Source organism: Corylus avellana, chromosome 2 (assembly GCF_965113065.1).
Source record: "Corylus avellana chromosome 2, dhCorAvel1.hap1.2, whole genome shotgun sequence".
NCBI lineage: Eukaryota > Viridiplantae > Streptophyta > Magnoliopsida > Fagales > Betulaceae > Corylus > Corylus avellana.
The window spans coordinates 32,387,567-32,531,745 of NC_142491.1; the positions used below are offsets into that span (position 1 = coordinate 32,387,567).

General features: G+C 36.1%; 8 protein-coding genes and 6 pseudogenes across 14 annotated transcripts; 5 read left to right on the top strand and 9 right to left on the bottom strand.

Moving 5' to 3' along the window:
• Nucleotides 1-4,038: 4,038 nt before the first annotated feature.
• Nucleotides 4,039-18,870, top strand: LOC148587635 (uncharacterized; annotated as a pseudogene).
• A 9,587-nt stretch (nt 18,871-28,457) lies between these two features.
• Nucleotides 28,458-33,246, top strand: LOC132183707 (nucleolar GTP-binding protein 1). The gene is made up of 3 exons (XM_088513093.1): nt 28,458-28,605; nt 29,581-31,617; nt 32,945-33,246. Exon 2 carries the CDS (start codon nt 29,589-29,591, stop codon nt 31,605-31,607), a length of 2,019 nt encoding a protein of 672 aa, XP_088369219.1. The 5' UTR covers nt 28,458-28,605; nt 29,581-29,588; the 3' UTR covers nt 31,608-31,617; nt 32,945-33,246.
• Nucleotides 33,247-40,370: 7,124 nt separating this feature from the next.
• On the top strand, nt 40,371-51,978 carry LOC132189462 (Ypt/Rab-GAP domain of gyp1p superfamily protein). 3 transcript variants are annotated; one of them, XM_059604210.2, is made up of 11 exons: nt 40,371-40,528; nt 41,654-41,810; nt 41,920-42,103; nt 43,159-43,229; nt 43,983-44,120; nt 44,206-44,297; nt 47,218-47,489; nt 50,091-50,176; nt 50,376-50,477; nt 51,557-51,728; nt 51,843-51,978. In XM_059604210.2, the coding sequence occupies exons 1-10, from the start codon at nt 40,422-40,424 to the stop codon at nt 51,716-51,718; spliced, it is 1,371 nt and encodes a 456-aa protein (XP_059460193.1). In that variant the 5' UTR covers nt 40,371-40,421; the 3' UTR covers nt 51,719-51,728; nt 51,843-51,978. The 3 variants fall into 3 exon arrangements, with proteins under 3 accessions (XP_059460193.1, XP_059460185.1, XP_059460203.1); XM_059604202.2 differs by having other exon boundaries at nt 51,557-51,978; XM_059604220.2 differs by lacking the exon at nt 51,843-51,978 and having other exon boundaries at nt 51,564-51,684.
• Nucleotides 51,979-54,406: 2,428 nt separating this feature from the next.
• On the top strand, nt 54,407-55,369 carry LOC148587636 (uncharacterized). The gene has a single exon (XM_088512736.1). It carries the CDS (start codon nt 54,407-54,409, stop codon nt 55,367-55,369), a length of 963 nt encoding a protein of 320 aa, XP_088368862.1.
• A 623-nt stretch (nt 55,370-55,992) lies between these two features.
• LOC132185643 (uncharacterized) lies at nt 55,993-59,294 on the bottom strand. 2 transcript variants are annotated; one of them, XM_059599409.2, is made up of 3 exons: nt 58,935-59,294; nt 57,228-57,614; nt 55,993-56,374 (listed from the first exon to the last, which is right to left on the bottom strand). In XM_059599409.2, the coding sequence occupies exons 1-3, from the start codon at nt 59,235-59,237 to the stop codon at nt 56,345-56,347; spliced, it is 720 nt and encodes a 239-aa protein (XP_059455392.1). In that variant the 5' UTR covers nt 59,238-59,294; the 3' UTR covers nt 55,993-56,344. The 2 variants fall into 2 exon arrangements, with proteins under 2 accessions (XP_059455392.1, XP_088369172.1); XM_088513046.1 differs by lacking the exon at nt 55,993-56,374 and having other exon boundaries at nt 56,381-57,614.
• Nucleotides 59,295-60,985: 1,691 nt separating this feature from the next.
• Nucleotides 60,986-69,182, bottom strand: LOC132164652 (uncharacterized; annotated as a pseudogene).
• Nucleotides 69,183-92,754: 23,572 nt separating this feature from the next.
• Nucleotides 92,755-93,078, bottom strand: LOC148587637 (protein THYLAKOID ASSEMBLY 8-like, chloroplastic). Its single transcript, XM_088512737.1, has one exon. It carries the CDS (start codon nt 93,076-93,078, stop codon nt 92,755-92,757), a length of 324 nt encoding a protein of 107 aa, XP_088368863.1.
• A 1,741-nt stretch (nt 93,079-94,819) lies between these two features.
• On the bottom strand, nt 94,820-98,020 carry LOC132164100 (uncharacterized; annotated as a pseudogene).
• Nucleotides 98,021-104,600: 6,580 nt separating this feature from the next.
• On the bottom strand, nt 104,601-106,878 carry LOC148587638 (uncharacterized; annotated as a pseudogene). Its single transcript, XR_015911340.1, has 2 exons — nt 106,567-106,878; nt 104,601-105,259 (listed from the first exon to the last, which is right to left on the bottom strand). The product of XR_015911340.1 is annotated as an uncharacterized LOC148587638 (transcript).
• A 1,663-nt stretch (nt 106,879-108,541) lies between these two features.
• LOC148587639 (uncharacterized) lies at nt 108,542-111,420 on the bottom strand. Its single transcript, XM_088512738.1, has 3 exons — nt 110,550-111,420; nt 109,245-110,483; nt 108,542-108,921 (listed from the first exon to the last, which is right to left on the bottom strand). The coding sequence occupies exons 1-3, from the start codon at nt 111,418-111,420 to the stop codon at nt 108,542-108,544; spliced, it is 2,490 nt and encodes an 829-aa protein (XP_088368864.1).
• An 8,596-nt stretch (nt 111,421-120,016) lies between these two features.
• On the bottom strand, nt 120,017-125,373 carry LOC132172399 (putative ribonuclease H protein At1g65750). Of its 2 annotated transcripts, none has more exons than XM_059583887.2 (2): nt 124,487-125,373; nt 120,017-121,685 (listed from the first exon to the last, which is right to left on the bottom strand). In XM_059583887.2, exons 1-2 carry the CDS (start codon nt 125,148-125,150, stop codon nt 120,385-120,387), a joined length of 1,965 nt encoding a protein of 654 aa, XP_059439870.2. In that variant the 5' UTR covers nt 125,151-125,373; the 3' UTR covers nt 120,017-120,384. The 2 variants fall into 2 exon arrangements, with proteins under 2 accessions (XP_059439870.2, XP_088369002.1); XM_088512876.1 differs by having other exon boundaries at nt 120,017-121,847.
• On the top strand, nt 125,304-132,911 carry LOC132164555 (GTPase-activating protein gyp1-like; the record flags this gene model as incomplete). The annotated part of the gene is made up of 6 exons (XM_088512739.1): nt 125,304-125,449; nt 127,837-128,108; nt 131,069-131,154; nt 131,354-131,455; nt 132,433-132,604; nt 132,721-132,911. Coding segments are annotated over 5 exons (768 nt in total), but the record flags the coding sequence as incomplete, so codon positions are not given.
• A 446-nt stretch (nt 132,912-133,357) lies between these two features.
• LOC132164195 (pentatricopeptide repeat-containing protein At1g62350-like) lies at nt 133,358-136,701 on the bottom strand (annotated as a pseudogene). The gene is made up of 3 exons (XR_015911339.1): nt 136,353-136,701; nt 134,599-134,993; nt 133,358-133,694 (listed from the first exon to the last, which is right to left on the bottom strand). The product of XR_015911339.1 is annotated as a pentatricopeptide repeat-containing protein At1g62350-like (transcript).
• A 6,555-nt stretch (nt 136,702-143,256) lies between these two features.
• Nucleotides 143,257-144,179, bottom strand: part of LOC148587640 (uncharacterized) — a 2,900-nt pseudogene continuing 1,977 nt past the window's right edge.

Sequence of the window (144,179 nt, forward strand, 5' to 3'; positions counted from 1 at the left end):
CTTCTATAGAGTATTAGTAAATTGTGGATTTGAGCAACCTCCCTCCTCTAGCTCCCGTCTTCCCTTAGTCAGATGTTACACACTGCACACAGTGAACTCCCCATTTTTATTCCCCACTCATATAAATTGGTCAGGTTGCTTATTTGGATAAATAGCCATCCCACATATTTTCGTAGCCTTGTCCTCCGTAAAGATTCTTTCTATTAGAGCCCTATCCCACCACTTAGTATCAGCATCAATGAGTACGCTTACTCTCACTCCTGCATCAAGCCCACGTACAGGGGATTGGATAGAATAGGTTGTTGGCACATCCACCCACTTGTCCTCCCGTATTTTGAACGAGCAACCATCCCCCACTCTTCACACCAACCCTTCCTTAAGCAACTTCTATGCATTCTAAATGCTCCGCCATGCATAAGATGGTTTCCTCCCTAGAGATGTTTCTAGGAATGTGACAAGAGGGTAATATTTCTCCTTGTATATTCTAGCCACCAGGGACTCCAGATTATTATTGATGTGTGCCAAATATTACATATTTGGACACCTTAATTTACTTTTATTAATCCTTTAGCTATGTTATTATCTGATGGTAAATGCGATCGAGCGCAGCCTTGCTACGCTAGAGCGCACCCACGGCCAGGACAGCAGCATCAGTACATGCACGCAGCAGCATCATAGAGGATCAGCGCACCTGTGCTCGATCCCACATCGGCTGCGCTCAAGTGCACCAACGCAAGGGGCAGCACCTGCAGCAGTTCAGTAGATTTTTGCCAATTTATTTTGGTCCCTTTTCGTGAGTTTTTAAGTTTATGTTTGTTTCTTATTGCAATTTAGTTTAATTTTATTTAGTTCAAGTCAATTTAGTTTTTAAGTTCATCTTGCATGCTTGGTCGGAGATCTCTAAATCTGGAGCTAGCTACTTTTGATTCTAAGATTGAAAGAACGACGAGAGAGAATCTAAGACAGCCACCAAACTCAGCTACCAATTCTCAAAGTTCCGAGTCTAATTCAGAAAAGTCTACTAAGATGGGAGAACGAGATCCACCCAAGTCCCTCAGGCAGCTGTTTGCACCTACTACTATCAACATACCATCGTATAGTGTTGCCAGCTACCAATGCCACTCACTTCGATTTGAAGCCAAGTATGATGTATTGCCTTCCTTCATTCAAAGGTTCGGAGAACGAAGATCCATATGTTCATGTGAGGACTTTCTTGTAGATGTGCGACTTGATTAAATTACAAAATTTATCGGAGGAGTTGGTGCATCTTCGGCTATTTCCTTTTTCCCTACATGATATGGCAAAAACCTGGTTACACTCCAACTGGATCCATTACCTTTTGGGAAATGCTACAGAGCAAATTCTACAACAAATACTTCCCAATCTCCAAAATCAATGATCTCCGTCAACAGATCACCAATTTCAGGCAAAAAGAGGGGGAGAAATCCAGTGATAGCTGGGAGAAGTTTAAAGAGCTAACTACGAAGTGCCCACCCCATGGTTTTAAGAATGAGAGGATCGTTCAATATTTCTACAGGGAATTGACTCAAACGCAGTGTAACCTACTTGAGTCTACGAATGGTGGAGAATTCTTAAATCTTACGAGGGATGAAGCTTATAAAACTTTGGCTGAACTGTCTAAACGCGCACAACAATAGGATTTTCAAGATAGTTGGGGTAGACAACTTGCTGCTCCCAAGATGGGAGGCCTCTATGAAGTGAAGGACGATGCTGACATAAGGGGGGAACTTAAGGATCTCAGGCGTCAGATTGACGCTATGGCCCTAAACAAACCAGTGAATGCAGTGGATACTTACCAAGTTGACGTATGTGAATTATGTGCCAGCCCAATTCACTTCACTCAAAACTGCCTATCTCTATGAATAGTTGCTGAGTACCCGACGGAGCAAGTCAATGCCATCAATGAGTATAGGAAACCCACAAATGGACTGTTTTTTGAGACTTACAATCCAGGGTGGCGGAATCATCCTAATTTCTCTTGGAAGCAAAACTAGCCACTGAATCAGGGAGGTAACTCCAATCAGGCTCAGAATTAATGCCCGCCGGGATTCCAATCACAGGCTCAGAATTTGTTCTAGCCATCTGACCAAGCTCAACCACCTGCCTATCAATCCACCACTCAAGTGCCACAGCCTGCATCACAGTCATCATTTGATGACACGTTGAAAGCGATCATGCAAGAGTTGAAGAATAATAACATGAGCAATGATCAAACCATACAAGAGCTAAAGAATTCCACTATGACCAATAGCAGAGACATACAAGAACAAGGGCGGACCTAGAAATTTTTTCATGGGGGGTCCCGAACTAGGGTCCCGGTTTTGAAATTATATATATATATATTAAATTACTATTTTGCCCCTAGGTCTGCCTCCCTCCCTCATTTCCTCTCCTTAGGGCTTTTTATTTTATTTCTCTCCTCTCCCCACCACTACACAATTGTCTCCCATCTTTCATAAATAAATATATAAAAAAGAAAAGGATCCTGGAATATTACAAGAAAAGGTACCTGGAAACTCAAGCCCCACTAATCTTCAAGACAAATTAGCAAAAACCCATTTCTATTTCCAGAAAGAAAGAATGGGCTTTTTAGTTGCAGATTAAAGAGGAAGACAAAAATAGCAGAAAAATTGACCTAAAACTCAACCATTTTCTGAGAGAAAAGAGGGACCACTCACCAACACCACTAGTGTGGCCGGAAGTTTTTTGCGTCAGAGTGAGAAAGGTAGGAGCGAGGGAGGGATACTAAACACCAGGGAGAGGTTTAGTTAGATGTCTTCACCGGTGATTGGAGCCCTTGCCGGAGTGACAGAGAGCCAGAGAGGGTGAGCGAGGGAGGGAGGGATGGGAGAGTAGCGGGAAAGGGAGAGTATTAGGTTTAGGTTTCAAAAAAAATTGGGGAATTTGGGGAACCATGAGAGCATTAGTTTTCTGAATATTTTTTAGTATTAAAAAAAATAAAAAAGAGCAGAGAAGTTGGACATATGTTGGACAAGGGTTGTCACCCTATCATTTCTCTTCTAGAAATGTGTTTAGTTGAGAAAATCCTTTTATTATTATTATTATTATTATTATTATTAAAGTGGGCAAGTGGCCCAAGTGGGCATATCATGGATTTTTTCAAGGAGAAACATTTTAGGGGGGAAATTTTTTTTTTTTTGGTGGGGGGGGGGGGGGGGGGCATTAGGGGAAATATTTTTTTTGCTGGGTTTGCCAAGGACCCCCTACCCCATAAGGTGGGTCCGCCCCTGTACAAGAACTTAAGAACTTCACTCATCAAGCTATGTCAACGATGGAAGGGCAAATTGGCCAGCTAGCCAATCAAGTGGGGGAAATAGAAAGAGGAAAGTTCCTGAGTCAACCTGTACCTAACCCAAAATGGCAATTCGTTATTGGAAATTCTTCGACCTCTACTCATGGACAGGAGCATGTGCAAGCCATCACCACTTTGAGGTCAGGAAAACAAGTGGATAATCAAGTGGCTATGCCTGAAGAGGCCACTGAGACTGCAAGAGAAGAGGAAAGCCAGGACAAGCCTGCAGGAGATGTTGGATCAAACACCAAAATAGACACTGCTATTCCAACCTCTGAGGATCTCTCCAGGAAGTATGTTCCTAAAGCTCCATATCCAGAAACACTGATGGCTCCAAAGAAAGGCTCAAGGTTCGATGACATTCAAGAAGTGTTCAAGCAAGTGCAGATCAACATTCCATTCCCAGATGCCATCCAGCAAGTGCCTTCTTACGCAAAATTTATGAAGGATTTGGTCACCATCAAGAGAAAGACGAATGTCCCCAAGAAAGCTTTCCTGACTAAGCAGGTCAGCTCTATTCTACAATACAAGATGCCAGTCAAGTATAAGGACCTTGAATGTCCTACAATTGCTTGCATGATTGGTGGCAACCGAGTTAGTAGAGCTCTGTTGGATTTGGGGGCGAGTGTGAACCTTATGCCATATTCAGTCTATGTTTAGTTAGGATTGGCACTTCGATTACACTTCAATTGGTTGACAAATCTATGAAAGTTCCGAGAGGAATCATCGAAGACGTTCTGATCAAAGTTGATAAGTTCTACTACCCTGAGGACTTCATCGTCTTAGACACAGAACCGGTTGTAAATATGGAGATTCAAGTTCCAATCATATTAGGGCGTCCCTTTCTAGCTACGGTTAATGCCCTAATCAACTATAGAACTGGAGTCATGAAGATATCCTTTGGGAATATGACAGTGGAGTTGAACATCTTTGATATCAGCAAGCAGCCATTTGAGAATAGGGAGGTCAGAAGTATATGCTTGATCGAGGAGATAGAGGAGAAGATTCTCAATGAACCTAATATTGAAGGCCCCTTGGGAGAATGACTTACTGCACTGGGAGGTTACATGGACCTAGAAACATTACTGGAGCAAGCTAACACCTTGTTGGACTCAACTCCTGAGATAGAGACTGAGACCGGAGAAATCACTGAGACGTCATCCCCAGATCCACATTCATTAGCAGTTGAGCCTGTCAAGCGGGAATTGAAGCCTCTACCAGACAACCTGAAGTATAAATATCTGGATTCTACTGATTTTTGCCGGTAATCATTGCTGCTAACTTGGATGAGACTCAAGAACATGAGTAGCTGCAGGTGTTGAAAGAACACAAAGGAGCCATAGGGTGGTCTGTTGAAGACATAAAGGGAATCAGCCATGCAGACTGCAGTAGTGATGCATAAGATTCACTTGGAAGAAAATGCTAAAATCTCTCTTGAGCCACAGAGACGGTTGAATCCGACTATGCAAGGGGTAGTTCGAGTTGAGGTGATCAAACTTCTGGATACGGGGACCATATACCCGATCTCTGACAGCAAATGGGTGAGCTCCATTCATGTGGTGCCCACGAAGGCAAGGATTACAATTATCAAGAACAAAGACAATGAGTTGGTCCCAACTCGTATTCAGTTGGGATGGAGAGTGTGCATCGACTACAAGAAGATAAATGCTGTAACAAGAAAAGATCACTTTCCGCTTCATTTCATTGATCAAATGGTGGAGAGGTTAGCCAGCCATGCTTACTACTGTTTCCTGGATGGCTACTATAAGACCCGAGAAAATAATTAAGCTAAATACTAGTAACCTCATAGTAATTTGAATTAATTAGTAGAATAAATAATTCATGGAATAATTTAGAATAATAAATATAATAATAATAATGACTTTATCATAGTTGAGATATATATATGAGATTGATTAATAATAATAATATTTGTGTGATAATAATATAATAACAATATTATTTAATGATGATATACTTATGTAATATAATTTTAAGTGATAAAGATTTTAACTAATAATGATGTTAGTGTGACAATCGATTAATAAATAAAATAGGTTAATGGTATTAGAAGAATAAAGTTTAATAATAAGTTATAGTGTGGTAAATGATTAATGGTAATGATAAGTTGTGGTTAGAATAAATAAATGTAGTGTGAGGAATTAAAGAGAACAAAAAGATAGTATTAATATGAGGTGGGGTGATATAGCAAATTATAAAAGATGGGGCTTTAAAATAAAAAGGAAATCTAACTAATGCCACATGTCGAGCTACCATTGGCTATGTGGGATATCCCTTATCCCCTTATCCCATTTCTTTCTCCCTTCTCCCATCTCACGTGCACTCTCCCCCTCACTTCTTTCTTTTCTTTCTCTTCTCTCTTTCCCTTCTTCTCACGTATGCACACCACACCGACAAGGAGAGAGAGAGAACGAGCTAGAGAGAGAAAGAGCTGCAGATTGAGAGAGAGAGAGAGAGAGAGAGAATGAGGCCGAATGAGAGAAAGAGCTGCTGCTGTTTGAAGAAGAAGAAAGATGAAGAAAGAAGAAGAAGAAGAAGGTGATGAAACACAAGGGGATTCCAGCCATGGGTCCTTGTGAGGCAAAAGCTTTAGTCTTTCTTGTAATTTTCGTTATGCTTGTGAGATTAGAAACTAGAAATTGTGTGAATTTGTGGGGCTTTGATTTGGGTTCAAAAATTAGGGTTCTTGAATGGGATTTTGTTATATAGTTGAATCTCTAGTTTCTCTTTAAGGTTTTGTCCTACCCATTGCATTCCAAGCTTGAAATCATAATAGTTTGGGGAATTTCTAATTAGGTCCGAAAATTGAGAAATTTTAATTAGAAGCCTAATTCCTAAAATTAATGTGGGGCTTTTATGTGTTATAGAGTGTTATGCATTATACAAGTTCTGGGTTATGGAATTAATGGGCAGAAACTCTAATTTTACCTATTGGTAAAGTATGAACATAAACCCTAATTGGTATTGTATGAATTAAATTTGGGCTTTTGGTATGTGACACTAGGATGGATAATTGGATGAGTTAATTGCATTTGAAGTGTTAATTAACCCTAGACTTTCATGGGTTTAATAGAAATCGATGAACATGGGTTTAGGTTCTAATGTCATATTAGAATCATTGTAATTATCTTAAGTGTTTATGAGTATTATAAATTGGGGTAAACGACAATGAGAATGGATATATACATGTTACGTATGACAAGGGAGTAAATGAGTATTTAATGTAATGAGTAGTAAATAAATAAGTAGATGGGTATAATGGTAAACATGTTGATAAACATAGAGTATGATAAGGTTATGTAATAAAATGATTTAAGATGAGATGATTGTATATTATTGGTTGCCCAAATGTAACCTTAAGGCATTAGAGTGTTATATGTATAAATTGGTTATGTTGTAAAAATGCATAACTAGACTTTGGATTCACTTAGTATTGCAATTAAATATATATGTACAATAAAAGTGGCATAAGCGCATTATTGAAATTAGATTAACTTAATATGCATTTAAATTATATAAGTGCCAAATATACTTTCATATCATGAATTAATAAAGTAATAAATTGCTAATGTAAAGATGGAATTCTTTGAGTATGTATTTAGTAATCAAGTTAATACATGGTGTAAGAATATGGTAACTTTGGGTGTCTTAGTGTAAAGCAATTAATTAGAATAAGGCCTTAGTTGTGTTGGTTTATTTGGAGGGTCTTTGGTGCTTCGTTAATGTCTACGAGAGTAAGCGATGTAGTGAAAGATGCTTGTGGGATGCAAGTACCTTAATGAAGTTTGTGTTGTTAGAGCCTATAATTGAGTTTAACTATGTGTTTATCATGTAAATATATAGGTACTCGCAAATGGGTCAATGTTGCTAAGAGAACCCAAGCGGATCAAGGTAAGTATTTTACTTACTGGGCAAAAAGATAGTATGTTTTAAAGTATTAAAGATGTTTTGGATGAATGATTGATACAAGGTGTTTTGTGATTATATGACTATTTAATGATGTTTTATGAGATGTGTTGGATGAATGTTTGATGTAATATTTCTATGAGCTTTTATGGGTTTGCAAGATAATGAGATGGTTATATTGTTATGTGCATTCAATGGTTTACATGGTTTATGACATGATTCTATGATTTTATGATATGAGTTATGATAGCACAAGAGTTCCAGGATTTTATTGACATAAGTATGAACACGGCATAAGCATTGATGTGAAAAAGGGGTTCAACTCCAGTAGCAATGACAAGTCTCCTACCGTAGAGTTGGCCCGTGCATAACGAAAATGGGGTTCAACTCTGGTAGTGATGACAAGTCTCCTACCGTCGAGCTGGCCCATGCATAACGAGAAACAGGGTGACGGCTCCCGGTAGTGATGACAAGTCTCCTATCGCAGGGCTGGCCTCACAATGGAAATGGCACAAGATGGTGAACATGAGCATAAGCATGCATAGCATATGATTGTATGAAAATGATGATAAAGGCACAGTAACCCGGCCTTACTTTGTAGATGACACAAGTAGCGGCAAACAAAGTAAGGTTAGGCATAAATGATGATTAAGGAAAGGTATCTGGTCTTACTTTGTAGATGGTCCAAGTAGCAGCAAGCAAAGTAAGAATGGTCATTGTTTTGTAGATGGCACAAGTAGGGGCAAGCAAAACAAGGATTGGCCTTACTCTGTAGATGACACAAGTAGGGGCAAGCAGAGTAAGGATAGAGACAAATGATGTTAAAGGAAAGGTAACTGGTCTCTTACTTTGTAGATGACACAAGTAGCGGCAAACAAAGTAAAAACGGTCCTTGTTTTGTAGATGGCACAAGTAAGGGCAAGCAAACCAAGGATTGGCCTTACTCTGTAGATGGCATAAGTAGAGGCAAGTAGAGTAAGGACAGGGACAAATGGTACACAGAAACAAGAATGACAATGATGAGCATAAGCTTGCATGGCATATGAATATTATGATGATGATGATAATGATGATGATATATGATGCTTGCATTGTTGCATATGATGATTTTTATGCTAGACGTATCGGTATGTATATGAGATGGGAGATGGAACCGTGTGTATGTATATCGTTATGGATAGATGATGCATGATGACTTACAATATGTTTTATTGTTGAGCTAATTAAATTGTAAGTATGTTTTCAAACGATGATTCTTTTGAAAGCCCAGTGAGTTTTACACTGCTGAGCGTCTCTATTTTATGGAGACGGCGGGCTCATGAAATCCGCCTGCATCATGGGTGGTGGTGATTCCCGAGGTGCAAACGATGTTATGGATGCAGGTACAGGGACGATAGATGAGAATTCTGTTGTTATGTATTTGGGCCACGATGTTTGAGGCCTAGATGCGTCAGGGGTTGATTCAGTTGGACTAGTTATTAGTCCTCTTTATTAGAGCATTTATGTATATGCTTAGATGTTGGTATTTTGTATATGGATTGTGTCGCATGTGACACTTTGTTTAGCCATTCTTTTGTATGTAAAGCATTATTCACATAGATGTATTGTCAGCTCAAATGTGTTGAGTTATGTCTATGTTATTTATATTACGCTGCAAAGATATAAATTCTGATTAATCATGGACGATGCATATAGCTCTGTGAGACTTATGATATTGTCAATCAGGTTAATGCATGGATTCGTGGCATACTGCGGTATCGCCATGCCACTGTGACAATCCGTTTTGTTGTGGGTTATTGTTTTTTTTTAAAAGAAAATTTTTAATCATGCTTTTATCAAGCGGGTCGTCACAGCTACTCTGGCTACAATCAAGTTTTGCTGGATCCCAAAGACCAAGAGAAGACTACTTTCACTTGTCCTTTCGGTACGTTTGCCTATCATCGTATGCCTTTCTAGTTGTGTAATGCACGTGCTACTTTTCAGCAGTGCATGATCAGCATCTTTTTAGATATGGTTGAACGTCTCCGAGAGATATTCATGGATGACTTCTCAGTCTTTGGTTCTTCTTTTGGGGAATGTCTGCATCATCTCACCTTGGTGTTGGTATCGTGTAAGAAGAAGAATTTGGTTTTAAATTGGGAGAAATGTCACTTTATGGTGAAACAAGGAATTGTTTTGGGCCACGTTATTTCCTACAAAGATATTGAGGTTGACAAGGTTAAGGTTGATCTAATCTCCTACCTTTCACCCCTGTGGACAGTGAAAGAGATCCGGTTGTTTCTGGGACATGCTTGGTTCTACAGAAGATTCATCAAGGACTTTAGCAAGATAGCAAGACCTCTATGTAACTTGCACGAAAAAGATGTTCCTTTTGATTTCAATGACAAGTGCCAAACAACCTTTGAGGTTCTGAAAAAGACTTTAACCTCTACTCCAATCATTCAGCCACCTAATTGGGGAGAGCATTCGAGATAATGTGTGATGCTTCCGATTATGCTGTGGGTAGGGCTTTAAATGAGTCGAGCCGAGTCGAGCTTTGGCAAACTCGGATTGGCTCATTTAGGAAGACAAATAATCGAGCCGATCTCGAGCTTGGTTAAAAGCTCGTTTGAGCATTAAACGAGCAACTCGGCTCGTTAAGAGTAATATTTAATTTTTATTCTAAAACAGTTAAATTTCAACACTGAATCTGGTAAGTTTCCAAGAGCCAATTATAAATCAATTAAAATTCACTTAACAAGGTAAAATTCACTAAATCAAGTAAAATTCAGGACAATTATAATAGGGTCACGATTAATCTCATGGGACAACCTAAAACTAAGTAACTTATAATTGCAGAAACTATAAACACCTGAAATCACATGCTTACAGAACAAGTATATTAGAGCCTTACAAATTACAAGCAACTTCAAATTGAAGAAAACAAATTAAATTACAAACAAAACTATAAATGAAATTGAAGAAATTACAAATGACTAAAATGAGTCAAATGACCAAAAGGCAAAATTCATCTAAAGAGACTACACAACCTAGCCACTAGCTGCCAACAATCTGCCAATCATCAGAAATTTGATCAACAACCTCAGGAACAGGTGCTTCCTCTTCTTCAATCAAATCACGTACCTTCTCAGGAGGATTATACACTTCCTCTACATCAACGTCCTCTGGCACTGCAGGTGATGGTTCAGAAATATGGATCTCTAGGACCGAAGGATCTGCAACACAATTATCCTTCAAATCAGTTAGGGTGCACCAAACGTCTATACATTGAATTGCAAACTGCATTTCACATTACCAAGGTCTGGACGAGGAGGCGTTTCAACATCATTATCCAAACCCTGGTTCTCCTCATCAACATATCTAAAAACATCATTCAGACAAAGTAGCCTTTGTCATTGTATTCAATGAAGAAAGAAAAGGGTTAAATGTTTTTAACTCCCTTGCAAGAAAGGTGTTAAATGTTTTTAACTCCATTGCAAGATGTCAAGGGAGCTTTATCACTTGAGATGTCAAGTAATCTCAAATCAATAGCATAAAAAAATAAATATGATATTTATAAGCACAGTTTTTAGATATTTTCAAACCATATAATACAAAAACTTAAAAATACCAAACTAGCAACTAGCATTTGAAAATATGTGGCAGCTTTTAATGAAGTTTCTTAGTCAAGGAATATGTAATGCATACACAAACAAACCAAAAAAAAAAAAAAATTGTTAGCAAATTTTTACTCCCTTGAAAATTACATAAGATTTTTTTTTGATAAGTTATTGAGAACCTCCAAGCCCTTTGGTGCCAAAATCGACCATCCAATGTAAAGAATGAATAGATAAAAAAAAAAAACTTAAATAAGATCAAAGGTAAGAAGGTTCTCTTCTTACCGAAGCTGATGGTCATGAAAGTCAGCTGCAAGAAACATAAAGAAAAAAAAATTAATTAATAAAATTGCATAAACAAATCTAACCTAGTGTCATGGTTAAGAAGAAATTAATAAAATCAACACTATAAACTTCTAGACTCTATAAGTTTGGGCCTTCAATTAGGTATAGATAAAGAAATCTCATACATTTTTTATTCAATATAGGAAGATAATTTCTTAAGAAATTGAACGTATTTTTCATTTTTATCATTGTTTAATTTGTTTCATAAATCTAAACAAAACCTAAAAGTTTGAGATCAACGATTTCCCAAGCACATGGTTATACTCTACTTGCTTTATCGTCAAAGACAATCGGTCCATTTCTATATCATTATGTCATTCTATACTGTTATGCAAATAACTTTTGAGATTGAAACCTTACCTTTGTCATTTAGCACATATTGTCGTGGTTTCGATACTGTTTTGACCAAGAAAAAAAATAGTATCAGTGTTTGAAAACATATATAGAATTAAAACTTAGCATTTCTTTTAAAGTTTGAGATCCTGAGTAGACTATCACAGAGCATCCTAAAGAACACCCGAACACAGAATCAAAATCTAAGTAATATGGTCTTATTTTGATTTGAAATCGTCAAGAAAAAATAAAAAAGAAGAAACCAGATTATGCATTGGAACGTACCTTTGGGTGATCGGCTTTCACGAAGATGAAAAACCCTCAAACTTAGAATCCCAGAGGAAAACCTTCAAACTCATACCCAATCTACAAACAATCAAGCCAAAATCTATCACAGTCAAACAAAAATCAAGGAAAGAGAGAGAAGGAGAGTGTTTTGATCTAGGATTTCATCTGAAGATTGAAGCGGCTGCCGAGAGAGTGAGAGATAGAGAGAGGGTTTTGAACATTTGTTTTGGGGTTAGGGCTGCTGTAAGCTTGAAAGAGATGAATCAACGGCTTGGATTAAATCAAGTTACATCCGACGGCTATAATTTTAAGATGAAAAGTTTCAAATTTCAAATAATCATAATAATATAGTATGGGTAATTTCATGTGAGCTCGCTTATTATCTATCTAATAAATGATCTTGACCATTTATTTTGATCCTTATCTTCTCATTCAATAAAGGACATTGGATTAGCTCAATCAGGGGAAGCTTACAACGATTTGGATGCACCATATAACTCCTACACAACTAAATGGTTTACAGCTGTCATCCATTGCATGCATCCAACGGCTTAGATTTCATCATAAAATTTTGGACGGCTAAGACAGCCTGTGTGCAAACCGAGACTGCTGCAGTCTCGTAGCCCGTGCATGTGTGGGGGAGTACGAGAGTGAATTTATCCTCAGCGTGCGTGAGTTGGTGAATCCGGTTTCATGCGTTATCCAATAAATGATCTTGACCGTTTATTTTGATCTTTATTTTCGGATTAAATTCAGAATGACGGATTAGTGAGCTAAAGGTGTTATGTGGAACACCATATAACTCTCACGTTAGGAATGGATTACAACTGTATTCCATTTATCAAATCCGACGGTTATTAAATCAATTAAAATCGGACGGCTATGATTCTAAGATGAAATATTTTAAATTTCAAATAATTAGAATAATCTAGTATGGGTGATTTTAGATGAGCTTGCCTCTTAATTATCCAATAAATGATCAAAACCGTTACAAATAAATACAAATTTGTATCAATTAAATCTCAGCCGTTTAATTAACTAAAGTACACAACAAATCATGTATGCAATAGTACCCCATAAAAACTCTAAAACAAAATTTTAAGTAAATACTAAATAGGTTTAAAAATATCACAAAAAAATAAATAGGTTTAAAAATGGTTGTATTATTTAGCATTATTTAGTAGTGTATAATGTCTAATTGTTTTAGTGTTTTAAGTCTCCTAATCCTAATTAATATATCATTAAGACAAAAACAAGTAAGTAACATATATAGACTATAGTTCATAAACATAGCTACATAACATATTAAATTTGAAATTTGTAATTAATATATCATACATCAATACATTAAACCTATTATTAATAACATAGTCTAATATAAATATAATGCTAGTTATACCCTTAATTAGTTAATTGTATACACATTAAATCTATGATTATTATTGATTAATAATATAGTCCATAAACATAGTTACATTCACGACTCACATTTTCACATACTATTAGTATTATCAAATAATGTCATTATGTCACACACACTAATCACTATTATCATATTATATGTAGTATTATTTACAATTTTAATTAATATGTTAACTTGTTATATTTGACACCATTAATATATAACATACTAACTTACTAAATACTAAGTGACTAATTATAATAAGTAACTTTCAAAGTGCATTTATTCCAGGGCGTTTGATAACTGATAATATTTTGGCTGCGTATGAAACTCTTCATACAATGTATTCTAGAATGTATGGTAAGAAGGGGTATATGGCAGTTAAACTTGATATGAGTAAGGCCTATGACAGGGTGGAATGAAATATCTTGGAGGCCATTTTGAGGAGAATGGGTTTTGCGGAGAAGTGGATCAATCTATTGATGATGTGTGTGAGAACCACAAGCTATTCGGTGCTTGTTAATGGTGACCCGGTGGGACGGATTTTCCCTTCTCGTGGAATACGTCAGGGCGATCCTATTTCACCGTATCTATTCCTAATTTGTGCAGAAGCCTTGAGCTCTATGTTGTCAAGGGCGGATGATGAGGGCCTATTGATAGGGGTTTCAACTTCAAAAAGGGGGCCTCGTATTAATCATCTGTTCTTTGCAGATGATAGCCTCCTTTTTTGTAAGGCGGACCACACCCATTGGATGAGATTATCCTCTTTGCTCAGCACTTATGAGCAGGCATCGAGGCAGCGTTTGAATAGGGAGAAGACTGCTATATTTTTTAGTAGGAATACCCCTTTTGAGGATAAAAGGAGAATTTTGGAGGTAGCGGGGATTCCCTCGTCACAAAGATATGATACATATCTAGGCCTTCCGGCTCTTGTGGGGAAGTCTAGAATGCAAGCTTTCAATAGTATCAAGGATAGGGTTTGGAAACGTCTTCAAGATTGGAAGCTAAAATTCCTTTCCCAAGCAGGCAAAGAAATCCTATTGAAGGCGGTCATCCAAGCCATACCTACCCATAGCATGAGTGTGTTCATGTTACCGAAAGGTCTTTGTAATGATATCAACTCCCTTATGCAAAACTTTTGGTGGGGTCATCAAGCAAACGACACTCGGATTCATTGGATGAGTTGGGGGAGAATGGGTATCCCAAAAGCACGGGGGGAAATGGGGTTCCGAGACCTTCATTGCTTTAACAAAGCCCTACTTGCCAAGCAATGTTGGCAGTTGTGGAAGGAGGAAAACAGCCTTATTGCTAGAATTTTGAAGGCGAAATATTATCCAACTTGTTCCGTCCTAGAGGCACAAGTGGGGAACAAACCTTCGTTTGCATGGAGAAGCATTCAAAGCACTTTGTCACTTGTAAAAGATGGCTTAATTTGGAGAATTGGGAATGGGGACAGTGTGCACATCTGGGGCGACAAATGGCTTCCTACACCCAGTACATATTGTGTCCAATCTCCCCAAAAAACATTGGTAGCAGACGCAAGGGTCAGTAATTTAATTGACCCAGAAGCCCACTGGTGGAAGCAAACTTTGTTGGAGGAAATTTTTAGCCCTGAAGAGGTCCGGGTGATTCAGAGTATTCCAATTAGCTTAAGTAATCAGCCTGATATACAAATCTGGAGAGGCTCTGCTAAGGGGGAATTCTCTGTAAGCAGTGCCTACCACATAGCAAAGGAGCAGGAATCTCTATATTCTGCTGAGTGCTCCAGGAGGGTTGATGGGAGTGATATTTGGCGAAGGCTGTGGCAACTGAGTATCCCAAACTCCTGGAAGAATTTCTTTTGGCGGGCATGTCACAATCTACTGCCCACTCGGGATAACTTGGTGAGGAGGAAAGTAATCAATGACCCATCATGCCCTTTCTGTGAGACAGAAGCTGAAACTACTTTCCAAGTTCTCTGGGGATGCATCGCGGCAAGGGATACTTGGGGGGTTAGCGAGAAGATCTTCCAGAAAAGCTGTTTTCCCACTTCTAATTTTTTCCAGGTTGCTGAAGGCATTTTTAAAAAAGGGGTGGGAAATGAAATTGAGATTTTTATCGAAACTGCTCGGCGGCTTTGGTTCAGAAGAAACAAATGGATGCACGAAGGGGTTTTCACACTCCCCACTGACCTAGTGCTTGCGGTTGGGAAAGCAGTAGATGAAGTCAAGCAGGTTAATATGACCAGTTCACCAAAGCATTTTATTCGGGTGGAGGTACAGCATCAATGGAAGAAACCACCTGAGGGGTGGTTTAAAGTAAATTGCGACGCTGCCCTTGATCTGAGGAATGGCCGGATCGGATTGGGTGTTTTGGTGAGAGATCATGAAGGCCAGGTAACGGCTGCAAGAAGTGTCACGAAGTCTGGTTTCCTGGAACCCACTGCTGCTGAGGCCATGGCTTTGTTTGAAGGTGTTCGGCTTTGCAAGGATTTGGGCATACTTAGTATAATAGTGGAAGGTGATGCTCAAGTAGTAATCAATGCCATTCAGGCAAGGGACCCGACGTGCAGTAAATTCGGCTAGCTTGTGGACGATACCAGGTCTCTCCTAAGGAATTTTTCTAGATGGCAAATCAGCTATGTGAGTAGGAATGCCAATAATGGGGCTCACAAACTTGCTAAGGAGGCCACAAGAATGATCATGGATCGATTTTGGAATCTTTCAATTCCGGACTGTATCTCTGATCTTGTTTCAACTGAGCTCTCTGCTCATGTTGACTGATTTATTATGAATAAGATTACTCATTCTTTCAAAAAAAAAAAAAATTAATATTAATATTAATAACTTATCATGCTAGATTATTTAGTTATCAACTTATCCCTAGGTTACTAACTAAGTAACTAGACTAACTAGTAGTCTATAATGTCTAGTTGTTTTAGTATTTTAAGTCTCCTAATCCTAATTAATATATCTCTAAGACAAAAACAAGTAAGTTAGTAACATATATAGACTATAGTTCATAAACATAGTTGTCATTAATTACATATTAAATTTGAAATTTGTAATTAATATATCATATATCAATACATCATATATGTAATAATTTATAATCAACTTTGTATATAGTGTTACATGTTAGTAACTTTGTAATAATTTCAAATCATATTGATTCATATATGATATATCATATGATTCATATATCATATATGTAATAATTAATATGTTAAATTGTTACAATTAAATTATAATAATATCACACACTATTACCTAGTAACAAGTAACATAATTAGTGTCCCCAAGAGATAGCTCAATCGGCTAAAGACCACGCCTTATGAAGCGAAGGTCACTAGTTCGAATCCCTCCTCCCCCCCCCCCCCCCCCCTCTTGCTTGGATATGTTAAAAAAAAAGAAAAAAAAAGTAACATAATTAGTATATAACTAGTTGCTCATCAAAAAAAAAAAAAAAAAAAAAAAAGTAGATAACTAGTTAGTAGTTATATATTAACTACCTTTGTAGTTACTTATAACTTATAAGTTATATCATACATTCTCATTCTTATGTTTTGTAATTTAGTATATATTAAGTATTAAGTATTAAGTATTAACTAAGTTATTAAATTATAAAATTATAACTATGATTAATAACATATTCCATATAATGTTAGTTATACCCTTAATTAGTTAATTGTGTACACATTAAATCTATAATTAATAACATAGTCCATATAATGTTAATTATACCCTTAATTAGTGAATTGTATTCACATTCAATCTATAATTAATAACATAGTGCATATAATGTTAGTTATACCCTTAATTAGTTAATTGTAGACATTAAACATATATATATATTTTTTGAATTGGACATTAGACCTATAATTAATAACATAGTCCTTATAAATATAATGCTAGTTATACTCTTAATTAATTAATTGTATACACATTAAATATATGATTATCATTGATTTATAACATAGTCCATAAACATAGTTACATTCTCGTGCGGTCGGGTCGGGTCGAGCGATAATCGGGTCGAACTCACGAGCCCTATACGAGTCGGGCGAGCTTTAAACGATCTCGACTTAAACGAGTCGAACTCACAAGCCCCCATCAAGTTTAATCGAGCGAGCCGGGTATGTGTCATTAGATAATCGAGCGAGTTTCAACAGTAACGAGCGAGCTTGTACAGTGTTGAGCTCGAGCTCGAGTCGAGCTTAGTCAGGCGGGTTTCGAGCGAGCTGTCAAGTGTGTCGGCTCATTTACAGCCGTAGCTATGGGAGCCGTGTTGGGGCAGAGAGTGGAGACCCTAAATGATGCACATCTCAATTACTCCACCACTGAAAAGGAGTTGTTGGCTGTGGTGTTTGCTTTGCATAAGTTTAGATATTATTTGCTAGGATCTAAGGTCTTGGTCTACTCAGATCATGCTACTCTGAAGTGTCTTTTGTCAAAGAAAGATGCTAAATCTTGTCTCATCCGGTGGATTCTGTTGCTGCAAAAGTTTGACATCGAAATTCGGGACAAGAAGGGTTCCGAGAATATGGCAGCTGACCATTTATTCAGGCTGGTTGTGGACTTCAATGAAGATGTTGTGCCCATTGCTGAGACGTTCCCTAATGAACAACTGATGCACATCTCCCAGACTCCTGCACCGTGGTTCGTAGATGCCATTGTGAGTTACCTCGTCACTGCCCAAATGCCATCACATTGGACCAAGCAAGATAGATCAAAATTCTTGGTTGGGGTGAAGTATTTCTTTTGAGATGATCCTTACCTGTTCAAATACTGCCCTGATCAGATTATAAGGAGATGCATTCCTGAGAGTGACCACCAAAATGTCCTTTCCTTTTGCCATGATCATGCATGTGGAGGCCATTTAAGTTCTAAAAAGACTGCGGCAAAGATTCTTCAAAGTGGATTCTATTGGCCTTTCATATTTCGTGATGCCCATGCGTACTGTTCAGCATGTGAGAGATGCCAAAAGTTGGAGAGTATTGGAAGAAGGAATATGATGCCACTAAACCCTATCCTTATTGTGGAGCTTTTGATGTTTGGGGCATCAACTTCATAGGATCCTTCCCTAACTCTTATGGGTACCTATTCATCCTTGTGGTGGTGGATTACGTTTCCAAGTGGATGTAGTTCATTGCATGTAAGACTAATGATCATAGAGTCGTGCGGCAATTTCTAAAGGAAAATGTGTTCGCAAGTTTTTGGACACCACATATCATCATCAGTGATGGGGGGAAGCATTTCTACTACCGATTGTTTGAGCAGCTTATGAAGAAGTATAGGATCACTCATAAAGTTGCAACTCCCTACCATCTTCAGATCAGTGGGCAAGTTGAAATATCCAACAAAGAAATCAAGAGGATATTAGAGAAGATGGTGAACCCGACAAGGAAGGATTAGTCTCTTCGACTCAATAACCCTTTGTGGTCATACCAGATTGCATTTAATACTCCAATTGGCATGTCTTCCTACCGACTTGTGTATGGCAAGGCTTGCCACCTTCCTGTGGAATTGGAGCACCTAGCTTATTGGGATATCAAGCAGTTGAATTTCAGTTTCACCAAGGCTGGCAATCAAAGGAAGCTACAACTCGATGAATTAGAAGAATTGAGGAATGATGCCTACGACTGTGCCAAGCGATACAAAGCTTAGATGAAGAAGACTCATGACCAAAACATTTTTAGAAGATCGTTTAAAGTTGGTCAGAAAGTTTTCCTTTACAACTCACGTCTGCATCTATTTCTTGGGAAGCTCAAATTCCGAGGGACTGGACCATTCATAGTGCATGCAGTTTCTACTCATGGAACCATCAAGAATGAGGATCCCAAGAATGGAAGTATTCTCAAGGTCAATGGTCAGCGGTTGAAGCCGTTCCTAGAACGGGAGATTCTGGAGATTGAGGAATTGCCCTTGGAGGACCCTACGTCTTCTACTTAATCATCTGTGGCGAAAAGTTTGGCCGAAGACTGTAAATTTAGTGCTTTTGGGAGTCACCACTCTTTCTTTTATTTTTTGTCATTTGTTTTTGTTTTGTTTGTGCTTATTTTTGTTGTTGTGTTTTTTAGGACGGGTGTTTTCATGAGTAAGTTTGGGAGACGTCTCTCTGCTCACTTTGGTTCTTTTCACCTCTTGGTATTGTATTTCTACCCACATTGAGGGCAATGTGTGATTTAAGTTTGGGGGTGTGGAGCAACTATCCAATTTTTCATTTTTTTTTTAATTTTTTAATTTTTTGTTGTTTTCTTACTTGTTTTTGTTTCTTTCTATCTTGTTTTTGTTTCTTTTTTTTTTTTTTTTTCTGTCTAGAAATTTTTTTTGTGCTATGCTAATTTTGAGTTAAACTGTAATTGTGGTTTGCATTTCATTGGGTTGCATAAAGGGTTGAACATCATCATTATGTTATTAGGAGTGTAAGTCCTTTGACTTATTTTTGAGTAAAAGAGATTTCACTTGTTTTGAGATAAATTTTTATGAGCACCTTAGCATGTTTTCTGTGAGGTATGATGTTTGAGCTTAAGCTTGTTCCTTTGAATTCTTGTTGGATGACCTATTGATAAATAATCCTAGCTTGCAAGAAAAAAAAAAGAATCATTTTGAGTTTTCCGCTGAGTAACCGGACCTCTTGCGTTATTAAGCATTGAGTGTTCGCGTCAAAAGGTGTAAAGTTCAAGTTGATTTATGATATGGCTAGGCTAGCTTCGTAGCCTTTTTGACTTAAGTTAATAAGCCCTTAGGAATGTTTTACATCTAGTGCCCTAAAGCCATTTGGCTTGGAAGTCATTGGCCTAACACTTGTTACATGAGTCAATTAGAAAACTTGCTTAAGAGAGTTAGACATTGTAAAGCCTATAAAAAATAAAAAATAAAAAGAGAAGAAAAAAAAAATGCATATCTTGCCTTGGTTGTTTCATCTGTTAGAGATTCTTACAAATTTTATGGAACCTGTCTTGAGTTTAAGCTGAAAGCTTCATGATTGTATGCTAATTTCACTTTGCACTTTTCAAAATATATGATGTCTAAATTGTCCATTTGTGAGTAATTGATTATGGATTTCCTGCTCATTGTGATGATGATGTTTGTCTTTTTAAGCTTGCTCATGAATAAGAACCATGGTTTGTGTGAAACTTCTTTCTTATTGACAACATAGTATTTCAATGTTTGTAGGTATCATTTATGTTAAACCCTTATGAGACTTCACTCGTCCGCTAGGGATGCATAGGGGTTTAAAAGACTTATTGCATATGCTAAATGAAATCGTCTTTCCCGCAAAAGAGGACTTATGTTTATTGCTTTCATTTTATTTTTCATTTTGTTTTGCGAAGGGACTAGCAAAAGTTAAGTTTGGGGTGTTTGATGTGTGCTAAATATTGCATAGTTGGACCCCTTAATTTACTTTTATTAATCCTTTAGCTATGTTATTATCTGATATTCTGAGTTAGTTTTGTGTTTTTAGTGTTTTGTAGGTTGCTATGGAAAAACTGCAGGATTTATGCGAATGCTGCACACTTTGGAGAATTGCTACCAACGAACCTACGATCGAGCGCAGCACACAACGCTCGAGCGCACCTACGCTTGAGCCCAGTGCAACCATGATCGAGCGCAGATGCGCCTAATTCAAAGCACAGCGCACGCATGCCTGCGTGGCAAAGGAAACTTGTATGCTTGAGCGCACCAAGTGTACGATCGAGTGCACCTGGTCAATCTGACAACGAGTTTAATTCTAATTCAACTTGTAAACTCTAGTTTTAGGCCTATAAATAAAGAACTCGCCAGATTAGTTTAGAGAGGCTACGGGGTATGAAATTCCAAAGGAGAAAGAAGAGAGTTCTAGAGTTTCTTAGCTTTTGGATCTCAAATTTGTGATTTCATAAGTTGTAAGTACTCAATTTTCATTATGAATTCAATTAATTGTGTTTTGTCTTTCAATACCATGAGAAGGTAAACCCCCAACTAAGGTTGATGATGAAACTTCACTTATGATTAGCAACGTTGTTTCATGTATATAGTATTTTTCCAATTTAATGATTTAATTTCCCTATTGTTTTATTTCAAATCAATTGGATTGAATAATTTTTTAATATCTTTTGTGATTCAAGGATACACTTGATGATTTGAGATAATTCAATACAATTGATTGCTTAGTTTTCTTTGTCAAAAATTAGATGTCCTATGTGATTTATTCTCTGGATACAATTGATGTTTTGATGATTATTGGATATCTTCTTGTGATTTATGGAAACAGTTGATGATTTAATTAATATTGGAATTCTTTTGTGATTTGGGTTATGAATGGATACATTGCATGTTTTAATTAATTCTTTGAAGCAATAGTAAAACAAACCTAAGATTTATTTGTGAGAACTTTGGGAAATATTATAGATCATGGAACTATGTTGCTATGAATTTGTGAGTGCGGATTCCAAAACTCTAGTACTTCGTCATTAGATTACATTCACTTTAATTTGCTTATGCCTTTGATTTTTAATTCAAACAACAATCTCTAAAAATTGGAACTAGGTTAGGGTTTAATTACATTTAGATTTAAATTTGTTTTCAAGAATATAATTCTCTGTGGGATCGACCTCGCACTTGCAAACCATGTTTCTACAAACGATTCATGCACTTGCGAATTAATATAATTTGACACATCAATTATCAATTTCCACCCTCGTTTAGCTAGTAAGGTCATGTTCAAGTTCTCTAAATAGCGGTAACCCAAACCACCCTTGTCTCTTGGCTTGCCCATCCTCTCCCAACTAATCCATGCAACCTTTGAGTCACTCTCCTTGTTGCCCTACCATTATTTGAACATCCTAGAATTGAGATCCTTGCATAACGTTTTAGGCAATTGGAACACACTCATTGTGTAAGTGGAAATCGCCTGAATGACTGCCTTCAACAGAATCTCCTTTCCTGCTTGGGAGAGAAAATTTTCCTTCCACTCATTGATGTGATCCTATACCTTACCTTTAATCCCTGAGAAAGCACTGATTTTGGAGCTACCAATTAAGACTTGCCTCCGATTTGGTGTTTTGGCTGAAGAAGATGGATGTTTTTGCTTGATTCAATTTTTGTCTAGACGCCTTTTCATACATAGCAAGTACTCTTCATTTTAAAACATATATACTTATGGGAACAAATATTAAACATGTTTTAATGTATATGGATTAAACTAAAATAAAGGGCTTTTATGTTTTACGGGAATTTTTAATTTTTTTTTTTTGTTTATGTGATGTACTCAATTTTTTACCATTTTTTATTTTTTTTATTTTTTTATTTTTTAAAGCAAAAGAAGGCAAAAATTTATTTGATTGTTAAAGATAAAAGGAACATAAATACTTTTAAAACACTAAAGAAACATTATGCATTGAACCTAATGTGAGGATTGATTTGATTGGTTTAAATGTTTAGTGAAAGATTTTGTTTTATGTTGTATTAATTTATTTTTTTTTCTTAGTTTGCTTTGTATTTTTTTAGGATGTTTAGAATTATATGAATTTTTATTTCCATTGAAATATAATAGCCATTGCACCAATAAAATTAGAAACTAATGCTTTGATAATCAAAATCCACATATTTTCTTCCTGCTACCATTTTCATGTTAAACTACTCATATGAGAACAAATATTTTATCGTGTTTTAGTTGGAATAAATTAAAATTAAGAATCTTGTTTTTTTAATTCATTTAAATGTTTTTATGAATTTTTTTAATTATTATTATTATTTTTCATTTGTATAATTTACTCGAATAATTTTTGAATTTTTTTTCTTTTGAATGCAAAATAAGATACAAATTTATTTGATTGTTGTCAAGAAAAGGAATATACATGCCTTGGAAACACCTAGGGTTGAGCAAATTAATCGTTTACTGATTATCGACTGCCTACTGACAACAATCAAATCGAAATAAACCATCAACCGACTTTTGTGGTTCAAAAATTGGTATGAATTTTTTATACCGACCTCGGTTTAGTTCGATTAATCGATATAAAATTATTTTTTTTCGGTTAACCGAACCGAACATAACCAAACCGTTCCTGCATAGTAACATTGCGTCGTTTTGACATTTAAAAAAAATATTTAATTGAAACTCAAAACGGAGTCGTTTTAAGCTTGAATATGAAGTAAACTTTCATTTCAGTTGAACCTTAATCCGTAACTCCTCACGCTTGCTGCCTTCTCCACTCTCCAGTCTCCTGCGGCCCTGCCTCCTACCTAGGGCTATTAAAAGAGCAAGCTGCTCGTGAGCGAGCTCGGGCTCGGCTCGCATAAACTCGGCTCGTACTCGACTCGAATATTAAATGAAGCGTTTTGTGAACACGAATCCTGGCTCGAGTATTAAACGAAGCTAGCTCGGCTCAACTCAACTAAGCTCGTAAGTAGCTCGTATAAGGCTCGAATTAGTAGTTATTCACATAATTCCTCATATTAATATTAAAAATTGATGATTTTTTTTTTTTAATAGCATCCTTTTATTATAAAAGGATGCATATCCTTTATTTTCGAAACCAAGTGCCTTGTTGTATTGACTCGAGCTCAGTACTTCGCTAGCCAGACTAAGCAAATGCTCATATGCAAGCTGGCTTCTTGAGCCGTTTAAGAGTACTTGAAGTTTAAATTTATAATAAAAAAATAAATTAATAAATTAAATTAAATATAAGAGCCATCTCGTGAACTAGCTTGGCTCGGCTCGATTTATTATGAGCTCGAGCTCCCTTTTTTTTTGGCTCGTCCTTAAAATTTAAATAAGTCGAGCCCAAACAAGGGAAGCTCGCTCAAGCTTGGCTCGTTTACACCCCTACTCCTGCCTCTCTCTCTCTCATGCCGCGCGGCCGTCTCTCTCTAGCCGCCTCTCTCTCTCACCTCCTGCGGCACTCTCTCTCTCTCTCTCTCTCTCTCTCTCTTGTTGCAAGCGGCAAGCCTTTGTGTCTCTCTCTCGTCTCCTGTCATGTTCGGTGGCTTAACTTCACCGTCGTCTCCCTCGCTTTTTCGTTGCAAGCGGCAAGCCGCAGTATCTCTCTCTCGTCTCCCGTCGTCTCCTGTCTTTTAAGGTATAGATTTTTCGAGTTACTTCATTTTCTTTGATTTTTATTTTTTGAACTAATTGAGGGTTTAGATTTTGATTATTTGATTTTGCATTTATTTTCGAGTTGGTTTATGTTATTAGGATTTAGGAATACTTAGGAATGAAAATGATAGATTTTTAGTTTTTTACGCAACCTTGATTTGATTTATGCTACCTTGATTTTTCCTGCAAATAAATTTTCTTCTTTTGGATAAGCATTTGCTAATTGCTGTAAAATTTGTATTGCTGTTGGGCCCTTGTTTTTCTTCTCTGTTTGTGTCAGGTTTTAGTTGTTTAGGACCTTTAGGTATGATGTATAGGCTGGGTACATTCATTGGCTTTTTTTTTTTTTTTTTTTTTTTTTTCAGATGATTGATTGTTGGCTGATTAAGTTTTTTGCATCTTATATTCTTATTGCTTTCTTACTTGATATTATTTATTTGTGGTATTTTACTCTTGTATATTGATCATTATGTTTATGTTTTGATTTATTTGATTATTGAAGGAAAAAAATTTAAGGAATTGAAAGTAATCCATGTTGGAGGTGGCTTAGTTGAGACTTTATTTATTATTCTTTGATGGATTCTAAGTTTGCTAAGGTTTGGGATTGTTTGAATCTACCCATTTTTGTAACCAATTTGTGAACTACATACCAATTTAAAACCATGAGAACAGTAAAAACCAATTTAAAACCTTCGTTAAAGCTCCAGGCATGTACAGTAAAACATGTTCAATAAGTTATTTTAGCCCAAAAAACAAATTTAGGCCCTCAAGATTGATCTTAGCCCAAAAAAGCATGTTTAATAAGTTATTTTTGTCTTTTTAGCCCCCCCAAAAAATTTGGGCTCCCAAAACAACGAATTTTGGCCCATTTTAAAAATAGCATTGACCCAATTAAAAAGGCCCATAGTTAACCGATTAACAGACCGAAAATTAACCGACTACTGAAATTAACTGAAAATTTCGAAATACTTTGTTATCGAAATGCAATCGGTGAATTAATTGATTTAACCAACAATTTCGGTTAACCGACCGAAAATGACTTTTGAACCGAACCGAACCAATACCCACCCCTAAAAACACCAAAGAGATAATTAAGCATTGAACATGACGTGAAATGATTTATTTGATTGTATTAAACATTGAGTGAAAGATTTTGTTTTATTTTGTATTCATTAAAAAAAAAAAAAAAAATTTGTTATTTTGCTCTGTAGTATTTTTTAAATGTTCAAAATTTTATATATGATTTTTGTTCGTATATATTTTTTTTGAGAACATTGAAACTTCACTCATCAATAAAAGAAGAATCCAGAGCATAAAAGCTCTAAACAATACAAGAGCAAAAGCTCTAAACAGTAGGAGCATGTAGCTCTATGGTTACAACCTCATGGATAACCTTCGGAATTTCTTCAATCCATACCTTATCCATGACTTGTCTAGTTGCTGCCTTGGTAAGACCATGGGCTGCCCAATTACCTATTCTTCAAGTGTGTCGAATCTGCCAATGCCTTAATTTGTTAAGCATGACCTTTATATCCTCTAGTACTTGCCCATATTTGCTCCACTTATGATTACTTCCAGTAAGTGCCTTGACAACTTGAAGAGACTCACTTTCCAAAATAATCAATTGGAGCTCCAGGTCTCGAATAAATTCTACAGCACTCAAAGCCTCATATGCTTTTGCGACCACCAGTTCCGGTGAGATATCAATGGTTTGCACCTTAGCTGCAATCACCTGTCCCTCAAAATCCCTTGCAATGATACCCAATTCCCCTGTGACAAGTTTTTGAATCTAGAGGTGCATTCCAATTAATTTTATAGATTCCATTTGGATTGGTTTGCCACTTATCTGGTGCTGCGCTTTTAGGGGCGGCATTGGGTACCATCTCATTTGTGTTTGCCACTTATCTGGTGCTGCGCTTTCAGGGGCGACATCGGGTACCATTTCATTTGCATTTTCTTATATTCTTGTAAAAACGTCTCCGCCTCCTTGATCAAATGATTTGGGTGCAAGAATTCCCCCCATGCACCACCGTATTTCTTCTAAACCATAATTTCCTAGCAATCAATGCATGGAATTCTATCTCCTCTGGTGTGCATCTTTCCATCATTTGCTCCCAGATCTCTACATAAGTGTCGCCAGTCCACGCACTCTTCTGTACACAATTGGATAAGGTATTGAAATATAATAGATATCACAAAAATATCATCACAATTTTCTTTTAATTTTTTATTAATGGTTTAATAATCAGAATTGAGATTTTCTTCTTGCTATTTTTTTTTTCCATATACTTCTTTTCGTTATAAATTACACATATGAGAATAAATATTTTAACACATTTAAATTTGTATCGATTAAAGTAAAAGTAAGTGTCTTATGATAGTAATTTTTTTTTTTATTATTTGTGATTTATATATTCATGCAATGTTTTGTGTAACTTTGTGTCACTATGTTTAGTAATGTACTGGTATATAACTTTAAATGTTTTTTTTATTTAAAGTGGTGAGATATATTTTTATACGTCTTTTTTTAACCTATAATAAAAGGTACAATAAAGATGCGTTTAAATTTGTTGAGTGCTGGTATAAGTGCTTTCAATTATTTTACCAATATCGACCTTCAAATTAATTTGAATGAGAATTGTAGTAATCCAAACATTATCAAAACGAAAATATATATATATATATATATATATATATATATATAATAAAAATTGTAGTAATCCAAACATGTTTTATATTTGTGTTAGTATTTTTAAAACCTACAGTGTTCGGATAATCATCCAATACATCTAAGATGTCAAATTACATACGTATCCCAAATTAATATGAACAAAACCTTAAACACTTTCATAAAAAAAATAAAAAATAAAAAATAAATAAATTTTTTTTTTTTTAAAAAAAAAACAGGAAAAAAAAGAGTAATGTTATATACTAAATTTTTATCTTATAATTGTTTAACAATGTTAATGTGGTACTCCACATTATTGAATTTTTTTTTATTGAATTTTATCTTATAATTCAATTATTGATTTTTTATTTATTTATCAGGAATTAGTCAAATGGTTAGTTGATGGTGTCATGTTAGCCTTGTTGGATGAATGGTTAATAAAAGTATAGTATCTAGCATTTCTATAAAAAAAAAAATAGAGAGAATAAAGTGTTAATGAATAATGACAATTGTAAGAAAGCCCCCTAAAAAAGGATAATATTTTTCACAATTTTATTCTATTATGTTGATGTGTCAAGGTCTAATTGCTAATTAGCTAATGTGGTGGGGTCTAAATGTCTACTAGCTAATTAGATACATATATTTTTTAACAAAGGCTTTTACGCATTGTCACGTCTCAACTCATTTGGCTTACATGCAAAGACGGAGGGAGGGGGGGACCGGGGTGGGCCATGGTCCCCCCAAAATAGGGAAAAAAAAAATTATAAGTAAAAAAAATTTTAAAAAGTAAAGTTAAAGTTTTAATTTTAGTCATTTGGTTCCCTAAAAAAAGAAATTTGCCCTATTTTTAAATTTTTTGGCCATATCCAATAAAAACTTTTGGTCATATTTTTAATTTTGTTGGCCCATACCCATTAAGTTTTTTTATTTTTGGCCCTTACTTTCAAATGTCCACTTTTTTTTTGCCCTTACAGTAGTCTTTAGTTCATAAAAAACAACCAAAATAATTTTTTTTTAATAAAAAAATTATAAAGAACCAAAAAAAAAAAAAAAAAATTGGCTGGCCCCCTCCCATAAATTTTTTTTGGCTCCGTCCCTGCTTACATGCTGTTATTTTATTAAAATAACAGCATATATGTTGTAGTTTAATCAACGATCAAGATTGAAATTTTCAAAATCTCTTTTCATTTTCTCTTTTCTATTAAATGCTTCTAAAAGTAAGTTAATTTTAAAATTCAATCTTGACCGTTGATTCAACTATAACATACATGCTGTTATTAAAATAACAGCATGTAAGCCGACCCACATCAACATAATTAACTTGATAGTCTTAACCATGAATCAACCATTGGATTTATCAATATTAAAACATAAAATAAAGGATTTGTTGAAACTTTGTGGGATAATTATATAATAAAAATATAATTCATATCATTACTCGTAAAATAAAAATGGGATAAAAATATAATTGGGCCTTATAAGAATCCTGCAAGCTCTCTCTCTCTCTCTCTCCCTTCTAAAAGGGTTCTTGTTAAACCCTTCTCTTTGGTCTTACCCGCCGTAACGCCCACATGTGCGCCGTCTCCATCTCCCTCTCTCTCTCTCTCTCTCTCTCTCTCTCTAGCTGTGCTTCGTTTTGATTGGATTTCAGGTGAATTGGTAGTGACGGTTCTCTTGCGTATTATTTTTTTGTGAATTTCATTTCCGGTATTTCAGTTTTACGGGTTGTTTAGCTTAAATTGTAGCTTATTAGATGTGATTCGAGCTTAGTTCAGTATTTGAAGTTCGCTATCCCGGGCTTTGACAAACCAGAATCATGTTTTTCTTGATTTAATTGTAAAATATATTTTATTCGCGGTGTGACTTATGCGTGGGATTTGGATTTGTTGGGTTGAGCTTCAATGAGCTTGCATATGTTTGTTTACTTAGTTGGATCTGATACTGTCTTTGCAGTGTAATATTTGTTGTTTATCTTCCTCGGTTTTTTTTTTTTTTTTTTTTCCCTAAGAAGATAGAGATGGGTTTTATGGAACTGTAGTAATTTTTGGGGCATGGGTTGGGTTCTAGGTTTCCTTTGGGTATAAGAAAAGATTTTGGGTTTTAGGTTTACCTCAGGTTGCAGTGTTTGGGATGTTTGCTTTTGGATGCTGCAATATGAAATTCTTGTAGCATTTTCCCTAAACACTATAAGTTGAAAAAAATACGCTCTTTTGTTGGGTGTTAGTATTTTCTGCGATTCCGTTATAGGGTTTCAAGTAATTTTCTCTTGAAAACTTATGTTGAAATGTTGGGAAAAGATTACTTTTAGTTGCACATTTTATTATGAACATTTGTAAGTCCTTTTTTATTATTATTATTATTATTTTTTTCTCGTTATACCCGTAGATAAGTTATTCAGATGCTTTCTTGTATGATTTTGTTTTAGTAAAGAAAACAGATAATTAATATTCCTAGCATAGGTTTTTTTTTTTAAAAAAAAAAAATATTAAACTAGATAACTTGATGCAAAGCTCAATTGTGGGTTATGTTTTTATCCATTGAATGACATTTAATTTACTTCACTACTGTGTCACATATGTTTTTATCGATTGAATGACATTTAATTTACTTCACTATTGTGTCACAGGGTAAAAGATGGTGCAGTATAATTTTAAGAAGATTACTGTTGTCCCAAATGGGAAGGACTTCGTTGACATTATTCTCTCTCGCACCCAACGAAAAACACCAACTGTTGTCCACAAGGGGTATGCTATTTCCCGCCTCCGTCAGTTTTACATGCGCAAAGTGAAGTATACCCAACAGAACTTTCATGAGAAGCTCTCTACAATCATTGATGAGTTTCCTCGATTGGATGATATCCACCCTTTTTATGGGGACCTTCTTCATGTTCTCTACAATAAAGATCACTACAAGCTTGCCCTTGGTCAAATCAATACTGCAAGGAACCTTATTAGTAAGATTGCAAAAGATTATGTGAAATTGTTGAAGTATGGTGATTCACTGTACCGATGCAAGTGTCTGAAGGTTGCTGCTCTTGGCCGCATGTGTACTGTGATAAAGAGGATTGCTCCTAGTTTGGCTTACTTGGAACAGATCAGACAACACATGGCAAGGCTACCTTCAATTGACCCGAATACTCGGACAATCTTGATTTGTGGGTACCCCAATGTCGGCAAGAGTTCATTCATTAACAAGATCACTAGGGCTGACGTGGATGTCCAGCCCTATGCTTTCACCACAAAGTCGCTCTTTGTTGGTCATACAGATTATAAATACCTGAGGTACCAAGTCATTGATACACCGGGAATTTTGGACCGACCATTCGAAGATCGCAACATTATTGAGATGTGCAGTATAACAGCTCTAGCACATCTGCGAGCTGCTGTGTTGTTCTTCTTAGACATCTCAGGGTCTTGTGGATATAGCATTGCTCAACAGGCTGCTCTTTTTCACAGTATTAAGTCACTATTTTTGAACAAACCGTTGATTATAGTTTGCAACAAGACTGATTTGCAATCGCTAGAAGGGATATCAGAGGAAGACAAGATGTTGGTCATGGAGATGAAAGCTGAAGCTATGAAGACTGTGATTGGCCAAGGAGGTGAGCCTACAGATGACGTGGGGGTGCTGTTGACCATGAGCACTTTGACTGAGGAGGGGGTAATTGCTGTGAAAAATGCGGCTTGTGAGAGGTTATTGGATCAGAGGGTGGAATTAAAGATGAAATCAAAAAAGATAAATGATTGCTTAAATCGTTTTCATGTTGCAATTCCAAAGCCACGGGACCAGAAGGAAAGGCCACCTTGTATACCTCAGGCAGTTTTGGAAGCTAAAGCTAAGGAAGCAGCAGAGAAGGAAAAGAGGAAAACTGAAAGGGATTTGGAGGATGAGAATGGTGGTGCAGGTGTATACTCTGCTAGTTTGAAGAAGAATTATATCTTGGCCAATGATGAATGGAAAGAAGATATAATGCCTGAAATTATGGATGGGCACAATGTATATGACTTCATTGATCCTGATATTTTACATAGGCTTGAAGAGTTGGAACAAGAAGATGGGCTACGGCAGGCAGAGGAGGATGATGATGACGATTTTGAGATCGATGGCAAGGAATTGACTCCAGAAGAGCAAAAAGCATTGGCTGAGATCCGGAAAAAGAAAAGCTTACTCATACAGCAGCACCGGGTCAAGAAAAGCACTGCAGAGAGCCGACCTATCGTCCCAAGAAAGTTTGACAAGGACAGGCGGTTCACAACAGAGAGAATGGGAAGGCAGCTATCCTCTTTGGGGCTGGATCCAACTTTGGCCATTAACCGAGCCCGCAGTCAGTCGAGGGGCCGGAAGAGGGAGAGATCGCCTGACAGGGGAGCTGATGATGTTATGGATATGGACATGGACACGCCTAACAAGAAGCTGCGAATTAGATCTAGATCCCGATCAAGGTCAAAATCACGGCCTCCAGGTGAAGTTGTCCCTGGAGAGGGCTTCAAGGATTCTACTCAAAAGATTAAGGCGGTAAAACTTGCCAAGAAATCGGCCAAGAAGAGGAACAAGGATGCTCGCCGTGGTGAGGCAGATAGAGTAATTCCTACTTTGAAGCCAAAGCATTTGTTCTCTGGGAAGCGCTCTACTGGCAAAACAGACAGACGCTGAAATACTTGAGGTACATCAAATGCATTGCCTGTTTATTTTACTTAAGCTTGTCTATTTATTTTACCACACTTGAAGTTATCCTCAATGCATATAAAAGTTGCATTCTATATTGATCTCTTAGATGCTTTTCCTTTTTCAGTACTCTGTATATTGACTATTCATGGTTTTGTGCATGCTGCCATCTATAGGCATTAGGTGCATTTATGTTTATTCCCCCCTGCAAATTTTTGTATCAGATGCATCTGTTTTAAGTTTTGGATGTAGATGAGTTACTTCTATCATTTCTTCTTTTGGATATGAGGAAATATGAGGAAGACACCCATGCTGCAAGCAGCATGAAGGATTTCCTTGGTTCTTGAGCGAGCAACCTCTACACTCCTTTTGAATGCATATTAACCCCCAAGGGGATTGGCTCAAGTGATAAGGGTCTTGTACTTGGTGGCATTTTCATCAGGTCTAAGGTTCGAATTTCCTTGGATGCAAACATTACCTTGAGGCTAGCCCGCCGGTGAAGCCGATCCGTGTTGAGTGGGTGCTTTGCATGGGTCTGACGGTTACCCAAACACAAAGTTGCCTTGCCTCGAAGGGGTTCATTGTCATGAGAGTATCTATTGGGCATGGTGCTCATCTCTCTTGCTAGAGTAATACACATTGATACATTTTACTCAAACCCATTATATGAAGTTACTAAAACATAAATTGATGAAATTGATCTTCAATTTGGGTCTTAGATCCACATTAATACATCAGGGATTTCTGGGTAAAGTATGTATCTGGGAAGTTTGGCTGTTGTGCTTGATTATTATATTATGTATTTGGGAATCAACTGCAATCTTCATAAATTTTGTAATTTTTTTTTTGTAATATTTATACCTTGTGGGTAATGTTATAAGTTCATTATGTTGATTTACCTTACACTTTATTAATGCCACTTTCCATAATCACTAGCTGCACGTATGTTTTCTTCTATCTCCCCTTTAGCTTTTTCTGGGATCTAGAACTTTTATTTTCTTCACTTGCACATCAGTTTATACCCCTTCATTAGACAGAATTCTTGCTTTGGCATACGCTAAAACCATGCACAATAGATCTCATTTTGCTCATATGCTTGTGCAAGCTATTTTTTAACCTTAAGAAATGCATTCAAAAGAGTGTAGAGGTTATGTTGATTGATTACTTCTCCCATGCTAGGCCTTGAAATCCACATCATGATATTGGTTATATTAGGGTGAGAATGTAAGAATTGTGAAAATTTTTGTTCGAAGTTTTTCCTAAATGTTTATGTTTATATACATGAAATAATTCTTCTAGTAATCAAATATGCTTTTTTCTCACAGGGATGGTTGTTTATTCATTGAAGTGACGGTATTCTGAACCTTTGAGTTGCTTTTGAGAAAGAACCTCGGTATTTTAATTTTCTGGTTTGGCTGTAGATTTTGCAGCCTGAGTGACTATGGCAGCATAGTTTTCTTATTATCTTTGGTTCAGTACACAATTTTGAGTTGAGATATGTTTTAAGTTGTAATTTCGTGTATGGGGTTGAACGTGATTTGTGCCGGAATTTTGGTTTGTTGTCACTCCTATTATTGTAATATTTTAGCTCAAATATGAATTTGTTTTTTTACTGTTGTTTAAAGTACTCTTGGACTCCAAAATCAATTATTATTATTATTATTATTATAGACAAAGTTTTCTTTCAAACAGGGTTGAAGGAATTTTTTTTAATCTAATCTATAAAAGTGACACGTGCCCCTTTTTTTAATAACATGTGAGATGCACATGAGTTTTTAATTTACTATTAAAAAACATGTGCATTTTACATGTTCGAGGAACACATGTCACTTTTATAGACTAAGTTAAAGAAAATTCTTCCAACATAGTTTGGAGGAAAACTTTGTCCATTATTATTATTATTATTATTATTATTATTGGGAAAAGGAGCATCAGGAGGTGGTGACTTAGTTTATATGCTTTTTCCGTAAGGCATATCTGAGAAAGGTAATATTCGAACTGAGTTTCGGAGAGTGGTTCTATTCAACTGTAATATTAGCATATTGGGATTTTAATTTAAAATCTTGCTGTGGTGGTTTAAGTTAGGGCTAGCAATTTTTTTTTATATGATTTATAAATAGACAAATTTAATACGAAATTAACGGGTTAAGGTTCAAGGGTCTGACTCATTTAATTAAATGAGTTAAATTGTAATTATTTTTATAATGTTATATCATGTTTTGACATGATTCGAACTTAAAACATGTGTTTTTCGCATTTATTTTCCTGTATTTTTGTTTTTATGTAATTTCTTTTCCTGCATTTGTTTTACTGTTTCCTTTATTTTCCTGTATGATTTTTTTCTTTTTGCTTGGAATAAGGCTCTCTCCTCCTGCTTTGTTGCACCCGGTTGCTGCCTGTTATTACTGATCCAAACCCTTGGGTTATGGATGTGAACTTTATCTGGCCTTTGGGTCGAGGAGGATGAGTATCGATTTGGAGATTTTGGTCTCAAGGCCAAGAAATAAGTGCTACCTATGCATTAGATGGTGTTTGTTTGATGCAAATCAGAATTTTTAAACCTGATGATTAGTCATAAGTTAGCGGATGTTGTGTTATGGTTAATTTGGTCTGTTGTTAATGACTGTATCTTTAGCTTCGGCTATAATTTACTTCAGAGTTTTTTGCTCTATTTGTAAGAGCTTTAAGCTCACGACTTTTATCAATGAATGAGTATGATATGTTTCAAAATAAAAATCGGCCATATAGGTATTGCATGCATTAATTTTAAACAAATTAGCCATATTAGTAATGCCTTTTTTGCTGTTTTGTGGTGGTTGAATTTGACGCCAATGGGTTTGTATTTAATCGAAAATTTTGTTGCTTTGTTGGATATTTGTGTTTTATGTACTTTGATAATTAGAATCTAGATATTCTTTTTGCTATTTTTTTTTCTTTATACTTTTTATTTTAAACCATGTATACCTATGTGAACAAATTTTCATTAAAAAAATTGTTCATTTTCTCTGTATTTTTTTCGAATATTCAAAATTATATGGGTTTGATTAGTATTGAAATATTATAGATAAACTAACAATATTAAAGATTCTTGCTAATTTTCTATATTATAATCCATGTATTCTTTTACAATTTTTTTTTTTTTCTCCTTAATACTCTTCATTTTAAAACATACATACTTTTTTTTTTTTTTTTTGAATTGGGATTCCCTCTTTCATTACTCAACCAGAGCTTGCTCAAAACTTACAATATCACGAATACAATTAGGAACTATATCTCTCTATTGATGATCCTCTCCGATAGATAATGCCAACCTAGCCAAGCTATGTGCAGTGTTATTAGTTGTTCGCTTAAAATAACAGACCTCCCATTTCTGCGCACCACAAAGGAGAATTTTGGCATCGTTTATCAGATGCTCATACCTATTCCAGCAATTACCTTCTTTTCGCAGCGCCTGTACGACCTCCAAGGCGTCACACTCTAGGATGGTATGAGTAAGACGAAGTTGTTTGCCCAGGTCAACCGAAAACCATGCTCCAAGTGCTTCAGCTATAACAAGTTCAGAGATAAAGGACCTCGTCAAGTGCCACAACTCCCATCTTGGTCACGTGCCAATACTCCCACTGCAACCCTCTTCTTGCCTATATCAATTGAAGCATCCAAGTTGAGTTTAATCCAGCCTTGCGCTGGCTTCTCCCACCTCTCATCCGGTAATGGGCCTTGGTGTGAGGTCCTCCTCGTTGGACGTTGTTTTACTTTCAGAAATAGTTCCATCTGCTCTGTTGCTACTCGACACACAATGGTAGGTGAGGATAATTCTTTCCCAAAAACAAATTTATTTCACTTGAACTAGGCCTAACGTGCAACAAAAGCAATCTGTTGAATATCATCTTCCTCCAACCGTCCCATGAGTCTCTTAAAGATGTTTATAAAGGTGTCATCGTCGCTGGAGCATTTTTGGATCATCTTCGGATAGTCAAGCCACACATCCCTAGCCGATGGACATTCCATAGAATGTGACCCACTGTCTCTTTGTCAATGCCGCATATCAAACACATTGGATCTGCACCAATGCCTCGTTTGAATAGGTTCTCCTTAGTTGGCAGAATGTTGCTACAGGCTTTCCAAATGAACACATTGATTGCTGGGGTTACCTTGAGTTTCCAAATCGCCTTCCATAGAGTATTGATAAATTGTGGATTTAAGCAACCTCCCTCTTCTAGCTCACGTCTTCCCTTAGTCAGATAATATGCACTACAAACAGTGAACTCCCCATTTTTATTCCCCACCCATATAAGTTGGACAGGTTGCCTATTCGGACAAATAGTCATCCCACATATTTTCGTAGCCTCGTCCTCTGTAAAGATTCTTTCTATTAGAGCCCTAGCCTGTAACGCCCCCCAAATTAGCCTTGGCTAACCTGGCAGGGTTACTGACAATTACCCCACTTAAACCAACTTGTGGCCAAATGAGAAATAGCCCATCTAAGCATTATCAGAGTTAATGCTTAAGAATGTGAAATAAATCTGAGAAACTATTAAATCACCCAATGGACAAGTATAATCCTCAAACTCAAGACATGGAGCATCAAATAATAAGGTAAAACAAACTTGATAACAGTATGAGAATCCTAAAGTAAAGTCTGTAGTGGCATCCGTACCATTCTTGGGTTCTAGAAATATGCTCCTTATAAGAGTAATAACAGCATAAGTCTAACGACTTAGTAAGTAAACCTTATAATTAGGTATAACATGAGCTCCATTTTACTAGGTGAAAATAAACGTGCAATTCTTGGTAATTATTCAAAAAGAGGTGTTGTCTCCGTTAGTACACTTTGAAAATAACATTTGGTTTTATAAGAAGTGGTGTACTCTCGGCGGCAATCGCCTAAGTATTTTAATGCAAGAAAAACAATGTTTTATAGGTCATAACTTTCATATATAGTTTACCCGAGATATTACCTATTTTCAGCAGGGTTGATACTATCTCGAGGGACTTGTAATACAATGCTGGTGCTCCGACCATTGTACGCTACCGTCCATAACACTAGCAGCTCGACCGAGTCCGACCTCGGGTGGCCCATGCTACTAATGATGTACATCTTGTAGTGACCGCCTCTTAAGGCTGTGCCAGTCACAAAACAACCATTAGATCCAAGGTCCATGTAACACACATACATTTTACCATAAAATCAAGTCTATATAGTAAGCACATGGCCATTATATTGCACGTACTGGTGTACCATGTCATGTAATGCATCTTATCAACCAGTTAATAAAGTAGTTACCAAGTAATTATAAAAATGTAGACATGCTCATATTATACTCGTGGTCAGTCAACTGATATATCTCATGTTTTTAAGGAAAGTGTTCGTATAAACACTTACCTCGTTCGCTCGCTTGAGTCCTCCGACATGACAAAAACTCTGCTATAACGAAATACCACACATTGTTATGCGTAGTACTAGATGACTTTTATAAGTATGGTACTAAGCCTTATCTAACAAAAAGGGTTGCTAGACTTTAAAATACACGAGAGTGAGTCTTAAGGGTAGATGCCTGGTTTCTTGGTCGTATGGACAGATTCAAATGTGTACATCCGGTCAGTGAGTTAGACAATCCGGCTAAAGCTCCAAACTGCATTTTATGGTTTCTATGAAGTCTATAGGCTACTAAGTCTCATTCTAGGCTACTAAATATACACATGCATTGCAAGAAAACTCAATATTCTGCAATAAAAGGAAATCAAAAAGGTTCTTTAAACTTTTTTGAAAACATTTATTTGTTTTGTACGAAGGAAATGCAAGAGCTTTAACATGGTGCCTTTAAAACTTAAAACATTAGAAAAACAACAACATCAAGAGGATAAAATAGGCAAGGGGTTACCTTAGAAGATGGCAAGAACACGAGCCTTCATTCCTCCTATCCAAATCTCTCTCAAACTCACTAGAACACACACAAGTGATTATGGAGAGTCTGGAGTGAAAATGTGTTCAAGGGATGAGGGGAAGTAAGCTATTTAGGTGAGAAAAGCTGAGGGCGCTACAAGCTGTTCTGAAAAGTAGCGCATGTACGGTACTATAGGGGGTGTACGTCAGGTACTGTTTACTCAATAGTCCAAAGGTTGCATCATACGTATAATCATTAACCAATGGTCAACCCTAAAGTAGCGTATGTATGGTGTGGTCCCCTGTACATACTCACTGTAGGTTAGAGGCGTACGTATGGGTGGTCCCCTAGCGTATGTCCGGTCATAAAAGGGTGAGTTTGGGTTTTCTGCCTAAAAAACTTCTAGGAGCCTTAGTCATGTGTTTGAGCTTAGGTCTTTTCGTTATAAAACCATGTTTTATAAAATCTTTAGTTGTTCTTTGTAGAAAGTACTTCAATAAAAACAATTTTTTTTTTTTTTTCAATTTTTTTTATCGGGGTATTACATATCCCACCACTTAGTATTAGCATCAATGAGTTCGCTTACTCTCGCTCCTTCATCAAGCCCACGTACAGGGTGGATAGAATAGGTTGTTGGCACATCCACCCACTTGTCCTCCCATATTTTGACTGAGCAACCATTCCCTACTCTCCATACCATCCCTTCCTTAAGCAATTTCTGCGCATTCCAAATGCTCCGCCATGCATAAGATGGTTTTCTTCCTAGAAATGTTTTCAAGAATGTGCCATGAGGGTAATATTTCTCCTTATATATTCTAGTCACCAGGGATTCCGGATCATTAATCAACCTCCACCAATGTTTAGCTAGTAAGGCCATGTTGAAGCTCCCTAAATCGCGGTAACTCAAACCACCCTTGTCATTTGGCTTGCCCATCCTCTCCCAACGCATCAATGCAACCTTTGAGTCACTTTCCTTGTTGTCCCACCAGAACTTGGACATCATAGAATTGAGATCCTTGCATAACGTTTTGGGCAATTGGAACATACACTCATTGTATAAGTGAGAATCGCCTAAATGACTGCCCTCAACAAAATCTTCTTTCCTGCCTGGGAGAGAAATTTTTCCTTCTACCCATTAATGTGATCCCGTATCTTACCTTTTATCCCCGAGAAAACGCTGATTTTGGAACGACCAATTAAGGGAAGCAACCCCAAATACTCATCCTACCTTTGAGTGGAACTTACTCTTGCAAGAAACAAAATATGAGCTTTGGCCTTCGATTTGGTGTTTCGCCTAAAGAAGATGGGTGTTTTTGCTCAATTCAATTTATGTCGAGACGCCTTTTCATACATTGCAAGTACTCTTCATTTTAAAACATATATACTTATGAGAACAAAGATTAAACATGTTTTAATTTATATGGATTAAACGAAGATAAATACTTTCAAAACACTAAAGAAACATTATGCATTGAACCTCATGTGAGGATTGATTTGATTGGTTTAAATGTTTAGTGAAAGATTTTGTTTTATTTTATATTAAAAAATATTTTTGAGAACAACAAATTAAGAAAGTGAAATGCTCACCAATTCTTAAATTTTTTTTAATAGGAATTAATTTAAAGGGTTAAATACTCCATATCCCCCTAGAGTTTTCCACTTTTATTTTTTTTCTCCTGTGGTTTCATTTTTATCACAGGAGGTCCCTATAGTTTTGATAAGTGACCAAGTTAGTCCATCTGTTAGTTGACCATTAGGACTGACACGTGGACCAATCAGACGTCGACACGTGTCACATACTTAATTTTTTTTTTTTAAAAAAAAAAATAAAAAAAATGTATTTATTTATTTATTTTTTTTTAAAAAAGAAACGGAAAAAAATTGGGGGTAGCCCTTGGCCCAATTTTTTTCCCTTTTTTTAAATACATTTTTAAAAAAATTAAAAAAAATTAAATATGTGTCACGTGTCGACGTCTGATTGGTCTACGTGTCAGTCCTAACGGTCAACTAACGGATGGACTAACTTGGTCACTTATTAAAACTACAGAGACCTCCTGTGATAAAAATAAAACCACAAGAAAGAAAAAATAAAATTAAAAAACCCTAGGGAGTATAGAGTATTTAACTCTAATTTAAAAATTGGTTAAGATTATCATATCAGAATTGTCAAATAATTATGATATAAAAATATAATGTTTAATGTTTAATGTTATTCATCTCGAAGTTTTTGACTTTTGACATTTTGAAATAGATTTTAAAGGCCAAATGTCGAAAAATATCAGTCAAAGAAGATTTTTTGACACCGTAAAAGATCTCAGGTAAATTTAAGAAGAATTATCAAACCGATTTTATGAAGCTAAAACTAGTTTTTATATTTTTATATTTTTTGCTCCCCTCTTTTTAGCTCTTAATTGCTGAAAATTTTTATTTTTCAATATGGACAAAAATTTCCTCTAAATTAGTCTGAAAAAAAATATTTTTTAACCCATGTAAAATAGTGTTAAAGTGTCTATAAATATTTAAAATGTACATTAAATTCTTAACTCCATTAATAGTAGTTTACTAATTTAAACTAAATTTAATGTGCATTTTAAATGTTTATAGATTCTTGACACTATTTTATATGGGTTAGAAGATATTTCCTCCAAACTAATTTTGAAAAAATTTTTGTTCTTCAAATATTACATAAATCATTATTAGAATATATATATTTTTTTCCGAGTCATTATTAAAATGAAGCGATCACAAAAAAAAAAAAAAATTCCTTATTAAAAATAAGGAATTTTTTTTTTTTTTTTTTTTTATTAATTTTTTTTATTTTTTATTTTTATTTTTGGTTTTTGGAAGGGATCACAGAGAAGAAAAGGAGTAAAATACAAAGCACAAACAAAAGCATGTTTGCTGCATTGCAACGACCATGAGGAACACCAACAACCATAGCAGCGAAGAGGATCAGCGGAAGAAAGAGAGCACTATCGCAAGCCTAGATTCCAGGTTCAACCAGACCCTCAGAAATGTTCAAGGGTACGAATACCCAATTCCCTAGAATTCTCATTTCCCATATCTCACTCATATTTGCTTGAATTGTGCTTAAGATTTGAAAACCCATGTCAATAAAAGCTTCTGATCTCTCGAGGAAGCACGTACAAATTCAATACCATGGTTTCGAGAACTTCCTGTTGTCACTTCTTGATGGGTCTGTGGTGTCAGATTTGGAAAACCCCATTTGAATATTGGTTCTAATCTGTGAGATATGGCTTGTTGATCTCTCAAACTTATGATTTGGTTGAGAAAATTCATATGGGTCTGGTTGATTTTGATGTATTTGGTAGAAATTAGTCAGGACTTTTGTAATTGGTAGGATCTGTGCATTTGGGTTGGGTGATTTCATTGATGCTTTGCTTCTGTTTGGTTTCTGAGAAAAATGGGGATAAACATTTTGAATGTGAAGTAAAACTTGGGATTTGAAGCTTTGTTTCTTTTTCTATCCTAAGTTAGCTCGGTAATCGAATGGAGTTGAGAATTAGTGATAGGAAATTCATTTTACTATAGTCGGTTACTTTATAAGAAAATGCACTTGGGGTGCTGTGGATTTGAGGTGGACTACTAAGTACCTGTCTCTGTCTCTGTTTCTGGTGTCTCTCTCTCTCTCTCTAGTGGCTTTCTAATTGCATGACTATGTGTTAATTTTGAATATCCGGAAATTTTTTTACCATTATTATTGTTATAAATATGCAGTGGCTCTCTTTTCCTCCAAATTCTTGGCCTTCATTTCATTTTTTTTAATTGCTTAGATTTTATTTTTATGCACTCTGTTTTTAAATTGGTTAGATTCACATTGCATTAGGTCGTCTCAGACATATAGATATATGAATGCTTGTTTATATTATTTGATTATGTCATTTTCTACAAGTGTTTGAGTGTTTCGAGTTATGTCTGTATATGAAGAAAGCTTATTATTTGATATCTATTTGTGGAATGGTTCTATAATATTTAGATAGATTAGCTATATACTGCCTCATATACCTGTTTCTTTAGCATCTGACTGATTCGTGTACATGCCTTCTTTTGTAATATATTTTTCTTGAAAATCAATAACATTAGAATTGTATAGTTTGTTCTATAATTTTGTTTTTTTGGTCTATCTAGGTTGCTCAAAGGCCGCAGTATTCCTGGTAAGATATTGCTGACTAGAAGATTAGATCCACCAGATGAACCAAGTTCACAAGAACGGTCTCCCGAATATATAAGGAGCTTCTCAGAAAATGATGCTGGCTCTAGTGATCGCATGGCCAAGGAAGTAGAGGTAATAGTGACATTCATTTTGTCCAATTATTATTCTTTTTATGAACATATGATGTGTAAAAGTTATATAATTGAAAATTTAATAAGTGGAACTTTTACGCTTAATGTAGGAAGAAGTGCAGAGCACAGGCAAGTCAAACAATAACACAAATGTCAATAAGTTAAAAACATCAAACTTGGATGTTGAAAATATATCCAAAGAAGTACAGAAGTCCACCATGGGCGCTAGAGCTACAGATTCTGCAAGAGTTATGAAGTTCACGAAGGTTCTTTCAGGGACAACAATCATATTAGGTATTGTGATTTTTAAGTTTCCCTTCTCTATCTGTCACTCCTTCCCATTTCTAGTGATGGATATGTTGGTGGTGCATATCCTAGAGTATGATGGGTCTTCAGGTAGATGTTGAGATGCTAAGGCTTGGTGAAATTATGCTGCATGCAAATTTAACTGTGTTTTGATACATTTGAACTTTTCAACTTCCTCTTTTCCAAGTAATAGTGACTACTGGATGTTTTTTGGATTGCTTTTTAAAGTGTGATATAGGGATTTTTTTATGCTTCTTGGTTTCAAAATTTTGTAAAAAATATTCTTTATCCCCAGAATCATGTTACCTTAAGGCGAACGTGTTAAAAGGCTGTAGCATATGAAGAGCAGAAGATAATCAAATCTGCTGCACCCACCCTCTGCCCTACTTTCAACCTGTTTCCAGCGTCCTGTGCATCTAGATAAACTTCTGGTGTTGCCTAGTTTTTTCTGTGTCATTCTGATAGTAGTTGTGTATAGTAACAGTTTTGTTCCCATGAAACCGAAGTCTAATGGGCAGCCCTTTGCACAATGTGATCATTCTATTAAATGATTCTAATGGAAAAACCCAATTTTCTAATAAAACATTCAACAGGAACATAATTTTTTCCACTAACAGTAACATGCACTTTGTGTTGATGCAATACCAAATTTATCTTATTGTGAAAATAAGAATACAGGAAAAAAGATTATTGTGTTTCTATGACATGTTCTATCCTATCCTATCATAATAGATAGTGGCATCTTATTATTTTATCAAAAACCAATTCGGTGCATGAGTCTGGTGTACGTGAGTTTCCTCTGTTTTTATGAAATTTATTATATCGATTATTACATATAAAAAAGCTTTCATTTTGGTAGTTTGAGTTTCTATTTTGAGTGAAAATTTACCTATAGAAATGACATTTTGGTGCTAATAGAGGTTAGGATCTCTCTCTCTCTCTTTCTCCCACACTCTCTTTTGTGAAGTCTATCAGTTCCTTAATTTTAATGTAAGTATGATTTGACGAGCTATAACATTTCTCATTTGAATTTCATTTTGTAGAGAAGTTACGTGAGTTAGCTTGGAGTGGAATACCAGATTATATGCGCCCTGGTGCGTGGCGGCTTCTCTTGGTACGTTCGAGTGGTCTAATACTGGCTAACATTTTAAGAAGCAGTGACTGGAAATCTTTGGCTTGTAATCTAGAGTTGCTTTTAGATGGAAATTCCAGACTTGTAATGAAATGTTTCTTGGTTTCAGTGGAAAGCTGTGAAATTAGATTTCTTGTCCATTATGCTGATAAAGAATACCTATTTCACAGAAGGTGTTAATGCCACATATATATTATAATAATGCTCAGTGGTCAATTGTTTGTTACCCCTGATTTTATCTCAAATCTTTAGTTTTTAGTGTACCTAATTTTTTTTGAAGTGAGCATCTATTTTGGGATTCTAGATGCTGCATGGATTTGGACCCTCCCATGTTCGTGGCCAGAGCATGACCCGTGTTGGTGAAATCTCAGCCATAATGTTAAGTGGGTTGATTATGATCTTATCTGTCTAATGGGTGCCACTGTCAACTAGATGGGTCCTATTAAGTTGTTGCAAGATCACGGTTATACATTTTTTTTCGTGTAGTTGAGATTTCCCTGACATGAGTCGTGTGAACATTAGAGGATCCAAATGATCAGGTAGAAATCCCTAATTTTACTGAACTGGTGGGTTTCATAAAGGTGATAAATTAAATATCTTGGAAGGTCAACTTTCCTCTTCGTGGACAAACCATCACATCTAAGTTCAGGAGAAACCTAATGTGTCTTGTCACCTGAATTTTCTTATTCAATTAATTTTGTTGCTTGTTTGAAATTTAAAATGAACTGACAACAGGGATATGCACCGCCTAATTCAGATAGAAGGGAGGGAGTTCTAAGAAGAAAGCGCCTGGAGTATCTTGACTGTGTTTCTCAATATTATGACATTCCAGATACTGAAAGATCAGATGATGAGATCAACATGCTTCGCCAGGTTTTTTCAACTGAATTCTCCATTTTCAGTAATGTTAATCTATTCTGCCCAATATTTGACAAATCGCTGATGTTGTTCTTGTTAGATTGCTGTTGATTGCCCACGGACTGTACCTGATGTCTCTTTCTTCCAGCAACTGCAAGTTCAGAAATCCTTGGAGCGCATCCTTTATACGTGGTTAGTCTTTATTGTTAGTTGCCGGTGGCTTTTATGTGTCATGTAATATGTGCATGCGTGGGGAAAGAGGAAACAAATGCACTAACTAGTCTTTTCAAACTAAATTTACTGAATCAAGGGAAAAAGGGCTTTGACCTGCTTTTTGATTATTTTATCAAATGATTAAGTCATCTATAATTTTCTGATTCAATTCTTGCTTCTGCATTGGGTTACTGCATTGCTACTTCTCCGAATATTGATAGACCTATCACTGTTCTATTGTTTGCGATTACTTGTGCTTTGCGCCTGTGCAGGGGTTGGATTTTTTTGATAAGTAATTCAATCTTATTAGAAGCGCAAGGGTTGGATGTTCAACCTATTAAAAGTTTGAATTTAGTACTAACTTCGTCTTGTTGGTTTAATTTGTATTTGATTTATTAATTCCGATTATATTGGGATTGAACGTTTAGGTAAAAATTAAGCTAAATTTGTTTTTATTTTTTGGGTAAGTAATTTAAAGTTCCTCAGTATATTATAAGTTTAGAAAATATATTGTTAGATCCTGTATCTATTCTTGACATCTACATATTTCTTTAGTCACGGATTGAGTCTTTCAATTTGACCTGCTCATAGCCCAAGCTTTGTTTGACCTTTTGTTCTTGCTTTTTGGTGCCTCCATGGAATAAAAATTTCCTGTACTCTTATAGATAACCAGTTGTGCTCAGCTTGAATCTACCAATAGTTTAAAACAAACAAATCGCAGTACTGGTTTGTAGGTGTACTGTTTACTGCAGAACATGCAAACCATTGGCTGTTGAAGTTGTTAAATAAAATGACTTTGGTTCAATAATTCCTAGTTTGGGCAATTATGTAGTAGTTCACTGTTCAAAGAAAAGTGGCTCTATTTTTTTATTTTTTATTTTTCTAAATCATTGAGTCATTGTCCATTGGGCAGTTATGTAGTGCCTAGCTTTAGTCTCAAATGATGGTCCATCTTTGTATCCTTGGGGGCCATTAAATTTCAGGTTTCTGGAGGTTTGAGTCGGATTCTGTGTTATATAGGACTGCTAGAGTAGCTCTGTCTTCAAACTGTAGTTATAGTTCTTTAAATATGTTGTCACATGATTTTTGTATTGTACATTCAGACCGTAAGGTGTGAATGACAAAGATATGACGAACTCGTTTTTTGTTATCTGTGTATATATACATGCACATATTTTTCTTCACACCAAAATTATGAAAAATGTGAGATGTAGGGCTGATCAGGATGGGTTTTCAGGTCTAGGGTGATTTCCATGGGGTTTAATGCTGTGGTCTCTTGACATGTGACATGTGAAATGTGTAAATATAGATAGTGGGCAGGGTCCGCAGGGACATAATGGCAAAGCTTATTAGTAGCCATGAATTGTTTGCCACTTTTTATTCTAGCATCGTAACTCAATTTCTTGCCTATAATTTTAGTATTTCATGATACATACATATTATGAAGGGCCTCCATATAATCTCTATGTATTTTCAGAATTATGGCAGAGCACTAACACATGGTACATGCATGGTCTCTTGTGCTCAAGTTCATTATGCAAATATGTTGACTTCATGACTTTTTGATGCAGGATATAGTTCAGTACTTATGACTAAGAATTTAAGAATTTTGTGATTGGTTTAGGGGAAACTAACAAATCTGAAGTAGGTCTGTGCAGATTAGGTTTGTAGGTTGGGTTTGGGGCTGGAATAATCTGAGTAAAGGGGATGGAAAACTGCAAACAAGTAAATATTAAAAAGGGAAAATTATAATTTACCCCCTTCCCCCCCAAAGTTTCACTTATCAAAAAAAAAGTTTAACCTGATTTGCAATTTGACCATTCGATCTCTAATGTTTAAAAATTTGCAATGTAGCCACTCCGTTAACCATTTCCGTCCAATTTGACTGGAAATTTCTCACATGCAAGGCACATGCATTTTTTGGTCTAAAATTTCCAAAATTGCCCCAATGTGTTTTAAGAAATTTAAAAAATGCCTCCAATTCAATAAACCAAAATAAAAAAATAAAAAAATAAAAAAATAAAATTTGGGGTTGGCTACGGCCACCCCCAATCTGGCCATTTTGGGGTGGCTGGCTTGGCTACTACAAGAAGAATTACATAGAGCCGAGGATCTATGTTAAATTACTAGTTATCACAAAAGTTTAAGCTTATAAAAATGGGTAAATTTAATATATATTTACATATTAATAAATATATTAGAGTCGAGCTTTGTATGATTTTGTTCATGAACGTTAACCAAGTCGGGCCGGGTTTATACGAGTATGTATCGTTTAATAATCGATCTTAGTTTCGTGTTCACGAACGACCCGTTTAATGATCATGTGAGCTTGAGCCGAGCTTAATTGAGTCAAGCCTGCGTATGTTCACGAGTAGCTCTATTCATTTAACAGCCCTAAGTGGTGGTCGCATTTGAAAATCTGTTTGGTAACTTTTTTCTAAGAAGTGTTTTGCAGTATTTTTGGTTTTTTTGTCAAACAACCTTTATTAGATATTATTTTCATAATTATTTTACCATCTATTGCTGATGGTCTTTGCATCAAAATAGCATCTCCTCCCCTAATTAATAAGGGATGGAGGGTAAGGTCATGGTTTCAATCCGTATGGATGTGTGAGTTGTGCCTATGAAAAAGACTAAAGGAAAAAGAAAATTCTTTTACTATCCATGATTCTTATGCGTGGAAATTGATAGTCAAACACAGATAAATAATTATGTTTAATATTATGAATTGACCAGAGCACAAATATATGGTTGTGACCCTGTCTATATATTTTTTTGGAGTTGAAGACAGAAAAGTGTGGTGTTTTGCTGTGTAAGCGTCCTCATTGGAGTATTTTTCTTATATTGTCAGAGTATTAATCGGTTTATCTCTTTTCTCTGTTCCCTGATTTCTTTCCAGGGCCATTCGGCATCCTGCAAGTGGATATGTTCAGGGAATAAATGATCTAGTTACACCCTTTCTAGTTGTTTTCTTGTCTGAACACTTAGAAGGGGGTGTGGATAACTGGTCAATCTCTGATTTATCTCCAGAAAAGATCTCTAACATGGAGGCTGATTGCTATTGGTGTCTATCAAAGCTGCTTGATGGTATGCAAGACCATTACACATTTGCTCAACCAGGAATTCAGAGGCTTGTGTTTAAATTGAAGGAATTGGTTAGGCGGATTGATGGTAATCCTTTCTTCTAACCTCTACTTATTATAGGGCTTTTTAGCAATACTTATCAAAAAAAACTTATTATTGGGCCTCTTTTTTTGCATTAAATAAATTGATTTACACTGTTATACATAAATTCTATGCTTGTTTTTGCTCTGTGCCTGTGCATGAGGTGTGTATGTTGGGTAGAAATGGATGTGGGCCCAAAACTTGCTCATATCATGTCATAGTCATTCCAGTGATGTCCATAATTAGTTGATCTTCAAAATTTTTGGTTCATCCAAGCTAGTCAAATTCAATGAATGGTTGTGGCTTTATGCATAAGAAAATTAAGACTTTTGAGTTAGGGCATCCTGATTTTGTTAAGGCTAGTGCGACTAGATGACCTTGGCGCTCTATTTTCTCCACTCATGTCTCTTGGTTTGAAACCTGCGGTAAGACTATGGTTTGCTGTCTAACTGCAATGCAAAAGGTCAGCTGATTGAATAGTTAGAACAAGGTTAGTTGGGTTCATCAACTTTCACCTCATGAGGTTTTCCTTGGCAAGTAAAGTTGAATGGTAGCTTGCAAGTCCCAACCGTTCCCACTTATGTTTGTATGTGCAGCACATATAGAGAGGGAACTTAAGCTAAAAAGTTCCTTCTGTGCTCTACTAAGCATTTCTTATGATTTAGATAGTAGTCTCATCTGTATTACTAAACTCTTCTTTATTTCCATTGCCGATGAAGTTATGATCATGGGAAAAATTTAACTGCGCAAGTATTTTTGGATAAAAACATTGACAATATCTACTTTTTAACCTACCCAAAGCACTTCCCACCTTTCTCTTCCATCTTTTACTTCTTCTCTCTCTCTCTCTCTCTCTCTCTCTCTCTCCACAATTTTCTTCTTTTCTACCCCCTCTATTAAAGAAAAATGCCTTGGCATACACACCGACATTTGCCAAGAGACTAGTATAAATTAATTTTAAGGTTCTTCTGAACCTGTTTCTTGATGTTATGGTATCCAGGGTTGCCTTAAAACACTACTGAATCTGTTCCAGATTTGTGGAAATAGATGTGTTTTGCTCATTTTACAAGAAATTCAATCTTGCTCTTTTTCTGAGCCTGTTCTTGATGCATCTGCCGCTGTAAGATGATATGTGGGCTTAATTTGTGTGTTATTACAAAATAACAAAATGGTGGATTGAAATGGAAATTTGAGTTAATTAAGCCATAATGTCATGAAAATGTAACATTGGACTGTCACTCATACAGCAAAGCAGAATTTCTACCGTTTTTAGTTTTCATTTAGTGTAACCAATATTATATGCCATGAGCTAATTCGACAAGTCCATTGTGGCTATCCCCTTTTCAACAATTTAAATGTAATTAGTAATGTCTGTTTAGTATTGATTATAAATGCAAAAAATTCTTCCCTAGAACTCCAACCCAACTCACAAATAGATTTCAGTATGCATCTTACTGTGAAAAAAATGTGTAATTGTTAATTTTGCAATTTTTGAGAACTGTTTCTTTAGGGGGTTATATTTTGAATATAGAAAATGGTTAAATACTTTATTAGTACCTGGGTTTGCACATTTTTATTTTTTTCCACGTGGGGTTTAAGTCCTATCATAAATGGCACCTAACTTACGGGAAAAGACCAATTTAGTACCTTTGTTAGGTTCCGTCACATGTGTCATCACATAGAAATGCCACGTGTGTCCTAAAATAATAATAACAAAAAATAAAACCTAAAAAAAAAAAGAAAAAATGAAGAAAAATTCTATGGTGGCCGAAGCCACCCACCATGGCCTTTTCGGCTACCCCTATTTTGGTCATTGGGGGTGGCTCAGCCATGGGGGTGGCCAATGGGCAAAAGGGGGTGGCTTCGGGCTTGGGTGTGGTTGGCCACCCCCTTTTGGCCATAGAAGCCTCCCCAGGCTGGTCACCCACCCCCATGGCATCTGGGGTTGGCTCAAGGCCTTTAAAGCCACCCCCTTTTTCGGCCATTGAGGGTGGCCAAACCGCCCCCAAGGCCCTTGGGGGTGGTTTTTCCACCCCAGACCGGCCTTGGAGGTGGCTGGGCCACCCCATAAATTTTCATTTTTTTTTAGGTTTTAATTTTTTAATTATTGTTAATTTTTTATGACATGTGACATTTTTATGTGACGACACATGGTATTTCGTTAGTTTGGGCTAACAGAACCTAACAGAGGTATTGAGTTGGTTTTTTCCCGTAAGTAAAGTACCATTTATGAAAGGATTTGAACCCCAAGTGGGAAAAAAATATGAAAATGCAAACCCAGGTACTAATAAAGTATTTAACCCTATCGAAAAGAGCATATTTTTCATAGTCACTCCAAGGGCTTTGATGGGAAAGGAACTTTTAAACAGTTGTAATGAATAGCTTTCTTGGGTTTCCGAGATTGTTCTGGTGATGTGGTTGGTGAAGCATCTTCCCTAGAGTTGCATTACCAAAATTGTATGTCTTATTAATACTACCCATTTGTGTTGATGCATGACATGTAAAAATTGCCATAACCTTACCATTTCAATACTTCTTGTTTTACAATTATGTCCGTCCATAATATGCCAGCTCTATTGACAATACCACTTTTTAAAACTCCTCTAGAACCTGTTTCAAGACACATGGAGGAGCAAGGGCTGGAATTTCTGCAATTTGCTTTCCGCTGGTTCAACTGTCTTCTAATACGCGAGGTTTGCTTCTCCAAATGCATTTCATGTATTATGAATTGCTGTAATCTTCATCTTAGGATGATATGAATTTATTAAGTGAACCAAATATGTAAGCTCTAGGTTGCTTAAGTTGTAGCTGAGAACATTTGCAGCAGAACTTTGGCCGTGACTTGGTGCTTTTATCGTTTATGCAAAGCTAATACAGGTTCTGTCTTGTTAGATACCTTTCCATCTCGTTAGTCGCCTGTGGGACACATATCTTGCGGAAGGAGATGCATTGCCAGATTTCCTTGTATACATATTTGCCAGTTTTCTTTTGACGGTGAGATGTACTCTTGCTTTTGCGCTCATCGATCTCTGATTATGGTTGAAAATGTGTTTCTGGGTAAATGTCAATGTCAGTGTTCTTTTTGATGCCGTTGGGTAAGTAGTGAGAAGTATGAAAGGCAGGCATGTTTCACGGCTTTGTTTATAGAAGAGCTTATATTTCGCATGATCTTGCAGTTAAACACCAATTGCTGTCTAAAATATTCAATCTACCATCTGGGTGCCACTTTTGAACTTATCATTGTGGTGTTGCTGTGAGCTTCTCATTTTGTCTTGCTATTCATGTGCAGAACCACACTGGCCTTTTTAGTGCTAATCAAAAAATACCTTTTCTATGCTGATCCATGGAGGGGAAAAACTTTTGAGTTTATGTAAACAAGCTTCCACATTACATCTAGAACTTAATATTGCAAGATTCAGCAGGTTCAGGCTGTGTTTTATTCTTATGCCAAATATTCTGGCCTAAGTTGTTACCTAGGTCATCATTGCTCCAATGTGTTGCTGCACTTTATCCCTATTCCTGCAACATCTTATCTTTTTTCAATTTCATTTTTGGCTAGGAAAAGAAACAATAATTTTTTTTAAAAAATTGGCAGAATGATATCTCCTCTCATAATCCTACCTATTTCTGAAAGCAAATCTGTCATTCTAAAACTGATATTTATCAGCAGCGTGTCCTATTCTAGCCATAGCTTCAGCTGGTCAATTTGTTTCCTAGTAAATGTGATTTTTTGAAACTTTGCAAATCATTTATGACTACCATTAACACTGTCAAGAACCAAATGTGGAGAATATGAAAGTCTGTCTCCAGATAAATCATTTATGGTCTTGAAAACATTTTGTTGTATAACGGTGAGGATTGTTGTACAGTATGCGTTTGCGACATGCAATTAATCTGAGTAAAGTTCTCCTACGTTATCAAAAAAAAAAAAAAAAAACATTTTGTTGTATACCATTTGGTTATGCCATTTTCTCCAGATAAATCTCTGGACAATTGGCTCATCAAGTTACATTTTCTTTTGTGATAGTGATTATATTTCAAATTGTTAAAATGAGCTGTTACCTTATATTCAGTGGACAGATAAGATTCAGAAGCTTGATTTCCAAGAATTGGTGATGTTCCTTCAACACCTCCCAACACAAAACTGGACTCACCAAGAGCTGGAGATGGTGCTTTCTAGAGCATTTATGTGGCACAGTATGTTCAACAACTCCCCCAGCCACTTAGCTAGCTAAAGAGAAAATTGTAATATTCATTATTTTTTCTCAGTTTGGAATCTGTTTTTTCTATCTTGAATATCTTTTTCATTTTTTGCTGCCGTTTAGTCTCTATAAATGTTTGTTTTTTCTCTTCTTCCAGTGGAGGAAACCAGCCCATGTTCTCATACGAATTATGGCTTGTAATATCTGTATTATTAGGCGTTTCTTTGTAGATGTACTTTGACCAGAGAACATGGAAAAAAGAAAAAATTAATAAAAATAATTACTTTCTTGCACAACAATTTTCAATTTCTTGAATGGAGTTTAGAGGAAATCCAATGTTTTCTTACTTGGTTACATCCTTTGCGTTCAAAGTCCTGGTAACTGGTGAATTCCCATGCACCTTCAGGCAGGTTTACTTTTCTTATTTGTTTGGTTGGGTGCCTCAGACCAAACTGAGTGTCTGGGACAATTTTTTCTGGAATTGGTTTGTGCCCCTCGAGATTTAATATGCTTAAGGTTTTCTTTTCTACCCGGTATCTTTTCTTGGCTTCGGACAATGTAACCCTACAAAAAAACACAGCCTCTGGTGCCAGAAATTTGGGTACACGACGCAACTCACATAACATGTTTAACAAATAGGTCATGTTGGGTTGACCTTGATAGAATCTTGATCGGTTCAATCCTCAATCACATATCATAACTGCAACATATAAAAAATAATTTAAATTGCACTACTAAATAATAAACAACACAAGCAATTTTTTTGTTACAAAGTGAAAAACTGTAGGAGCAAATCATAGGTAGCCAAATTTGGAAAATCATTATCATGAAGAAGATCAAAAGTACAAACAAAGAAACATACAAAACCCCCTTTGTAAATCTAAGATTCCGTACGACAACAAACTTCTCGTTTGCCTCTGAGTTAGCCAATCTTTTTCGAGTGCATCTTCTCACCGACTCTTTGGGTAGGTTCTTTTATGGTCACGGGAAGCGTATGGTATGGTTTGATACAACTCAAAAATAAAACTCTCAAATTGTGAAAAGATTCAAGCTTTTAGAAATCTTCACTTCATGGAAACAAAGGTGAGAGAATGCACATATCTAGAATGATTCTAGGGACAAGGTTCTCTCAATCTTCCTCACCAAAGAAAAACGATCGAAGCTTGCTTGAGAGAGTTACAAGAAAAACAAATAAACCAAATGAGAACAAGATTTGGAATTTACACTCTCAACGATTTGCCTTTGCGTCACGATGGAGACTACTCATGTCGTGATGCGTGGGTAGGGTTCTATCACTAAATCTTTTACATTTGGCAGGTTTTGCATGAGAGGAGTCATGATAGCATTTGAATGAGCTATGCACAAGACCAAGCCGAGAGCTCTCTATGGCTCCTTACCACTTAGCCGTTGTGGCGAACTTTGAATAGGAAGGTGCAGTACCACTCTAAACACCCGAAAAGTTTTTACATTTTCATACCGAAACACATGGTAATGAAAGGAAATAAACATAAGATTTTGCACTATTTCACCCTACTTGTTCCTTATTTGTGCTGAGGCACTGAGTTCAATGTTGTAATGGGCGGATGATGTCGGAGTTTTAAGGGGGGTCCCAACATCTAAGAGGGGTCCTCGCCTAAACCACCTCTTTTTTTGTTGACGATAGTCTTCTATTTTGCAGAGCTGATATTTGTCACTGGGCTAGACTTACAGATATCCTTCGTACCTATGAACTTGCATTGGGCCAACGTTTAAATGCATCAAAGACAGCTATTTTCTTTAGTCGTAACACTTCGGAAGGAGTAAAGGAGCAAATTTTAGAAGTGGCAGGGATTTCGAGTTCCCAACGGTACGATACCTACTTGGGCCTTTCAGCTTTGGTGGGTAAGTCGCAGACTAAAGAGTTCAAGGGGATCAGAGATCGAGTGTGGACGCGGCTTCAAGATTGGAAGCTCAAATTCCTTTCCCAAGCAGGGAAGGAAATTTTGCTAAAGGTAGTCATACAAGCAATCCCGACTTATTGTATAAGTGTCTTTAGGCTTCCCAAGGTTTTATGCCCAAATATCAACTCTCTTATGCAAAGGTTTTGGTGGAGAGCGTCTCATATTCCTTGGATGAGCTAGAGTAAATTGGGAGAGTCGAAGGAGAAAGATGGTATGGGTTTCCACGACTTAATGAGCTTTAATTCGGCTCTATTGGCAAAGCAAGGGTGGTGCCTTTGGAGTACACCGGATAGTCTTGTCTCGAAAATTATGAAGGCGAAATATTACTCCAATAATTCTTTTTTGGATGCTCCTTTGGGGCATAAGCCCTCATTCGCATGGCGAAGTATTTGGGGGGCACGGGAGTTGCTTGAGGAGGGGCTGTTTTGGAGGATTGGGAATGGGAAAACGACGCAGATTTGGGGTGATAAATGGGTGCCTTTACCTTCCACTTATGCTATACAATCCTATCCAAGGGTCTTGGCCTTGGATGCAAAAGTTAGTGATTTAATTGATAGTGATACAAAAGGTGCAATAAGGCACTTATCGAAGAGATTTTTGGGTCCAATGAAGCATCGGCGATTTTATCTATTCCCCTTAGTTGCTCAAATCGGGATGACTGGTTGACATGGAGGGGCAATTCTAAAGGAACATTCATTGTTAGAAGTGCATATCATATTGCTAAGGAGAGACAGGCAAGACAGCACCCGAAGAGTTCGACTAGAGGGGAATTGGGGGAGATATGGCGGGCTTAATGGAAACTAGTGTGCCTAATGCTGAAAAAAATTTCCTGTGGAAAGCATGCCACGAAATTTTGCCTACTAGAGCCAACTTATACAAACGTAAGATCATTACTGATCCTCTATGCCCTTTCTGTGGTTTAGTAGAGGAGACATGTTTCCACATTTTGTGGGAATGCCCCTCGACCAGGGATGTGTGGCGTGGCTGTGGTAAAAAACTACAGAAGAGTTCCTATGATGGTCCCACGTTCTATCATCTAGTGAAGGCAATCTTCGGCTGCTGTGCAGAAGAGGAGATCAATCTGTTCATGACTCTGGCAAGGAGGATTTGGTTTCAACGTAATTCTTTGCTTCACGGAGGTTTGTTTGATCACCCAAATGCTCTAGTTCTTCAAGCTGCCGTTGCGGTGGATGCTTATGTGTCAGCTTGTAAATGTCCAATGGGGGGAACAAGAAATGGGGTTCAAGTTAGCTGGCAAGCCCCACCTTTTGGTTGGAATAAAATAAACTGGGATGCCGCAATCTGCAATCAGCAGGGCAAAACGGGAATGGGAGCTGTTATTCGAGATTCAGAAAGGAGGGTGATAGCTGTACGTTGCTTGGCGATGCATGGCTATCTCGATCCTTTATCGGCGGAGGCATGGGCAAGCACTCAAGCTATCAGATTCTGTGTTGAACTGGGACTCTTTAATCTCTATTTGGAGGGGAATGCGATGGGGGTGATAGAAGCTGTAAAAGCAGAAGGCACAAATTGGAGTAAGATCGGTCATTTAGTGGAGGACATGAAATTATTGCTCCAAGATTTATCACCATGGCAGATGCCTGAAGTGGGTAGGTTGGCAAACTGTGCTGCTCATACTCTGGTTCGTTGTGCTGTTAGGGAGGGTCTTGCTATGACTTGGATGGGAGATTATCCAGAATGTATACGGGATGTTATCCTACGGGAGCGTTCCTTTTCCTTGTAGTCTGATTGAGTGAATAATATATGCAGCAGTTTTTCTCAAAAAAAAAAAAACATAAGATTTTGCACACCGAATGTAGCCAATTCCTAGAACCTATTAGACCTCACATGATCCAACCCACGTAACCCATTTAATAAACAAGTCGTGTTGAGTTGACCTAAACATAACTCATTTCAACATGTATATAGATTTAAATGCTACAAAGACAAAACTAACTACTTGCACTAATTTCTCTTAGTATACAATGCTTAAACACTACTTGGCTGCTACATCATTAGCAATTGATAAAATTTAATTATTACCCATTGGTTAAGCAGTTGACACGTAATTGACCTGTTTATTAAACAAGTTAATTCGGGTCAATCCACACTGATCCAAATCTGATTGTACAATACCTTAATCCACTAATTTTGAATTAAATTCATGTCAAATTTGTAAGCCGTATAAAAAATTGTCAGCCTTAAATAAAAAAGCTGAAATAGTGAAAGCGTCGCTTTTGAGTATTAGGACTATGAATAAGCATTTTCAGGCTAAAGGATAATTTTACTGGTAATGTATTCTGAGTTCATAAAACAATGTTTCATTACTTGGAAATTCATATTCATAGATAACATAATACTTGATACTTGTACGAACATTTGTTTTGTTTAAAAAGTATTATTTCATTTGAGAGTAGAACTTACTATTTTTAACACAACATCACCATATCTGGTGCCAGGCACATGTTCTCTAGAGCCTTTTGGCATATCCAGTTTTTGTTAAAATCAAATGGAGAATTAAGCTAACTACGTAGGTATTGACAAAGGCATGGCCTAGAAATGTGCTGATTTATTCTTCATAAAATAATAACATATTCCGTTGCTCCTCATCATCTTTACTCCATTGAGCCGTTGACAAATGCTTCAACAAGCGACAATGAGAGATTGGCCAAGTCTATTGCCTCATGGCAGCTAAAATGTAGTAGAGTACTGTGAGTTTTCACACAGGATTGAGCAATTGCCTCTTTCGCTGAAACATACAAGAAGCAAAGTCAGATATTCAATATGAATGAACACAAAATCCATCAACTCTGATTATTCATGCAACTGAATGCATTTGAAAGTGGCACCATTCTACATCAACAAGTGAATGCACATGGGAAGTTTTCGTTTCTCATACAGAATTGAAAAGTGCATGTTTTTATGGGGAACAACTACTTCAATAAAGCAATACATGCTTCTTTTACTTAAATGTATGGAGAAAACAAACACACCCCTTGTGCTCTTCCTTCAACTGCCTTATCTTGGAAATTGTTTTGATCGGTAAATACAACCCATGCACCTAAACAACATTCAACCCATCACCTCATCCTCTATCTTGTGCAAGTGAAAAGGTGGAGATACCATTTGGTCGAAAGATCATTTGCTTCTTATTAGCAACTGAGTAATGTCAAAGAGTCTGACAATTTGAAAGGATTAAGAGATATCTGGAAAGGAGCAAGAGAAGACAATGGGGGGATGATTGGAGTATTCTAAAATGATACTAATAATTGGAAAATCCAATAAGCTAGCCATATTGCCAAGCAGTGCTCCACACTCTATTGCGATTGAAAAAAAAACTAGGGACTGCTCTAAAATTTTTCCATGGATTAGAAATCTCGTGGGTTCCCAGCTTCATTGCATCTATGGCTTCTACAAATGACATGCAGTGAGAAATTTTCTTCCCATACTTCTGCCCTGATGTGGATTATACTTCATATAACAGTCAGAGAATACAGCCTGGTTTTCCTAGATTAATGAAGATACATGGGAAAAATTACCTTAACTTGTGCTGTAGAGCCAAAAATGATGAACATGAAAGCATAAAGACTTAAAATCCTTACATATTTCTGTTCGACTTCTCCAAGAAATTTCTCAGGCGAATCAACATATTCAGCACATTCCTTCTTTACCATTGCTGCTAGTTCTTCTTTTCCAGCCTTCTCAAGGTTTCTTATCAATATCATAAACGTTAACCTATCTGGGGCACAACCTGATGCCTTCATCGATTCATATGTGTCCATTGCCTTTTCTATCATACCCACTTGCATGTATGCTCCAATCATCTCAGCAAAAGCCCTTGTGTTGGGTTGTAAGCCTTCTTTCTTTACTTCAGAAAAGAGCTCTTCAGCCATTTTAATCAATTTGTTCTTTCCCAACAAAAGAATCATGTCACAGTATATGAGCAAATCTGGTTCATACCACTCTTCCTTGCGCACAAATTGGAAGACCTAAAACCTTATTTATATTAAGATAAAATACAAATTCCAAAGAATGAATATTCAACTGGTACAAAAAATTGGGCAATCAAAGAAACGTAACAGTTAACAGTAGGCCAGAACTTAGTCATACAGCCTTCTTGATTGGAACCAGCATCTTGGAAACCGGGTAAACTGGCCAATTTGATAGGAAGGACAAGGAACCAGCAACTCTATTCCAAAAGCTAAAAGATATTTCCTAAAGCAATAATTATCTAATTCATGCATCTGTTTTGGCAAAGCACTCAAACTGGTTACCTTGTCAAAGAAGTTGCCAGCTTGACAGCCTGGGAAAACTAGAAGATTCCATTGGTTATCAAATATTGCTAAAGAAATCAAAACAAAGCCATTGATATCATACAACACAGGAGACACCTCAATCAAATACCTCACAGATACATTCCCTCTTTTTCTTTTTTGAAAAGTAATGTTGATAAATTAAAAAAGTGTAAAGGGTCGCAACTCTAATACATAGGAAGTATACAAGGGAATGCCTAACTAGAAAAAGAAAAGAGAACAAGAAAGTCAAAAAAGCTAATCACTAAAGGAGGAGCTAAACAAGTAGCTATCCAAGTAGAAAGAGACCAAAAAAAAAAAAAAAACCAGAAAAAGAAAAAGAAAAAGGACTTGAACTCCTCCACAATTTTTTTCTCATTTCTTTCCCACGACAAGCACTACGTAAGGCAAAGAAGAACCATTTTCCATACGACAGCACTCCGAGAACGACCACCCGTCCACCAACAGGCAAACATTTTCTTAAGAGAGTATTCCCCATTTTCTTATTTTTTAAGAATCCTGAATAAAATTTCTGCTAACAAATACATTATCTAATGACAAAAATACCCAAGAATTGAATCTAATACAGATGAATGGTGTGGTAACCAAGAGGATCGTGACAGTGGATTATTTCTGATTCAAAAGGCACGGCTCATGTTAGACAATAAACAGACAATGCATTTTCTTCATGGTGTGATTAGTTTTGGATTATTACAATTTACCCACATTGTAATTCTAGCACAATTGAATACTTATGTAGGTCCCAAAAGAAAAAGAACAATGAACGGAAGCAAATTAAAATGAAATTCACACAAGCCGAGTTTCTTAATATTTGTTGTTCATAAACAACAGAGTTCTACCAGTCCTAAAACAAGCAGTAAATCAGTCATTTGAATGTTAAGTATTTTAAGAATCCAAGAACATTTTCCATCCAAAATTTCATTAGGGGTTAAGTCATACTAAGTTATACTCATATATTCTAAAACAAATGTAAAGTTAACAAGAAGCAACATATACCTGAAGGGCCAAGTCCAGTTGATTTTGTCTTTGCAGCTCAGCCAAGGTGTCCAACAAGTCTGCCTTCAAGAGCCTGCTGAGTCTGCCATTGAAAACCTCTTGTAATCTGGGTGCGGATGATCTGGCTAGCTTCAAGGAATGGACTGCTTGAATGGCTTCGGAGGATAGCACGCTTTTCCTCCACAGAGGCTTTCTGGGTCCGCCCCTAAGGCCGCAGGTCACCACTGAAGAGCGTGAGTGGTAGGGTCTGGGGACGTTTTGGAGAATTCCCACTCGAGGGAAGTGGAATTTGAGGGAGCCCATCACAACCAAGTTTATCGAGGTGAGAGAGGGAGAGAGAGAGATAGAGAGAGAGGGCCTGTCCTGATGTTTCAAATACATCAACAAGCTCCTCAAGTTCCTCAAATATGACAAATCCGTAGGTTTCATGACTATTGTTTTATTTTTTAATATTCAAAAGGTTATGCCAAATAAAAAAGTTAGCATATTGGTAAAAAATTTCAAAAATATTTTTTAATTTTTTACTTTAAAAATGGTCAAAACGTGTTTTTAGAGAAAAACTTAAAAATGAGTTTTTTTTAAGCTTTTTTTTTTATTATTTTTTTAAGCTTTTTTTTTTTTTTTTTTTTTTTTTTTTTTTTAAAAAAAACTCTACTTCTCAACATAATCCGAAACATGTTTTAAGATAAAAATGTAATAAATGTCGTGATATATATATATATATATATATATATTGGAATAATGCTACAAATCACTCTTTTATTACTCTTGTATCTCTCTAAGAATGATTTGACTCTTAAAATCACTATTGAGCTTGTAATTAATCATTATTGGATTTTGATCAAATTGTGATTTTAAAAGTCACATTGTTTTTGGAGCGATACAAGAATGATACAAGAGGAACTAGAATTAGGGTTCGTTTGTGTTTGCGATTTAAAAACGCAGTTAAATGTTTGTCAAAATCGAGGTTTTACCTTTAAAATCACAGTTTAGCATTTAAAATTGTGTGTTTTCAAAAAAAAAAAAATCTCCTTACCTGCAATTTGAAAAAGCATATTTTCTACATTTTTAAATCGCAATTTTTTTAAAATGCAATCCCAAATGATTTACTTTCTGCGATTTGGTTTAAAATTGCATGTTAATGAAATCACAGTCTCAAACACACTCTTGCACCTCTTGGTGCTTTCATAGTGTTCTTTTGGTCCTAAATATTATTTTTCCAAAAATGAAGTGAGAGAAATAAGAGAAGTTTCTTTTTTGACCTAGGACCAAGAGAACACTGAGAAAACACTAAGAGAGAACTATAACGCCCTAGTGAAATCAATTAACAGATAATTGACTCCATGCTTCACCTCACAGCCTTATTCCTCTCAGAACAAGAATCAGGAATCCCATTGTGATGTACCGAGAGTTTATCATCCCAAGACCAACCTCTGCCCTTAAGCATAGAAAATCATTTTTAACCCTCAAGGGAGTAGCTTAACCTAAAACCAAGCCTTCACTTGAAAATTAGCTCTAGAAACCTAAAACTAACTTTCTAGCCGAACCAAATGTCAAGAATATGAAAGTCTGTTTCCAGATAAACCATTTATGGTCTTGAAAACATTTTGTTGTATACCATTTGGTTATGCCTTTCTCTCCAGAGAATACTCGATCTAGACAGTTGCCGGGGGTGTTAAGCTAAAGATAGTAGACTCGATCGGCTCCTAAGTCGGCATACCATATTTTTTTAGAATCTTGAATAAAACTTATGCTAACAAATACATTATCTACTTAAAAAGATACCCATGAATCAAATCTAATACAAACGAATAGAGTGGTAAATGAGAGTAGCTAATACACTTGTGTTAAACAATGCATCATTGTCTCCATAACACTCTATACCATAAAAGATGATACAAAACAAGAATTACGAGATAAACGAAAAAACTAAAACTTCATATATACAATATACTTACGCTAGACACATAATTAATGGCTTTATAATTGACATACACAACATTTATTATAATTGTAAATGTATAAGTTCTGCAAACCGTATGATACTCAGCCTAGCAACAAACACTTCTTAATTGAGTTTCATTCCCTCATGCATGCAACCATATGCATTTCTTGGTTCCTTAGCTGCCTTAGTGAAACTGCATGTAAAGACTTGGCTGATTTCTTTGGAGAAAGAAATTCTTGAGTCACGCATTGCATTGTAGGCCGAGACTTTGGTTTGGTGTGTATGCATGCAAATGCTATTGTAGCAATGAGGAAAATATCTTGTGCAATCAGATGATTGGGAGGTGGTAAATGTTGGTCTAATATTTCATGTAACATCATATTCTAAGAAGAAGTTGAGGATAATGAAGTCATAAATTTTGTTAGATGTTTTCCCATTAATACTTCAAGTGCCACAACTCCAAAACTACTGTTAGAGGGATTTAGGGTTTGCATGTAAAGAGAAGAAAGAAGAGGCTCTGTTATTTTCACGTAGCCTTCTCCTCTCATACTTCATATATATATATATATATCTAATGTACCATTGGGTACAAAGACCAAAATACCCCATATAATATATTAACCCTAAGATGCTCATCTAACACTCCCCCTCAAGCTGGAGCATATATATCATATAAGCCCAGCTTGGAACAAATAAACTCTAACTTCTTTCGACACAAAGACTTTGTAAACATATCAGCTAGTTGATCTCCAGACTTCACAAATGGTGTAGATATATCTCTGCTGAGTATCTTATCTCGAACAAAGTGACAATCGACCTTAATATGCTTAGTTCTTTTATGAAAAACAGAGTTAGATGCAATATGTATAGCGGCTTGATTGTCACAAAATAATGGGATAGGAGTAGGAGCAGTGAATCCAATCTCCTGTAGGAAATGTTGTAACCACGTCAATTCACTAGCAGTATTAGACATTGCCCTGTATTTTGCCTCAGCACTCGACCGTGCCACCACCGTTTGTTTCTTACTTTTCCAAGTCACCAAATTACCACCCAAGAATGTGCAATACCCTGTAGTAGATCGCCTATCTGGGAGGAAACCTGCCCAATCTGCATTAGTAAACCCTTCTACCCGGAGGTGTCCATTCGGTCTATACAATATCCCAAGGCTAGGAGCTCCTTTCAAATATCGAATAATACGAGTAACAGCTTCCCAATGTAAAACTCTAGGAGCCTCCAAGAATTGACTAACAACACCAACTGCATATGAAATGTCTGGCCTAGTAATAGTGAGATAATTCAACTTTCCAACCAAACGACGATACCTACTAGGATCTTCAAATAATTCTCCTTCATCTTTTACTAATTTCTGATTAGGATCCATTGGAGTGTCAACAGGACGAGCACCCAAGAGACCTGTCACTTCTAACAAATCAAGTGCATATTTTCTTTGAGATAAATTGATACCCTTTCGGGATCTAGCAACTTCAATCCCCAAGAAATATCTGAGTTTTCCCAAATCTTTAGTATGAAACTTCTGCTGTAAAAACAGTTTCAATCGAGCGATACCTCTTGAATCATCACCTGTAATCACAATGTCATCCACATATACCACAAGAAGAATGTAGCCTGCATTTGTATGCAAGTGAAATACTGAATGATCTGTCTGACAACGCTGAAGACCAAACTCCATAACGGCCTCAGAGAACTTCCCAAACCATGCCCGTGGAGATTGCTTGAGACCATACAAAGCCTTCTTTAACTTACAAACACAACTCCGATACTCCCCCTGAGCAACAAACCCAGGTGGTTGCTCCATATAAACTTCCTCATGTAAATCCCCATGTAAAAATGCATTTTTGACGTCCAACTGAAATAAGGGCCAATTAAGATTAGCAGCCAAAGAAATAAGAATACGAACGGAAGAGATTTTGGTAACTGGAGAAAACGTCTCATCATAATCAATACCATATGTCTGTGTATAACCCTTAGCAACCAAACGAGCTTTCAACCGTTCAACAGAACCATCAGGATTAAACTTAACCGTGTATACCCATTTGCAACCAACAGTCTTCTTAGCAGGGGGTAATGGAACAAGTTCCCACGTACCATTTTGATGTAAGGCCTTCATTTCCAATTCCATAGCTTGCCTCCAACCAAAGTCAGATAAGGCATCCTGCACTGTCTTTGGGGTGGAAACAATGGAAAGATGGGAAATAAAGCAAAAATGGGAAGGAGATAAAGAACTAGTGGTTACAAACTGACTGATAGGATGTTTAGTAGTGCAAGAACGTGTACCTTTCCGTAGGGCAATGGGCAAGGAATCAGATGCAGGTGCCAGTGGATCCGAAGACGGGGAGGATGATGGTGGAGGTGCAGGAGCTGATGGTCGTGGCCGACGTGTATAAACCTGGAGAGGAGCAGGTGAAGGTGGAGGCAACATGACAGACTTAGAGAGATATGGAACAAGCAGCGGAACAGACGCGACATCAGGCTCAAGGGTAGACGCTCCGAAAGACGCATCAACAGGAAAATAGGAAAGAGACTCAACAAAGGTGACATCGGCGCTAGTAAAGTAGCGGCGAAGAACAGGACTATAACAACGATATCCTTTCTGAGTTGTGGAATAACCAAGAAAGACACATTTGGTAGAACGAGGATCAAGTTTATCATAACCAGGACCTAAATTATGAACATAACAAACACTCCCAAAAACCCTAAGTGGTAAGGCAAATGGGGGTGAAGAACAGTATACGAGAGAATGAGGAGAAGCGCCATCTAAGACCGAGGAGGGCATTCGATTAATGAGGTAACAAGCAGTAAGAACAGCGTCACTCCAAAAATGTTTGGGGACATGCATATGAAATAAGAGACAGCGTGTAACATCCAATAAATGACGATTCTTGTGTTCAGCCACTCCATTTTGTTGTGGAGTGTGAGCACATGATGTTTGATGAATAATGCCTTTATCAGACAAATAAGAGGCAAAAGAACTAGATGTGTATTCTTTGGCATTATCAGAACGCAAAATACGAATTTTCTTAGTAAATTGAGTCTTAATCATATTACGAAAAATCCGGAAAACAGAAAATAACTCTGAACGATTTTTCATTAAAAATAGCCAAGTCATACGGGAAAAATCATCCACAAAGGTCACAAAATAATGAAATTTATTGGATGCAATATTCATTGGACCCCATACATCAGAATGAACTAACTCAAAAAGATGTGAAACACGACTAACAACTCTTGACAGAAAAGAAACACGACGGTGCTTACTAAGCTGACAAGCTTCGCAAGACACGGACAACTCGTTTCGAAGACTTGGGACTTGATGCTTCAACGTAGGAAGGGAAGGATGACCAAGACGACAATGCCATTGAAGAGCTGAGGTTGATGACTGTAAAGCACATGAGGAAAATGAAGGTGCAAGATCCAGATAATATAAGCCACCAACTTTATGCCCCATACCAATCATCCTCCTCGTCATGAGATCCTGCAAAATGCACAAAGAAGGGTAAAAACTGACAGAACAATTAAGAGCTTTGGTAATTTTACTAATGGATAACAAATTAAAAGAAAAACCAGGAACGTGTAGAACAGAAAGCAACTCAATATTTGGACTCAAATGGGTATGGCCAGAGCTGGCTACGGTGGAGAGGGAACCATTAGTAGGGTGACACTGTGGGGTGTATCAACAGGACGATAATCAGAGAGAGAAGTGGACAAACCAGTCATATGCTCATTGGCGCCAGAATCAATAATCCAAGAGTCGCGAGTGGAGGATAAAAGACAGTGAGATGCAGTACCTGACTGAGCAAGAGTAGCAGTGGAAGAGGTAGAAGCCCGCTTATGGGTTAAGAACTGAGCATACTCATCTTTCGGAATGGAGATCAAATCATTCTCGAAGTGTGAGCTCGAGCTAACTGGTGGTCCAGATGGAGCTGGGAAATCAGCATGAGAAGCAACCTGATTGGCCAACCCAGATGGGGTGCCATGTAAATCCCAACAAAAATCCACAGAATGGTTAGTACGACCACAATGAGTGCATTTGCGAGGCCCACGACCTCCAATGCGACCTCCACCTCGAGAATCACGTCCACCACGAAAACCACGACCACCATGACCACCCCGTCCCCCACGAGAACTACCATAACTTCCACGTGCAGCAATAAAGGCAGCACGCTCACTAGTACGCTCAGAACTTATTTGAGAGCTACGATCAGTAAGATTAGCACGCTGAATTCGAGAAAAGACTTCAGGAAGTGAGGGAAGTGTAGAACCCCCCAAAATCTGCGCACGAACCGACTCAAACTCAGGTTTCAAGCCAAGAAGAAACCGAACCACATCCACATCTTGATGTTGCTGTTCCATTTTCTTCAGGTCCTTAGAGAGCGGTTGGTACAAGTTTCGCTCCTTACAAATAGCCACAACTTGGTTGTAGTACTCATCCACAGTTTGATCACCTTGTTCAAGTCCAAAATACTGTTTACACACTTCATAAATTCGAGTAATATTCCCAGTTCCAGAGTATATGTGACTAAGATGATCCCAAATGTCCTTGGCACTAGGCAAGTAGATGCATGAAGATCCAATGTGAGACTCAATACTATTCAACATAAGAGAGATAATTTGATTATCTTCTTGTTCCCAAAGGCTAGGAGGATACTCTGTAGGCATACTCGAGGTTAAGTGAATAAACAAACCCTTGCCTTTGAGAAAAACTTCAACAGACCTTGCCCAATAAATATAATTTTTGCCATTGAGCTTCACAAGAGTCATAGGAGCATTAACGAAGGAAGTTTCAAGTTTAGAGGCCATAATCTCAACAACAAAGAAGCCAGACTCCACAGAAATACAAAAAAAATAATAGTAACTGTAACAACCACTTAAAAGGAATGGAAAAAAAAAAAAAATCCAAAACCAGAAACTCGCTGGAGGTTCGCCGGAGACCGTCGAAACTCGTCGGGGACAGGCAGACCACGCCGGAAATCCCACTGGAAAGACCAAAACTAGAAGCTAAACCAAACAGGGACCTGCACCGGAGACTTACCGGAGGCTCGCCGGAAACTCGCCGGAAATACATGGAAACATGCCGGTGTCTGACAGACCTCACCGGTGATACCAAAACCCACAGCGACAGACCCAAGCGACTACCACAAAACACGTCGGCAAACCACCACAGACTCAGTCGACGACCACACTTCAACGACAACCCAGTTTCTGCCGATCATCACTGTAACCTGCCGGCAGCCATATACTTCACCAACAACCACAGACTAGACCGTAAATACACCACAAACCACACCGGCGACCATCTATCCCCAATCACTATTCGCGGGCATGAAGCCCACGTCTCACAATTCCACGCTCAGTAGAATAAAACTAGGATTCGGGTAAAAAAAAATATATATTAATAAAGAAGGGAGGAAGAAGCGGGGTGAGAGATGCAGTCAATAGTTATGGCTTTGATACCATGTTAGAGGGATTTAGGGTTTGCATGTAAAGAGAAGAAAGAAGAGGCTCTGTTATTTTCACGTAGCCTTCTCCTCTCATACTTCATATATATATATATATATATATATATATATATATATATATATATATATATATATATATCTAATGTACCATTGAGTACAAAGACCAAAATACGCCATATAATATATTAACCCTAAGATGCTCATCTAACAACTACAAACATCACACTTTTCAGTAACTTTCATGGTATAGGCCAACTCTACACATATATAAAACAAGAAAAATAAAATTATAAGAAAACAAGAAAAATTAAAAACAAAAAGAGTTTCTTTTAATTTTGTTCTTTTTCCCCTTTTTTTTTTTTTTTTTTTTTTTAATTTTTTTAATTTTTTTTTTCTTTTCTTTTGTATATTTTGAACGCAAAGAAGTTGGTCAAAACTTATTATTGCATTCTATAGTGAAAGTCGTTGTTTGTGATGTGATCATGCATGAATCAGTAAATTACAAGGTAACCCTACTGGCACAAATATTGAGCAATACATTTGTTGTACATGGCTAATTATACCTTTTAGAACAATAGGCAACACTTCATGAATAAATCTATATATAAAGATATAACTTATCGTTAAAAAGATATTAGCTCACTTGGGGCAACGTAATCATAAGTGCCGACAACCAACGTTTGATTGGATGAGTCAGAATCAAGAAGCTTAGCTGTGCCAAAGTCAAAGAGAAAAGCCTCTAGTTTATTGTTCAATAGAATATTGTTGCTTGTTATATCTTGATGAACAATTGCTGGAATGCATTCATGATGCATGTAAGATAAAGCATGGGCAGTAACTTTGATGATGTTTACTCTCTTGCTCCAATCCAATTCCATAGCTTCAACATCGCTATTTAGGATACAAAATAGGCTTCCCCTTTCCATGTACTCGTAAACCAAAAACATGCATCGCTTATGCAAACAGAATCCATGAAGTTTTATGATGTTTCGATGACGAATCTCTGTTAACACTTTTACCTCATTTCTAAAACTCATATCAAAAGTTGGGTTCTCAGCCTCCAGCCGATGAAGTTTCTTCAAGGCAATCACTTTTCCACTAGGTAATTTTACTTTGTAAACGCTACCGTAACCACCAGTTCCAATACAATATTTTAGATCAAAATCTTCGGTTGCTTTAATGATGTCTTCATATGCAATATGTCCATCAAAATTTCATATCGAGAACAAATTTCCATTCTTTGTTTCTGTTGACTCAAATTGGGTTTCCTTGACCATGCATTGACATAGGAGAAAGCCCCCAAGAACTAAGAATCCAAGGGAAATGGCGATTGTAACGAAAATTTTCACTTTTGTTACAATTGATTTCTTACTAGTTGGAGCACAAGGAGGGAAACCCATGGTGTCACCGCACAAATATTTGTTGCCAATTAATGTGTCGGGTGTATGGTACTGATCAAAATATTTTGGAATCGGACCTGTCAAAGAATTGTATAACAAGTTGACTCTTTTAATAGAAACGTAACTATTGGGAACATTGCCGGTAAGATTATTGTAGCTGATATCCAAGATATATAAATTGTCAACAATCCCAAGTTCAACAGGTGGTTCTCCTCTAATAAAGTTATGACTAAGGTTAAGAGAATTCAATGAATGAAGGTTGCCGATTTGAGTGGGGATATGACTAATTAGATTGTTATGTTCAAGATACAGATAGGACAAACTCTTCAAGTTCCCTATAGCTGAATGGATTTGACCATTGACGCTATTATTCCTGATGAACAAGTAAATCAAATTCTTCAAGTTTCCTATTTCTCGGGGAATGGAACCATTTATTTGACTGGAATCAAGACCCAAATATGACAAATTAATCAAATGACCTATAGTTGAAGGGATTTGACCATTGGGGCTATTATTCATGAGGAGCAAGAGAATCAAATTCTTCAAGTTTCCTATTTCTCGGGGAATGGAACCATTTATTTGATTGGAATAAAGATACAAATCTTCCAAATTGGTCAAGTGACCTATATTTGAAGGGATTTGACCATTGAGGCTGTTATTCCTGAGGGACAAGGAAATCAAATTCTTCAAGTTTCCTATTTCCCAGGGAAAGGAACCATTGATTTGATTGGAAGAAAGATATAGCTCTTCCAAATTAGTTAAATTACCCAAAGTGGAAGGGATTGGACCAGTGAGCATGTTACGGCTTAGGCTTAACATGACCAAATTCCTCAACGTTCCTATCTCTAACGGTATGAAACCTTTGATTCGATTGTCAAACAAAACAAAATGGGTGAGATGGATTAAAAGCGAAACAGAGGTAGGGATTGATCCAGTGATTTGATTATCAGAAACATTAAACATCACTAATTGGGTGAGGTTTGTAAGTGAAAAATGCAACTCACCTGTCAGATTATTGTAGGACAGATCAAGGTAGGTGAGTTTCGATAGAGTACCTATCTCAATTGGGATACTCCCCTGAAGTCCAGTTTCGTGGAGATCAAGGCAGACTAAATTTGGAAAGGAAGAGAGGTTGAGTTTTGATATCTCTCCCAAATAGAAACCACCAAAATGGATGACAATCTCTGTGATGCTTCTACCAGCATTGCAAGTAATACCAGGCCACTTGCAACAACTTGAGACATTGTTGGTGTTGGCGCTTTTCCACCACCCACTCTGCAGCAGAGCCTTTGCTTCTCCTGGATGTAGTGTTGATGGTTTAAGATGCTCCCACAAATGGAGTTGCAGAATCCAAATAGGTTCCACAGAAAAAGATAGAGGTAGACCATGCAATGAGGACCATGGAAATGGGAAGGGAGGGTGCCATGTTTGTTTACAAGTGTATGAATGATAAGATGAGGATTTTGTGAAGTGTAATAAGAAAGATAAAGAGGGAATATTAATGGGAGTGAATTATTTAGTGTTGATGTTGAATGTTTTTTACTAGAAATTACAGCTAGATGTCTTAATTCTTTCTCTTTTAATATAAAGGAGGGTCGACATGGCATGAAGAGGTATGGACTGGGAGTGGATGACAATTCTACCGTGTTCTATAGTATCTAATTTGACAATTCTCATCTGCATGAATTAGAGAGAGAAAACTAAAGTCTTTACATTGGTCTTTAATTACAACAGATCGAAAAGAGCATAAATTAATGCTTATTCACTCACAGCTTCCATGGGTGATTATAGATACTCAAATTGAATGGCCATGATCCGATCATTCAATAGTACTTGATGTGAGCGTAATTACCAACACAGGCCCACATCATCAACGGCATTCAAGTAATTAGAACATTGCCGTACGTGTTCGAAATATATTAAAGTAGATATATGATTGATTGCTATATATATATATGTTCATGATCACTAGCTTTAATGAGGGGCCTTAGATTTTCACAAAAATCATCTTCCAAATAATTTCCTTTAATTTCAAACGTACTCAACATTTCACCATTAATTGTCGTTGTCGGTAGATTAATTGGATGACAATCTCCAACGTCTAAGTAAATTGAGGCTTCTTAATAGAATTAGTGGCTTCATAATGCATGCAACAATTACCCAAGCAATATCATTAATTAGGAATTTAATCTAATTATTTTACTTAATTAGATGCAAATATATATATGATTTCTGTACGTTGGTGTCATAATTAATAACCACCAGTAATCATAAACAAACTGCACTTTCTTTCTAGCTACTTTTAGGGAGTAGTTAGGCCTCCTTCATTTTTAATACAAAGATCAAAATTAAGAGTGTTGACGTGTTGTGTTCTCTCTCTTTTGAGAATGAGATTTGATGAGTTGGAGGAGGGACACTTTTATAGTAAAACAAAGACTTTAATTAAATTCACACCTTTCTATATATGCTTGTGTCTCATATATATTGAATATTTTGAGGAAAATCCAGGCCTAGGCCGGCGAATGCTTGAATTTTTTAATGCAATTTTTTATATCCTGGCCGGCGAATAATGCAGTATATAACTTAGGCTTGAAAATCGCGGCATGCAGTATACAATGCAATTTTATATATCCTGGCCGGCGAATGCTTGAATTTTTGTAATCATTTATTTATTTTTTTATAATAAAAAATAATGATATTTTGAAAATTTTTAAAAGATCTAATGGAAAATTTTAATGGAGGGTAATGTCAAAACGCGTAGAAATTCAGTGAAATTTTGTGAAAATTTTCCTTTATTTTATTCTATTTTTAGATGAATAAGTTCAATACATTTAAGAGTTTTTTTAAAAAAAAACTTTGAGGAGGGGTGAGATTGTAAATTTTTTAAAATTTAATACACTAAACTAAAAGTTTTTATTTTTTTATTATTATTTTTTTTTAACTTTGAGGAAGGATTGCAAAAGGGAAAAATGTTAATGTGAATTAAGTAAAGTTTCCCGGAAAATTGAATGTCATATTACTTCAGCAAAAAGAGTCCTCATAATTTCCAATCCCATGAGATAGAAATCATCCCAATTATTTAATTCCAATTATCATCCCTTTTCCTTGAGCACATGATCATAAGATCGAAACTGTGAGGATAATGGTTGATGCACGATTATAGCAATCGTAAAGGGAAAATGATACTTGATATTACTCTACTTAAGGTAGGAGCCACCGATTGAATGCGTTTAATTAGGTTAATTAATTATGGAAGAGATGGATATATATCCTTTAATGCACAGTTCTTCAAACATTAAGAGAAAATTGATATGATTCTTTAAGACAATTTTTCACTCTCAAAATGGTTGTTATGGGTTAAGCAGGTTGTTGCTTGCCCAATAATTCAAATTCGAATCAAACTTACTGAAAATTACCGTTTTCCAAGTGGGACTCTTTTAGAATTCTGATATATGGTGATAGTCTTTTGCCAAGAGCAAATTTTACAAGTTATTAATGTTAAACCAAATCATGTCTTATTTTTATTTTCCATATTATAGATAGAAGATTCTTAACAATATTGATCCTTCTGAGAATGAAAGTGGCAAGGGTGGGTCAATTAGATTTTAGACTTGAATTGCCATCCTCAAATCGTGTGAGCATGATGGGTCTTCTTGAAACAGCAAGCCTTTCATTGGAGACATATCTGAAGAGTTGATACAACACAAATGAAAGAACAAAATAAAGATAAAAGATTGATGTCTCACCAATTGGATAAATTAGTGTTTCACCAGGAAGATAGAGTCTCACTACATAAATTAAATATTTACCGGTGTAATCATTTTCCATTCTACATCACAATATCACTATCGTCTCATTTGCTTTTGCAACTTGAGAATTATTTACCGGTGTAATCATTTTCCATAATTTTATATATACAGATTCCAATTTCCCCAAGAATTTCTTCTCTCCCAGCAATATATGCAGATACGTCACAACTCTTTTCCAAGGCAAGCTTCTCATATTGATGCTTTCACCTCCTTATTTCACCTTCCAATTCCGTTTCTCAAAGAAAGATGCTGTACGTGAAAATTAAAAGCTATCAATAACACTAAAATGAAAATACAATTTCATCGAGATTAATTCATGAGAAAAAGTAGTAGTCAAACCACGTACGTGCTTTGAAATCTGCCAACTCAGTTTCTCTGTCTTCTGCAATAATCGAAAAGAAAACCATAAATTCCAACCCCACATACACAAAATTTTTAAAATGAATGACTCAAAATTTTGTAAATTTACATAAAAATTGTATTAGACTTGAAAGAAATACTATCGGCCTTGTGTCCATCATAACTTATTAGAATGATCGAGATACCACTTTAATTTGGGTGTGTATGTTCAACACCCATGTCAATTTGGTCATCAAAGAAATGCAAAAAGTTCCTAGTCAATCTTACAATACACACAATAAATTAGTTAAATAATGAATTTAATGGTTGAGAAATCACTTCTTAAATACACTAAAATCATCCAATTTCTTTTCTTTTTTTCGAGAACTTGTTGGAGATCAAACAATGCTTAGGTCTTTGTGCTCTCTCAAATTTAAAATATTTAAATGCCATGACAACATTCCAAATTTTTAGGTAATTAGACTACCCTTAACTTTTCATACCTAATCAGTAAAGAAGAGGGGTTTATTTATTTATTTTTTGAAATTAGTAAAGAAGAGGGGTTTATTTATTTTTTTTTTGAAACTATAGGATTTCAAAAAAAAAAAAAAAAACGAAAAAAACAAAAACAAAAACAAAACAAAAAGGGGTTAAAGGTTGGAATAAACCATACAAAAGAAACCTATGATAAAAGTTAATTATATATTTTTATATATATATTTCAGAATTTTGAACAACCCACGTATAATAATTGAGGGTTATAAATTGTTGTTTAAGCATTACATAAACCGGATTCATAATAACTTATTTTTAAATTTGTTAACATATGCAGTTATTTTCTTCCACCTTTGGAACTCTAGATCTTTTGTGTTTTGTAGTTTAGCAGGTTGCCAAATTGTAAAGTGGAAAATTCACTGAGATGAGATGCTGAGCAAATGACTTGTATTATTAGGTTTGCTTAAATAACAGTTAACTGTTAGTGTTATGGTAATAAGATAATAAAATACAAAATACTAATAAAAAAATTCTCATAATTATTAGCCTAATGCCTTCTCTCTTTAGCCACGTGATAAAGGTAATGGCAAAAGAGTCGATTGTTAGAAAAATGCTAAACATTCCAAATTTTTGTTTCAAAAGTTGGTTTTCAAATGAAATTTCATCATCCCATGAGCTGATGACACATTTTCCAAAATAATAAATCTCATGAGATTGTGACACATTATTTGGGAACCAACTTTTGAGAAGAAAATTTGAGATGTGTAGCACTTCTCTAATTGTTATGCTTATGACTCGCGAAACTTCAATATGAAAGATTGAGGGGATAGGCGTGTAGACTAGGAGTGAAGGTTGAAACTTCAATATAATATGAAAGATTGGTCTGTCCCAAGCGTGTGGATCGGGACAGACCAATTATTTTGGGTTGATGTTGAATGTCATGTTCATGACTAGTAAGCTGTTAAAGTTTCTCAAGCCAGGCATGCCCGGATGAAAGAAAAGATAATCAAATAGAAAAATAAAGACAAGGCGGAGTAAAGAAAATAAAAATAAGAAAGATAAAGAGGGGGCATGTAACACCCCACCTCAATGACACACTACAAAAAAAAGATTTTTTATTGACATAAGTTTTCTGACGTGTCAGGTAGTCTGACACGTCAGCAAATTCTCCTGACGAGGTAATTTTGACGTGTTTCAGACGTTAAGATTGTGGGTGTCAGAACAGAAAATTTCTGACGTGTTAGATTTAACACGTCAGAATTTCCTGACGTGTTAGAGTTAACACGTCAGAATTTTCTGACGTGTCAAAATTGGCACGTCAAAAAAATTTTTTAAGAGTTTTTTTAACTTTGAGGAGGGGTGAGATTGTAAATTTTTTAAAAATTTAATTAATACACTAAACTAAAAGTTTTTTTTTTTTTTTTTTTTTTTTTTTTTTTTTTTTTTTTTTTAAAACTTTGAGGAAGGATTGCAAAAGAGATAAATGTTAATGTGAATTAAGTAAAGTTTCCCGAAAATTGAATGTCATATTACTTCAGCAAAAAGAGTCCTCATAATTTCCAATCCCATGAGATAGAAATCGTCCCAATTATTTAATTCCAATTATCATCCCTTTTCCTTGAGCACATGATCATAAGATCGAAACTGTGAGGGTGATGGTTGATGCACGAATCACGATTATATTAATCATAAAAGGAAATTGATACTTGATATTACTCCACTTAAGGTAGGAACCACCAATCGAATGCCTTTAATTAGGTTAATTAATTAGCGAAGAGATGGATATATATCCTTTAATGCACAATTCTTCAAACATCAAGAGAAATTTTTTTTTTTTGACATGTCCACACAAGAGGGGGAAGGGGGATTCGAACTAGCTAGTGACCTCCGTTTTATGAGGCGTAGTTTCTAGCCGATTGAGTTACCTCTTGGGGACCATCAAGAGAAAATTGATATGATTCTTTAAGACAATTTTTCACTCTCAAAATGGTTGTTCTGGGTTAAGCAAGTTGTTGCTTGCCCAATAATTCAAATTTGAATCAAACTTACTGAAAATTATCGTTTTCCAAGTAGGACTCTTTTAGAATTCTGATATATGGTGATAGTCGTTGCTAAGAGCAAATTTTACAATTTGGGCATTAAAGAAATGCAAAAAGTTCCTAGTTAATCTTACAATACACACAATATAGCAACCTTAGAACCACAATTCGTTCCAAACCCTAAATTAGTTAAATAATGCATTTAATTGTTGAGAAATCACTTCTTAAATACACTAAAAACATCAAACTTCTTTTCTTTTTTTGGAGAACTCATTGGAGATCAAACAAGGATTAGGTCTTTGTGCTCTCTCTAATTTAAAATATTTAAATGCCATGACAACATATTGACTGAGACAACACATTTCAGAATTGTGAACAACAACCCACGTTTAATAATTGAAGGTTATAAATTGTTGTTTAAGCATTACATAAACCACTTTCATAATAATTTATTTTTCAAGTCATGAACATAAGTAGTTATTTTCTTCCACCTTTGGAACTCTTTGGTGTTTTGTAGTTTAGTAGGTTGACAAATTGTAAAGTGGAATGCTGAGCAAATAAGTTGTATTGTCAGGTTTGCTTAAATATATAGCAGTTAACTGTTAGTGTTATGGTAATAAGAGATAATAAAATACAAAGTACTAATGAAAAAATTCTCATAATTATTAGCCTAGCTAATGCCTTATCTCTTTAGCCATGTAATAAAGGTAATGGCAAAAGAGTTGATTGGCATGTTCATGACTCGCCAAACTTCAATAAGAAAGATTGTGGGTCACGCGTGTGGACTGGGAATGAAGGTTGAAACTTCCATGTGAAAGATTGGTCTGTCCCAGGCGAGTGGACTGGGACAGACCAATTATTTTATGTTGATGTTGAATGTCATATTCATGACTAGTAAGCTGTTGAACTTTCTCAAGGCAGGGACGCCCGGATGAAAGAAAAGATAATCAAATAGAAAAATAAAGACAAGACAGAATAAAGAAAATAAACACAAAGTTGATGAAATTTTCATGTCCATACAACTCTTTCAAACTTGTCTACTGCTTTATCCTCCCTCTTTCAAAGTCGAGCAAATTTTCATGTCCAACATTCGCTAAAAATATTTGGGTTGGAGTCCTTTTTATGTCTTAACAAAAATTCATTAAAATGAAGATTCATTAATCTCTTATTGAAAATTTTGAGGAAAATCCAAGGCCTTAAGTACGTAGTATATAATGCTATTTTATCCAATAATTATATTCCTCAAGCTAGTTAGCAAAGATTTGAACTATAATGAGAATTGTCTACACAGTAGAGAACCCTCTGTTCTCCCCTGTTCTATAGTGTGCGAACAGAGGACGTACCATTTCTTATATCTGCAACTCTCAATGCCAGCCTTAGTTGTTGCTTAAAAATTGAGCTTCTTTTGTTGGTTTGATGTCCACTTGGGTATTAGATATGACTCTTCTTTTTGTTTCCATTCCAATTGCAATTGATATACATGCAAATCACTTAGACATTATAAAGAAGCCAGTACGGGAAGGGCCCCAAATAATTCGAATTCGAATTAAACTTACAGAAAATTACCGTTTATGAATCAGTAAATTACAAAGTAACCTTGCTGACACAAATATTGGAAAATACATTAGTTGTACATGGCAAATTATACCTTCAACACATTTCAGAATTGCGAAAAACCCACGTTTAATAATTGAATGTAATAAATTATTGTTTAAGCATTACATAAACTGGTTTCATAATAACTTATTTTTCAAGTCGTGAACATAAGTAGTTATTTTCTTCCACTTTTGAAATTCTTTGGTGTTTTGGGTTGCCAAATTGTAGAGTGGAAAATTCATTGAGATGAAATGCTGAGCCAATGACTTATATTGCCAGGTTTGCTTAAATAGCAGTTAGCTGTTAGTATTATGGTAATATGATAATATAATACAAAATACTAATAAAAAAATTCTCATAATTATTCGCCTAGCTAATGCCTTATCTCTTTAGCCACGTAATAATGGTAATGGCAAACGAGTTGATTGTTAGAGAAATGCTAAACATTCCAAATTTTTGTTCCAAAAATTGATTTCCAAATTATATGTCATCCTCCCATGAGTTGATGACACATGCATTTCTCAAAATAATAAATCTTATGAGATTGTGACACATCATTTGGAAACCAACTTTTGAGAAGAAAATTTGAGATGTGTCGTACTTCTCTAGTTGTTATGTTCATGACTCGCGAAACTTTAATATGAAAGATTGAGGGGACAGGGGTGTGGATTAGGAGTGAAGGTTGAAACTTCAATATATATGAAAGATTGGTCTATCCCAGGTGTGTGGACCGGGACAGACCAATTATTTTGGGTTGAAGTTAAATGTTATGTTCATGACTAGTAAACTGTTGAAGTTTCTCAAGCCAGGCATGTCTGGATGAAAGAAAAGATAATCAAATAGAAAAATAAAGACAAGGCAGAATAAAGAAAATAAAAATAAGAAAGAGAAAGAGGGGGCAGACGTGTGGACTAATTTTTTGTGAGTTAGAATGAAGAGTAGCATGCATATATACGTCATTCTTGTATTTGCAGAAGAAAGTTTTTTTATTCGAAATTAACTTCTTTTTTTTTTTTTTATCAATTCTCTCAATCTCTTCCAAATGAGTTTGAAATGAATGGAACAACCACGCTCACATTACATTTCCACGAAATTCCTTGAATTTGAAAGTGAACATTTCGCAATTGGATGACAAATTAGTCTTGGTGTACTGGGAGTGGAGTACTGGGCGGGCAGACCAATTAGTTTGTGTTGACGTTGAATATTATGTTGATGACTAGTAATTAAACTGAGAGTTTTTGTGTGTTATATTATTTTTTAAATGGTACAATCATAATATCCATACAACTCTTTCAAACTTGTCTACTGCTTTATCCTTCCTCTTTCAAAGCTGAGGAAATTAATTTTCATGTCCAGCATTCGCTAAATTTGGGTTGCTTAAAATTGAGCTTCTTTTGTTGGTTTGATGTCCACTCGGATATTAGATATGACTCTCCTTTTTGTTTCCATTCCAATTGCAATTGATATACATGCGAATCACTTGGACATTATAACGAACATATGGGGGAGCATGTTAGAAATGTCAACATTCACTGCATGCGGTAAAACTTGAAGAAGTGTACGACTCCAAAAGTAGGTTTCAAGAGAAAAATGGTCGTATTACTGTCCATATAATAATTATAAGAAAGAAAACGACACACCATTAATTCCTCAAACATCGATGAAGAGAAATTTGATATGATTCTTAAAACAATTTGTCACTCCTAGTATGGTTTTTCTGGGTTAAGCTGGTTGTTGCCTGCCCAATAATTCAAATTCGAATTAACTTACTAAAAATTACCGTTGTTCAAGTGGGACTTTTGTAGAGTTGTGATATATAGGGATAGTTATTGCCAAGAGCAAATTAAGTTATTAATGTTAAACCAAATCATGTCTTATTTTTCTTTTCCATATTATACAAGATTCTTAACATTGATCCTTCAGAGAATGAAAGTGGCAAAGCTGGGGTCAATTAGATTTTAGAATTGAAATAGCAAGCCTTTTACTGGAGACATATGTGAAGCTGAATGGTCTTACAAGCTTCATCACATGTTCCGCCACAACCCACCAATGAGAAGGAGGGACAATTTCACTCAAACAACCGTATGTGATGACGCCCACGGAGTTCAGCACAAAATCAATATCACAAGTCTATACACAATTTTATCTTGGGAGGCCCGAACTATGTAAATAAAAAAATACATCATAGACGTACGTATATAGTTTCTCTATATGTGTGTGCACGTGGGTTATGTAAAGCATATGATTGATATGATTCTCAAATGAATTTTTAAAAATACTAGTTTAGAGACAAATTAATATGAATTTCATAGATTTTTTTTTTTTTTTTTTTTTTTTTAATTACAATCTCAATTGGAAGAAATTTATCCATCTAAAAAAATTAAAGGTGTTGCATTTTAATTAGTACTTATAGCTAGGCTGAAAATGCATGCCTAGTTCTCAGTACTGTACTACCAGCCTCTTAACTTCATCCCACACTAATTAATTTCACTACTACTATCTTAATCTGGGAGAATAACCTAGTGCGACCTACAAATATTTAAGTAAGAACCTTTTTTTCTTTTTTAAACTATAAATTTGGGACTTTTGATCTTTGGTCAACCTACCAGGAAAATGAGCATTTGTGTATAAAATCATTAGATCGAATTTTGTCTGTTTAGGGTGTTTGTTGTATATGGGTGTGCTTAGCTGCATCGTTTAGTACATCAATGGAACCAAAAAAGAAAAGTTGAGATGAAATTGTGATTCATCATTGCCATTCGCCGGGGCCATAATATAAGAAATAATATTTTTATGAGGATTTTCAAATGCCATCCCTCCCGCCCCCACATATAGGGTAGGTTTGTCTATGGTGCCAACATATTTATTATATGACATCATCTATAGCATTAATGTAATAATATACAAATATATTTTGACCATGAAATATCATCACCATCAAGTGAATGGGGAGAGGTTCTTATTATGCCACGACAGGCCTATATCATGCATTAATAGTATTAGTCCTAAAAATGCTTTGGTGGACAAGCTTCCCTTGTACGTGCAATTGGATTTTCTGCAGTTCATTTGAAAGGGAAGGAAACCATTTATGGTTAGGCAAAACCATTTTATTGTTAGAATTTTATTTTATTGTATCTAATGGTTTACATAATGCTACGTAGTTTAAAATATTTAAATGACGAGACAACATATTCATCGACATTATGTATACCGTAAAATCTGTAGAATAAAATTTTCATCTTAAAATGACTCATCTCATCAAGTGAATTGCAATCCTTATTTATACAGTGAACTCATAGAGTTTATTGTCAATTAAGATAAAATTGGGATACCTGGGGCTTCGCAATGCAAGTGGTTTCATAATGCGACAATTACCCATGCAATTTCATTGGGAAATTAATCTAATTATGTTCATTAGTTGCAAATATATGATTTCTCTTGGTGTCATAACCACAAGTAATTATAAACAAAGTGCACTGTCTACTGGAAACAAAGCATTAGGTTTTGGTGTTATTTATGGAGGCATTAATTGGAACGGAACAAAGCAAAATAATTTTAGGCTTTCTAGCTACTTTTAGGGAGTTAATCCTCATTAACTTTTAATAAAAGATGAAAATTGTGAAATATTTCTATAATCCTCATTGAATAATAAAAAAAGGAGATGTTAGAAAAAAGAAGAATAATTTTTAAATAAACATATAATATTAAATTTTTTTTTTTAAAAAATGCCTTATTTAAATTTTTACCTTAAGCCCTAAAATGTATCGAGCCGGCTGTGCTCACGAACCAACATTCCAACACAAATTACGACCCCTACCTCAAAGTTTAGTTAGGAGTGGTGAACCACCTCACCAGTATAGAAGCTGGACAATTTTTTTTTTTTTTTGTTTTACCAGCGCTTGAGATATTGAAGCTACTCCTGAGCCAATGGCTCAAGGGCTAGTCAAACGACGCCTTAAACTCTCGAGTTGGCTACCTTAAAGGCTCCAGAAACAGTGCAACCACCCTCGAGGTTAGTTGGTTGCTGTTGAACCACCCATAAAGAAGCTGGACAATTATTATTATTTTTTTTCTGTTTTTTTTTTTTTTTTTTTCCAACTTAATGACACGACAACTTCGAATAGGAAGGTGCAGTAATACTCCAAACACCCCAAAAGTTTTTACATTTTCATAACGAAACACATGGTAATGAAAGGAAATAAACATAACACTCCAAACACCCCAAAAGTTTTTACATTTTCATACCGAAACACATGGTAATGAAAGGAAATAAACATAAGATTTTGCACACCGAATGTAGCCAATTCCTAGAACCTATCAAACCTGACATGATCCAACGCACGTAGCCCATTTAATAAACAGGTCGTGTTGAGTTGACCTAAATATAACTCATTTCAACATGTATATGGATTTAAATGCTACAAAGACAAAACTAACTACTTGCACAAATTTCTCTCAGTATACAATGCTTAAACACTACTTGGTTGCTACATCATTAGCAATTGATAAAGTTTAATTATTACCCATGGGTTAAGCGAGTTGACACGTAATTGACCTACTTATTAAACAAGTTAATTCGGGTCAATCCACAGTGATCCAAATCTGATTGTACAATACTTTAATCCACTAATTTTGTATTAAATTCATGTTAAATTTGTAAGTCGTGTAAAAAATTGTCAGCCTTAAATAAAAAGGTTGAAACAGTGAAAGTGTCACTTTTGAGTATTAGGACTATGAATAAGCATTTTCAGCTTAAAGGATAATTTTATTGGAAACGTATTCTGAGTTCATAAAACAATGTTTCATTACTTGGAAATTCATATTCATAGATAACATAATACTTGATACTTGTACGAACATTTGTTTTGTTAAAAAAGTATTATTTCATTTGAGAGTAGAACTTACTATTTTTAACACAACATCACCACATCTGGTGCCAGGCACATGTTCTCCAGAACCTTTTGGCATATCCAGTTTTTGTTAAAATCAAATGGAGAATTAAGCTAACTACGTAGGTATTGATAAAGGCAAGGCCTAGAAATGTGCTGATTTATTCTTCACAAAAGAATAACATATTCCGTAGCTCCACATCATCTTTACTCCATTGAGTCGTTGACAAATGCTTCAACAAGCGACAATGAGAGACTGGCCAAGTCTATTGCCTCATGGCAGCTAAAATGTAGCAGAGTACTGTGAGTTTTCACACAGGATTGAGCAATTGCCTTTTTCGCTGAAACAATACAAGAAGCAAAGTCAGATACTCAAAATGAATGAACACAAAATCCATCAACTCTGATTATTCATGCAACTGAATCCATTTGAAAGTGGCACCATTCTACATCAAGAAGTGAATGCACAATGGAAGTTTACGTTTCTCATACAGAATTGAAAAGTGCATGTTTTTATGGGGAACAACTACTTCAATAAAGTAATACACGCTTCTTTTACTTAAATGTACGGAGAAAACAAACACACCTCTTGTGCTCTTCCTTCAAGTGCCTTATCTTGGAAATTGTTTTGATCGGTAAATACAACCCATGCACCTAAACGACATTCAACCCATGAGCTCATCCTCTATCTTGTGCGAGTGAAAAGGTGGAGATACCATTTGGTCGAAAGATCATTTGCTTCTTATTAGCAATTAAGTAATGTCAAAGAGTCTGACAATTTGAAAGGATTAAGAGATATCTGGAAAGGAGCAAGAGAAGACAATGGGGGGATGATTGGAGTATTCTAAAATGATACTAATAATTGGAAATTCCAATAAGCTAGCCATATTGCCAAGCAGTGCTCCACACTCTCTTGCGATTAAAAAAAAAAAACTAAGGACTGCTCTAAAATTTTTCCATGGATTAGAAATATCGTGGGTTCCCAGCTTCATTGCATCTATGGCTTCTACAAATGACATGCAGTGAGAAAGTTTCTTCCCATACTTGCCCTGATGTGGATTATACTTCATATAACAGTCAGAGAATACAGCTTGGTTTCCCTCGATTAATGAAGATACATGGGAAAAATTACCTTAACTTGTGCTGTAGAGCAAAAAATGATGAACACGAAAGCATAAAGACTTAAATCCTTACATATTTCTGTTCGACTTCTCCAAGGAATTTCTCAGGCGAATCAACAAATTCAGCACATTCCTTCTTTACCATTGCTGCTAGTTCTTCTTTTCCAGCCTTCTCAAGGTTTCTTATCAATATCATAAACGTTAACCTATCTGGGGCACAACCTGATGCCTTCATCGTTTCATATGTCTCCATTGCCTTTTTTATCATACCCACTTGCATGTATGCTCCAATCATCTCAGCAAAAGCCCTTGTGTTGGGTTGTAAGCCTTCTTTCTTTAGTTCAGAAAGGTGCTCTTCAGCCATTTCAATCAATTTGTTCTCCCATCAAAAAATTGGGCAATCAAAGAAACGTAACAGTTAACAGTAGGCTAGAACTTAGTCATACAGCCTTCTTGATTGGAACTAGCATCTTGGAAATAGGGTAAACTGGCCAGTTGGATAGTGATGTAGACTACAATGCCTGAGAGTATATGAGGAAGACCCGAATGGATAAAGGTGTGCAGACGCCCCGGAAGTTGGTAACACGATCCCAGACTCGTGCAGCAAAAGAGGTAGTCCCTGGAACTGTGATTGATCGCACCTTCGTTGCGATCGAGCGCAGTGCACCTAATTTAGAGAAGGAAGTCCCTGGAACTGCGACTGATACTCCCCTGCTTCTGTGATCGAGCGCACAAGTCCCTGGAACTGCGACCAAACCTGCGAACGAGCGCAAGATCGAGCGCACAAGTCCTTGGTAGTGCGATCGATCGCACTATACCTGCGACCGAGTGCACTCGGGGCCTTCTATGTTATTATTATTTTTTTTTCGCTATTATTTGTTTTAAACCGACTTAATTTACTTATTTTACTAGGATTAGGGTTGTGGGAGCCCTAATTCCGTTCTTTACTAGTACTAGGGGTCTTGGGGCTATAAATACATGATTATAGCCTCTTGAAAAGACAGTTTATGTTATTTGATCAATTTTCTTTCAATAAGAATTTCTCAGAGGAGTTTTCTTTATATTTTCCTTGAAACCCTAGATAGACTCTATAGTTTTGAGAAGAATTCTCAGATCCTTGATAGACTCAAGATCTAAGAATTATTTATCCCTCTTCTTGCATTGTTTTACTCACTTCCATTTAGTCAGGCTGTATCAGTTGGTATCAGAGCTTAGTCACTTTCCATGGCTCCAAACACAAGTGGGAGGAAGGGCAACCGCTTTGCAAGCTTGCACGACGTGTATGAACGCGATGATTCAGTTCATGAAGAACATGAGGTGACACCGAGAAAGCACGAGAAAGGGCAGATTGCGGCTATGAGGGATCAAATTGAAGACCTCACCACCCAACTGGCCGACGCACGCCTCCATCACTGGCATCTATGTCGACCCCCACCACGCATGCTGGAGGAGGAAGACGAAGACGACGACGGGTATGGCTCTGCAAACCCTTTTGTGGAGTGCTGAATGCAAGGCCGTCGACCCCCTGCGCAAGCTCATGCTAATCGGTGGGAGAGCGGGTTCAAACTTGAGATTCCAGAATTCCACGGGGGCCTTGAACTTGAAGAATTTCTGGATTGGGTGGCGGCAGTTGAAGAGACTCTCGACTTCAAGGTGGTACCGGAAGATCGGCGAGTTTCTTTGGTCGCAACCAAATTTCGGGAAAGGGCTGCGGCATGGTGGCAACAATTGAAGCAAGCTAGAGCACGCAAGGGCAAGAGAAAGCTCGACAATTGGGAGCAATTGTTGGGAAAGATGCGACCCGCCTTTCTGCCCCACAATTACCTACGAACCACGTATCAACGGCTGCAAAATTGGAGTCAAAGTTCGAAATCCGCACATGAATACACGGAGGAGTTCTACAAATTATTGACATGAGTTGATTTTTCCGAGTCGGAGGAACAATTAGTGTCTCGGTATATTGGGGGTTTGCAGCCACAAATTCAAGATACATTGAACCTCTTTGACCCCGCCAAGATGTCGGAGGCTCACCAACGGGCGTTATTAATTGAGAAGGTGTCGGCACGTGGTTCATTCAACTTCTTTGGACGTGGCGACGGTGGAAGCTACAACCGGTCCAAGGTTCCGTTCATAACTCGAGAGGTCCCTTCCCAATTGACTAGCCCAAGTAAAAACCCCACACCCATGGGATAGACAAGCCGACAAGGGGTAGCAACCGGGCCCAAGTGTTTTCGTTGTGGAGAGATGGGCCACCGAATGGCGGATTGCCGCAAGGGAGAGAAGTATGGAAAGACCCTACTCGTCGATTCGGGAGAAACCTTCGATGAGCAAGGCGATGGAGGGGAGCAAGAAGCAAATTTTGACGACTTCGAGGGGGTCAAAGAAGAATTTTCTACTAGGGATGACACTCCTTTATTGATGGTGCAAAGGATATGTTATACACCACGAAAGGTGGAGGGAGACGACGGACAATGCTGTAATCTTTTCCATACAATTTGCACGGTTGGAGGCAAGGGGTGCAAACTTGTTATTGGTGGGGGCAGCTGTGACGACCCGCTTAATAAAAACATTAATAATTTTTTTTTTTTTTTTCTAAACCAATAACCCACAACAAGCGGATTGTCAAAGTGGCATGGCGATACCTTAGTATGCCACGAACCCGTGCATTAACCTGATTGACAATATCATAAGTCTCACAGGGCTATATGCATCGTTCATGATTCATCAGAGTTCATATCCTTGCAGCGGAATATAAATATCATAAGACATAACATAACACATTAGAGCTGACAAATACATCTAAGTGAGTAAAGCTTGCGTACAAAAGAATGGCTTTACAGAAGTGTCACATACGACACGTGCCATATACAAAATAACAATGCCTAAGCATATACATGAATGCTCTACAAAAGAGGGCTATCAACTAGTCCTACAAAATAAACACCCAATGTGTCCAGGCCTCAAGCATCGTGGTAACCCAGATACATAGCCACTGGATCATCATCTAGGGTCCATGTACCTGCATCAACAACATCGCCTGCACCATGGGAATCACTACCACCCATGATGCAGGAGGATTTCATGAGCCCCCCGTCTCCATAAAATAGAGACGCTCAGTAGTATAGAACTCACTAGGCTTTCAAAAATAATCATCATTTGAAAACATACTAGATCAGTTGTGAAAGTATACGTAAGCCCGATCTTCTGCTCTCGGAACATGCGCATACTAACCCATCTAACTTTATACATACTTGCACATTATATAGCTTAACAATAAAACATATGGAAAGTCACCATGTATCATCTATCCATAACGATATACATACGCACGGTTTCATCTCCCGTTTCATATGCATACCGATACGTCTAGCATAAAAATCATCATATGCAACAATGCAAGCATCATATATCATCATCAAAACATCATATGCCATGCAAACTCATGTTCATCATTGTCATTCCTGTTTCTCTGTGTACCATTTGTCCCTGCCCTTACTTTGCTTGCCTCTACTTGTGCCATCTACAGAGTAAAACCAATCCTTGTTTTGCTTGCCCCTATTTGTGCCATCTACAAAACAAGGACAGTTCTTACTTTGCTTGCCGCTACTTGTGCCATCTACAAAGTAAGACCAGTTACCTTTCCTTTAACATCATGTGTCTCTGTCCTTATTCTGATTGCCCCTACTTGTGCCATCTACAGAGTAAGGCCCATCCTTGTTTTGCTTGCCCCTACTTGTGCGATCTACAAAACAAGGACCATTCTTACTTTGCTTGCCGCTACTTGGGCCATCTACAAAGTAAGACCACTTACCTCTCTTTTAACATCGTTTGTCCCTAACCTTACTTTGCTTGCCGCTACTTGGGCCATCTACAAAGTAAGATCGGTTACCTTTTCTTTAACATTATTTGTCCCTAGCCTTACTTTGCTTGCCACTACTTGGACCATCTACAAAGTAAGACTAGTTACCTTTCTTTTAACATAATTTTCATGCAATCATATGCTATGCATGCTTATGTCAATAAATCCTTGAACTCATATTCTATCATAACTCATATCATAAAATCATAAAATCATGTCGTAAACCATACGAACCATCAAAATACTCATGACAACATAATCATCACATTATCTTGCAAATCCATAAAAGCTCATAGAAACATTGCATCAAACATTCATCCAACACATCTCATAGAACATCACCAATAATCATAGTATCTCAAACATCATACATTAATCGTTCAACCAAAACATCTTTTATACTTTAAAAATAGAACCCTTTTCGCCCAGTAAGTAAAATACTTACCTTTTTTCGCTTGAGTACCCTTCGGTGGATTATTTTCTCAACCGCAATGCACCTAAGCATTTACATAATAAACACATAATTAAGCTCTATTCTTAACTTAACAATTCGGACTCTATAAAGATACTTGAGCACTACAAGTATCACGCTCCATAGGTCATCCCAAATCTATTCAACTAAAGCCACTTAAATCCTTTACTTACATTTAATACATATATATATAAGCTAATGCATTAATTATCCAATAACTTAGTTACATTAAACTATGATTCTACATCATAATATATTAGATCACTAAATCTTGAGGCATACACATAGACTCTAGGTTAAGCATTACACTTAACCCATAATTGTTATTCTCTTCTAAGCCATTTAATCTAGCAATTTACCCCAAACTTTATAATTCTCATAACACTTACTATAATCATGATTCTAATATGACATTAGAACCTAAACCCATATGCATCAATAACCCAAAACTAGAATAATGCATAGCAATCCACTACACACAAAAACCCCAAGCTAATTTTAGGAATTAGGCTTCTAATTAAAATTTCCCAATTTTTGGACCTAATTAGAAATTTCCCAAATAAACATGCTTTCAAGCTTGATATACAATGGGTAGAACAAAACCTTAAAGGGAAACTAAAAATTCAACCATATAACAAAATCCCCAAAATTTCTTTCAAGAACCCTAGTTTTTGGACCTAAAGAAATCCCTAATAATTCATGTCATTTTCGTTTCTTATAATCAATGGGTAAGATGAAATCACAAAGAAAAGCTTTAGCATTTACCATTTAAGCTTCCATGGCCAAAATCCCCCTTCAAATTCGTCACTTCCCTTTTCTTTTCTTTTTCTTCTTTCTTCTTCTCCTTCTTCTTTCTCTTTCTTTCTCCCAGCCAGCAGTACCCCTCTCTCTCTCTCTCTCAATCTGCAGCTCTTTCTCTCCCAATCTAGGCGTGTGTGTGGGTTTGTGGAAGGAGAAAGAGTGAGGGAAAATGGGAGAAAGGGGGGCTGCTGTGTGTGTGCGTGAATGGGGGTGAGGGAGAAAGAAAGAAAGGAGGAAAGAAAGAAAGGATGGGGGGAAAAGTGGGCTGCTGCAGGGGGCCCACCAAAAGACTTGTATTATTATTATTTTTTTGCATTTTTCTTTTAAAACTAAGGAGATAAGGTATCTCCAATGGCCAATGAAAATTTGACATGTGGTATAGGATAAGATTCTATTTCTATTTTAATGCCCCAATTATTTAGAATTGCAAGATTTATCCCTACCATTTATTTCAACTACAATTTACCCATACATATAATTATTTATCACACTAGGAATTATTATCCTAATACCGTTAATCCCATTTTATTATATCTATTATTCTAAATCATCATATGTTTTATCTCATTAATTAATTTAGATTACTATGAAGTTATTAATAACAAACTTAATAATTATCTAGGGCGTTACAGCAGCTGTGAGAACGTCGTGGCTAAAGAAGCGGTTCGGAAGTTGGGCCTTGCAACGGAGAAGCACCCTACACCATATCGCTTGGAGTGGCTCAAGAAAGGGGACGAGGTAATTGTGTCTAAACGTTGCCTTATGAGTTTTTCAATTGGGAAGAGATATAAGGATAAGGTGTGGTGTGACATGGTGGAGATGGATGTGTGCCATATACTACTCGGGAGACCATGGCAATTTGATAGAAATGCGCATCATGACGGGAGGAAGAACATATACAGTTTCTTGGTTGATAATGTGAAGCTCACTCTCCTACCAGATCCGGGCGAAGGGCTCAAACCTTCAACCGGGACGGGTCAAACATTGTTAGCCAGACATGAGTTCGTTAGGGAGATGCTAGAAGCGGATTGTGGGTACTTACTAATGGGTAAAGAAGGCAAGAAGATAGAAGAGGTGCCGGAAGAAGCCAAGGGGTTAGTCGAAGAGTTTGCAGATGTATTTCCGATTGAATTACCTGATGAACTACCTCATCTTCGTGACATACAACACCAAATTGATTTGGTGGCGGGGTCGAGTCTACCCAACCGACCACACTACCGCATGAACCCCAACGAGCATGAAGAGTTGAGGCAACAAGTGGATGGGTTATTAGCTAAAGGACACATTCGAGAGAGCTTGAGTCCTTGTGCGATGCCGGCTTTACTCACTCCTAAGAAGGATGGGTCATGGAGGATGTGCGTAGATAGTAGGGCCATCAACAAGATTACTGTGAGATATCGGTTCCCTATTCCTCGGTTGGATGATTTGTTAGATCAATTGAGTGGGGCAACGATATTCACCAAGCTGGACTTAAGGAGCGGGTACCATCAAATTCGGGTGCAACCAAGTGATGAGTGGAAAACAGCGTTTAAAACGCCAGAGGGACTCTTTGAATGGTTGGTCATGCCGTTCGGACTATCTAATGCTCCTAGCACATTCATGAGAGTGATGAACCAATCTTTTCGGCCTTTTATAGGGAAGTTTGTCGTAGTATACTTTGATGACATACTCATTTACAGCCCCGATAGAGAGACACACCTTTTACATGTGAGGGAAGTACTACAAGTGCTCCGGAAAGAGAAGTTCTACGCATCACCGGCCAAGTGCTCATTCATGACAGATTCGGTGCTTTTTCTTGGCTATATGGTGTCTAAAGATGGATTGGTGGTGGATGAAGCAAAAGTGGCGGCCATTAGGGATTGGCCCATCCCTACAACATTACACGAGATAAGGAGTTTCCATGGGTTGGTGTCCTTTTATAAGCGTTTCATTCATAATTTTAGCACCATGATGGCACCTATCTATCATGGAGTGCATGAAGGCGGAGAAATTCTCTTGGAGTAAGGTGGTTGCCAAAGCATTTGAGTTAATTAAACTCAAGTTGACTACGGCTCTGCTACTTGTCCTTCCGGATTTTAAATTGCCATTTGAGTTGCATTATGATGCTTCCAAGGTTGGCATTGGAGCGGTTCTGAATCAAGGTGGAAGACCGGTGGCATTCTTTAGTGAAAAGTTGAGTGGTTCAAGGCTCAACTATAACACCTATGATGTGAAGTTTTACACATTAGTGCAATCATTGAGGCATTGGAGTTCCTACCTCGCCTACGATGACTTTATCTTGTACTCAGATCATGAGGCATTGAACCACCTCAATAGTCAAGATAAACTCTCTCCTCCTGGCATGCAAAGTGGGCTGCATATGTGCAACAATTCTCCTTCACCATCAAACACAAATTGGGAGCTTTGAACAAAGTGGCCGACGCACTTAGTCGGAAGTCGACACTCTTGACCACCATGGCAAATGAGGTAATTGGTTTTGACCTTTTAAAAGATTCTTTATCAACTGACCCTCTTTTTGGCCCAATTGTTGATGATGTGTTGTTGGGAAATCGGAGTGATTTTGGGCTGCAAAATGGGTTCCTCTTCAAGGGCACTCAGCTATGCATCCCCGAGGGTAGTCTCCGATTGCAGATCATTCAAGAGCACCATAATGAAGGGCACATGGGTCGGGCCAAAACTTTCTAGTTGGTGGCGGAGAAGTTTTATTGGCCAAGTATAAGAAAGGAGGTGGAGAAGTTGGTGCGCTGCTGTAGGGTGTGCCAAGTATCCAAAGGAGTGGCTACAAGTGCCGATTTATATATGCCACTACCTATTCCGGAGGGCCTATGGACTAACGCAAGCATGGACTCTGTGTTGGGTTTACCTCGGACCCAAAAAGGTAATGATTCCATCTTTGTTGTGGTTGATCGATTATCTAAGATGGTTCATTTTATTGCGTGTAAAAAGACTGCCGATGCTGTGAACATGGCACAATTATATTTTCGAGAAGTATACCGCCTCCACGGTCTTCAATTGTCCATAGTTTCTGACCGTGACACTTGATTCCTTAGCACTTTTGGCGGTGCTTGTGGCAGTTATCTTGCACGAGACTTGATTTTACTAGCGCTTTCCATCCACAAACGGACTGGCAAACAGAGGTTGTTAATCTGTCATTAGAGGCATTGCTTAGAAGCTTAGTGGGTGAACACCTCAAGTCATGGGACCAGCAGTTGTACCAAGCTGAGTTTGCCTACAACCGATTCGTCAACCGTAGCACCGGCCTTAGCCCGTTCACCATTATCTATGGGAGTAATCTACGGGCACCACTGGATTTAGCACCTCTCCCTGATTTAAAGCGCATACACACCAAGGCGGAGGACCTTATTGCCCATATACAAGAGGGCCACAAGTTAACCATCAAGAACCTCGAAGACTCCACAGCCAAGTACAAGGCAGATGCAGACAAGAAGTGGCGTGTTTTGAAATTTGAAGAAGGTGATTTTGTATGGGCGGTGCTCACCAAAGATAGATTTCCTATTGGCGAGTACAATAAATTAGCGGCTCGCAAGATTGGTCTGATGGAGATTGTGAAGAAGATCAACCCCAATGCTTATCAGTTGAAATTGCCCAGCCATATCAAGACATCCGATGTCTTCAATGTCAAGCATCTTGTGCCCTTTATGGAAGATTCGTCAGAGGAGGATGCGAATTCGAGGGCGAATTCTGTTCAACCTAGGGAGGATGATGTAGACTACAATGCCTGGGAGTATATGAGGAAAACCCGAATGGATAAAGGAGTGAAGACGCCAGGGAAGATGGTGACACGATCCCAAACTCGCGCAGCAAAAGTGGTAGTCCCTGGAATTGCAATCGATCGCACCTTGATTGCGATCGAGCGCAGTGCACCTAATTTGGAGAAGGAAGTCCCTGGAACGGCGATCGATACTCCCCTGCTTCTGCGATCGAGTGCATGATCGAGCACACAAGTCCCTGGAACTGCGACCCAACCTACAAACGAGCGCAAGATCGAGCGCACAAGTCCCTGGTAGTGTGATCGATCGCACTATACCTGCGATCGAGCGCACTCGAGGCCTTCTATGTTATTTTTTCCACTGTTATTTGTTTTAAACCGACTTAGTTTACTTATTTTACTAGAATTAGGATTGTGGGAGCCCTAATTCCATTCTTTACTAGTACTAGGGGTCTTGGGGCTATAAATACATGATTATAGCCTCTTGAAAAGATAGTTTATGTTATTTGATCAATTTTCTTTCAATAAGAATTACTTAGAGGAGTTTTCATCATATTTTCCTTGAAACGCTAGATAAACTCTATAGTTTTGAGAAGAATTCTCAGATCCTTGATAGACTCAAGATCTAAGAATTATTTATCGCTATTCTTGTATTGTTTTACTCGCTTCCACTTAGTCAGGCTGCATTAGATAGGAAGGACAATGAACCAGCTACTCCATTCCAAAAGCTAAAAGATATTTCCTAAAGCAATGATGATCTAATTCATGCATCTGTTTTGGCAAAGCACTCAACCTGTTTACCTTGTCAAAGAAGTGGCCAGCATGACAACCTAGGAAGACTAGAAGATACCATTGGTTATCAAATATTGCTAAAGAAATCAAAACAAAGCCATTGATATCATACAACACAGGAGACACCTCAATCAAAAACCTCATAGATACATTCTCTCATTTTTTTTTTTTTTGATATGTAATATTGTGTAAATCAAAAAGCACAAAGGTCTACGTAATCATAATACACACGAAGTATACAAGAGAACACCAAAGTAGAAGAAGAAAAGAGAACAAGAAAGTCAGAAAAGCTAATCACTAAAGGATCTAAACAAGTAGTTGTCCAAGTAAAAAGAGAAAAAAAGAAAAGAAAAAGGACTTGAACTCCTCCACAAAACTTCTCTCGTTTCTTTCCCTCCACAAGCACTACATAAGGCAAAGGGGAACCATTTTCCACACGACAATACTCCGAGAACGACCACCCGTCCACCAACAAGCAAACATTTTCTTAAGAGAGTATTCCCCATTCTTCTTATTTTTTAAGAATCCTGAATAAAATTTCTGCTAACAAATACATTATCCAATGACAAAAGTACCCAAGAATTTAATCTAATACAAATGAATGGAGTGGTAAACAAGAGCATCGTGACAGTGGATTATTTCTGATTCAAAAGACACGGATCATGTTAGACAATAAACAAACAATGCATTTTCTTCATGGTGTGATTAGTTTTGGATTATTACAATTTACCCACATTGTAATTCTAGCACAATTGAATACTTATGTAGGTCCCAAAAGGAAAAGAACATTGAACAGAAACAAATTAAAATGAAATTCACACAAGCTGAGTTTCTTAATATTTGTTCATAAACAGCGGAAGTTATACCAGTTCTAAAACAATCAGTAAACCATTCATTTGAATGTTGAGTATCATAAGAATCCAACAACATTTTCCATCCAAAATTTCATTCGGGGCTCCAATAGCAGAATATTTTTAAAAATGCACTTCCAAATAGTACACTAGACACACTAATTCATACTAAGTTATGCTCATATATTCTAAAACAAATGTAAAGTTAACAAGGAGCAACATATACCTGAAGGGCCAAGTCCAGTTGATTTTGTCTTTGCAGCTCAGCCAAGATGTCCAACAAATCTGCCTTCAAGAGCCTGCTGAGTCTGCCATTGAAAAACTCTTGTAATCTGGGTGCAGATGATCTGGCCAGCTTCAAGGAATGGACTGCTTGAATGGCTTCGGAGGATAGCACGCTTTTCCTCCACAGAGGCTTTCTGGGTCTGCCCCTAAGGCCGCAAGTCACCACTGAAGAGCGTGCGTGGTAGGGTCTGGGGACGTTTTGGAGAAATCCCACTCGAGGGAAGTGGAATTTGAGGGAGCCCATCGCAACCAAGTTTATCGAGGTGAGAGAGAGAGAGAGAGAGATAGAGAGGGCCTGTCCTGATGTTTCAAATACATCAACATGCTCCTCAAGTTTCTCAAATATGACAAATCCGTAGGTTTCATGACTATGTTAATCACTTGACTCAAAAACGTTAAGGAGGGTAAAAAATATTTTTAATATTCAAAAGGTTATGTCAAATAAACAAAGTTAGCAATGTTTGGTAAAAAATTTCAAAAATATTTGTTGATTTTTTTACTCTAAAAATGGCCAAAACGCGTTTTTGAAAAAAACTAGAAAAAGAAAAAAAAAAAAAACTCTACTTCTCAACATAATCCCAAACATGTTTTGAGAAAAAAAAATGTAATAAACGTCGTGAGAATTTTTATTTATTTATTTATTTTTGGGAATAATGCTACAAATCACTCTTTTGTCACTCTTGTATCCCTCTAAGAATGATTTGGCTCTTAAAATTACTATTGAGCTTGTGATTAATCATTATTAGATTTTGATCAAATTGTAATTTTAAAAGTCACCTCATTTTTGGAGTGACACAAGAATAATACAATAGGAACTAGAATTAGGGTCCGTTTGTGTTTGCGATTTGAAAACGTGCGATTTAAAAACGCAGTTAAATGTTTGTCAAAATCGAGGTTTTACCTTTAAAATCAAAATTTAGCGTTTAAAATTGTGTGTTTTTTTTAAAAAAAAACTCCTTACCTGCAATTTGAAAAAGCATATTTTATGCAATTTCAAATTGCAATTTTTTAAAAACGCAATCCCAAACGATTTACTTTTTGTGATTTGGTTTAAAATTGCATGTTAATGAAATCACAGTCCCAAACACACTCTTACACCTCTTGGTGTTCTCATAGTGTTATTTTGATCCTAAATATTATATTTCTAAAAATTAAGTGAGAGAAATAAGAGAAGCTTCTTTTTTGACCTAGGACCAAGAGAACACTAAGAAAACACTAGAAGAGCACTATAACGCCCTAGTGAAATCAATTAACTGGTAATTGATTCCATGATTCGCCTTACAACCTTATTCCTCTCAGAACAAGAATAAGGAATCTCATTGTGATGCACCGAGAGTTTATCATCCCAAGACCAACCTCTGCCCTTAAGCATAGAAAATCATTTTTAACCCTCAAGGGAGTAGCTTAACCTAAAACCAAGCCTTCACTTGAAAATTAGCCCTAGAAACCCAAAACTAACTTTCTAACCGAACCAAATGTCGAGAATATGAAAGCCTGTCTCCAGATAAACCATTTACGGTCTTGAAAACATTTTGCTGTATACCATTAGGTTATGCCTTTCTCTCCAGAGAATAGTCGATCTGGACAGTTGCCGGGGGTGTTAAGCTAAAGACAGTAGACTCGATCGGCTCCTAGGTCAGCACACCATATTTTTTTAGAATCGTGAATAAAACTTATGCTAACAAATACATTATCTAATGAAAAAGATACCCGTGAATCAAATCTAATACAAATGACTAGAGTGGTAAACAAGAGTAGCAAATACACTTGTGTTAAAAAATGCATCATAGTCTCCATAACACTCTAGACCATAAAAGATGATACAAAACAAGAATTATGAGATAAACAAAAAAACTAAAATTTCATATATACAATATACATACGATAGACACATAATTAATGGCTTTATAATTGACATACACAACATTTATTGTAAATGTATAAGTTCTGCAAACCGTATGATACTCAGCCTAGCAACAAACACTTCATAATTGAGTTTCATTCCCTCATGCAAGCAACCATATGCATTTCTTGGATCCTTAGCTGCCTTACTGAAACTGCATGTAAAGGCCTGGCTATTGATTTCTTTGGAGAAAGAAATTCTTGAGTCACGCATTGCATTGTAGGCCGAGACTTTGGTTTGGTGTGTATGCATGCAAATGCTATTGTAGCAATGAGGAAAATATCTTGTGCAACCAGATGATTGGGAGGTGGCAAACGTTGGTCTAATATTTCATGTAACATCATATTTTGAGAAGAAGTTGAAGATAATGAAGTCATAAATTCTGTTGGATGTATTCCCATTAATATTTCAAGTGCCACAACTCCAAAGCTATAGACATCGCACTTTTTGGTAACTTTCATGGTATAGGCCAACTCTGCACATATATATAAAACAAGAAAAACAAAATTATAAGAAAACAAGAAAAATTAAAAACGAAAAAGAGTTTCTTTTAATTTTGTTCTTTTTCCTTTTTTTCTTTTGTATATTTTGAACGCAAAGAAGTTGGTCGAAACTTGTCATTGCATTCTATAGTGAAAGTGGTTGTTTGTGATCATGCATGAATCAATAAATTACAAGGTAACCCTACTGGCAAAAATATTGGGAAATACATTTGTTGTAAGTGGCTAAATATACCTTTTAGAACAATGGGCTGCACTTAATGAATAAATAAATGTATAAAGATATAACTTATAGTAAAAAAAGATATTAGTTCACTTGGGGCAATGTAACCGTAAGTGCCGGCAACTAACGTTTGATTGGACGAATCAGGATAAAGAAGCTTAGTTGTGCCAAAGTCAGAGACAAAAGCCTCTAGTTTATTGTTCAATAGAATATTGTTGCTTGTTATATCTCTATGAACAATTGCTGGAATGCAATCATGATGCAGGTAAGATAAAGCGTGGGCAGTGCCTTTGATGATGTTTACTCTCTTGCTCCAATCCAATTCCATAGCTTCAACATCGCTATTTAGGATACAAAATAGGCTTCCCCTTTCCATGTACTCGTAAACCAAAAACATGCATCGTTTATGCAAACAGAATCCATGAAGTTTTATGATGTTTCGATGACGAATCTCTGTCAACACTTTTACCTCATTTCTAAAACTCATATCAAAAGTCGGGTTCTCAGCCTCCAGCCGATGAAGTTTCTTCAAGGCAATCACTTTTCCACTAGGTAATTTTGCTTTGTAAACACTACCGTAACCACCAGTTCCAATACAATATTTTAGATCAAAATCCTCGGTTGCTTCAATGATGTCTTCATATGCAATATGTCCATCATAATTCCATATTGAGAACAAATTTCCATTCTTTGTTTCTGTTGACTCAAATTGGGTTTCCTTGACCATGCATCGACATAGGAGAAAGCTCCCAAGAACTAAGAATCCAAGGGAAATGGCGATTGTAACAGAAATTTTCACTTTTGTTACAATTGATTTTTTACTAATTAGAGGGCAAGGAGGGAAACCCATGGTCTCACCGCACAAATATTTGTTGCCAATTAATGTGTCGGGTGAATGGTTATGATCAAAACCTGTTGGAATCGGACCTGTCAAAGAATTGTATGACAAGTCGATGCTTTCAATTGAAATGTAACTATTGGGAACATTGCCGGTAAGATTATTGTAGCTGATATCCAAGATCAGTAACTTGTTAATAGTCGCAAGCTCAACAGGTGGTTCTCCACTAATAAAGTTATGACTAAGGTAAAGAAAATTCAATGAATGAAGGTTGCCGATTTGAGTGGGGATATGACCAATTAGATTGTTATGAGAAAGATTCAGATCGGACAAACTCTGCAAGTTCCCTATTTCTGGGGGAATGGAACCCTTAATTTGATTTTGACTATGGAACAAAGATGACAAATTAGTCAAATGACCCAAAGTGGAAGGGATTTGACCATGGATTTGATTGGAAGAAAGTCTCACATATCTCAAATTGGTTAAGTGACCTATAGTTGAAGGGATTTGACCATTGATTTGATTGGAAACAAGATACAACCCTTCCAAATTTGTTAAATTACCTATAGTAGAAGGGATTTGACCATTGAGGCTATTATTCACGAGGGACAAGTAAATCAAATTCTTCAGGTTTCCTATTTCTGGGGGAATAGAACCATTGATTTGATTGGAAGAAAGATCCAAATACATCAAATTGGTTAAGTGACCTATAGTTGAAGGGATTTGACCATTGAGGCTATTATTCATGAGGTACAAGGAAAACAAATTCTTCAGGTTTCTTATTTCTAAGGGAATGGAACCATTTATTTGATTAGAATCAAGAAACAAATATTTCAAATTAGTTAAATGACCTATAGTTGAAGGGATTTGACCATCGATTTGATTGGAAGCAAGATCCAAATATATCAAATTGGTTAAGTGACCTATAGTAGAAGGGATTTGACCATTGAGGCTGTTATTCCAAAGGGACAAGAAAATCAAATTCTTCAAGTTTCCTATTTCCCGGGGAATGGAACCATTGATGTGATTGGAAGAAAGATGCAGGTCTTCCAAATGAGTTAAAATACCCAAAGTGGAAGGGATTGAACCAGTGAGCATGTTACGGCTTAGGTCTAACTCGGACAAATTCCCCAACGTTCCTATCTCTGACGGTATGAAACCTTTGATTCGATTGTCATACAAAACAAAATGGGTGAGACGGATTAGAAGCGAAAGAGAGGTAGGGATTGGTCTAGTGATTTGATTATAAGAAACGTTAAACACCACTAATTGGGTGAGGTTTGTAAACGAAAGAGGCAACTCACCTGTCAGATTATTAAACGACAGATCAAGGTAGGTGAGTTTGGATAAAGTACCTATCTCCACTGGGATACTCCCCTGAAGTCCAGTTCCGTGAAGATCAAGGCGGACTAAATTTGGAAAGGAAGAGAGGTTGAGTTTAGACATTTCTCCCAAATAGAAACCACCTAAATGGATGACAATCTTTGTGACTCTTCCACCAGCATTGCAAGTAATACCAGGCCACTTGCAATGACTTGAGACATTGTTGGTGTTGGCGCTTTTCCACCACCCACTCTTCAGCAGAGCCTTTGCTTCTAGTTGTAGCCCTGATGGTTCAGATGCTCCCACAAATAGAGTTGCAAAATCCAAATAGGTTCCACAGAACAAGATAGAGGTAGACCATGCAATGAGGACCATGGAAATGGGAAGGGAGGGTGCCATGTTTGTTTACAAGTGTATGAATGATATGATGAGGATTTTGTGAAGTTTAATAAGAAAGATAAAGAGGGAATATTAATGGGAGTGAATTATTTAGTGTTGATGTTGAATGTTTTTGACTAGTAATTACAGCTAGATGTCTTAACTCTTTCTCTTTTAATATAAAGGAGGGTCGACATGGTGTGCAGACGTGTGGACCGGAGTGGATGACAATTCTCCCGTGTTCTATACTATTTAATTTGACAATTCTCATCTGCATGAATTAGAGAGAAATTAAGAAAACTAAAGTCTTTACATTTCACTAGCTTTAATGAGGGGGCCTTAGATTTCCACAAAAATCATCTTCCAAATAATTTCCTTTAATTTCAAACGTACTCTTCGCCATGCATTAATTGTGGTTGTCGGTAGATTAATTGGATGACAATCACTCTTGGCGTGCTCCAACCTCTAAGGTAAAATTGAGGCTTCTTAATTAAGGATCTGGCTTCTATGCGGTAGTGAAAACTACCGTTTAGGTTTAGTAAAATAAGGCAGCACGTGAATTTTACGCCGTTTCAAAATGGCCGTCACAGTAAAGTTGCAGGCAAAGAAAAAGAAACCAACATATTGAATTTGAAACAACACATGCTACATCTCGTCCAAAGTCTCCTAGATTGCTCCCAGGTCTTGTGTTTTTCTTTTTTGAATCTGCATATTCAAGGTGAACAGAAACAAAAAAAATGGCATCGAGTACACTCTGTTTCCACTTTCAATACCTCTCAGATCTTACCAAAACAGGACGAATCTGAATCATTAGATAATGAAATGGTGATGCAAAAAGGAAAAGGACGTAATCTCTAGCAAATCAACAAATATCTGTAGGCACAATGAAATATCAACAAAGAAGAAAAAATAATTTGGGTACTTGCCCATTTCTCTTATTCCAAGAAACCCATCAACAACTAATTTTTTTTTTTTTTTGGACATCAACAACTACATAATTCCATAGAAAGAGCAAGATTGAGAACCCCACTTACAGTCTCCAAACCTTCTCAAAAATCAACAAACCTCACCCACAGCCCACTCTGCGTTTGAGAGAGGAGAGAGATTACATCTAATTTGCAATTGACTCTTAAGGACCACCTGTTCTTCTCAGCCTTGAACCTGTCCTCGAACTTGGCCTTGGTCTCCTTGGGGGCAGTCACCTTCTTGTCCCTTGACTGAAGCACGTCCGCGGTGACCAGATCCTTGAGATTGCTAGACCCACTGTTAGTTTCTTTTTCTTTGCCTGCAACTTTACTCTGACGGCAGTTTTGAAACGGCGTAAAATTCAGGTGCTAGCACTTATTTTACTAAAGCTAAACGATATCGTTTTGGCCTACAGCATCTATGCGGTAGTTTTTACTACCGCATAGGAGCCGGATCCATTAATTAATACAAGTGGCTTCATAATGCATGCAACAATTACCCATGTAATTTCAATAGGAATTTAATCTAATTATTTTCATTAATTAATTAATTATATATATATATATATATATATGATTTCTGTTACGTTGGTGTCATAATTAACCACCAGTAATCATAAACAAACTACACTTTCTAGCTTATTTTAGGGAGAAGCTTCTTCATTTTTTTTTTTTTTTTTTTTTTAACATGTACACACAAGAGGAAGATGAGGATTTAAACTAGTAACATCCGCTTCATAAAGCATGGTCTCCAGGCGATTGAACTACCCCTTGGAGACTTCTTCATTTTTAATACAAGATCAAAATTAAGGATAAACCTAAATTATAAAATATTCCTACGTACATTCAATAAAGAATATTTAGTTCTTTAGCAATTTAGCACCAAAAACTGTTACCGTCAACAAAAGAGTGTTGATGTGTTGTGTTCTCTCTCTTTTGAGAATGAGATTGATGAGTTGGAGGAGGGAAACTTTTATGAGTAATTCTAGGTGGCCTATTTATGTCTTACTTGTGTCGTATTAAGAATGATGTGGCTATTAAAATTACTCTTTGATCAGAATTCAATAATCAATCAAAAGTTCAATAGTGATTTTAATAGCCACATCATTCTTAGTACGACACAAGTAGGCTGCTTAGAATTACTCGACTTTTATTGTAAAAGAGAGAGGCTTTTAAATTCCCACTTTTATTTTAATATCGTAACTCACCTCATTCTTCCAAATTTTATATATATCCTGGCCTCTAGCACGCATGCAGTAGTATATAATGCAATTTTATATATATCCTGGCCAATGCTTGAATTTTTGTAATTATTTATTTATTTTTTTATAATAAAAAAAATGGTATTTTGAGAATTTTTAAAAGATCTGACGAAAAATTCTAATGGAGGGTAATGTCAAAACGCGTGGAAATTCAGTGAAATTTTATGAAATTTCTCCTTTATTTTATTTTATTTTTAGATGAATAAGTTCGATACATTTAAGAGTGTTTTTTTTTTAACTTCGACGAGGGGTGAGATTGTAAATTTTTTAAAATTTAATACACTAAACTAAAAGTTTTTATTTTTTATTTTTTTTATTTTTTATTTTTTTTAACTTTGATGAAGGATTGCAAAAGGGATAAATGTTAATGTGAATTAAGAGTTTCCCGAAAATTGAATGTCATATTACTTCAGCAAAAGGAGTCCCCATAATTTCCAATCCCTTGAGATAGAAATCATCCCAATTATTTAATTCCAATTATCATCCCTTTTCCTTGAACACATGATCATAAGATCGAAATTGTGGGGGTGATGGTTGATGGACGATTATAGCAATCGTAAAGGGAAAATGATACTTGATATTACTCCACTTCCATCGAATGCCTTTAATTAGGTTAATTAATTAGCGAAGAGATGGATATATATATCCTTTAATGCACAATTCTTCAAACATCAAGAGAAAATTGATATGATTCTTTAAGACAATTTTTCACTCTCCAAATGGTTGTTTTGTGTTAAGCAGGTTGTTGCTTGCCCAATAATTCAAATTCGAATCAAACTTACTGGAAATTACCGTTTTCTGAGTGGGACTCTCTTAGAATTCTAATAAATGGTGATAGTCGTTGCCAAGAGCAAATTTTACTAGTTATTAATGTTAAACCAAATCATGTCTTATTTTTCTTTTCCATATTATAGATAGAAGATTCTTAACAATATTGATCCTTCAGAGAATGAAAGTGGCAAGGGTGGGTCAATTAGATTTTAGACTTGAAAATTGCCATCCTCAAATCGTGTGAGCGTGATGGGTCTTCTTGAAACAGCAAGCCTTCCATTGGAGACATATTTGAAGCGTTGATGCAGCACAAATGAAAGAACAAAATAAAGATAAAAGATTGGTGTCTCCCCAATTGAATAAATTAGGGTTTCATCAGGAAGATAGCGTCTCACCACATAAATTAAATATTAAAAATGATTACAAAATAATACTAAATTTAAAGTCTAAACTAATATTCTTTCTCTATTCTACATCACAATATCGCTATCATCTCATTTGCTTTTGCAACTTGAGAATGATTACTCCCTAATTTACCGGTGTAATCATTTTCCATTATTTTATATATACAGATTTCCAATTTCCTGACGAATTTCTTCTCTCCCAGCAATATATGCAGACACGTCACAACTCTTTTCCAAGGCAAGCTTCTCATATTCATGCTTCTCAAAGAAAGATGCTGTATGTGAAAATTAAAAGCTATCAACAACATTAAAATGAAAATACAATTTCATCGAGATTAATTGTGGTGAAACATACTTTTGGGTCACACATGGGATTCATGAGAAAAAGTAGTAGTCAAACCAAGTGCTTTGAAATCTGCCAACTCAGTTTCTGTGTCTTCTGCAATAATCGAAAAGAAAACCATAAATTCGAACCCCACATACAGAAATTTTTTAAAATGCATGACTCAAAATTTTGTAAATTTACATAAAAATTGTATCAAACTTGAAAGAAATACTATCAGTCTTGTGTCTATCATAACTTATTAGAATGATCGAAATACCACTTTCAACATTGGGGGGCTATATTACAAACAGCCGGTAGTTTGAAAGGCTTTTTTATATTTTTCTCTATATGATTTCTCTTGGTGTCAAAACCATAAGTAATCATAAACAAAGTGCACTATTTACTAGAAACAAAGCATTAGGTTTTGGAGTTATTTATGGAGGCATTAATTGGAACGGAACAAAGCAAAATAATTTTAGGCTTTCTAGCTACTTTTAGGGAGTTAATCCTCATTAACTTTTAATAAAAGATGAAAATTGTGAAATACTTCTATAATCCTCATTGAATAATAAAAAAAGGAAATGTTAGAAAAAAGAAGAATAATTTTTAAATAAACATATAATATTAAATTTTTTTTTTTAAAAAATGCCTTATTTAAATTTCTACCTTAAGCCCCAAAATGTATCGAGCCGGCCGTCCTCACGAACCAACATTCCAACACAAATTACGACCCCTACCTCAAAGTTTAGTTAGGAGTGGTGAACCACCTCACCAGTATAGAAGCTGGACAATTTTTTTTTTTTTGTTTTACCGGCCCTTGAGCTATTGTAGCTACTCCTGAGCCAATGGCTCAAGGGCTGGTCAAACGACACCTTAAACTCTTGAGTTGGCTACTTTAAGGGCTCCAAAAGGAGCGCAGCCACCCTCCAGGTTGGTTGGTTGCTGTTGAACCACCCATAAAGAAGCTGGACAATTATTTTTTTTTGTTTTTTTTTTTCCAACATAATTACACGACAGCTTTGAATAGGAAGGTGCAATAAGACTCCAAACACCCCAAAAGTTTTTACATTTTCATACCGAAACACATGGCAATGAAAGGAAATAAACATAACACTCCAAACACAAAAATTAACACGAACTATATCATGGTATCCGTCGTGACAAGCTTTGAATAGAAAGGTGCAGTAACACTCCAAACACCCCAAAAGTTTTTACATTTTCATACTGAAACACATGGTAATGAAAGAAATAAACATAAGATTTTGGACACCGAATGTAGCCAATTCCTAGAACCTATCAGACCTGACACGATCCAACCCACATAACCCATTTAATAAACAAGTCATGTTGAGTTGACCTAAACATAACGCATTTCAACATGTATCTGGATTTAAATGCTACAAAGACAAAACTAACTACTTGCACTAATTTCTCTCAGTATACAATGCTTAAACACTACTTGGCTGCTACATCATTAGCAATTGATAAAATTTAATTATTACCAATGGGTTAAGTGAGTTGACACGTAATTGACTTGTTTATTAAACAAGTTAATTCGGGTCAATCCAAAGTGATCCAAATCTGATTGTACAATACCTTAATCCACTAATTTTGTATTACATTCATGTCAAGTTTGTAAGCCAAGTAAAAAATTGTCAGCCTTAAATAAAAAAGCTGAAACAATGAGAGTGTCACTTTTGAGTATTAGGACTATGAATAAGCATTTTCAGGTTAAAGGATAATTTTACTGGAAATGTATTCTGAGTTCATAAAACAATGCATGTTTCATTACTTGGAAATTCATATTCATAGATAACATAATACTTGATACTTGTACGAACATTTGTTTTGTTTAAAAAGTATTATTTCATTTGACAGTAGAACTTACTATTTTTAACACAACATCACCATATCTGGTGCCAGGCACATGCTCTCTAAAACCTTTTGGCATATCCAGTTTTTGTTAAAATCAAATGGAGAATTAAGCTAACTACGTAGGTATTGACAAAGGCAAGGCCTAGAAATGTGCTGATTTATTCTTCATAAAAGAATAACATATTCCGTAGCTCCTCATCATCTTTACTCCATTGAGTCGTTGACAAATGCTTCAACAAGCGACAATGAGAGACTGGCCAAGTCTATTGCCTCATGGCAGCTAAAATGTAGCAGAGTACTGTGAGTTTTCACATAGGATTGAGCAATTGCCTCTTTCGCTGAAACAATACACGAAGCAAAGTCAGATACTCAATATGAATGAACACAAAATCCATCAACTCTGATTATTCATGCAACTGAATGCATTTGAAAGTGGCACCATTCTACATCAACAAGTGAATGCACATGGGAAGTTTTCGTTTCTCATACAGAATTGAAAGGTGCATGTTTTTATGGGGAAGAACTACTTCAATAAAGTAATACGTGCTTCTTTTATTTAGCTACTTAAATGTATGGAGAAAACAAACACCCCCCCCTTGTGCTCTTCCTTCAACTGCCTTATCTTGGAAATTATTTTGATCGGTAAATACAACCCATGCACCTAAACAACATTCAACCCATGACCTCATCCTCTATCTCGTGTAAGTGAAAAGGGGGAGATACCATTTGGTCGAAAGATCATTTGCTTTATCTTAGCAATTAAGTAATGTCAAAGAGCCTATGACAATTTGAAAGGATTAAGAGAGATATCTGGATACGAGCAAGAGAAGACATGATTGGAGTATTCTAAAATGATACTAATTCATAATTGAAAAATTCCATTAAGTTAGCCATATCGCCCTCCTACCTATTCTTTTGAAACTACCTATTTGTTCTAACTTAGCCAAGCACTGCTCCACACTCTATTGGGATTAAAAAAAAGAAAAAAAAAAAAAACTAAAACAAAAACTAGGGACTGCTCTAAAATTTTTCCATGGATTAGAAATATCGTGGGTTCCCAGCTTCATTGCATCTATGCCTTCTACACATGACATGCAGTGAGAAAGTTTCTTCCCATACTTCTGCCCCGATGTGGATTATACTACATATAACAGTCAGAGAATACAGCTTGGTTTCCCTATATTAATGAAGATACATGGGAAAAATTACCTTAGCTTGTGCTGTAGAGCAAAAAATGATGAACATGAAAGCATAAAGACTTAAATCCTTACATATTTCTGTTTGATTTCTCCAAGGAATTTCTCAGGCGAATCAACAAATTCAGAACATTCCTTCTTTACCATTGCTGCTAGTTCTTCTTTTCCAGCCTTCTCAAGGTTTCTTATCAATATCATAAACGTTAACCTATCTGGGGCACAACCTGATGCCGTCATCGATTCATATGTCTCCATTGCCTTTTCTATCATACCCACTTGCATGTATGCTCCAATCATCTCAGCAAAAGCCCTTGTGTTGGGTTGTAAGCCTTCTTTCTTTAGTTCAGAAAAGAGCTCTTCAGCCATTTCAATCAATTTGTTCTTTCCCAACAATAGAATCATGTCACAGTATATGAGCAAATCGGGTTCATACCACTCTTCCTTGCGCACAAATTGGAAGACCTAAAACCTTATATATATTCAGATAAAATACAAATTCCAAAGAATGAATATTCAACTGGTACAAAAAATTGGGCAATCAAAGAAACGTAACAGTTAACAGTAGGCCAGAACTTAGTCATACAGCCTTCTTGATTGGAACCAGCATCTTGGAAACAGGGTAAACTGGCTAGTTGGATAGGAAGGGCAAGGAACCAGCTGCTCCATTCCAAAAGCTAAAAGATATTTCCTAAAGCAATAATGATCAAATTCATACATCTGTTTTGGCAAACCACTCAACCTGTTTACCTTGTCAAAGAAGTTGCCAGCTTGACAGCCTGGGGAAACTAGAGGATACCATTGGTTATCAAATATTGCTAAAGAAATCAAAATAAAGCCATTGATATCATACAACACAGGGGACACCTCAATCAAATACCTCACAGATACATTCCCTCTTTTTCTTTTTTGAAAAGTAATGTTGTATAAATAAAAAAATAGTAGAGGGTCGCAACCCTAGTACATAGAAAGTATACAACGGAATGCCTAAGTAAGAAAAGAAAAGAGAATAAGAAAGTCAGAAAAGCTAATCACTAAAGGAGTAGCTAAACAAGCAGCTATACAAGTAGAAGGTGAAAAGAAAAAAAGAAAAAAAGAAAAAGGACTTGAACTCCTCCACAAAATTTTTCTCATTTTTTTTCCCACCACAAGCACTATAAGGCAAAGAGGAGCCATTTTCGACATGACAGCACTCTAGAGAACGACCACCTGTCCACCAACAGGCAAACATTTTCTTAAGAGAGCATTCCCCATTTTCTTATTTTTTAAGAATCCTGAATAAAATTTCTGCTAACAAATACATTATCTAATGACAAAAATACCCAAGAATTGAATCTAATACAGATGACTGGTGTGGTAACCAAGAGGAACGTGATAGTGGATTATTTCTGATTCAAAAGGTACGGCTCATGTTAGACAATAAACAAACAATGCATTTTCTTCATGGTGTGATTAGTTTTGGATTATTACAATTTACCCACATTGTAATTCTAGCACAATTGAATACTTATGTAGATCCCAAAAGGAAAAGAACAATGAACGGAAGCAAATTAAAATGAAATTCACACAAGCCGAGTTTCTTATTATTTGTTGTTCATAAACAACAGATTTCTACCAGTTCTAAAACAATCAGTAAATCAGTCATTTGAATGTTGAGTATTTTAAGAATCCAAGAACATTTTCCATCCAAAATTTCATTAGGGGCCAAGTCATACTAAGTTATGCTCATATATTCTTAAACAAATGTAAAGTTAACAAGGAGCAAGATATACTTGAAGGGCCAAGTCTAGTTGATTTTGTCTTTGCCGCTCAGCCAAGGTGTCCAACAAGTCAGCCTTCAAGAGCCTGCTGAGTCTGCCATTGAAAACCTCTTGTAATCTGGGTGCGGATGATCTGGCTGGCTTCAAGGAATGGACTGCTTGAATGGCTTTGGAGGACAGCACGCTTTTCTTCCACAGAGGCTTTGTAGGTCCACCCCTAAGACCGCAGGTCACCACTGAAGAGCGTGAGTAGTAGCGTCTAGGGACGTTTTGGAGAATTCCCACTCGAAGGAAGTGGAATTTGAGGGAGCCCATCACAACCGAGTTTATCGAGGTGAGAGAGAGAGAGAGAGAGAGAGAGAGGGCCTGTCCTGATGTTTCAAATACATCAAAAACGTTAAGAGGGTAAAAAGTATTTTTTAAAAAGTTATGCCAAATAAAAAAGTTAGCAGTTTGGGAAAAAATTTCAAAAATATTTTTTGATATTTTACTCTAAACACATTTTTGGAAAAAACTTAAAAATGGTTTTTATTTTATTTATTTTTTACTTTAAAAACTGTACTTCTCAACATAATCACAAACATGTTTTAAGATAAAAATGTAATAAATGTCGTGAGATATATTTATATTTTTTTTTGGGAATAATGCTACAAATCACTCTTTTGTCACTCTTGTATCCCTCTAAAAATGATTTGACTCTTAAAATCACTATTGACCTTGTGATTAATCATTATTGGATTTTGATCAAATTGTGATTTTAAAAGTCACCTCGTTTTTGGAGTAGCACAAAAATGATACAAGAGGAACTAGAATTAGGGTTCGTTTGTGTTTGCGACTTAAAAATCTGCGATTTAAAAACGCAATTATAAATATTTGTCAAAATCGAGGTTTTACCTTTAAAATTACAGTTTAGCCTTTAAAAATGTGCGTTTTCAAAAAAAATTTCCTTACCTGCAATTTGAAAAAGCATATTTTCTACATTTTCAATTTGCAATTTTTTAAAAACGCAATCTCAAACTATTTACTTTCTGCTATTTGGTTTAAAATTGCATGTTAATGAAATCACAGTCCCAAACACACTTTTACACCTCTTGGTGTTCTCATAGTCTTCTTTTGGTCCTAAATATTATTTTTCTAAAAATTAAGTGAGAGAAATAAGAGAAGTTTCTTTTTTGACCTAGGACCAAGAGAACACTAAGAAGACACTAGGAGAGTACTATAACGCCCTAGTGAAATTAATTAACTGGTAATTGACTCCATGGTTCGCTTCACAGCCTTTTTCCTCCCAGAACAAGATTGGGAATCTCATTGTGATGCATCAAGAGTTTATCATCCCAAGACCAACCTATGCCCTTAAGCATAGAAAATCATTTTTAACCCTCAAGGGAGTAGCTTAACCTAAAACCAAGCCTTCACTTGAAAATTAGCTCTAGAAACCCAAAACTAACTTTCTAGTTGAACCAAATGTCGAGAATATGAAAGTGTGTCTCTAGATAAACCATTTATGGTCTTGAAAACATTTTGTTGTATACCTTTTGGTTATGTCTTTCTCTCCAGAGAATACTCGATCTAGACAGTTGCCAGGGGTGTTAAGCTAAAGACAGTAGACTCGATCGGCTCCTAAGTTAGCATACCATATTTTTTTAGAATCCTGAATAAAACATATGCTAACAAATACATTATCTAATGAAATAGATACCCATGAATCAAATCTAATACAAATGAATAGAGTGGTAAACAAGAGTAGCAAATGCACTTGTGTTAAACAATGCATCATAGCCTCCATAACACTCTAGACCATAAAAGATGATACCAAACAAGAATTATGAGATAAACAAAAAGACTAAAATTTCATATATAGAATATACATACGCTTGACATATAATTAATGGCTTTATAATTGACGTGCACAACATTTATTGTAAATGTATAAGTTCTGCAAACCGTATGATACTCAGCCTAGCAACAAACACTGCATAATTGAGTTTCATTCCCTCATGCATGCAACCATATGCATTTCTTGGTTCCTTAGCTGCCTTAGTGAAACTGCATGTAAAGGCTTGGCTATTGATTTCTTTGGAGAAAGAAATTCTTGAGTCACACATTGCATTGTAGGCCGAGACTTTGGTTTGGTGTGTATGCATGCAAATGCTATTGTAGCAATGAGGAAAATATCTTGTGCAACCAGATGATTGGGAGGTGGCAAACGTTGATCTAATATTTCATGCAACATCATATTCTGAGAAGAAGTTGAGGATAATGAAGTCATAAATTCCGTTGGATGTATTCCCATTAATATTTCAAGTGCCACAACTCCAAAGCTATAAACATCGCACTTTTCAGTAATTTTCATGGTATAGGCTAACTCTGCACATATATAAAACAAGAAAAACAAAATTATAAGAAAACAAGAAAAATTAAAAACAAAAAAGAGTTTCTTTTAATTTTGTTCTTTTGTATATTTTGAACGCAAAGAAGTTGGTCAAAACTTGTCATTGCATTCTATAGTGAAAGTGGTTATTTGCGATCATGCATGATCAGTAAATTACAAGGTAACCCTACTAGCACAAATATTGGGAAATACATTTGTTGTATGTGGCTAAATATACCTTTTAGAACAATAGGCCGTACTTAATGAATAAATAAATGTATAAAGATATAACTTATAGTAAAAAAAGATATTAGTTCACCTGGGGCAACGTAACCGTAAGTGCCGGCAACTAACGTTTGGTTGGAAGAGTCAGGATCAAGAAGCTTAGCTGTGCCAAAGTCAGAGACAAAAGCCTCTAGTTTATTGTTCAATAGAATATTGTTGCTTGTTATATCTCGATGAACAATTGCTGGAATACATTCATGATGCATGTAAGATAAAGCATGGGCAATGCCTTTGATGATGGTTACTCTCTTGCTCCAGTCCAATTCCATAGCTTCAATATTGCTATTTAGGATACAAAATAGGCTTCCCCTTTCCATGTACTCGTAAACCAAAAACATGCATCTCTTATGCAAACAGAATCCATGAAGTTTTATGATGTTTCGATGACGAATCTCTGTTAACACTTTTACCTCATTTCTAAAACTCATATCAAAAGTCGGGTTCTCAGCCTCTAGCTGATGAAGTTTCTTCAAGGCAATCACTTTTCCACTAGGCAATTTTGCTTTGTAAACGCTACCATAACCACCAGTTCCAATACAATATTTTAGATCAAAATCCTCGGTTGCTTCAATGATGTCTTCATATGCAATATGTCCATCATAATTCCAAATCGAGAACAAATTTTCATTCTTTGTTTCTGTTGAGTCAAATTGGGTTTCCTTGACCATGCATTGACATAGGAGAAAGCCCCCAAGAACTAAGAATCCTAGGGAAATGGCGATTGTAATGAAAATTTTCACTTTTGTTACGGTTGATTTGTTACTAGCTGGAGCGCAAGGAGGGAAACCCATGGTGTCACCGCACAATTTGTTGCCAATTAATGTGTCGGGTGTATGGTACTGATCAAAATTTGTTGGAATCGGACCTGTCAAAGAATTGTATGACAAGTTGACTCTTTTAATAGAAACGTAACTATTGGGAACATTGCCGGTAAGATTATTGTAGCTGATATCCAAGTTCAGTAACTTGTCAATAGTCCCAAGTTCAGCAGGTGCTTCTCCACTTACAAAGTTATGAGTAAGGTTAAGATACTTCAATGAATGAAGGTTGCCAATCTGAGTGGGGATATGACCACTTAGATTATTATGATCGAGATACAAACTAGACAAACTTTTCAAGTTCCCTATTTCTATTGGGATGGAACCCTTAATTTGATTTTGACTGAGGAACAAATGTGACAAATTAGTTAAATGACCTATAGTTGAAGGGATTTGACCATTGAGGCTATTATTCACGAGGTACAAGGTAATCAAATTCTTCAGGTTTCTTATCTCTGGGGGAATGGAACCATTTATTTGATTGGAATCAAGATACAAAGATATCAAATTGGTTAAGTGACCTATAGTTGAAGGGATTTGACCTTTGATTTGATTGGAACCAAGATCCAAATATGTCAAATTAGTTAAATGACCTATAGTTGAAGGGATTTGACCATTGAGGCTGTTATTCCAGAGGGACAATAAAGTCAAATTCTTCAAGTTTCCTATTTCCCGGGGAATGGAACCATTGATTTGATTGACAGAAAGAGACAGGACTTCCAAATTAGTTAAATTACCCAAAGTGGAAGGGATTGGACCAGTGAGCACGTTATCCCCTAGGCTTAACATGACCAAATACCTCAACGTTCCTATCTCTGACGGTATGAAACCTTTAATTCGATTGCTAGACAAAACGAAATGGGTGAGATGGATTAAAAGTGAAATAGAGGTAGGGATTGATCCAGTGATTTGATTATCAGAAACATTAAAAATCATTAATTGGGTGAGGTTTGTAAACGAAAGAGGCAACTCACCTGTCAAACTATTATGGGACAAATCAAGGTAGGTGAGTTTCGATAGAGTACCTATCTCCATTGGGATACTCCCCTGAAGTCCAGTTCTGTTAAGATCAAGGCGGAATAAATTGGGAAAGGAAGAGAGGTTGAGTTTTGACATCTCTCCCAAGTAGAAAGCATCTAACTCGATGGCAATCTCTGTAACGCTTCCACCAGCATTGCAAGTAATACCAGGCCACTTGCAACGACTTGAGACATTGTTGGCGTTGGCGCTTTTCCACCACCCACTCTTCAGCAGAGCCTTCGCTTCTAGTTGTAGTGCTGATGGTTCAGATGCTCCCACAAATGGAGTTGCAGAATCCAAATAGGTTCCACAGAACAAGATAGAGGTAGACCATGCAATGAGGACCATGGAAATGGGAAGGGAGGGTGCCATGTTTGTTTACAAGTGTATGAATGATATGACGAGGGTTTTGTGAACTTTAATAAGAAAGATAAAGAGGGGGCAGACGTGTGGACCGAGAGTGAATTGTTTTGTATTTAAAGTTGAATGTGATTTTGATGATGACTAGTAAACAAATGTGTTCCTTCTCATTTGAGAATGAGTACTGCAAACGTGAGTCACGAGAATCTTTTGAGAATGAGGGACACGCAATTTAGAAAAGAGAATCTTTTGAGTTGGAAAGTTTAATATAAAGGAGGGACACTTTACTAAAAGAGAGAGACATTAAATTCCCACTTTTATCTTAATATCGTAACTCACTTCATTCTTCCAAATTTCCTTTTTACCAACTATAATTAACTGTCTACTTCATGTTCAACATCTACTTTCCAACAACAACAAAAATTCATGGTAATTGAATTATTAATTACCATTTCAATAACATGCATTCAAAATCCATATATCCAAAACATAATTGGCATTTTGTGCATTTGTGTTGTTGGAATATACAAGAAGTAGTAAATCAAATCACTTCATTTTTGTATTAAATTGCTAACAGTAATTAAGAAGAGGTTACTCTTTTTTTTATAAACTCCTCCATGCATGAACTTGTGTGCCTTCTCTCAGCCCTCTTCCGTCCACCCTCGATTTTTTTTAATAAAACAATATGAGTTTGAAATTAATGCGACGTTACACATTTCCACGAATTTCCTTTGATTTGAAACTCAACATTTCGCCACTGTCGTTGTCTGTGGACAAATGTTGTCGGTGGATTGGACATATAGTCTTCACGCGCTCGCGGACTTGCTGAGAAGGTAACTGTTGAAGAATCTAACTGGTGGGATAAGCTTTTATGTGTTTTATGGGGGTATTTACTTTTTTTATTGTCCTAACCCATCAGATTACTATACCATTTTATTCCCAAATCACTCATTCCCTCAGTCAAACTTATTAAAAAATTTGAAATAACCTAAATACCCTAATTTTATAAGCAAAAATTACATATAATACCCTTAAAATTAAACAACTTAAAAACATATATATTATTAATGTATCTGTACCAGTTTAAATAAAATATATATATATATATATATATATATGTATAAATGTAAAATCAGTGAATGTAATTATCCTAAATTAAAAATCTATTTGTGTGCTATAAAAACAAAAATAATAATAATAATTCAGAGATTATTGGGATAGACCAAAATAACAATTTAGTCACTGTAATCAAATTCCGTCAAAACATTTCATGAATTCAATTAGTGTATCACACCATCACCAATAGAATGATGATATGTGTCATTCTTAATTAAAAGTAAATAAATATATTAAAAATATAAATATATAAATTACTTTTAAAATTAAAATTAAAAAAAAAAAAAAAAAAATTAAGGGGTGGCTACAATCTCATTGGGAGAGGGGGTGGCCCAAAGGTGGCTAGGGGTGGCTCCCTGCCACCCCTGACCCATAGGGGTGATGCACGGCCACCCCACCCACCTCTGGGGTGGCTCGCGTGCCACCCTTGAGGTGGGGGTGGCCTTCGAGCCACCCTTGATCTAGTTGGGGGTTCGCCGGAGGTGGTTGGGGTGGTGTGTGACCAACCCCATAGCAGCCACCCCCTATTTTTTTAAAAGAAAAAAAAAAATTACAAGTTTAATATATTTATATTTTTTGTTTTAATTTTTTATTTGGGGGTATTTTTGTCTTTTAATGAGATTTAACGTCTAAAAGAGAATATTTCATCCAATTGAACGAGTTTGATTGACAGAATTGGGGTTTTGAGAAGAAAATGGTAGTCTGATGGGGTCAGGCAGTATGATTGGTAGTTCATGAGGGAAAATTGACAATACGTAGTAGTTAAAGGGGAAAAATGGTAATTACCCCGTGTTTTATTATTATTAAATGAATATGAAGATTCATTAACAACCTAATGTATTTACAGAAATTCATAAAAATGAAAATTCATTAATCTCATATTGAAAATTTTGTGCAATTTTATCAAATAATTATATTCCTAAACAGATTTCAACTACAGAAATTTGTAAAAGGAACTCGGACGACGATGGATCTCTTCTTAGTTCTATAGCATTTACAAATTACAGCCATCCTATTTGAATTCGTCTGGTAATGAACAACCATAAATGTTGAATAAAGCAAATTAATAAAGGAGTGTGAACGTGTAGACATTGTGTTCTTTGTCTCTTTTGAGAATGTGTGTAAACGTGAGTCACGTGAATCTTAGAGTTGGACACTTAACAATTTCTTTTAGAATGGAGAAATATATGTATAAATTATCCTTCCTCTTTCAAAGTTGAGAAACTTTCATGTCCTTTTTATGTCTTTGGGTTGGAGACTTGGAGTCCATATCATTACCATATCTTTTTATGTCCTTACAGAAATTGATTAAAATGAAAATTCCATTAGTCTCAGATTGAATATTTTGAGGAAAATCCAGGCCTCGAGCATGCAGTACATAATGCAATTTTATCCTGACCAATACTTAAATTTTTGTAATTTATTTTTTTATAATAAAAAAGAGTATTTAGAGATTTTTTACAAGATTTAACAGAAAATCCTAACGGATATTAGACATCGCAAAAAATTGAAAGTTTAATATCTTAAATTGAGAGTTTTGAGCATTTGAACATTGAGAGATCCAACCGGGACCTGTCCGAGACCCCATTGGGACCCACTCGAGACCCAACCAAGACCTAATTAGGACTTAACTGGTGCTCGCCTAGGACCCGACTGAGACATATCAAATAGAAAAGATAATCAAATAGAAAAATAAAGACAAGGCGGAGTAAAGAAAATAAAAATAAGGATTTTACGTAGTTCGGTATACACCCTACGTTTACATTTATAAAGTGCTAAAGATTACATTGTGTTCTTATTCAATTAATGATTTACAATACAAATGATCTCTATTTATAGAAAAGTGAAGAGAATACAAAAAAAAAAAAAAAAAAAAGTAAAGTAAAAGAAAAATATGAACATTAATAAGAAAGATAACGAGGGGGCAGACGTGTGGACCAATTTTTTGTGTTGAAGTTGAATGTGATGTTGTTGACTAGTAAACAGTTGTGTTATTTGTCTTTTGAGACTGAATTTCCTTTTTGCCAACTATAATTAATTGTCTACTTCATGTTAAACATCTACTTTCCAACGGCAAAAAATATTAATTTTTGAAATGAATGGAACAACCACGCTCACATTACATTTCCACGAAATTCCTTGAATTTGAAAGTGAACATTTCGCAATTGGATGACAAATTAGTCTTGGTGTATTGGGAGTGGAGTAGTGGGCAGACCAATTAGTTTGTGTTGACGTTGAATATTATGTTGATGACTAGTAATTAAACTGAGAGTTTTTCTGTGTTGTATTATTTTTTAAATGGTGCAATCATAATATCCATACAACTCTTTCAAACTTGTCTACTGCTTAATCCTTCCTCTTTCAAAGCTGAGGAAATTAATTTTCATGTCCAGCATTCGCTAAATTTGGGTTGCTTAAAATTGAGCTTCTTTTGTTGGTTTGATGTCCACTCGGGTATTAGATATGACTCTCCTTTTTGTTTCCATTCCAATTGCAATTAATATAGATGCGAATCACTTGGACATTATAACCAACATATGGGGCCGGGAGCATGTTAGAAATGTCAACATTCACTGCATGCGGTAAAACTTGAAGAAGTGAACGACCCCAAAAGTAGGTTTCAAGAGAAAAATGGTCGTATTACTGTCCATATAATAATTATAAGAAAGAAAAGGATGCACCATTAATTCCTCAAACATCGATCAAGAGAAATTTGATACGATTCTTAAAACAATTTGTCACTCCCAATATGGTTTTTCTGGGTTAAGCTGGTAGGTTGTTGCCTGCCCAATAATTCAAATTCGAATTAAACTTACTAAAAATTACCGTTGTTCAAGTGGGACTCTTGTAGAGTTGTGATATATGGGGATAGTTGTTGCCAAGAGCAAATTAAGTTATTAATGTTAAACCAAATCATGTCTTATTTTTCTTTTCCATATTATACAAGATTCTTAACGTTGATCCTTCAGAGAATGAAAGTGGCAAAGCTAGGGTCAATTAGATTTTAGAATTGAAATAGCAAGCCTTTTACTGGAGACATGTGCGAAGCGGAATGGTCTTACAAGCTTCATCACATGTTCCGCCACAACCCACCAATGAGAAGGAGGGACAATTTCACTCAAACAACCGTATGTGATGCCCACGAAGTTCAGCCCAGATCAATATCACAAATGAATTTTTAAAAATACCTCTAAAAATATTTATTATTATGTGACATCATCTATAATAATAAATATTATAGACATATTTATTATATGACATCATCTATAGCATTAATGTAATAATACACAAATATTGACCATGAAATAACTCATCACCATCAAGTGAACAGAGAGGTTCTTATTATGCCACGACAGGCCCATATCATGCATTAATAGTGTTAGTCCTAAAAATGCTTTGGTGGACAAGCTTCCCTTGTACATGCAATTGGATCTTCTGCATTTCATTTAAAAGGGAAGGAAACCATTTATGGTTAGGCAAAACCATTTTATTGTTATACTTTTATTTTATTGTATCTAATGTTTTACATAATGTTACTTAGTTTAAAATATTTAAATGATGTGACAACATATTTATCGACATTATGTATACCGTAAAAACTGTAGAATAAAATTTTCATCTTAAAATGACTCATGTCATCAAGTGATATGCGATCCTTATTTATACAGTTAACTCATAAGAGTTTATCGTCAATTAAGATAAAATTGGGATACCTGAGGCTTCGTAATGCAAGTCGTTTCATAATGCGACAATTACCCATGCAATTTCATTGGGAAATTAATTTAATTATGTTCATTAGTTGCAAATATATGATTTCTCTTGGTGTCATAACCACAAGTAATCATAAACAAAGTGCACTGTCTACTGGAAACAAAGCATTAGGTTTTGGAGTTATCTATGGAGGCATTAATTAGAACGGAACAAATCAAAATAATTTTAGGCATTCTAGCTACTTTTAGGGAGTTAATCCTCATTAACTTTTAATAAAAGATGAAAATTGTGGGAAATACTTCTATAATCCTCATTGAATAAAAAAATGGAGATGTTAGAAAAAAGAAGAATAATTTTTAAATAAAAATATAATATTAAAATTTTTTTAAAAAATGCCTTATTTAAATTTCTACCTTAAGCCCCAAAATGTATCAAGCTGGCCCTGCTCACGAACCAACATTCCAACACAAATTACGACCCCTACCTCAAAGTTTAGTTAGGAGTGGTGAACCACCTCACTAGTATAGAAGCTGGACAATTTTTTTTGTTTTTTGTTTTACCGGCTCTTGAGCTATTGCAGCTACTCCTGAGCCAATGGCTCAAGGGTTGGTCAAACGACACCTTAAACTCTCGAGTTGGCTACCTTAAAGGCTCCAGAAACGGCGCAGCTACCCTCCAGGTTGGTTGGTTGCTGTTGAACCATCCATAAAGAAGCTAGACAATTATTATTATTATTATTTATTTTTGTTTTTTTCCAACTTAATTACACGACAGCTTTGAATAGGAAGGTGCAATAACACTCCAAACACCCCAAAAGTTTTTACATTTTCATACCGAAACACATGGTAATGAAAGGAAATAAACATAACACTCCAAACACAAAAATTAACACGGACTATATCATGGTATCCGTCGTGACGAGCTTTGAATAGGAAGGTGCAGTAACACTCCAAACACCCCAAAAGTTTTTACATTTTCATACCGAAACACATGATAATGAAAGGAAATAAACATAAGATTTTGCACACCGAATATAGCCAATTCCTAGAACCTATCAAACCTGGCATGATCCAACCCACGTAACCCATTTAATAAACAAGTCGTGTTGAGTTGACCTAAACATAGCTCATTTCAACATGTATACGGATTTAAATGCTACAAAGACAAAACTAACTACTTGCACTAATTTCTCTCAATATACAATGCTTAAACACTACTTGGCTGCTACATCATTAGCAATTGATAAAATTTAATTATTACCCATGGGTTAAGCGAGTTGACACGTAATTGACTTGTCTATTAAACAAGTTAATTCATGTCAATCCACAGTGATCCAAATCTGATTGTACAATACATTAATCCACTAATTTTGTACTAAATTCATGTCAAGTTTGTAAGCTGTGTAAAAAATTGTCAGCTTTAAATAAAAAAGCTGAAACAGTGAAAGCATCACTTTTGAGTATTAGGATTATGAATAAGCACTTTCAGGTTAAAGGATAATTTACTCATAACTTTGAAAACCACTTTAATTTCATTGAGTCCAATTGTAAGTATTTCCTTAGTTTTTGGTTTTTTGTTTTTTGTTTTTTGTTTTTTGTTTTTTGTTTTTTTAATTATTTATTATTATTATTTTTTTATATTGTTCTTTGTGTTACATTCTGCAAATGGCCTTCCACTAAATAAACCTGAAATTAGAACTTAAATTTATTGATGCTAAAATAAATAATTTGTAAAATGTACATAAGAACAAGTAAACAGTTTAAGACATTTAATGAACCATGCCTTGGAGTGAAAACATGTTTACAAATTAACATTTTTTCATTCATTTGAGCATAATTGTCATTTTCGTGTTAAACTAGTTTCATGTGAGACAATCTTTGGTAGAGAACCTTTTCACTTGCTGTACAATAAGACCTACATTTGATTACTAAAAGAAGAGCAAACAAAGAGTCTGTAGAGGGAGAAGAAATTGTAACTGTTTGGGAGAAATTCACTCCCAGCTAGAATTTTAGTAGGAATATCTGCTTATGTTAAGAGCATTGTTAATTTAAACCTTTTCACTTATGTTTTATTGTTTTATTATGATTTTTTAAGGGGAAATTTCTATAAGCTCAAAAGATGAGGCCCAATAGATTTTGGTGCACTTGATTAACATTTGCATCTGGGGTTCCAAACAAAATATGGGCTGGGGCCCAAATACAACTTTTATGCATGTGCTATTAGGTGTTTCTTAAAAATTAAAATCATTATAATCTAATAAGGCCCATTTGTGATTTTCAGCCTTGACCTTTATGAATTAAATGGATAAGGAGTATTCTTCTTTTTTTCCTAATTAAAAAAATGATTATGTCTATTAAATTTTACGAATTTAATAATATATATATTTTCACATGATGAATATTTGCCTCATCATTTTAAATAAGGATATATTACATATACAATTAAATATAATAAAATAAACTTTTGATGGTAACATTCGTCTTCGCCCTCCTCAATGCTATGTGTTGCATTATGTTAGTGTTTCCTATTAATGGGCCATCCATTTAGGCCAACAAAAAGCCCAAAATGCTGTGGGATTAATTATGGGTTTGGTACCGCAAAAGAAAGAGTAGTAATTTTTTTTTTTTTTGTAGGTATGAGTGATTAGTATCAATTATAAGATAAGATGAGAAATATATCTATATATATATATATATATATATATATATATATATATATATAACACTTCAATGGAAACTGAATTGGCGCTCCTTTCTATTGCTCTTACGAGGTTGTCCTCTTCAATTGCTATTATGAGTTATATGCGTGGATCGGGATATATAGCTGCTCCTTTCTATTGCTCAAACTGAATTGGCCTTCCACTAACTAAAACCCTGAAAATAAAACTTAAATTTATTGATGCCAAAATGAATTATTTATATATTCAAAAATAATTTTTATTTTCTCTTTTGAATATTAACAATTTTTTAAATGACCATAACAACAAGTAAACAGTTTAAGATATATAGTGAACCATGCCTTGTAGGGAAAAAAAAAATGTTTACAAAGTAGCATTTTTCATTCATTAATTCGAGCATAATTGATAGTTTCATGTGAGACAGTACTCTTTGGTAGAGAAACTTTTCACGTGTTCTACAATAAGACCTAAATTTGATAACTAAAAGAAAAAGAAAACAAAAGACAAAATAAAAGAATCTGTTTTGTGGGAAATTGACTCGTAGTTGGAATTTTAGTAGGAATATCTACTTATGTTAAGGGCATTATTAATTTACACTTTTGATCTCATTTTTTTTTTTTATTGTTTTATACTTTTAATCCTAAATTTTTTAAGGGGACATTTCTAAAAGCTCAAAAGATGAGGCCTAAGAGATTTTGGTGCACCTGATTAACATTTGCGCCTAAGGTTCCAAACAAACTATGCCCCAAGGCTGACCAAATACAACTCTTTTGTGTGTTGTCATACTTGCTTCTTAGAAAACAAACATCATTTCACGGGCCTAAATGTGGCTTTTAGGCATGCTTCTTGGCATCAAGCAATGAAATGCGATTTTGATGTCCTTCTTCACAAGGGCACTTGCGAACGTGTTTCCTTATTATTGCATTTTAATTAAATAATAAAGTCATATTATTTTTTTAAAGTGATTAATATGAAAAAACTAAGGATAATATTTGACTAATCGCTGATGTTGTTCTTGTTAGATTGCTGTTGATTTTTTTTTTTTTTTTTTTTAGATGAATAAGTATTTCATTAAACCAAAGCTCAAAATAGAGCAACTCCAAAGCACAGATACAACTCCTTCCAAAGTCAAGGAACACAACCCCTTACAAAGAAAACAGAGGAAACAACCCCTCACAAAGCAAAAAACAGGGGAAACAACCTACAAATCAAAATTACAAAGAATAGTAGCAGGTAGATTCCACAAAGAGCACAACAAAAGGTTTTCCTTAGATCTAGGAAAACCTCTTTTCACAGCAATCCTTGACCTGACTTCCCAAAAAACTTGCTTCAACAATTGCTCTTCAGTTTTGGGAACACCATCATGTTTAATCTCATTTCTGGTACGCCAAAGGTTATAAACCACAGAACCAAAAACCACCCGACATAACAAGCAATTAAGAGATTTATTGCCCCAGCAATTACATCCTAACTACACAAGATGATCCCAAATAATAGGAGGCCTATCCACCCTGCAACGAACCATGCAATATTTCCATATTCTAGAACTAAAACTGCATTCAAAGAAGATGTGATCATGAGTTTCAATTTGACTATGACAAAAACAGCATTGAATATCACCCTTATAACCCCATTTAAGTAACCTTTCACCTGTAAGAAGCCTATTTTTCATTGCAAGCCACAAGATAAAGGCCTGTTTAGGGATAGCAAGGGGGAACCAAATCAATTTCCACCAAATAACCTCTGCATTCTTCTCTCTAAGAGCTTCCCCAGTTTCTGCACTAACATAGACACCCTTCTTAGAACCAAGCCAAATAGGCTTATCAAACTGGCCCAAGCAAACTTCAGAAAGTCTAGCTTGAATGTCAACTAAAGCTTCTGATCTCGCAGGTCTCCAAAACCAATCTCCATTACAGATGACAGAAGACAGTTTAGCTTCAATATTACTTTGAGCATCATAAACAACCCTAAAGCCATATTGCTCAATTAATATCCCTGCAGGATGCCACAAATCCAGCCACATATGAATATTATCCCCATTCCCAACTTCAAACTTTAAAAATCTTTTGGCAATATCTCTCAGCTTCAAGATTTTCCTCCAACTCCAAGAACAGTTCTGAGAAATGCCTACACTCCAAAAACTTTTTCTCTTCAAAAGATTTTCTCTTACCCATGCAACCCAAATGGAACCAGACCTAGCAAAAATGCTCCAAATATGCCTAAGCATAGATGTTTGATTCCAAACTTCAAGTCTTTTCAACCCCAAACCTCCCTCCTTCTTAGGAAAACAAATATCAGACCAAGCAACCTTAGCCTTAGCTACACCTTCATCTTTCCCATTCCAAAGAAACCTATTGAATTTCTGTTCAATAGCTCTAATAATCTTTTTGGGAAGAATGAAAATACCCATCCAATACACTTGTAAACTGTAAAGAACAGAAGATAACAACTGGAGCCTGCCTGCATAAGAGAGATTTTTGGAAAGCCAAGAATCTATTCGACCAGAAATTCTGCTAAGTAAAGCTCCACAATCAGCTGAAGAAAGTCTAGAAGAAATGAGAGGAACTCCAAGGTACCTCATAGGGAGATGACCTTCTTTCATCCTTAAATCCTCCAAAAGAACATGCTTCAATCTATCTGAAATTCCCGAACAATAAAATGAACTTTTTGCAGGGTTAGCTTTCAAACCAGACAAATTTTCAAACTCAAGCAGAGCAGCCTTGATAACTCTTATAGAGCTCAAACTAGCTTCTGAAAAGATCAAGAGATCATCTGCAAAACACAAATGAGTAAGCCGCATTCTCACACATTTAGGATGAAATTTAAAACCACCATTACCACTAGTGTGATCAGCCATAATCCGAGAAAAAACCTCCATAGCAAGAACAAACAAGTAAGGAGATATAGGATCACCCTGCCTCAGCCCCTTTTTCCCTTCAAAATAGCCAACCAAAGTACCATTAATACAGACTGAAAATTTAGGAGATGTGATACACTCCTTAATCCAGCTCAAAAACCTATTAGGAAAGCCAAAGCAATGAAGACAATGAAGCATAAAATCCCAATTCACAGAATCATATGCTTTCATAAGGTCTATTTTTAAAGTGCATCTAGGATTCCCTTTTTCCTTATGATAACCCCTCACAAGTTCCTGAGCCAATAAAACATTCTCAGAAATACTCCTAGAAGGAATGAAAGCAGATTGATTTATACTCATCAAATTACCCAAAAAAGGCAACATTCGGTCAGACAGAATCTTTGTGATGCATTTATATATAACATTGCAGCAAGCAATAGGCCTAAAGTCTCCCATAGCAGTTGGATTAACCTTCTTAGGCACTAAAGATAGAATAGTAGCATTCACTTCCTTTAGTAATAAACCAGAAGAAAAGAAACCTTTAATGGCAGCCACTACCTCCTGTCCCACAATAGACCAAGTAGATTTAAAAAAATCTGCAGAAAACCCATCAGGACCAGGGGCCTTGTTAGCTTTCATATGAAATAAGATGTCTCTAATTTCCTCTGCAGTAACCTCCTTCTCCAGAATGGCTGCATGTTCAAGAGATATAGCAACAGGAATAAGTTGCCTAACTCTAGCTGCTTTTGCCTCAGTAAATTGCACCTGTTCTGTACCTAACAGATTCTTGTAAAAATCCTCAGCCACCTTCTTGATTTGATCAACATCATCTACTTTAGTGCCATACTCATCCCACAAATAGTTAATAGTTTTCTTAGCATTTTGAACCTTTAGAGATCTATGGAAAAAACTATTATTCTGATCTCCTAATTGCAACCATTGATTCCTAGCTTTCTGCTTCAAAAAGGATTCCTCAACTCTAGTAATGGAAACAAAAGCATGAAGACATTCCCTCTCTTTAAGAAGACTGTCAGCACTACCAAAGGAAGCAAGAACACCATTCTGAGCTAAAGTCAAATTCTCACGAGCTTGAATAACCCTTTGCTTCAAATTCCCAAAACAAACCAGATTTTTCTCCTTTAAAATAGCTTTCACAGAACGAAGTTTCTCATACAACTGATACATAGGAAAGCCCTCAGTCTGAATGCTCCAACCCTCCTTAACCCAATCCAAGAACCCTTCATGCTCCAACCAAAAGTTATAGAACTTAAAGGGTTTAGGGCCAAAACTTTGCAAAGAACCTGCTGAAATAATAGCAGGGGAATGATCAGAAACTCCCCCTGAAAGGAATTCCACAGCAGTACTTCCAAAATAACTCATCCAATTCACATTAGCCAAAACTCTATCCAATTTTCTGGCTACAAACCAAGGCTCCTCACTTTTATTAGTCCAAGTGTAAAAACACCCACTAAAATTAAGATTCAGAACTTCAAGATCATTCACACATTGACCAAATTCAATTTCATAAGAAGAAAGCTTATCAGAACCCCATTTTTCAGCCAAGGAAAGAACTACATTAAAATCCCCACAAATCATCCAAGGATTATTACCTACTTTTCCCTTCATAGAACATAAATCAGACCAAAGATGCCTTCTATCCACCCCCTGATTAGCCCCATAGACAAAAGAATGAAACCAACAAAAATTACTATTAAGAGACTTAACAAAACAATTAATACTTTGTTCACTTTTATCCAGAACAATCACTTCAAAATCCGAATTTTTCCAACAAATCCAAATTCTTCCCAAATAGTGTTTATCATAGTTAAAAACATAGTCCCAATCAAGAACAATACAAGTCTTCACCTTATCAGCCTTATTTTCCTTCACTCTAGTCTCAATCAAACAAATAAGACTAACCTTATATCTTTTAATCATACTCACAACCTCCTTCTGCTTAGAGGGGTGATTTAAACCCCTTACATTCCAAATCAGAAAATTCATAAAGTGGGAGAAAAACCTCTCATCAAGACCTCCTCCTCTTCACCCATTTTACCCTTCCCTTTTATTTTTGCACTCTCCTCAACCATAGCAGACTCAATAACATTTTGAAGAGAAGAAAAAGTATCTGAACCTCTCACCCCTGATTTAAAATTACCATCAGCTCTAGCCAGAAGATGGAATGAATTAGGCCAATTACTTTGGTTATCCTTCACAGTAGGCTTGGAAACAGGAGTTTTTTTAGCTCTAACCACATTCCATTTAGGTTCAACCCCTAAATTAGGACCGCCATTCTTCAACTCAGCAACCTTCTCCACCACAAGACCAGCATTCAAGTTTTGAACAGGCTCAGTATTTTTTGGAAGCCAAACCTGTTTCTCAACATTTGTGCAAGTATGAGAAAGATGACCAAACAACTTACATTTCTTACATTTAACAGGAAGCCATGGATATTCAATGCCAACTACAACCCAACCCCCATCAACACCAACAATTTCAATCTCTTTAGGAAAAACATAATTCATATCTACTTCAACCAAAACTCTAGCAAAACCAAGCCTCAACTGTTCCTCAGTAACAGAATCAGCACATATAGGCTTACCAACACCACTAGCCACATAACTCAAACATGTAGCATTTCAAAACTCAATAGGCAAATTATGCAATTTAATCCAAACAGGAACAGAAGATAGAGAAATCTTTAAAAGTTGCATACCAGGGGTCCATTTGCGCAAGATCAAAGGTTTATTAGCCATATGCCAGACTCTTGCCTCCATCACCTCATCTCGTGTCTTCTCATCAGCAAATTTAAACAAATATAATCCATTCTCTAGCAAAAAAACTTCAACCTTCCCATATTGAGCCCAAATACTTTCAACCGAACGTTTAACAATATAATAAGGAAGGGGCTTATCAAGAAACTGGCCTATCAGAGAAGAGGACCATTTTGAAATACCTTCCTCAATCGCTTCCTTTGGAGGCTTCACTACAACTTTTCCACCCTCATGAGAAGGAGCAAAATACTGCAATGTACCTATGGATTTCTCCTTACGAAACAGTTGCCTCCAATCCTGTGCTTCACTCTTCTGAGCAACCTTAACTAGAGACTCAACAGCACCAGAATTCCTCACAGATTCATCCTCAAGATACCCAGAAGAAACCTCCATAGCCTCCACTCGCAAAACCGAACTGCTTTCAACGGGCAAGCTCTGAACATCAAGCTTCGAAGCATCCACATCCTCACAAATCTCTTCCTCCTCACTCAGATCAACCTCACAATCCAGAGATCGCGAAGCAACCTCCAAATTCGCTGAAGCCTCTTTCAACAACAATTTTGATACCTTCTTCCCCCCACGGCCCCTATTTGCTCGTTTGGCCATAACTAACCAACTCAGACTTCACCGATCAAGGAACGCCGGAGCACCGACGTTGGAATCGGGATCGCCGGAAAAGTGACGCGCCCACACGCGCTGGAACAGGGGGCGCGTAAAGACCCAGGCGCAGAAGAAAAACTGCTGAACCTCTTTCTGTGAAAAAATCGCAAGGAGCTCTGCCACGTCAGCAGAGCCCAAAAAAATCTACTCCAGATTGCTGTTGATTGCCCACGGACTGTACCTAATGTCTCTTTCTTCCAGCAACTGCAAGTTCAGAAATCCTTGGAGCGCATCCTTTATACGTGGTTAGTCTTTATTGTTAGATCCTGTATCTATTCTTGACATCTACATATTTCTTTAGTCACAGATTGAGTCTTTCAATTTGACCTGCTCATAGCCCAAGCTTTGTTTGACCTTTTGTTCTTGCTTTTTGGTGCCTCCATGGAATAAAAATTTCCTGTACTCTTATAGGTAACCAGTAGTGCTCAGCTTGAATCTACCAATAGTTTAAAACAAACAAATCGCAGTACTGGTTTGTTGGTGTACTGTTTACTGCAGAACATGCAAACCATTGGCTGTTGAAGTTGTTAAATAAAATGACTTTGGTTCAATAATTACTAGTTTGGGCAATTATGTAGTAGTTCACTGTTCAAAGAAAAGTGGCTCTATTTTTTTTTTTTTTTCCTAAATCATTGAGTCATTGTGCATTGGGCAATTATGTAGTGCCTAGCTTTAGTCTCAAATGATGGTCCATCTTTGTATCGTTGGGGCCATTAAATTTGAGGTTTCTGGAGGTTTGAGTCGGATTCTGTGTTATATAAGACTGCTAGAGTAGCTCTGTCTTCAAACTATAGTTATAGTTCTTAAAATATGTTGTCACATGATTTTTGTATTGTAGTTTCAGACCTTAAGGTGTGGATGACAAAGATATGACGAACCCCTTTTTTGTTATCTGTGTATATATACATGTACATATTTTTCTTCACACCAAAATTATGAAAATTGTGAGATGTAGGGCTGATCAGGATGGGTTTTCAGGTCTAGGGTGATTTCCATGGGGTTTAATGCTGTGGTCTCTTGACATGTGACATGTGAAATGTGTAAATATAGATAGTGGGCAGGGTCCGCAGGGACATAATGACAACGCTTATTAGTAGCCATGAATTGTTTGCCACTTTTTATTCTAGCATCGTAACTCAGTTTCTTGCCTATAGTTTTAGTATTTCAGGTACATACATATTATGAAGGGCCTCCATATAATCTCTATGAATTTTCAGAATTATGGCAAAGCACTAACACATGTTACATGCATGGTCTCTTGTGCTCAAGTTCATTATGCAAATATGTTGACTTCATGACTTTTTGATGCAGGATATAGTTCAGTACTTATGACTAAGAATTTAAGAATTTTGTGATTGGTTTAGGGGAAATTAACAAATCTGAAGTAGGTATGTGCAGATTAGGTTTGTATGTTGGGTATGGGGCTGGAATAATCTGAGTGAAGGGGATGGAAAATTGCAAACAAGTAAATATTAAAAAGGGAAACTTATACTTTACCAGCCCCCCACCCAAAGTTTCATTTATCAAAAAAAAAGTTTAACCTGATTTGCAATTTGACCATTCGATCTTCAATATTTAAAAATTTGCAATGTAGCCACTCCGTTAACCATTTCCGTCCAATTTGCGGAAAATTTCTCACATGCGAGGCACGTGCATTTTGTGGTCTAAAATTTTCAAAATTGCCCCAATGTGTTTTAAGAAATTTCAAAAATGCCTCCAAGTCAAAAAAAAAAAAAAACAAAAAACAAAAATTTTGGGTTGTCTACGGCCACCCCCAATCTGAGCATTTGGGGGTGGCCTGGCCACTACAAGAAGAATTACATAGAGCTGAGGATCTATGTTAAATTACCAGTTATCCCAAAAGTTTAAGCTTATAGAAAGATGTAAATTTAATATATATATATATATATATATATATATATATATATATATTAGAGTCGAGCTTTCTATGATTTTGTTCACGAACGGTAACCGAGTCGGGCCAGGTTTATACGAGTATATATCGTTTAATAATCGATCTTAGTTTCGTGTTCACGAACGACCCGTTTAATAATCATGTGAGCTTGAGCCGAGCTTAATTGAGTCAAGCCTGAGTATGTTCACGAGTAACTCTGTTAATTTAACCGTCCTAAGTGGTGGTCACATTTGAAATCTGTTTGGTAACTTTTTTCTAAGAAGTGTTTTGCAGTATTTTTGGTTTTTTTGTCAAACAACCTTTATTAGCTATTATTTTCATGATTGTTTTACCATCTATTGCCAATGGTCTTTGCATCAAAATAGCATCTCCTCCGCTAATTAATAAGGGATGGAGGGTAAGGTCATGGTTTCAATCCATATGGATGTGTGAGTTGTGCCTATGAAAAAGACTAAAGGAAAAAGAAAATTCTTTTACTATCCATGATTCTTGTGCGTGGAAATTGATAGTCAAACACAGATAAATAATTATGTTTAATATTATGAATTGACCAAAGCACAAATATATGGTTGTGACCCTGTCTATATATTTTTTTGGAGTTGAAGAAAGAAAAGTGTGGTGTTTTGCTGTGTAAGCGTCCTCATTGGAGTATTTTTCTTGTATTGTCATAGTATTAATCGGTTTATCTCTTTTCTCTGTTTCCTGATTTCTTTCCAGGGCCATTCGGCATCCTGCAAGTGGATATGTTCAGGGAATAAATGATCTAGTTACACCCTTTCTAGTTGTTTTCTTGTCTGAACACTTAGAAGGGGGTGTGGATAACTGGTCAATCTCTGATTTATCTCCAGAAAAAATCTCTAACATGGAGGCTGATTGCTATTGGTGTCTATCAAAGCTGCTTGATGGTATGCAAGACCATTACACATTTCCTCAACCAGGAATTCAGAGGCTTGTGTTTAAATTGAAGGAATTGGTTAGGCGGATTGATGGTAATCCTTTCTTCTAACCTCTACTTATTATAGGGCTTTTTAGCAATACTTATCAAAAAAAACTTATTATTGGGCCTCTTTTTTTGCATTAAATAAATTGATTTACACTGTTATACATAAATTCTATGCTTGTTTTTGCTCTGTGCCTGTGCATGAGGTGTGTATATTGGGTAGAACTGGATGTGGGCCCAAAACCTTCTCATATCATGTCATAGTCATTCCAGTGATGTCCATAATTAGTTGATCTTCAAAAATTTTTGGTTCATCCAAGCTAGTCAAATTCCATGAATGCTTGTGGCTTTATGCTTAAGAAAATTAAAAGACTTTTGAGTTAGGGCATCCTGATTTTTTTAAGGCTAGTGCGACTAGATGACCTTGGCGCTCTATTTTCTCCACTCATGTCTCTTGGTTTGAAACCTGCAGTAAGATTATGGTTTGTTGTCTAACTGCAATGCAAAAGGTCAGCTGATTGAATAGTTAGAACAAGGTTAGTTGGGTTCATCAACTTTCACCTCATGAGGTTTTCCTTGGCAAGTAAAGTTGAATGGTAGCTTGCAAGTCCCAACCGTTCCCACTTATGTTTGTATGTGCAGCACATATAGAGAGGGAACTTAAGCTAAAAAGTTCCTTCTGTGCTCTAGTACTATGCATATCTTATGATTTAGATAGTAGTCTCATCCGTATTACTAAACTCTTCTTAATTTCCATTGTCCGATGAAGTTATGATCATGGGAAAAATTTAACGGCGCAAGTGTTTTTGGATAAAAACATTGACAATATCTACTTTTTAAACTGCCCAAAGCACTTCCCACCTTTCTCTTCCATCTTTTACTTCATGTCTCTCTCTCTCTCTCTCCACAATTTTCTTCTCTTCTACCCCCTCTATTAAAGAAAAATGCCTTGGCATACACACCGACACTTGCCAAGAGACTAGTATAAATTAATTTTAAGGTTCTTCTGAACCTGTTACTTGATGTTATTGTATCCAGGGTTGCCTTAAAACACTACTGAATCTGTTCCAGATTTGTGGAAATAGATAAGTGTTCACTTGCCAAGAGACTGGTATAAATTAATTTTAAGGTTCTTCTGAACCTGTTTCTTGATGTTATGGTATGCTGGGTTGCCTTAAAACACTACTGAATCTGTTCCAGCTTTGTGGAAATAGATATGTGTTTTGTTCATTTTACAAGAAACTCAATCTTGCTCTTTTTCTGAGCCTGTTCTTGATGCATCTGCCGCTGTAAGATGATATGTACGTGGGCTTAATTTGTGTGTTATTACAAAATAACAAAATGGAGGATTGAAATGGAAATTTGAGTTAATTAAGCCATAATGTGATGAAAATGTAACATTGGGCTGTCACTGATACAGCAAAGCAGAATTTCTAACGTTTTTAGTTTTCATTTAGTGTAACCAATATTATATGCCATGAGCTAATTCGACAAGTCCATTGTGGCTATCCCCTTTTCAACTATTTAAATGTAATTAGTAATGTCTGTTTAGTATTGATTATAAATGCAAAAAATTCTTTCCTAGAACTCCAACCTAACTCACAAATAGATTTCAGTATGCATCTTACTGTGAAAAAAAATGTGTAATTGTTAATTTTGCAATTTTTGAGAACTGTTTCTTTAGGGGGTTATATTTTGAATGTAGAAAATGGTTAAATACTTTATTAGTACCTGAGTTTACACATTTTTTTTTTCACTTGGGGTTTAAGTCCTATCATAAATGGTACTTAACTTACGGGAAAAGACCAACTTAGTACCTTCGTTAGGTTCCGTTACATGTATCATTACGTAGAAATGCCACGTGTCTTAAAATAATAATAATAAAAAATAATTAAAAATAAAAAAAAAAAGAAAAATTTTGTGGTGGCCGAAGCCACCCCCCCATAGACTTTTTGGCCACCCCGATTTTGGTCATTGGGGGTGGCTCAGCGATGGGATGGATTCGGCCACCCCTAATGGGCAAAAAAAGGTGGCTTCAGGCTTGGGGGTGGTTGGCCACCCCCATTTTGGTCATAGGGGTGGCTTCGGCCACCCCAAGCCAATCACCTAAAGCCAACCCCATGGCATCTGGAGGTGGCTCAAGGCCTTTGAAGCCACCCCCTTTTGGGTCATTGGAGGTGGCCAAACCACCTCCAAGGATGGCTCAGCCATGGGATGGATTTGGCCAGCCCTAATGGGCAAAAAAGGGTGGCTTCGGGCTTGGGGGTGGTTGGCCACCCCCATTTTGGTCATAGGGGTGGCTTTGGCCACCCCAAGCCAATCACCTGAAGCCACCCCCATGGCATCTAGAGGTGGCTCATGGCCTTTGAAGCCACCCCATTTTGGGCCATTGGGGGTGGCTGAATGGCCAAAATGGGGTGGTCGGGCCACTCAATAAATTTTCATTTGTTTAGGTTTTAGTTTTTTAATTAATTTTTAATTATTGTTATTTTTTAAATAATTTTTATGACACGTGGCATTTCTATGTGACGACACATGGTATTCCGTTAGTTTGGGCTAACGGAACCTAACAGATGTATTAAGTTAGTATTTTCCGGTAAGTAAGGTACCATTTATGATAAGATTTGAACTCCAAGTGAGAAAAATATGAAAATGCAAACTCAGGTACTAATAAAGTATTTAACACTATCGAAAAAGGGAGCATATTTTTCATAGCCACTCCAAGGGCTTTGATGGGAAAGGAACTTTTAAACAGTTGTAATGAATAGCTTTCTTGGGTTTCCGAGATTGTTCTGGTGACGTGGTTGGTGAAGCATCTTCCCTAGAGTTGCATTACCAAAATTGTATGTCGATCTTATTAATACTACCCATTTGTGTTGATGCATGACATGTAAAAATTGCCATAACCTTACTATTTCAATACTTCTTGTTTCTTCATTTGTTTTACAATTATGTCCGTACATAATATTCCAGCCCTATTGACAATACCACTTTTTAAAACTCCTCTAGAACCTATTTCAAGACACATGGAGGAGCAAGGGCTGGAATTTCTGCAATTTGCTTTCCGCTGGTTCAACTGTCTTCTAATACGCGAGGTTTGCTTCTCCAAATGCATGTCATGTATTATGAATTGCTGTAATCTCCATCTTAGGATGATACGAATTTTATTAAGTGAACCAAATGGTAAGCTCTAGGTTGCTTAAGTTGTAGCTGAGAACATTTGCAGCAGAGCTTTGGCCGTGACCTGGTGCTTTTATCGTTTATGCAAAGCTAATACAGGTTCTGTCTTGTTAGATACCTTTCCATCTCGTTAGTCGCCTGGGGGACACATATCTTGCGGAAGGAGATGCATTGCCAGATTTCCTTGTATACATATTTGCCCGTTTTCTTTTAACGGTGAGATGTACTCTTGCTTTTGCGCTCATCGATCTCTGATTATGGTTGAAAATGTGTTTCTGGCTAAATGTCAATGTCAGTGTTCTTTTTGATGCCGTTGGGTAAATAGTGAGAAGTATAAAAGGCAGGCATGTTTCACGGCTTTGTTTATAGAAGAACTTATATTTCGCATGATCTTGCAGTTAACACCAATTGCTGTCTAAAATATTCAATCTACCATCTGGGTGCCACTTTTTAACTTATCATTGCGGCGTTGCTGTGAGCTTCTCATTTTGTCTTGCTATTCATGTGCAGAACCACACTGGCCTTTTTAGTGCTAATCAAAAAATACCTTTTCTATGCTGATCCATGGAGGGGAAAATATTGAGTTTATGTAAACAAGCTTCCACATTACATCTAGAACTTAATATTGCAAGATTCAGCAGGTTCAGGCTGTGTTTTATTCTTATGCCAAATATTCTGGCCTAAGTTGCTACCTAGGTCATCATTGCTCCAATGTGTTGCTGCACTTTATCCCTATTCCTTCAACATCTTATCTTTTTTCATTTTCATTTTTTGGCTAGAAAAAGAAACATTAATTTTTTTAAAAATGGTACTTGGCAGAATGATATCTTCTCTCAAAATCCTACCTATTTCTGAAAGCAATCTGTCATTCTAAAACTGATATTTATCAGCAGCATGTCCTATTCTAGCCATAGCTTCAGCTGGTCAATTTGTTTCCTAGTAAATGTGATTTTTTGAAACTTTGCAAATCATTTATGACTACCATTAACACTGTCAAGAACCAAATGTGGAGAATATGAAAGTCTGTCTCCGGATAAATCATTTATGGTCTTGAAAACATTTTGTTGTATACCATTTGGTTATGCCTTTTTCTCCAGATAAATCTCTGGACAATTGGCTCATCAAGTTACATTTTCTTTTGTGATAGTGATTATATTTCAAATTGTTAAAATGAGCTGTTACCTTATATTCAGTGGACAGATAAGATTCAGAAGCTTGATTTCCAAGAATTGGTGATGTTTCTTCAACACCTCCCAACACAAAACTGGACTCACCAAGAGCTGGAGATGGTGCTTTCTAGAGCATTTATGTGGCACAGTATGTTCAACAACTCCCCCAGCCACTTAGCTAGCTAAAGAGAAAATTGTAATATTCATTATTTTTTCTCAGTTTGGAATCTGTTTTCTCTATCTTGAATATCTTTTTCATTTTTTTCTGCCGTTTAGTCTCTATAAATGTTTGTTTTTTTTCTCTTATTCCAGTGGAGGAAACCAGCCCATGTTCCAGTGGAGGAAACCAGCCCATGTTCTCATCGAATGTAGCTAATTCCTAGAACTTATCAGACCTGACATGATCCAACCCATGTAACCCATTTAATAAACAAGTTGTGTTGAGTTGACCTAAACATAACTCATTTCAAAATGTATACAGATTTAAATGCTACAAAGACAAAACTAGCCACCTGCACTAATTTCTCTCAGTATACAATGCTTAAATACAACTTGGCTACTATATCATTAGTAATTGATAAAGTTTAATTATTACCCATGAGTTAAGCAAGTTGACCTGTTTATTAAGCAAGTTAATTCGGGTCAATCAGCAGTGATCCAAATTTGATTATACAATACCCTAATCCATAAATTTCGTGTTAAATTTGTGTCAAGTTTATAAGCCGTGTAAAAATTTGTCAGCCTTCAATAAAAAAGCTGAAACAGTGAAAGTGCACTTTTGAGTATTAGGACTATGAATAAGCATTTTCAGGTTAAAGGATTGTACTGGAAATGTATTCTGAGTTTATAAAACAATGTTTCATTATTTGGAAATTCATATTCACAAATAACATAATACTTGATACTTGTACAAACATTTGTTTTGTTTAAAAAGTATTATTTCATTTGAGAGTAGAACTTACTATTTTAACACAACATCACCATATCTGGTGCCAGGCACATGTTCTCTAGAACCTTTTGGCATATCCAATTTTTGTTAAAATCAAATGGAGAATTAAGCTAACTACGTAGGTATTGACAAAGGCAAGGCCTAGAAATGTTCTGATTTATTCTTCATAAAAGAATAACACATTCCGTAGCTCCACATCATCTTTACCCCATTGAGTCGTTGACAAATGCTTCAACAAGCGACAATGAGAGACTGGCCAAGTCTATTGCCTCATGGCAGCTAAAATGTAGCAGGGTACTGTGAGTTTTCACACAGGATTGAGCAATTGCCTCTTTCGCTGAAAGAATACAAGAAGCAAAGTCAGATACTCAATATGAATGAACACAAAATCCATCAACTCTGATTATTCATGCAACTGTATCCATTTGAAAGTGACAACATTCTACATCAACAAGTGAATGCATATGGGAAGTTTACGTTTCTCATACAGAGTTGAAAAGTGCATGTTTTTATGGGGAACAACTACTTCAATAAAGTAATACATGCTTCTTTTACTTAAATGTATGGAGAAAACAAACACACCCCTTGTGCTCTTCCTTCAACTGTCTTATCTTGGAAATTGTTTCGATCGGTAAATACAACCCATGCACCTAAACAACATTCAACTCATGACCTCATCCTCTATCTTGTGTAAGTGAAAAGGTGGAGATACCATTTGGTCGAAAGATCATTTGCTTTATCTTATCAATTAAGTAATGTCAAAGAGCCTATGGCAATTTGAAAGGATTAAGAGATATCTGGAAAGGAGCAAGAGAAGACATGATTGGAGTATTCTAAAATGATACTAATTCATAATTGAAAAATTTCAATAAGTTAGCCATATTGCCCTCCCACCTATTCTTTTGAAACTAACTATTTGTTCTAACTCAGCCAAGCAATGCTCCACACTCTATTGGGATTAAAAAAGAAAAAGAAAAACTAGGGACTTCTCTAAAATTTTTCCATGGATTAGAAATATCTTGGGTTCCCAGCTTCATTGCATCTATGCCTTCTACAAATGACATGCAGTGAGAAAGTTTCTTCCCATACTTCTGCCCTAATGTGGATTATACTTCATATAAAAGTCAGAGAATACCGCTTGGTTTCCCTATATTAATGAAGATACTAGGGAAAAATTACCTTAACTTGTGCTGTAGAGCAACAAATGATGAACATGAAAGCATAAAGACTTAAATGCTTACATATTTCTGTTCGACTTCTCCAAGGAATTTCTCAGGCGAATCAACACATTCAGCACATTCCATCTTTACCATTGCTGCTAGTTCTTCTTTTCCAGCCTTCTCAAGGTTTCTTATCAATATCATAAACGTTAACCTATCTGGGGCACAACCTGATGCCTTCATCGATGCATATGTCTCCATGTCTCCATTGCCTTTTCTATCATACCCACTTGCATGTATGCTCCAATCATCTCAGCAAAAGCCCTTGTGTTGCGTTGTAAGCCTTCTTTCTTTAGTTGAGAAAAGAGCTCTTCAGCCATTTCAATCAATTTGTTCTTTCCCAACAATAGAATCATGTCACAGTATATGAGCAAATCTGGTTCATACCACTCTTCCTTGCGCACAAATTGGAAGACCTAAAACCTTATATATATTCAGATAAAATACAAATTCCAAAGAATGAATATTCAACTGGTACAAAAAATTGGGCAGTCAAAGGAACGTAACACTTAACAGTAGGCCAGAACTTAGTCATACAGCCTTCTTGATTGGAACCAGCATCTTGGAAACAGGGTAAACTGGCCAGTTGGATAGGAAGGACAAGGAACCAGCTACTCCATTCCAAAAGCTAAAAGATATTTCCTAAAGCAATAATGATCTAATTCATGCATCTGTTTTGGCAAAGCACTCAACCTGTTTACCTTGTCAAAGAAGTGGCCAGCTTGACAGCCTAGGAAGACTAGAAGATACCATTGGTTATCAAATATTGCTAAAGAAATAAAAACGAAGTCATTGATATCATACAACACAGGAGACACCACAATCAAAAACCTCATAGATACACTTTCTCATTTTTTTATTTTTTTTTTGATATGTAATATTGTATAAATCAAAAAGTGCAAAGGCCCACGTAATCCTAGTACACACGAAGTATATAAGAGAACACCTAAGTAGAAGAAGAAAAGAGAACAAAAAAGTCAGAAAAGCTAATCACTAAAGGAGCAAAACAAGCAGCTGTCCAAGTAAAAAGAGAAAAAAAGAAAAGAAAAAGGACTTGAACTCCTCCATAAAACTTCTCTCATTTCTTTCCCTCCACAAGCACTACATAAGGCAAAGGGGAACCACTTTCCACACGACAACACTCTGAGAACGACCACCCGTCCACCAACAAGCAAACATTTTCTTAAGAGAGTATTCCCTATTCTTCTTATTTATTAAGAATCCTGAATAAAATTTCTGCCAACAAATACATTATCTAATGACAAAAATACCCAAGAATTGAATCTAATACAGATGAATGGAGTGGTAAACAAGAGCATCGTGACAGTGGATTATTTCTGATTCAAAAGCCACGGATCATGTTAGACAATAAACAAACAATGCATTTTCTTCATGGTGTGATTAGTTTTGGATTATTACAATTTACCCACATTGTAATTCTAGCACAATTGAATACTTATGTAGGTCCCAAAAGGAAAAGAACATTGAACGGAAGCAAATTAAAATGAAATTCACACAAGCCGAGTTTCTTAATATTTGTTGTTCATAAACAACAGAAGTTCTACCAGTTCTAAAACAATCAGTAAACCAGTCATTTGAATGTTGAGTATCTTAAGAATCCAACAACATTTTCCAAACAAAATTTCATTAGGGGCTCCAATAGCAGATATTTTTAAAAATGCACTTCCAAATAGTACAATAGACACACTAATTCATACTAAGTTATGCTCATATATTCTAAAACAAATGTAAAGTTAACAAGGAGCAACATATACCTGAAGGGCCAAGTCCAGTTGATTTTGTCTTTGCAGCTCAGCCAAGGTGTCCAACAAATCTGCCTTCTGCTGAGTCTGCCATTGAAAACCTCTTGTAATCTGGGTGCGGATGATCTGGCTAGCTTCAAGGAATGGACTGCTTGAATGGCTTCGGAGGATAGCACGCTTTTCCTCCACAGAGGCTTTCTGGGTCCACCCCTAAGGCCGCAGGTCACCACTGAAGAGCGTGAGTGGTAGGGTCTGGGGACGTTTTGGAGAATTCCGACTCGAGGGAAGTGGAATTTGAGGGAGCCCATTACAACCAAGTTTATCGAGGTGAGAGAGAGAGAGAGAGGGCCTGTCCTGATGATTCAAATACATCAACAAGCTCCTCAAGTTTCTCAAATATGACAAATCCGTAGGTTTCATGACTATGTTAATCACTTGACTCAAAAACGTTCAAGGAAGGTAAAAAGTACTTTTAATATTTCAAAGGTTATGTTAAATAAAAAAAGTTAGCAATGTTTGGTAAAAAATTTAAATTTTTATTTTTTTATTTTTTTACTTTAAAAATGCCCAAACGTGTTTTTGGAAAAAACTTAAAAATGATTTTTTTTTTATTACTTTAAAAACTCCAATTCTCAACATAATCCCAAACATGTTTTAAGAAAAAAATGTAATAAACGTCGTAATATATATATATATATTGGGAATAATGTTACAAATCACTCGTTTGTCACTTTTGTAATAATGCTACAAATCACTCGTTTGTCACTTTTGTATCATTCTAAGAATGATTTGGCTCTTAAAATTACTATTGAGCTTGTGATTAATCATTATTGGCTTTGATCAAATTGTGATTTTAAAAGTCACCTCGTTTTTAGAGTGACACAAGAATAATACAATAGGAACTAGAATTAGGGTCCATTTGTGTTTGCGATTTTAAAATAACGATTTTAAAATGTACGATTTAAAAACGCAGTTAAATGTTTATCAAAATCGAGGTTTACCTTTAAAATCACAGATTAGCCTTTAAAATTGTGCGTTTTCAAAAAAAATCTCCTTACCTACAATTTGAAAAAGCATATTTTCTGCATTTTCAAATCGCAATTTTTTAAAAACGCAATCCCAAACGATTTACTTTCTGGGATTTGGTTCAAAATTGCATGTTAATGAAATCACAGTCTCAAACACACTCTTACACCTTTTGGTGTTCTCATAGTGTTCTTTTGGTTCTAAATATTATTTTTCTAAAAATTAAGTAAGAGAAATAAGAGAAGTTTCTTTTTTGACCTAGGATCAAGAGAACACTAAGAAAACACTAGGAGAACATTTTAACGCCCTGTGAAATCAATTAACTGGTAATTGACTACATGGTTCGCCTCACAGTCTTATTCCTCTCAGAATAAGAATAAGGAATCTCATTGTGATGCACCGAGAGTTTATCATCCCAAGACCAACCTCTGCCCTTAAGCATAGAAAATCATTTTTAACCCTCAAGGGAGTAGCTTAACCTAAAACCAAGCCTTCACTTGAAAAATAGTCCTAGAAACCCAAAACTAACTTTCTAGCTGAACCAAATGTCGAGAATATGAAAGTCTGTCTCCAGATAAACCATTTATGGTCTTGAAAACATTTTGTTGTATACCATTTGGTTATGCCTTTCTCTCCAGAGAATACTCGATTTGGATAGTTACCAGGGATGTTAAGCTAAAGGCAGTAGACTCGATCGGCTCCTAAGTCAGCATACCATATTCTTTTAGAATCCTGAATAAAACTTATGCTAACAAATACATTATCTAATGAAAAAGATACCCATGAATCAAGTCTAATACAAATGAATACAAATGAATAGAGTGGTAAACAAGAGTAGCAAATACACTTGTGTTAAACAATGCATCATAGTCTCCATAACACTCTAGACTATAAAGGTGATACAAAATAAGAATTATGAGATAAAAAAAAAAAAAAAAAAAATTTCATATATACAATATACATACGCTAGACACATAATTAATGGCTTTATAATTTGTTAGTTCTTGTGTTGGCTTAATTCAGTTCCAAAATGTAGATGCTACTGTTCACGGGCTCAAACACTGATATAGAATGCTCAGAATCCAATCTCTACCGTTCATAATGTAGATTCGTCTGTTATGAACGACCCTGCAAAATTTCAGCTCAATCGGACCACAAACGCTCATCGATCGGAGCTGTTGATCAAGACTGGACAGGCCGGGTCCGGACCGCAATTCCCCAGGTCCGGACCTCATTTCCAGAAACTAAAATCTTGCTCCGCAAAGCCGTGTCCGGACCGCCCATTAACATGTCCGGACACCCCGTAAGTTTTAAGCCCAAAAACGTGATTTTAAGTGGGTTAGGTCTAGGGTTTTGTCGGGGGTATATATACATCATTATAGAAGAGAGATGTACAAATTTTCACCCCCACAGAGTTCGTGTGAGGCTGTGCTTGAGTGATTATTTTGTTGTGAGCCAAATTGATTCCTCTTAGAGGATTTTTGTTAGTATTGATTGTGTGCTTAATTGAAGTCTATCGGAAGGGTCTGATAAAGGAGAATCACGTTGAAGAAGATTGTGAGCGAGAAGACAAGTTGGAGGCTTGTCGATCTTACAGAGTCAAGGTCTTGCAAAGGGTTGTAAGTGTTCCTAGTGTCTGTAATCTCTGGATAATCTTTTGATAGTGATTTCCTGGGTTTGGCTGCCCCGGAGAGGTTTTACTTTTATAACGTTTTCTAAAAGGTTTCCTCTTCGTCACCAAAATCTTTGTGTGTGATTGTTCATATTTTGGTGAATGTTTGTTTTGATAAATATCTGTTAATTCCGCATAAAATTGTGATATTTATCTGTTTAGAGTTTTTCAATTGGTATCAGAGCGGGTTTACTCCGTGAAGGATTAAATTCCTGAGTGTGATCTTTGTTTCTTGTTTAAGATGTCTCAAACCCTTAACACTGTGCCTAATTTTGATGGATCAAATTATGGCTATGGGAAATCCCGTATGAGATTTTTCTTAAAATCTATAGACGTTTGGCATGTCATTGAATCTGGATTTAAAGCTCCAGATAAGCCGACAATTGAATGGTCTAATGTTGAAAAACAAACTCGTATGGCGAATGACAAAGCTATGAATGCTCTATGCTTGGCAATTTCACAAACTGAGTTCTCCAGAATTTCAAATTGTGATAGTGCCAAGGATGCATGGGAGATCCTAGAAACTACGTATGAAGGAACTAATCTTGTTAAAGCTTCAAAACTTCAAATGTTAGTTTTTCAGTTTGAGGATATTAAAATGTTAGAGGATGAGACATTCAATGAATTTTTTGGTAAACTTAGTGAAATTAGAAATTCCATGATAAATCTAGGAAAGAAAGTTTCTGACACTAAGCTTATTAGAAAAGTTATGAGATCACTCCTTGAAAGATTTAGAATGAAGGTAACTGCTATTGAGTCATGCACTGATCTTAATACCATGAGGATAGAAGAGTTAGTTGGTGCTCTTCAAACTTATGAGTTTTCCTTGCCTCAACCTAGGAAAAATAAGGATATTGCCCTTAGAACTCTTAGGAAGAACTCTGATGAGTTATCTGATGAGGATTCACCAGATGATGAGGAACTTGCATTGATAGCTAGAAGGTATTTTAGGAATGAACATAGAATTTCCAAGAAATTTGGAAAACAAAAAGAGAGTACTCAGGGTAGAAATGAAAGAGACCCACGTGGTCCAAAATGTTATGAGTGTTCTGGCTATGGTCATGTGCAAAAGGATTGGGCTAACCTCAAGAGTAATAAGCCAAAAGGTCAAAAAGCTTTCAATATTACATTGAGTGACACTGATGAGGAAGAAACTTCTAATTATATGGCTTTCGGTGCATCTTATGATTCTGATGATTCTAATCAATCAGATGTTCAGTCTGCCCCTGATAATGAATCAAATAGGGTTAATGATCTTCAAAACTCCTTTAACAATTTAATGGAAAAGTTTTTTATGCTTAGAAATACTAACTTGAAAATTGTTAAGGATTTTAAGAATCTTGAGCTTGAAAGGGATAATTTGTTGAAATCTTTGAGTGATTCACATGTTGTTTGCAATACTCTCAAATCTGAAAATCATGTGTTAATTGCTAAAAATAAATCCCTTCAAAATGATCTGATTGCATCTAGAAATCACTTGAGTAAATTCTCTAGTGAAAAGCTTGATAAAATGTTGTATATTCAAAAGCAATCTAGCGACAGATCTGGCTTAGGATTTGATAAAATTGCTTCTTTGTCTTCTAACCGTGCTTCTACTTCAAAGACTGTTTTTGTTAAACCAGTGAAAGTAGAAGAATCTTCAAGTGAAGAAAAGCAAGTAGTTGCTCCGACTCCTCAAGGTAATAAAGGTAAGAAAATCTACATTGAGCCTCATGCATCTTGCCCTACACCTAGAGTCGTGCATCCTCCTAGGAAATTACCTTCACAAAGGTTTGTCTCTACATGTCATCACTGTGGCAAAGTGGGTCACATTCGACCTCACTGTTTTAATTTGAAACCTCATGTGCAAATAAATAAAAATTCATATTCTATGAAAGAAAGTGAGGGTTTGGTCATAATGATGAGAGAAGTGCTATCTAGGCTAGATAAGTTTGAGCAAAGTTATAAGTCTAGACCTAAGATTTCTCAAGTTTGGGTTAGGAAGGATGATACCATTCACCCCTTGAGGGGGAGTGGTGATGATCTCATCTTATGTTAGGTGAGTCACCCACATGTCTAGGATTGTTTTTCTTGCATATCTTTGCATATCCTAGAGCATGTTGTTTTTCGTTTTTCATTGCATTTTTGTTTTAATTTGTTTTGAAATTGTATTTTGTTTGTGTGCATTTCTTTTGTGAAAAATAACAAAAAGACAAAAATATTTTACTTTGGTTGTTTTTTTTCTTTCTTTTCTTTATTTTGTCTTATGCACCTAGATAGTTCATTAATTTCTCATGTTGCTTTTATGAATTTAATTCCTTGCGTCTTGGAATGTTCTTAATATGCATGAGATGAAAATTTGTGTCAATGGACTTGTTTTTATGGTTACCTAAAGCCTGGGCTTATGTGGTACTTTTTGCCTATGCTTTATTTCTTGTGCACAGTTAAACTTAAATTGAGGTTTTGTTTCACTTTATTTGTGAGGTCTGTTAGGTAGCCATATGAGGTTTTTGACTAGTCATATTTTTCAAATTGACCATATGCTAGTTGAACCTAGGGCTTAAAAATTCCTGTTTTCTCTTTTGTGATAAGCACCAAAAGTTTAAGGACACTTTCTCAAAGAGAAAAATAAACAAAATAGTGAAACAAATAAAATCAAAAGATCATATTCCAAAAGGAATTTATTTCACTGTGTCAAACTTGTGCAAAATATTTTACAAAGAGAATTGTATAGGATGAGAGTGGCTAGGCCCTAGTATGATAAGGTTTGACTTTTGATTTGATATACTTGTCAAAACCTTATGGTAGTGAAACTTTCTCCTCATTTTGTAAATTGAAAATCTTTCTCTTTGGATGGTTTACCCACACACCACACAAGCATAGGTTGAATGGAACATTTTCTTAGCTTGGGTTAAGCAATATGAGTTTCTAGCCATTTCTAGTCTCATGTATATTTTGCAGATTTGGAGCATGTTTGGATATTCATTATGCAATACATGAGTCATTGATGTGTTATCATGTGTGTTCATTTAACTTTTAAGGGGGAGAAACATGCTTTGCATTTCCAGTTTCCTGTTGTTAATTGAGTCATACATTGAGGAGGAGTTTTGCTGATGTTTCTTTATGATCACGCATTCTACGTCATTTTTTTTTTCATGAGTTTTATTTATGTCTTCTTGTTCCACATATGCCTTGATGTATTTTGGGAAGTGTTTCAGGAAACATGAAGACCTTTTGTCATTTTGTGACAAAAAGGGGGAGTAAATATGGGGAGATGATGGGATTGGCTCGACATTGTGGTTTTGTCACTGAATTGCCAAAAGGGGAGTTTGTTAGCTCTTGTGTTGGCTTAATTCAGTTCCAAAATGCAAATGCTACTGTTCACAGTCTCAAACACTGATATAGAATGCTCAGAATCCAATCTTCACCGTTCATAATGTAGATTCATGTGTTATGAACGTCCCAGCAAAATTTCAGCTCAATCGGACCACAAACGCCCATCGATCGGAGCTGTTGATCAAGACTGGACAGGCCGGGTCCGGACCGCAATTCCCCGGGTCCGGACCTCATTTCCAGAAACTAAAATCTTGCTCCGCAAAGGCTGAGTATCATACGGTTTGCAAAACTTATACATTTACAATAAATGTTGTGTATGTCAATTATGAAAAACTCTAAACAGATAAATATCACAATTTTATGCGGAATTAACATATATTTATCAAAACAAACATTCACCAAAATATGAACAATCACACACAAAGATTTTGGTGACGAAGAGGAAACCTTTTAGAAAACGTTATAAAAGTAAAACCTCTCCGGGGCAGCCAAACCCAGGAAATCACTATCAAAAGATTATCCAGAGATTACAGACACTAGGAACACTTACAACCCTTTGCAAGACCTTGACTCTGTAAGATCGACAAGCCTCCAACTTTTCTTCTCGCTCACAATCTTCTTCAACGTGATTCTCCTTTATCGGACCCTTCCGATAGACTTCAATTAAGCACACAATCAATACTAACAAAAATCCTCTAAGAGGAATCAATTTGGCTCACAACAAAATAATCACTCAAGCACAGCCTCACACGAACTCTCTGGGGGTGAAAATTTGTACTTCTCTCTTCTATAATGATGTATATATACCCCCGACAAAACCCTAGACCTAACCCACTTAAAATCACGTTTTTAGGCCTAAAACTTACGGGGTGTCCGGACATGTTAATGGGCGCAACAAACACTTCATAATTGAGTTTCATCCCCTCATGCATGCAACCATGTGCATTTCTTGGTTCCTTAGCTGCCTTAGTGAAACTGCATGTAAAGGCTTGGCTAGTGATTTCTTTGGAGAAAGAAATTCTTGAGTCACGCATTGCATTGTAGGTCGAGACTTTGGTCTGGTTTGTATGCATGCAAATGCTATTGTAGCAATGAGGAAAATATCTTGTGCAACCAGATGATTGGGAGGTGGCAAACGTTGGTCTAATATTTCATGTAACATCATATTCTGAGAAGAAGTTGAGGATAATGAAGTCATAAATTCCATTGGATGTATTCCCATTAATATTTCAAGTGCCACAACTTCAAAGCTACAAACATCGCACTTTTCAGTAGCTTTCATGGTATAGGCCAACTCTGCATATATATAAAACAAGAAAAACAAAATTATAGGAAAACAAGAAAAATTAAAAACGAAAAAGAGTTTCTTTTAATTTTGTTCTTTTTCCTCTTTTTTCCTTTTGTATGTTTTGAATGCAAAGAAGTTGGTCAAAACTTGTCATTGCATTCTATAGTGAAAGTGGTTGTTTGTGATCATGCATGAATCAGTAAATTACAAGGTAACCTTACTGGCACAAATATTGGGAAATACATTTGTTGTATGTGGCTAAATATACCTTTTAGAACAGTAGGTCGCACTTAATGAATAAATAAATGTATAAAGATATAACTTATAGTAAAAAAAGATATTTGCTCACTTGGAGCAATGTAACCGTAAGTGCCGGCAGCTAACGTTTGATTGGACGAATTAGGATCAAGAAGCTTAGCTGTGCCAAAGTCAAAGACAAAAGCCTCTAGTTTATTGTTCAATAGAATATTGTTGCTTGTTATATCTAGATGAACAAATGCTGGAATGCAATCATGATGCTGGTGAGATAAAGCGTTGG

Coding starts and splice junctions, on each gene's coding strand:
- LOC132185643 (XM_088513046.1), bottom strand. CDS start 59,237: ATGGGCTCCCTCAAATTCCACTTCCCTCGAGTGGGAATTCTCCAAAAC. Junction 57,615..58,934: donor AACTGGACTTGGCCCTTCAG/GTATATGTTGCT, acceptor ATAAGGTTTTAG/GTCTTCCAATTTGTGCGCAA.
- LOC132172399 (XM_088512876.1), bottom strand. CDS start 125,150: ATGGCCAAACGAGCAAATAGGGGCCGTGGGGGGAAGAAGGTATCAAAA. Junction 121,848..124,486: donor CTTGCGCAAATGGACCCCTG/GTATGCAACTTT, acceptor GCTATTTTGAAG/GGAAAAAGGGGCTGAGGCAG.
- LOC148587639 (XM_088512738.1), bottom strand. CDS start 111,420: ATGGCACCCTCCCTTCCCATTTCCATGGTCCTCATTGCATGGTCTACC. Junction 110,484..110,549: donor TCAAATCCCTTCAACTATAG/GTCACTTAACCA, acceptor CCATTCCCCCAG/AGATAAGAAACCTGAAGAAT. Junction 108,922..109,244: donor TTACGGTTACGTTGCCCCAG/GTGAACTAATAT, acceptor ATATATGTGCAG/AGTTAGCCTATACCATGAAA.
- LOC148587636 (XM_088512736.1), top strand. CDS start 54,407: ATGGCGGGCTTAATGGAAACTAGTGTGCCTAATGCTGAAAAAAATTTC.
- LOC132189462 (XM_059604202.2), top strand. CDS start 40,422: ATGAGGAACACCAACAACCATAGCAGCGAAGAGGATCAGCGGAAGAAA. Junction 41,811..41,919: donor GCATGGCCAAGGAAGTAGAG/GTAATAGTGACA, acceptor CGCTTAATGTAG/GAAGAAGTGCAGAGCACAGG. Junction 50,177..50,375: donor ACTGTCTTCTAATACGCGAG/GTTTGCTTCTCC, acceptor CTGTCTTGTTAG/ATACCTTTCCATCTCGTTAG.
- LOC132183707 (XM_088513093.1), top strand. CDS start 29,589: ATGGTGCAGTATAATTTTAAGAAGATTACTGTTGTCCCAAATGGGAAG.
- LOC148587637 (XM_088512737.1), bottom strand. CDS start 93,078: ATGGGCTCCCTCAAATTCCACTTCCCTCGAGTGGGATTTCTCCAAAAC.